Below are 144,179 nucleotides of genomic sequence, written 5' to 3'. Positions count from 1 at the left end.
TTACTTATGTTGCTGTGAGTTTTTTTTTTTTCCTTCCACTCCAGGCAGAACAAATCCTTGGTTTGTTGGGGGCAAGGGGACATGAGTGTGAGCTGTCAAAGTGACACAGAAATTTCATCTCACGTCTCACTGTGATATGAGAAGAAATCAAATCATTTGAAAGAGCAAGATGGCAGAATGATCTGCATCAACTCTGCCTGGGGTGAGAGAGGCCGATACAGATAAAGTTATAAACAGCTTCTTCATTTGAAATCTTAAATGTACATAGGGTTAAAATCAGCCACCGAGGTTTTGCCTTGACATTTGAACAGGACTCTGAATTAATGTTTTGTGCATGGAGGGATTTAGTTGGCCCTTTACACTTATGCAGTTGCTTTCACTTATACGCCTTTAAAGAGATGTGTTGTTGAGGAATTTTCACTGTTCGCAAAAGTGCTTGCATGACATTTCTTTAATATATTTAATTTTTTTCTCAGGTGGATGCAAGGCGCCACTGAAGTCTGTGAGTGCTGCATCAGGCTGACTCAAAGAAACCATCTTCACGAACATGACACTTTCACAATGTCATATAGAACCGGCTCAGCGGAATTGTTATTCACTCTGAGTAGACAGCAGCAAGTATGAAATTGGTTGGGCCACTGCCTTCACTCGCTGACTGCCGATGTGTGTCCTTGAGTGATCGGTCTGAGCTAAACAAAATTGTGATGCAAATATCAAAAAAAGCCGTGGTTCTACTTTAATATAAGGAAATTAGTTGTGCCTGAGATTCCGTGAGTTTAAACTCACCTGCTGCATCTTCATAAAATGAATACTGGGCCCGCAGTACTGGAGTCTGTTGAAGGAAGTGTTAAGTATGGATGGTGACGTTTTTGTAAGCACAATTACATGGGTACAGCACATCCTTTTATTAAAAAGATTGAAATTGCTGCTTAAATGCTGGATTTAGCATGATGAGTGTAACTAGTTAGGGAGATAATGGTATTTGTTGCCTTCATTATTTGAGTCTATTTCCAGTAAATTGAGGAATTGAGGAAAAAATGAGGGATTTGTTCATGTGAACTTCATCAACTGATATTTCCCATATTGTTATATAGATATGTTATTAACTGGCACCTGCAACTCTCAAGAAGTCATCCAACTGATAAGATCATGTAGGAGAATTAATGTTCATAACCTTGAATATGACTAATGATGTCATCCCGTAAAGTTCCATCCCCACAAACAGCAGGGTGGAAATATGATACATATGAGCATTTCCACATCAGAACAGATGTCCTTCTCAAGTGTTTCCTGTAAGAAATAACAATAAGCTGACAAGGAGGTTGGTGGGGGGGTGGGATGGCATGATAATGTGCAGCACATTCAATCACTCAATGGTTCATGGCACAAGCACGAGACCAACATATGACAATTTTTTTTTTTACATCTTTTTTGTTCAGACAACAATATGTAACTAAAATACATTTGTCACTTAATGGTTGGGTTTTGGCAGTAACATTAGTTTGGTAGGAATAAAATGCATGCTGTTTACAACATGACCGTCATCCACACATTACAACAAAACTTTGTTACATCCTTCTTGGGTTTAGACTTTAACTTCACTGGGTCCGTGTAAAAATTAGTCATACTTTGGGCTAAAAAACTAATTCTTTTTACAACTAGACCACGACCATCATCTTGCTGGGTGCCATTTTTACGATTAGCGTGCATTATTCTAACGACAACTAAAGGTTACATATTCTAGCCACTAAAATTATTGGCCGTATCTGCAAGCATTAACAAATGCCATAGGAAACATATTTAGGCAGAAGGAAGTCTCATTTGGTCGAGGAAAGTCTCCATAACACACATAAAACAATAACTTTGTGCCCATCTCTTGGCATATCTATTATCCTTTACCAATAACAATATATTGTAATACATTATAATGCCGTTTTTACTGTTTGTATTTGGTATTACTTAAATTTGACTGAGGAGTGTCCGTTAAGCTCCATGAATCTTTAGGTAGTTGTGCAGCAGCTGTGGCATGAAAACATAGTTATGTTTTGTCAACTTTTTTTTTTTGTTCTCTAAGATCTTTTGAACCGTGCTTTAATTGATTTTGACTTAACATTTTAAAACGTTTTCGGCCTCAACTGGAAAAAGATTTTAGTTGTTGATATGGAGATTTTTTTATGCTCTAAAATACCAGAGAGACTTTGAAGAGTCCTAGTTTCGAATCACTTAGTCCATGTAATGTTTCATTGTGGGTTACTTAAGCTTTACTTTGCATAATGAATGGTCGTAGACTCACACTAACAGCTGCTGTTTCCAGGGAAAATGGGAACTACTTTAATTCATCATAATGTGATTCATGTGTCGGAAGCAGGGGTTGATTTTTTTTTTCTCAAATCAAAGGTTTATATCATTTTTTTTCTGTTTTTTGCTCCAGCCTTTTACATTTAATCACTCAAAGAAAACATTTCATGGCCTTTTATTATGCCCTATTATGTGCCACAAGTTCCCACCCAAGGTCTTAATTAAATGCTTTTTAAATATTTTGGTCATTAAGGCAGTTCTGAAGGCAAAAGGGGGTCCAACCTTTTACTAGCAAGGTGTAGCTAATAAAGTGGCCGGCTAATAAAGCGGACTTTCCTGTAATACCACTTTGTAACCCTAGATTGAGGAACACTAACAACACTAGAAGAGGAGGAAGCAGGAAACTTCTGACTCTGGAAGGGGCAAATGAACAAACTGTCAGCTGACAGAGCATAGAGATGACTGATTGCAAACACACACACAGGAAAAAGAAGATAAAACACGTTCAGCATGAAATTACAATAAAAGTTCTTTGGTTTTTTTCACTGGAGACAGCTTTCGGGTGGTAAAGAACTGAAATCCGATGCAGAACTTGAAAGGTGTCTTTTGGAGTTGTAAGTGAAAATCATGGGCCGTTGACATTGTGGATGTTTATGTTGTAGCTCTATAACTTTCCTCAACTGATTCCACAGTGTCGGCTTGATGATTGTATTAAGTCAGTGCTTGGCTTTCTGTGTTTGGTATATGTGAATATTCAAAGGGAAACAGCAGCAGTTCAACCCACATGTCAAAAAGGCTGCAGTAATATATTCGCCATCATGTTTTTGTTAAAACTGAGCTAATCGTATGATGTAATCCGTGCACGTGTAAAGCTAGCTGTATTATTGTGTTTTGTTGTTGACACAATATCAGCGATAGGATCATAATTAGTGTTAGTTTGTCTTACTGTCAGTTGGCTTGATGATTTTTCATCTTCACTGAAAGGAGTCAGTGGTAATCAACAGGCAACAAAGGCTATGAAGATTTTTTTTCTGTTTTCCCCCCAAAATACCTAACTTGTAAATAAATTAATTTATTTCAAATAAGACCGGAAACAGACACCTCTTCTGGTAAAACTCTGCCCCTTGTGGTAATAACTTTTGAAGACCAAAATAAATTTAAAAAATCCACCTTGTACAAACAAGTTTTATTTTATAATGGTGGGGTCTGGTGTGGTGCTATACTCAATAACAAATGGGAACCACAGTGAAAAAATAATCAAAGAAAATGCCAACACGATTTCAAATTTCCTGATCAGAATATAAAACGTTTAACAAAGAAGTGGAAGAATATTATCAGCTCATTTTCCACTCCACTTACGTGAGCTATATAACTGCTGATGAGAAGTTGCTGTTTATAACAATGTAAAAAGGGCAGAAGAGTTTTGACTTCCCATTTCTGATACAGCGAGAACACTGTGATTTGAACTTCTGGGTGGAAGCGGGATATCTTGAGCTCAGTCAGTGAAATGGCAGAACACATATATTTTCAAACCTAGACAGAAAAAAAATTAAATGGTTTGTGTTTTTTCAGAGTTTTAGAGTTGGTCATCATTTCAGATACCCACATATATGCCCTCAATCACAGAAAAAGTGATTATTTTCCCTAATTTAGGTCACCTAGCAGCTGCAGTAAATGTGCATTCAAAGGCCCTAAAATCCAAACATTTAGAAAAAAAAAACTAAGGTTTTTGACCAAATTGATTCGTTGTTACGGACATATACTTTAAATGCTAAAGGTAAAAAAGAGATGCCTCGTCTTTTATTTGTTTTTTCCTGATCTATCTTTGGGAAAGAAAAAAAATAGCAACAAACACCTGTTGCCACCCAAAAGGTGAGCTTTGGCATTGCAATGAAAAAGGGAAAGTTTGACTCTGACATGTTTCTAAAAGTACTTATGGTGAGTTATTTTTTGTACGAACACAAGCACATGTCATCCCATGTGAAAATATTCTATTTGCAAAATAAAGCAGTTACTGGCCACAACTATGCAGGATTTCATTTTCCCACAAAAATTGTCTCACTCTGCTTTTCTGTTTAAGTCTTCTCTGTACAGAGTGAACACATATCAAACAGCAAACCTTTTTTTCCCCCTCAAATCCACACGCTCACAATGTTTATGTTTTTATCTCTGTGAGGACTGTGTGTTGCCTGGCCTCTTAACCATGACTATTAATTGCCTTACACCAACCCTGATCTTAAAGCCTATGATGAACCCTAAAGTGTTATTCTCAACCAGCTATATGAAGCAAGGGATGAAGGTACCCTCACTCCTAGAGTCTCTAACTCAAATTAGCCCTCGTAAATATAGAATTACAATACACGCACTCACACATACACGCACACACAGGTATTACCCTGGTGGCCACTAGAGTGCTGTGCTGTATTACAGATAAAACTCAAAAGCAACTTTACCATGATGTTTTAAGCTTGAGCTCATGCCACATGAGATTAACCACTGGGGATAGTCAACATTAACAGTTTTCATACAGGCAGAGACAATCAAAAGGAGAAAAAGAAAAGAAGCTCTGTTTAACATGGGTGTTACACAACCAGCAATTTAAAATGTTTACCTGCAGGCTTCAAAATAATTATGGTTTGGTATTTGTTATTTCTTTTGGAGTTTGTTTATTAGGGCAACCATGTGAAAGCTGTGTGAAAGTGCAATTTGGGAGCATCATATAAGTGGCAGAAAATGACTGTATTCGAAGAGAATAGAAATTGTTTATTCATTATTAAGTATTGCTTCTCCAACCATGGTTGCTAGACACTGTCAAATCTGCAAGCCACACTTTTTCAACATACACACACACACACACACACACACACACACACACACACACACACACACTCAAATCTGGTATCAATCCCATGCTTGACCAGTCCACCATCCACTTTCCATTTTATTTTCAACTTCTCAGTAATGGAAGGCAATACAACAACCAACCCTTCAGAAGCGTTAGACATTGCTTACTCAAGACAAAAACAACTTGACAACGCTGTTACATCATACTGGACGATGGAAGAGGTTATTTATTCTTAATGTCTCACACACCCTTGTCAAAAACACAATGGTTTTCCATGTTTGACAGAGGGGATTCAAATATTTTGGAGAAATCAAAGAGGCAATAAAGACTTCGCCCACTCTGTCTCATCTTGTATCCTGACTGTGCTCCAGAAATGGGCACATCAAATTCTGACAGAAACATCTTTTACTTCGTAAACAAGAAGCTTGCTTTTTTTAAAACCAACTTGTTTCATTCAATTTTCCTTCGTTATTCACTGTGGATAGAGAATATATATAGGGACGACACAAAAACATTTCTTGCTGCATGTTAAGTGTGGTGGAGGAAAGTTTATATTTCAACAAGACAACGATCCAATGAAACGTGCCAAGAAAACACAGGAGTGGTTTTTAAGATAATTCTTGAGTCCTGAAGTGACCCAGCTGGAGTCTGGAACTGAACCTTGTAATGCATCTCTGGAGACACCAGAAAATGGCTGTGCAATGGTTTTCTAAAGGAAAAAATGCAAGCTTGTAGAATTATTTCTATATGGACTGCCAAAGGTGCTTTTACCAAGTACTAAGTGAAAGGGGGAAAATGCTTATGTAAGGTTTTTTTTTTTTACATTTACAATGTATTTACAAAACCCTCAAGAAATGTTTTGCTTTGTCATTGTGAATATTGTGTGAAGATTGATGAAATATTAATGTTAACACGAGCTCGGTTACGGATCACGTTGGACTCTGCCAGAGCTGCCCGTTTGTGGTGCTCATGGACAGGATCTCAAGGCGAGGAGAATGTCTCAGGGTTGCATCTCTGCTTTTTATGGATGATATGGTTGTGTTGGCCTCTTCAAGTCATGACCTCCAATGTACACTAAAGCAGTTCGCAGCTGACCTCAGGGTCTGGCTTGAAGTGGAGGGGTTTAAAATATCTCGGGATCTTATTCATGAGTGACGCCAGGATGGAGCAAGAGATTAACAGACAGCCAGAGGCTTCATCAGCAGTAGTTAGGGTGTTGCTCTGGTCCGTTGGGGTGACATGTGTGTAGAGCTGAAAGGTGAAGCTTTTGATATACTGGTACATCTAGTACAACTCATGAGATCAGAAGAGTGACCGAGAGGATGAGATTGTGGGTGCAAGCAGCTGCATTCCCCTATTATTAGAGGTCATCCTCTAATAATTTTCACCTAATTCTTAGAGTGAACATACCTTGTTTACACACCATTTTATGGCCCCATTTCCTGTTAATTTTGGTAACATTTCACCCTCTGACTGGGGACAATCGGTAACATATACGAGTTGATAACCTAGGTTAGATTTTAACAGTAAGATAAAGTGTATAAGTGTATAATTCTTGAGCTGCTTTCCTCACTGAGAACAGCTTAGAGCTGAATGATTATGACAAATTGGTAGAGATCAACTAACCCCACCCCCCAATTTTTTTTTTGTCTTTTTGTCTTTATTAAACTGAGAGATTTATAAAAATAAATACAGCAAAGAAAGATAATTTGCAGTTTTGCAAGTACAACCAATTACTTGAGCCAAATTACAAGACACATTCATACTAAAAAAAAATTTATATGAAATTTTATTGTAATAAAATGATCTAGATTAAATATTACCTCTGCGGAGTGCTCTTAGAAATAAAAAACATTTTATTTCTAAAATGTTTTTTTGTTTGTGTGTTTGTTCTCTGCTTGTCTGCTTACAGGTGCTTCTAAGGTTGGATTCCCCACAAAAGCCGTGAATCGTCTTCAGTTTTGTTTTTACAGGTGTAGCAGCTGGTTGTCGGATTTTTCATTGTTTTTTATGTTTGTCTCTTCATGTTTCTGTTCTTTTTTTTCTCTTCTTCGCTTTCCCTCTCTCTCTGTCCCCCGGTCTGGTTCGGCACTATTATCATATCATGTTAAATATTGTAACAAAAATAAATAAATAAAAATGAGGAGTTGATGGGCGTCAAGGGGAGCTTTACATTCATAAAGCTTCCCTTGGCATAGCAAATGTGTTTAGCATAAACGGTATTCAGATTACAATTCTGCTGCCATAATGCTGGACAGGACAAGGAAAAAAAAGAAAAAAAAAAAGAAATAAAAAACAACAACAGTTCAATCTCGAATGAGCCAAACATAACATTTTCAGATTGATTTAGCTTTATTATAAAATGTCCCTTTTTGTTTTATGGGAAAGATAGAACCTATGTGTCAAAGGCTGAGAAAGCGACAGTGGAAAGTGGACTCAAATGCAAGACCCAAAACAGATTTTCTGACACAGGTTGAACTTGCACAGGAAGGGATTGCAACAAGGGGAGCTCTGGAAGACTGATCCAAACACTGGGAGTGGATTTGCTGGGTTAGTCCAGGTAAGTCCTTTAGCAGAGGTTCCAAAGGAAACATCAGGAAACACTAGAAAACAGGGAAAGCAAGGACATTGGAGCTGGAGGAATGCAGGAGAATCTGGAAAGAGCCCGATGACCACTCAAAAGATTCAGACAGTCTGGCTGAGACTTGGGCTTGGAGCTGGTTCTATACTGGATGCTGATAAGACTGATGAGCAGCAGGTGAGTCAGCCAAAGAGCAGGGACCCAAGACTCCACCAGAGGTGGGTCCACCTCCTGCCCAACCCAACCTAGACTCAGAGAATGTTAAAGCACCAAAACAAATAACCATCACCGATGTAAACATTGCAGTTAATAATAGATGTGGAATACTTTATGCTAATGAGCTAACGACTTATCAAAATGATAAAGAAAGCAGGACAAATATTTTGAGTGGACCTGGGAAGTCTGTTCACTACCCTTGGAATGGAGATGCAAAGTATGTGCACTATCAATATTTCCATCATGTTAAAAGTGAAACTTCATCCTTTGGTAGAGAGCTACAGGGTGTTATATGACAAGCCTTCAGCACCTTCAGATTCCTCAGTATTCCAGTCACTGAGGCACTTTGCTTGCCCTTGTCTGTAGATCGCTCCCACAAACATACTTGTCTCTTCTGCATCATTTTGCAATTGGGTCTAGATACAGAGTGGAAAGACCCTAACCTCACTTTGAGCAAGATTATTTGTATAATTAGCTGCAAAGAAGCCCCACTTTTAACAAATTGCTCTCATCTCTGGGGTAGTTAACATATTAAGCTCTTCACATTTTCTTTGTTCTCACATATTATGCCTCAGTATTTGGTCTTCAATCTTATGTTTGGGATCATTAATCATTACTAATGACCTTCATTAGGCCTTAACTTAGTTTATCTACTTCCATTCGTGTTTTTCATGCCGGCTGAAAGCCAGACTTGGCTAATTAAGAAACTATAATGGCTAATAGAAGATATAATTAATGTCACTAAAGTCAGGGGATATGGATGGGTTTCAGCAAGGCCATATAAATAGTTGAGCATGTTTAGTTGATGAGTTCATTAATAGTAATCAGTTTCTACAGGCTCTTGACACATGTATCAAAATTAAACATAAGTAGCATGCCCTTTAGTGTTGTTGAAATTTTCACTCAAATGTATCACCTGATTAATTCAAATAACTCTGTTAATTTGTGCCACTGATTATCTGCCCAGTCTGTGATGCAGCACCTCATTAGATCAGAATGGCCAGAAGGCCTTCAAAGCAGCCTGAGAAATTGAATATTCCAAACAATTAATGTTGACATTCAAAACCCTGATGTGTAGCCATATAATTAAATATAATACCATTGAAACTATACTGATATATATATTTATATATTTGAAACCCGAAACAGCAGTCTAATCAGAATAGTTCCAGTGATAAAATGCCGCTAACTTTTTTTCTGAAGGACGACAGATATATCGTCAGGAGAAAGTATAAAAAAGTACTTGTCATGTACTTTTACAGATGGTAATAGGGCAGAGTTCTTTTTTCCATGATGCCTCAGGAACTGGTCTCAAATGGCAGCCATTAGTTTTCCACACTGTTGCTGCCTAGTCCCATGTAGAAATCCCCTCTCACCTTCAAACCACTAATGCTGGTATACTCAAGGCAACCTGGAGAAACAGTAGGCATGTAAACAAGGAAGTCCATCTTCTGAGTCACATATTTGAACAATTTTGTTTGCTTGAAAACAAACTCTGCCTGCCAGAAGGAAATGTAGTTCAAGATTCTTCAAACGTCATCTTCAGGAAGGGCCACAGCTCCACCAGATTCCACCAAGTACTAAATGGTAAAATTCTAGTTTTTCTCAGATCCAACTCTCGAGACAAAACTAACCATGAAACAAAACATCATGTGAACAACTATGATATTAATCAACAATTAAATGTAAATTTACTTATTCAACTTGAAAGTTAATGGCGTAAAATGAGAAACATATTGACTGTTCTGCCAATCAAAATTCAGCTACAGCTTGAATTGATTTTGTTGCTTGCAAGTAATTGTCCACCGTTGCAATGACAAACAGGTCAGTAAATACAGATTAAAGAAGTTTGCAAAAAGAAAAACATGCACTCGCTTTATAATGGGCTAAATTTATTTCCACAATCATGCAAAAAAATGTCAAAAACTCCCTAAATCTGTACAGGTGGTGAGATCATCCCTTGAGGACAGACAACACACTGAGCCCAGTCTCATAAAAAAAACTTAGGTTTGTTCCCACATCCAAAACATATTAGTGTCACGATAACAAGTCCACCAACTGAAGTGGTTATGTAAGTACCTTATTCATACCCCTCATAAGGGCATCCTGTATCCCCTTTATCCCCAGGAGCCTACAAGCAGCAGGTGGTAAACACAACTCATTTGAGTGTTTCCACATATGTGAACATATGTTCAGTCAATAAACTACTAAAAAAACACCTTTGTCACATTCCAGTTGGGTTTAAACGTAATTTGCTGATTCTTAGAAATCAAAACTACTTGGGTAGGGTTCTTTTACAACCCAACTGTATCATCATGGATTTTCACTCTCTCCAATGGGCAGGTATTAGGGAGGAGGACAATCTCTGATAAAGACACAGGAGTTGTGAGATGGAGCATTTACCTTTTCTTGTTGGTTTGTATGGGGGAGTTTTCATGTTAGCATCACCGCTCTGCCAACTGTAAGGGTGCTACAAATGCAAAGGAAAACCCAAACCCATCATGTTTTTGAAAAATTTCTAATTTTCTAGCCCATGTGATGATTTCATGTCATGCAAAAAGAAAGCATGTCACCATTTTAAAAAGCAGCCATGCAATCATTTTGGAGCCAAGAAAGGGTTGTAACTTTACAAAGTGAATACAGTACTTGAGAGCATAGAACAAATTCCACCATCTTGACTAATGTTGATGATAAAACTCAACTGTACTGCCGTACAGGCCACTTTACATGCATTTGTGAAGGTTCCGGAAAATATAAATCTACTCTTATGTTCTTATTCTTAGTTGATGAAAAAAAATCTTTGGTCCAAAAGTCTCTTTTGTAAACCCTGTCTAGATGAGCTGCTGGCATCATTAGATTATTTGTCTGAAAATAGATTTCTCTGCCATCACACCCTGTTTTGCGACATTATTATTTGAGGAAAATAATCATCCGCTCCCACATCCAAGAGGTATTTCACGTTGGATAAGATAATGCATATTTTAGAGACCTGAGACTTGTCACCCATGCATTAATGTTCAGAGGTGATACACATCTGATGTTACAGAGGGATCCCTTTTGTGACCACACTTATGTGTGCAGTCCTGAGGCTTAGTTTGTATGAACTGAACCTCAAAACAATACATGAATAAAACAACACTCCTGAATTCTATGAAAATGGGTCCTTTTACTATTCCAGCCCAGATCAGTCTCTGCACGGCTCTCACTTCTTCAGAACTGCTTCCTGAGAGGAATCTTGTCACAGGGTGCTCTGTTGTCTGTCGCTTGCCCTTGTGTGTGTGGCAAAGCAACTGAGAGAGGTTTTGTCAGCAGACCAGGAAACCTCTTAATCACAGATGTGGTCTCAAAAGAGAGAGCCATTGAAGCAGATTCATAACATGTGGGTTGTTGGAGATCATCATCCAGTATTCTGAAAGGTGGAAAACCTGGTCGACAGATTTTGGGCTGAGCCAGGGAAATTAAATCTGTAATCTCTAAACAGATGAAAAGGCATTGTTTATTTCAGCAAACCCATTTTTTAAAGCTGGTTATGTTGTTGTGCGGAGTGCAGTGTGGCCTTTTTGTATGATGTATAGCCATTCTGATGATTGTTCACATGCATTGTGAGCAATGTCAGGAACTGAGTGAGAAAAAAGCAAGAGAAAAATGAGCTGGAATGGGCTTACATCTTCAGTATATGACATTTATGCTAATTTGAAATGAAGATCCTCATTCTGAAATACCAGCCTTTACATTTTGTCCACCTCCGCTGATTTCAGTGGCAGTATCAATCTCATATTTGGCTGGTATTCAGTTTGTTGCTTGATGAATACATGAGACCACAGGGTATTGTTTTTCATGAGACATAATGGGCCCAATATTTTACAGTGACATGGCAATGTCTTTGTTGGCAAGCCAACCTAAATTCATTCATCAATCTGGGTCCCTGTATTTGATGACTTGGTGGCATTTGGTAAAGACTGAGTGCAGGTATGGTGGTGTGTCTGTGATTCTGCCTTGGCATTGTTTAGAACAGCAGGAGGCTTGCAGATATATACATTGCACACACCTGGGAAAAGGTCACAGACAAAGATGGAGAGCAGCAGAAAATTGGTCTTTGTGATATTGTGTTACCCATATGCCATTCTGGGAGAGGCATCATGAAAAATTGGCTTTTACTTACATACACTTTGCCTAAATTAATCTGGTTTGGGTATTTACAAGTTGACAACAATTTTTGTTCGTCTATTCTCCTCAGGGGAATAAGAAATAATGGGAAGGTGATAAAAATAATTTTGTCCTATGTTTATTTTTTAATCCTGCTGTTCCTAAACATGAGTTAGTTAGAGCCTGATTATATTGATAGTCATCCCTTTTAAATGTTGGGGTGACATATTTGAATGTGAGTGAAGTCGAGTGAGTTGAATTCACTCCAGAAACCTTAAGGCGGTTTTCTGCTTTCTGGATAAATAATAATGTTTGGAGTTTCTGCTTTGGACCAACGCTGAAGTTGATAATGATAAAAGTGCTTTGCAAACGATTTATGAGATTTTGCCATCAATTTCCTTGTCGTTCATTTCTGAGGTTTTTGACTCACCATCTGACCTGTGAATATGGACTAAGTATCTTCACGGCACATTTGGCTAAAAAATAAGAGCTTATGAATATCATGAACAATACGGGAAAGTCATCTTATTTAATACAGAAAAAAAAACAAAGTAGATGGTAATGTTTTACGTTTGCATTTTAATGTTCTAAATCAGTGGGCTTGACAGCAGGATGGACTCACACAACAAGCACATCTGTTTACTTGAGTAACTGATGGCTTAATCGACTGAATACTTGAATGCCTAAATAATCATTTGCTGCGGCCCTAATTAGAGGATGTAAAATCATATTAGCACACCTCCAAATAAAAAAGGTAAACTGTACATGAGCATAATATAGGCACTTTAAAATAAGACAAAACATTTCAAATTTCAGCATTTGATATTTTGTCTGTATACCATTTTTTAATGAATGTTTGGTTATTCGTAAATATTTGAATGCTTCCATAATCTAACTTGAAAAAAAAAGAAAACAAACATGGTGATATGAATAAGTAAAACAGAGTTAGATGTAAAATATTTCCAGAGAATAAGATGTGTGTAAATATATCAAAATGCATGTTCATCTAAAACTAACTCAGTGACATATTTCCATTTATGTATATTCCTGAGCAACTTCTCACAATTTTATATAAATTTTCCTCAAGCCCTTCACAGCATTAAAAACAGTTTTGGGAGCTGTTTGGAGTTGGATTGCACTGCCTATCATAATTTCAGAAGGCATTAGAGCATCAATGGTGTGTGCGTGTGTGTGTGTGTGTGTGTGTGTGTGTGTGTGTGTGTTGTATGTGCGACTGTGTGGAGGTATAAAGGGTGAGAAGGCACAGGCTGATGAGGTTAGGGAAGTGCATGTGTACATCTGTGGGTCTCTGTGGTGTTTGCTTCCATTTACAACCTGTTTTGAAGGGACTTGCTGCAAAAGCTCCGATGTTCAAGGCTGTGTTTCTTTGAGTGTATCCAGTGTCCGGGGCTTGTCAGGCACACAGCAAAAATCTGCCACTTTAATATGCTCACTGAGCAGGAACATTGTGTTTGACTGCGGCTGTTCTTATCTCCCCCTTGGTGATATCCTTCTCACATTCCAATTTACTTCACACCGAAAGGCCTTTTTTGTGATTAAATAATTCAAATGAGGACTGTCACAGGATAAACTTAAGGAGGATGGGTTAAGATTCCACTTTAGGGAATAGATACTGCTGGTTATTTTCCAATAAAAAAGAGACTAATTTTAACAAATAATTTTCAAACTGTGTGAGAGGGACGAAGCCTAAATTGTTGTCATGTGGATATGTCTCCTTGCATCAAAATTTGATCATTTCACATGTTGCAAACAAAATTCTTATTTTTGTTTTTAGTCCGTTTCAGGTTGCTGTTCGACTTCACCTAGACGAAAACAAATTTGTTCAGTGAGAAATATCATGGAAGAAAATACAATTTTCTGATGTTCAGCCACAGTTTGTCAGTTATATGTAAGAGGAACAGAGTACGACAGCCTCAAAGGGAGCAGCAAATTTCCTTTTTAGACACAGTTTATTATCGGTACGGATGAAGTTTTCTTTGCATTTTTTTCCAGAGCATTGTATAAAGCATGAAAGCTGAAAAGCAATTTATCATGCGTATGAGGTCAGGATTCAACTCCAAAAGAATACAATTTAACTGGAATATTAGGCACAAAGGATGTTGTCCACTTGATCTCTTGGCGGACTCGACAGTTTGATACTGATTCATGTAGGTACTGACTCATTAAATCTGCTTCAACGGGAGCATGTGGGTTGCCAGATACTAGTAGCTAGGTTGGGCCAGCTCAGAGAATTTCAGTCCCTTTATTGAAAATGACAGAAGAGACCATCGCATCATTAAAAGTGGCTTTATAAACTGGTTTCTGCTGTCATTTGGATCAGTGAAGTTCTGTGGAGTCCTGAGCCAAAAAAGATAAAAGTAAAACAACAAAGCAGATAATTTGACAGGTTATTGCATCATCTGAAACATGAAAGGAAAAAAGAAATGAAAGAAAGAAAGACATTATTTGAATGAGTCAGATTTGTGATTGTGAGACATTTATGCTGTTTAAAACATAATTCTGACATAACCTTACCAACAGCATGAAGCCCTTTACATCCAGAGACAACATGTAGAGCTAATGAAGGTGGAATATGGCATTTTTATAAGGCTACAGAGTAAGACTGGGATGGTGGAGGATGTCCTATTACAGCATACTACTGTGATGGAAATCTGTACAAAAATGAGCAGACTTTGGTTTCCAGTCTTTTCCCCACCTTTAATGAACTGTCATTAAATGAAATGTCATAAAAACTGTCACAAATAAAACAGAAGACAACAGTAAATGTAAATCAGAATGCAATTTGAAAGATTAATCATCACTAATCTGTTTTCCAAGATTGTTAAAAACCTTAATATCACAATGCCCCAGGTTTAGGTTTGTTTCCCCTTCCTTTTGTGTCTATTCCCCTTTACCCTGGTGTTTTTGTGTCGTTTGTCTCCCTCTGTTGGGCGTGCTTCTGCTCAGGTGTGTGTACAGGTGTGGCTTCTTCCTCTCCAGCCGGTTCTCCTGGCACAGCTGTTCCTCATCAGTTCATCAGCCCATAGAGCTGGGGAGAACGCGCCTCACCCAGGCTGAACGTCTGAAGAGGTTGCCGGGAGTGTCTTTATAATGGTAAGCCTGGTCATTTCTCCTGCCCGGTTCAACCAAAAGACCTTCATCTAATCCCACATCTGCTCAAGCTTTAGATGGACGGCTCATTGTTCATGTTATTCAATCTACCGTTCCTGTTAAACTCAGCCTTTCAGGCAACCAGTCTGAAATTATTTTCAATCTCATAGCAGTACCAGAATCATAGTTAGTTCTTGGAGACCCTTGGCTAGTTTCTCATAACTTTCACATAAATTGGGAGACCAGTACTATTCTCAGTTTAAAGGGGAACTCCAGGGCATTTGAAGCGCATTTCCATTGCTAGAGGTTGTCAAATACTGATAGTAGGACACAGACAGGTGCAAATCTGCGCTCCCTGTGTGGAGATCGCGCTGTTCGCGCAGCCTGTCATGCGAGGCTAATACGTGGTGGCTAAGGGGCAAGCGCTAACCATTCCACGTAAAACAACAACTTGCACACTGCAGAAACGTCACACCACTTTATAAACCATCCGACAATAAAGTCACAAGCCTTACGATCAAAACCATATGCATGGTTCTCACATTACTGGCATGGGGACGTTACAAAACAACTTTATAAACAGCATGTAACTCACCGGTTAGTTGTACGCTCGCGCATGTGAAAGCCCAAAAGAGTCAATGGACGATCCTCCCATATACAAAACAATTATCTTCTCTAGAAAAACTGCGTTCAAGTATTTAAAACATTACAACAATATTACTGGGCATGTATTGTTGTGTCATCAATCATGTCTTAGAGCAGCCACACCGCCTGCTGATTGGCAGAGTCAGAACTGTTAGAAATCAGACCTTTCTTCCATTCCCTGACCGACCCGAAGTGTTCAGTAAAACTAAGAAACTGTCACTCCCTCCTCAATGTCCTTATGATTGCTCTATAGACCTTCTTCCTGGTGCTCCTCTACCCAGCAGTCGTTTATATAACCCATAAGAAAAAAAAACTGTACCCTTGCATAGACTTTTGGGGTCTTAGTCATATAACTGTTTGGATTAAAATACCCCCTACTTCTGCCTGACAGCTTTTGATTCACTCCAAGACTCCACCATTTTCACCAAGTTGGATCTCCGCAATGCCTACCACTTAGTCTGTATTAAAGAAGACAACGAGTGGAAGACAGCATTTGACACTCCCATGGGGCACTTCGAATATCTAGTTATGCCCTTCGGACTCACTAATGCCCCTACTGTCTTTAAAGCACTGGTTAATGATGTTCACTGCGATTTTCTCAACTGTTTTGTTGTTGTTTCCAGAGACGCTATTGGTGGCCGACAATGGAGAAAGATGTGAGGGAGTATGTCGCGGCCTGCCCGCTATGGGAAAAATATCCTCCCATCAACCTGCTGGTTACTTTTTGTCCGCTCCCTGTGCCCAAATGGACCCTGGTCCAATATCCCTGCTCTGTTCGCTGACACTCAATTACAGAAAAGGCAGAGGTCATAAGTACTCTTTCAGAGTGGATATTTAAAATATTGATATATGATAATATTGCAGAATACTTCCATCAGTATCACCATAGACAAATGGCAATAGTTTCTGTATTTCCTCTTTAGAGCACTTAAGACTTTAGAATAACCTTAATGGAGACAAAACAAGCAGGTTTATTGCATTCTTATTTCATGTATGTATGCTTTAGACCCTGCAAATAAACATTCACAATCTACCCAATCATCATATTGGTTTACTCTGGGCTAATTTCAAGGCTCAAGTCAGGCATTAGATAAAGAGATTAACCATCTGTTACTCTCTCGATGTATACATATAAATACAGTTACCCTTTTTCTTGTTTCCCCAATAGTCTGTTGCATTCACAATGTTCTGTCATTCAGATGCATCCATATGTTAACAATGCATGAAGGATTAGTGTTGTGGATCAGAGGGACTGAGTCATGTGTGGGTAGAACAGGTAAGCAGAAGCAGAAGTGTTGCTATGGTGCTGGGTTTGAAAGTACTCTTTATGTTTCAAGATATCAGACTTGCGTGGGCAAAGTCTGTGCAGTTGTCATCCATCTGACCTCCCAGCTTAAGTCACAATTTTCTGTGATGTAGTTGATCTTGACTATAATGTCTTGAGAAAAATCTGAGCGGCAAGCCCCTAATAAAGCAGGGAAATCTAGCTCTTTTAAGATACAGTGACAACACTGTATTACAGTATTAACTCTAAATATGAAAAATAATACACCACTGATAAAAGTTTCCGTGCAAAAAAAATTGAGCTTGGGCAGCTTTGCTGTGAGGAGAAACAGAAAACCCAAAAAGGGAAATGGTTAAACAAAATGACCACATGCTAATATTGCTGAAAGGATGTTGTTCTTTGTATCTCATTAACTCTTTATATGACAATCTTGTCATGTGTTGCAATCATTTGAGTTTACAACAGCCCACGTGTACTAATTTTTTAGGTAAATTCAACATCTAGTTTATATTGACAGTATAATAAAACAAGAAAAAAATTATTCTGTACAATTTTCAAAATTTTTTGTATGATGCAAAGACCTGAAAATCCTGAAAATAACAAATCAAAAGATAATCTATTTGTGTAGTTTATACATTCAGAACATGCATCTGTGCTGAATAAATTATTTTATCAGAGTCCTCTCTGACTCAGCACACACTTCCTCCTGTGAAGTTAGAAGCACAACCTCCCTTGTTAAGCTCTGGACACTAGACACACTAGACACACACAAGCAGCACGACACACAAACAGTTCATCTTCCTGTATTCTCTTTAGACAGGCAACCCAGTGGGTGGAATGTTCTGGCTGACATACAGCATCTGTACAAAAAATTCTGTCAGTACAAAATGGGATTGTGGTTAGTTCACAAATTGATTGGCCTCTTTCATTCAAAACTGACAAATAACATTTTTTTACAAGCCAGTACCTGAGAGTGGTTAATGTTGGTGGTAAATGTTAGCTTAGAAAGATCTAGTCTATGGGCTGTTAAGTTAGATAGCACACGGAACTAAATGAGATATGCTCCACAGGTAGAAGTGATGTTTGAATTAGGTATTTAAAGGTGTGTGATGTGGGCATCACGATCACCAGCCAATTAGGAATGGCATGCAGGATCGTCTGCTTGCCAAGACTGTATTTTGGGGGTTGTGTGTAAACGTAGGCTGTCGTCTCTCCTCTCACCCCATTATGTGCAAGGGATGGGAATTCAGGGCTGAAGTCCACTAGATGGCATGTCAAAACAGACCAAAAAGTGCACACCAAAATAACTTTAAAGTTTTACTGCTGGTTTGGTGGATGGACAAAAGTTATGAGCAACTTTGGTAGAGTAGAACACCAAGAGAAAAAGAAAACAGAAGACAAGCAAGATACTGGAAAAATGGAGCTTACATAACCGTAAGCTCCATATGCATGGGCAGAAGTAAAAAGTCCTGCTTCATTTCAGTCGAATGGGACTTGTCAGACTCTGGTATGCGACTGGGCTCCGCTCAAAACAAAAGACATCTATTTTTCAATCTCTTATCTTGAAATATATGCTGAGTCAGAGATTCGTGTCATACCTTAGTTTAATCCACAGTTTTAACATTATATTTATAGTTTCCATACAAAAGAATTACTGAGGAAATATTTTTTTATTGAATTACAACAATACACGACAATAAGCATTATTATTCAGTCACCTCCAAGTATTCATTAGGTGTAACCACTGAATGACAATGTGGTTCCGTGTAAAAGTTATGTTTAACTAACTCCTTGAATCTTTATCAGACAGCGGCGTAAATCGCATCAAAATTACACATAAACTGGCCAACTATTCAGTTCCAAAATTTGAAGTCCGGTTGATAACACATTCCAGCCCAAATCGCCTTGATGGTTTCTCCTTGTTCTGGGTCATGCCTGTCCCAGAGGTTGCCACAGTTACAAGCAGTTCTTGTGTATGGCTATTGCTGCTGGTAGGAATGCTTTCCTGTCATGTGTTGCATCACTGTGTTCTTTAAAAATCAGCTCCAGAGGATCCAGAGCAGTTCCCAGCACAGAGCCAGCCTTCTTAATCAGTTCATTCTTTTTGAGTCCCTGGGTCTAATGCTGCTCCCCCAGCAGAAGGCTGCAAAGCATTTTACACTCTCAACCACAGACTTAAAGAAGATATGCAACATATTGGTGCAGATGTCGAAGGACATGCGGGTCCACTAGAAATACAGTCTGTTGTTCTTCCTTGAAGACAGCATCAGTGTTGCGTTTCAAGTCCAGTCTGTTGTCCAAGTGAACAACCGAGTATCTGAAGGTCTTCACCACCTACACCTCTTCTCCCAGGATGGAGATAGTGCTGAGCCTACTCCTGGTCTTCCTAAAACCGAGACTCTGAGTTATACTGGAAGTCTGAGGTACAGAGTGTAGACAAACGGTGAGAGTACAGTGCTGCCGACCACCTTCTCAGACACACAACCATTCGGTCTCACAAACTGTGGTCCGTCAATAATATAGGGGGTTGTGGTGGTATCCACATGTATTCCTGCCAGCAGCAATAACAATTCACAATGAAAGCTTACTGAATGTTAAGAAAAAAAATATTGCAACAATATAATTTCCCTCTGGGATAAAACAATGTATTTTTTCATTTTATTTCATTTTATTTCATTGCTCTGTTACTTTAAGAAACAGTTTTTTATTGTAACCATACCAACAGCTTTTTGCTATTCCTGTCCTTAGTGAAGTGTCATTTAAAGTGATTTTGCTTATCTCTAACAAAACCTTAACCAGAGTGGTGGTATCATGAAATAAATATAATTTATGGCACAAAACACAAAATATCAAGTCTATAAATATCAGGGTGGATGAAATTAGAGACATTCAACTAGAGTGTGGCTTTATGAAATGGATTATATGATTGGCAGTTGAATAAAGAAAAACCTTCAGAGGGGCTGCCAAGGAAGGCAATTTAAAAGTCTGGAACATGGAACAGCAAACGGTTGGAAAACCACAAGGCTCTTTGACCAAATGGTGGCAGGATTGATCAAGGAGGGCAGAGAGAGGAAGAGTACAAGAGAGTGAAATGCATAAGGTTGGATGAGGGCACTGAATTCTATACGTCTATGAAGGATTTGAGGAAAACCTGAGGATCCTGTTCTTTTTACCATAATGAAGTGAGCCTCAAGTGTTAGCGCTGTGGAGTGTGGGAGAATTACTACCAGGGACAGAACCTGTTGAGATGAACAACCTAAGTTGGACATCTTTCAATAAAAAGTGAGTTTTAATTATTTGTGGTGTAAGCTTTTTATAAAAGCAAACATTGTAGGTTTGTTAAATGCTTATTCTTGTTGGTTGTATGTAAAATCAAATACTTAAAATAATCTTTCAGCAATAAGCAATTCCATTTGGCTATTAAACACAGCCAGAGTACCAGATTGCTCCTTCCTTTGATACCTATCTCTGTAGTTCTGTTGATTTAAGATATTAATTGAATTTAATTTGATGGTTCTGCAGCCACACACAGAACGGATGCTTAAAGGGATAGTTCGCCTCTTTTGATATGAAGCTGTATGACATCCCATATTAGCAATATCATTTATGAACATTGACTTACCCCCCGCTGCGTCCTGTGAGCCGAGTTCCAGCCGAGTTTTGGCGTCCACGAAGGTAGTCCGGCTAGTTGGCTGGGACTAGAAAAATAAAGCGTCTTGCTTCTCAAAACAATATGCGTTCAAAAGAGTAATACATTTTCATCACAAAATCGTTCTCCAGGAAAAAGTCAGACCTCACATCGCTTGGCGCTATTTTTGCCTCCCTTGATATCAATGCGTCAAGCCACCTAGCAATAGCTGCACCTGTTACTGTGTTTACTGCTCGGAAGCAGGGGACTGCTCGGTCTGCTCTTCGGTCTGCACAGTTTACATTGGCGTCCAAGCGATGTGAGGTCTGACTTTTTCATGCACAACGATTTTGTGATGCAAATGTATTACTCTTTTGAACGCATATTGTTTTGAGAAGCAAGACGTTTTATTTTTCGGCTTACATGAAGCAGCGGGGGGTAAGTCAATGTTCAGAAATGATATTGCTAATATGGGATGTCATACAGCTTCATGTCAAAAGAGGCGAACTATCCCTTTAAGCCTGATGCCTCTCAATCCCCCAATGGACTGTAAAACCTTGGCTAAGCATTTCCAACGAACAACCTTAAACAGGCTCTACCCTGACCAGGAGAGAGACAAACTGAACATGAGACTAGAAAAGACATATGATAAGAATTTCTGCTTAAACGCTACTTTAATGTGAAAATTTGTTAGAAGATTCTTTAGGGAATGAGAACAAAGCAACTGGCACTGTGGCTCATTAAAAACTAGATACGTGTTTTTCACACAGAAATATGACTCTCTTTGAGAAGAGCACAGAAAGTCCTCTTTGTCATTTGGAACTATTAAAACCCTTGTTTACAGAAGAACCTTTGTCACCACGTTTATCTCTTTTAATAACTTTTATCATCTGCTTTTACACTCAGCTACGAAAGGTCACGCAGAGAGATCCCAAAGACTAACATTTTCCCCCTCACCGGTTATCTGATAAGAGATCAGCACAATGAGTTGTGACAATCCCAATCTGACATATGATACAAGTTGAATAATTCTTATCGCAGCGTAACAGAGGTGAATGCTAATTGACCAGGGTTGATCACAATAACGAATTTGAATGACAACAAAACAGTTTGGAGGATGAAATTATCATTTTAAATGTCGTTCTATTCAGTACCCCTTTCACCTTCATGACCTCCCCTCAGAGTTAAGATGCCCCTTTGAATTCTAAATCAGCACCATAAATTTCCTTACTGTGAAAAGGTCATGAGGTCTCATTTTTCATTTAGCTTTGAGACTGTCACTGACTGCCACATTACAATATTATTGGCAAACTAACTCTCACTTCTTGATGCAGCTGATGACATTAAACTTTCGGTTGTCACTTCAGATATTTGAATTAATTTCTTATCTTTTTTTTAATGAAATGAAAATGTCATTGTGCAACACAATATGTTGATTTGAAATACTGGAGATAAAACATTTCTGAGCCTTTGAAGAGAAGAGTCGCATCCCATATTTTTCCCCACATCTGCTATTTTCATCTGCCAGCTTTTATAAACTGGCTTTTCTCCAAACACATTATGCTGCGATTTCAAACTTTTGTCAAACTAATATTTTTCAGCAGTTCAGAGGGAGACACACTGTCGAGAACCATCCTCTTTTTGAACTTATTCACAAAAAAAACCCAAAGAAAATCCCTGCGAGCAGCAAATTTTAGTCATAATGTAAATTCAGCAGCTAATTGGCAGCACACCAGCTGTTTCTCATCAGAATAATGAGTTTGTCTTATTTTATGAGAAAATTATCTTTCTTCTTTGGATGCTGAAAGTTCAGCTTCAGTTTTTTTTCTGTGTCTTTCCACCGATACAGTTTGTCCTGACAACACAACCTGCCTGAGGTTTCCAGATCCGGCCTGAACCTGTCCAACATTGCCAGCTGCCAGAAAAGGAGAAAGGGAGGCTTTTTGCACCAGCAGGCATCTCACTCAATCAGTCCTGAGGAATAGTGAGCCTGCCTTTGTTGGTCAAGACACTAGAGACCTCTTCATAGGTCTTCCTCCTCATCTTCATCCACCTTAATAGCTCACTGCACAATTTGATTGCATGCAGATGAAGAAATGTGATGAAGTCATTTTTTGTGCACACGCATTACTGCAGGGTTTTAGATCTGCCACTTGAGTACAACTTACTAATGATTTCTGGGACTCTAACTCTTACATATGCACTGAGCAATATAAAAGGTTAATAGGTATTTCATATTGCTGTCTAACGGATGGATTGAGCTGGTGGTCAGATGGAAGTCATTGCTGGGTTTTAAATAAAAGAGCCTTCAGCCATCATGCATAAGACTGAATAATAGCCATTCAGTGGCTGTACTGAAAAGTGGATTTTGTGAAATTGCATCAGCTTGTACTGATAAGATTCATAAGAAACTGACAGTTCCTTTTATGCTAAACCCAGTTGAACAGATAAACCGTCATGAGATTTATACTAAGTCAATTTTAGCTACATGCTAATATTAGCATTCTAACATATGCCTAATAAGATTGTTTTGGATGTTAGCTTGCAAACAATTCCGAGTTGCTTCAGATAATTTATATACAATTCAAATGCAAACATTTTCTTACAGATACACTTTATATTTTTAATTGTCTGCATGTCGGAATGCAAATGTTTGATTGAATAAGACCATGGGGGAATGCATCAGATAATCCTGTGCGCTCTACCACGGCACCACTTTTAAGTTTTTCCACTTATGTGAGAGCCCCTCTGTGTCTGAAGTGCATGTTTGAATGTAGAGAAGGTCTAGACCTGATTCTCAAGAAAATGTCTGGTGTTTTTAAATGAAAATTACAAGATAAGAAATCATTGTCAAATTTAAAGATAGATTCAAAACACCCCCGAAAGCACTAATTGGCAATTGTCTTTCACCACCTGAGAAAGACTGCTAAGCAATTGCAATCACTAATGTAGGTTGAAAGATGTGAAGCAGAAGGCTCACAGCCTCTAATCTGATTAATTGCCCCAATGTATGTTGCTTCACATCGTCATTTTCTAGCCTTTTAGCACCATTGCAGCTCTCACTGCTTTACTGAGATAGATTACACAGTATCATCATCTTTGTCTTGATCTTACACCACCTAGACAAATCACGTGTCAAAAAAGAAGAAACCTGAAAGTCCTCTCAAGTGAAAAAGCTATATGTTAAAATGACTTTTTTTGCCCATGGGGCAAAGGCTGAACGCGAGATACTTTCTACATTTTATCACCTCAACTGGGTCATAATATCACAGAGAGCTCGAAAAGCACAATTTGCATTCCTCACATGCACAGGAAACAGGTAGCGAATCCTCCTCTAACTAACACTGAACATATATGTGTATATGTACATGAGAGTTAAAACAGTCTAATCTAAGCAAAAAAGACATCATGTGTTGCCACCCTTATCACACTGCAAATGTCTAATTACAATTTATATACTAATATACACAGAACTTTATGACTTATAAAACGCTTATAAAAATAATGATTTAATTCAATATTTAATACTTCAAATCCAAACCAACAACAAACCTGGTTTTGAGCTCATGTCACTGAAAAGAGGGACAAAGAAAGGTGAGGGATTTTATATATAGCTTACTCTATACATATTTATATTTTTGATAACTTTCAACCCAGCAAGACATGCCTGTCAGGAATTTTTTTATTCCTTCTGCGACCTCCTGTTGCTCTTTATGTAAACCAGTGTACAGAAAACTGACTTACACAGGTAGATGGTGGGGAATGAAGGTAGTTACTCAGAAGTCTGGGGTAGGGTTATGTACTTTGATGTAGAAGCCAACCAAAACAGATCCCAGGGGAGCTTAATACATCTGAGTTTCTTAGTGCGGCCCATTCAGAGCTTTGAACACTCCTCTTTCAGTCTGAAGGAGTTTTTCTGTTGAGGATTTCTAATTATTTAATAATCTATTTATTATCAATTTTTTCTGATTTTCTTTTCTTAGGGTGTTGTTTCATCTGCACGGATGAATAGTTTTGTTTTGCTTAATGCTAAATAGCAATCCATTTCCTCTGGCTGTCAGTCAGGGGCTTTGATGTGTCACATCCTAAAGATTCTCACAATACAACACTCGCCAGTACAAATGGGGCATCCATCCAGTAACGAGTAAAAAGAGGCAAACTCAGGTGTCCTGGACAAAGGTCCATATTTTCATCACCCCTCCGACTTCAGCCTTGATCGGTGGTTGGTAATGGACATGCAGAATAAAACATAGCTCACTCTTGTGTGTCTCCAAAGAGTTTTCTTGGAAGATTAAGCTGCAATAAAATGTGATTTTTTTTTAAATATAATTATGGTTTCTGCAATTGTAAAATTGCAGCAGGGTTTTTCTCTTGTAACTAGTTTAAAAAAGCTACTTATAGATTTTTACATCATCACTGCCATCGTAGGCGCACTTTAGATGGAAGAGATGAGGAGTGGGAGGCTAGTTGATTACAGTTTATAGTCTCACCACTAGATATCACTAAATATGACTCATTGATCCTCGACGAATTTCTTACAAAGGAGCTGTCCATATGTTGAGTCCTTCATAGCTGTTGGGATTGATTTTTACGTTGCAGTTATGAAAAGTTCAATTTAAATGTCATTAAGCATCTTATCATGGAGTTTTTTTCACTTCATCATCTTATTCACTGAGGTCACATTATTGTGCACAGGAATGCGTTGATAACTACAAATTGAATGTGACCTTTCTTCTCATATCTAAACCCTCAAACCACCTAAATTTGGCAACATGGAGCCTTGTAACTAAATTTGATTATACTGACAACATCTACTACTACTAATAATACAGTTAATAACAATGAATTGCAGCTAACTAGTGAGTTTAGGTTGATTATTGTTAATTTAATCTATTCAGACAGATACTTAAAACATTTCTTCATGTTTAAAATTATATTTCTGTTTAATTTAAACAATTAACGTAAAAATAAACATGCATGTTGATAAGAAAAGCATGTTGTATATTGTTGTACAGGATCAGTTTTCCCAAAAAGATCTACAAAAGGTGAGTATTGTTTGTTGGGAATGTAACTATAACCTCATGAAGATGGTCCCGCAAGAAGACCTACTGCTGTGAATTGACTAGGAGCAGAAACGCAGAAACAGTTTTTCTTTTGCATTTCAGAAAGGAGAAAAATGTGATTCATTGTTAAAGTTGAAAGAATATATCATTTGATTATTAAACTGAAATTGCAGAGTCCACACATTCAGATCTATAAATAGTATGTCAGTGCAACAGAATATCTCATTACCTAACATTAACCAAATCAGTTAATTATTCCCCATTTAAAGTGTTTAAACCTTTAAAACTATATTTGTATTTTTTTTTATCACACAGGAATGTTGCTTGGTGACAAAAGAGAAGAGCAAATGTTGAGTTTATACATCAAACTATGTTGGATTTAATAAAAATGAATAAGAACTCTCAATAAATGCAGGAAATCTGGAGTAGACCGATGTAATGTCTCCCAGCTGGCTTGTTGTAGGAGTCATAAATCACAATACTGGATACATAATTGAAGGTGACCCAAACATCAGTATAGTCAGAACACACCGATTCTTTCTTTTTTGGTCAGAAATAAGTGGGAAATGACATTTTTTTGAATGTTGCCTGAAACATTAAAACTCCTTATGCAGTTCTGGTTGATTTTTATTTCTATAACTGGAAGAAGATTTTTTTTTCTTACAGTACTAGTGGCAGTAGAAATAAGGTTTGATCACAGTGGTCAGTTGCAAGATGTGCTTTTTGATGCATGAAAGCTCTCTTGGTAAATTCTACTTGAAGCAATGAAATCATAACTTTATTTTTCTTTTCTTGTTAAAAGTTAAACTGTTCCACACGCCTCTGTGGTTTGACATACAGTAATATGATAAATACTAATGTAAGCTGAAAGCAAATTTGCCAGGTGGTGTAGCCAACAGTCTGTTTGGAGGATTTATCTTGGCACTTTTTGTATAAGCCAGCTAACTAATATGTCGTATTTACCACATGTCAGGCATAGCTCACAGATAATGTTAGTGGCACTGACAGTCAGGGTTGCTTGTTGCCTCAGTCGAGACTGAGTGTATTAATGGTGTTTGCGCTGCTTGCTGGATGTTTATATACCGTATTTGTGCTGCTAAACAGTGTGAAATACCACAAAAGATTTAATTTGAAAAATCCAACAGGTATAAATGATCTCTGTAAGCCTTGTTGGTAAGGTGATTAACCAAAAACCTGCAGTTTTTGCACTCAGGTTATAAAAATCCTTTAATGAGAAGTCTTCTATTTAGTGGGAAAAAGCACAACCAAACAGTCTAAGGCATTCTCTTAAATTTACATTTGTTGTTTAATTTAATAGCCAGGCTGTTATGGATTTGATGTTCTTAAAAACAATGAAAGAGGAAGGAAAACTTGTAGGTGTCAGAAGAAACTGTGTAATTGAAAGTGAAATCAAGAAGCCCCCCAAGGAGACCTAGTAATTTGCATAATAATGAATAGGCATGTGTTATTGTGTAGTCTGGTACATGCTGTTTAACCACACAGAGACTTTGAAATGGCCTGTTCCTGGGCTTTGAACCTCTTGCTGTACGGCAGATGATTTTGCGCTCAGTAAAATGACAGGAAAATAATGAAAAACCATGTGCCTCACATCAGAGTTCTCTGTAAATTCATTTGAACACATCTGTTCCCCTGGAGTGTCATCAAGTGATGCAGCTGTAGAATGTGGGAACATCATCTGTTAATGGGGAAAAGTACAAATGGCTAACATAACCCATCAACCACCATTTATTTAGAAGTGAAATGGGCTTATTTGTGAACTCACTCAATTTTCTATGCTCAAGGGACGACTGAATTGATATCCTATCAGCAGAAAGAAATGGAAAATGTACCAAAATGTTGAATAAAACCCAGTTAACTAATTTATCAATTAAGAAACATGTTTCATCCGGCCATATGCCTGTAATTAGCAGTCTGTTCCTCATTGTGTTGGCGAACAAGTGTTTTTTTGCCCTTGACCTGAAAATAAAACACACGCAGACGCACACACTCACTCTCAGACTGAGCTTGTGAAGCAGATGCAGGTGTTAGCTTGAGTTGGGTAACAAGCAGATGTCTTCATCTCGAGCAGTCAGTCATTGAGGGTGTCATTGCTCCTCTCTGACCCTCTCCGAGCTGCCTGACGCCTGAATCATTTTAATGGTTTCATCATGTGGAGCTTCACGAATACGAGGAAGGATCACTGAGACTGCAGCTGTCCCACTCTAGTGATGTCGGTCTATGTGGTGGCATCGTGGGGTCACACAAGTCTGTGACTGAATAAGCCTCTGTAGAATTTGACAAAGCTAAAACAAAATGCAAGCCTGGAGAGAGCAGTATCTTTGGCATTCACACAGCATTTTAAAATGGTTTCTTATTTCTCCTCCCTGTTATAAAAAATGGTTGAATGATATGGTTTCTTGTATTTATCTGGAAGAAATTCTGTATACTCTGTCACACTCATCACAAGTTCCTTGAAGTCTGGGGACCCTTTATTGAGTATATTAGAAACGACAGGCATTGTGCTCCGGACTAGCTACACTCAACACTATTACTCTGTCTCATTCTTTTCTGTACTGTCTGCATTGTGCAGCTAATAATCTCCTCTACCTATGACTTTACCTGGTCCTGGCTCTTTGGACTCTTTCTCGGACTTTAAAATCCATCCCTGTTCCTTTGATTTGTATGCACTGATATGCACAACTGTAACCTTTGCATGTCTATATTCCTGTGGGCTGACGGTTGTTTTTTTTTTTTTTTGTTTGTTGTATATTTTTTTGTGTTTTATATGTGGTTTAAACCTGAAAAACTTTATAAATAAAGTGTTAAAAAAAATGTTTTCTTATACCAAAAGAAGCTGAAAAGCAATATCATGTTGACGTTTTCAGATGGTGTTACATTTTAATAATATCTACAGTAAAAAAATATTTGAACATTATACGAAAATTTCAAAATATTGCATGTAAAATATTGCACTTTCTATTATAGGATACATTCCTGATGTCCATCAATTAAAACAATGCTCATTTGACTTGAACATGTTGATTTGAGGCTCAGAGATAAATTCATATATTTATGAATGTTGTAAAGCTGCAGCCTTTTTCTCTGCCTGTTATGACTGCAAAGTCTTTACACACTGGAAAGATGCAGCCTGGACCCTGAAAGACCAAATTTTGGATGTGCTGATAACGTAATTGCTGTGCAATGCGTTGCAATGGCAATGAGGAAAATTGTGTATTTTAACAATTCACTGTTACGTTTACTTTAACCAACTACTTCCAAATACTAGCAAAGTAGCATAGTTGTAGAGCAATGAAGGTCAAAATGAGAAAAACATCCGTGTCAAGGTTTGTCCCGAACTCTTAACTATCCTGACTTCCACCCTTCTTATGCAGTTTGTGTTTTTTTGATGATAAGCGAGCACTGTAGAATGACATTTCCTGTCATTGTTTATTTGTGCAGCAGATTTGTGAAGGATATTTGGTGTGTCAATTACGACCCCAGAAGTATAACTGGTAATATGCAGCTGTAAAAGAGTTCCCTGTGCACTGAAAACTGACTTGAAGGGCTGTTGATCGAGTGTCAGTATATGACATGTTGGTAATGACAATGTGATGTAATTCCATATGGATTTAAAGATTCTTCAGTCGAGCTGCGGCTTCTCATCTCTCACACAGTGATAATGGTCCTCAGGTGTAGTAAAAGACAATGTTTTTCAAGTTGATAACAACTATACTCATTATTGTAATTGCAATTGAACCCTTGTGGATAAGACCCCAGTTGAAGCATTTTACAACACTGGCTGGTAAATAAATTCAAACATGTAGAAAAGTGATAATTTCAGCTTCCTCCATCCATTGTTGCTTTGTTTACACTACCTGTTCCAAGCATGGACATGAATCGGAAGTTTTAGGCAGCATGTTGTTACAAATATTGAGCTTGCACCTTGAATCTTTCTATCACTGTATGAGGCATGTCTGAATGAGAGGAGGACCATTTGCATAAAACTGACAAAGGGCTAAATTACTGAATACCATGCATTAACAGATTGTTGAGGCCATAAATGTTAAGTATCACACGTCTGAAAACAGCTTTATTTCAGCAGTGTTGATGAGTGTATTTTTTTTACTTTCAAACACAACCAGGCTTGTGGTTTCTTCTTGTTTCCTGATAGTTAAATACAATATATTACAATAAATGATACCAGAGAGTTTTAAAATATACCCTTAAAATCTCTGCCTCAGTGATTATTGGAATGAGTCTGAATGTTAACTAAATATGTGTGAGTGCAGCTGTGGTTTTCTGCAGAGAGATGATGCGTTAATTAACGGTCTTGTTGCCTTTGGACAGAGCCAGCCTAATTGTTTCGCTCTCATTTCTTGTCTTTGTTCCATGCAAACAATCTGCTTGATGTGGCGTCACATGTAAAAAAAATAAAAACACGAGAGTGGTATCATTAGTGATTTTTGACTCAAGAAAGCAAATAAAATGTATTTTTCATTATTTCCAAAATGATTGACATTTCCTCTAAATCATCAAGATTAATGTTGAATAGTTTAGTTATATACATGCTGAGCAGAATGGTGTCTTATACTGTCTTTGTTGAGAAAGCCAGTGGGCTTTTCAGATGAATGCCCCCATATGCTGCATGCCTCACACAATCAAGCTACAGGCCAGAAACAAGGCAAAGGCTCTTCTCAGCAGTCCTTGAGACACACAGCTCTGTCTCTGGGGCTCTTGGGTTTGTATGTATGAGAACAAACTCGTAACAGAATTAAAGCCATTCCCCTGTTTCACAATAACTCCCTCATTAGCTACTTTCTATGACAGTACCAGAGAATTTAGCCAAAATGAAGATGTCTTCATATTCCAGCCCATCCTTATTTTGACCTTCAGAAGTGTGCTGAGAAAAATAAGAATAAAATATATATAATTCTCTGACAGCTTATATTCATTAGATCATGTAGCAACAACAGCTGCTGCCCTGAACAGATTTTTGTATTTTTAATGCCTTTGCATGTGGAAGCATTCACAACTCTTTCTGGCACCTCGATTTGTACAAGAGAAGTAGAACCTTTTTTTTTTAATATGCAGTAATCAAAATCTTACTTCTCTCTTTAAGTCTCTATTTTACAAAAGAGACTTTAAAGCAATATTATGTAAAATTTCTACCTTAAAATAACAGCTTGAAAAAAATTGTGCGGCTAGAATGAGTTTTAATATTACGATTGGCCTGTCTCCTATGCCCTTCGGGGGTCTGAGTTGGAAAAACTGCGCTATGTAACTTTGCTGGACCGGCCCGGGAGCTGAGCGGAAGTACTTCGACTTGCTTTCTGGCACACCTACCGCAAAAACAAATAGACCCCTCTTACGCTCCCAGGTACATTTGATTACTCTTACCTTCTCGGTCGATATGGCTTGCACCTTCTGACTCCTCGCCGGTTCGTCAACAAACGTGAAACGTGAAAGCGAAAGGGTGTTGTATTTACGACAGTGTAACCGTACATTACCTCCAAACCTGTAGGGGGAGCTCCATAGTGGGCTTTTTGAGAAGTTACATTGTATTACTTTAAGGTAAATTTTTCTTGTATCCTATCTACAGTTTCCTTGAAGTGACCCACCATTAGTAGTCACTTCAGGCAAAGTGTTTTCCCCTAATACCAATTCTTTCAGAAAGTGGTGCACGATTACGTTAACTAGACACATTTCTTTTCAAAATAAAGTTCAGATCCACTATCTCTGGTAAGAATTTGAGAAACACCACTGCATGAATGTTTGTGGCTTAGGCTGTCAGGCAGTTAAAACCTCATAAAACAATCCCGAGTTACAAGTGGAAGATGAGGAATTATCACTGCTGAGTCTGTCAACAAAATACTAGCACAGTGGAGCTCCTGTCAAACACGTACACACATACAATACACATCCTCTTAAGTTGAGTTTCTCCAGATACAATAGCCGGTCTGAAAAATCCCTGAGCACTGAACTTGTCTAGACAGAACTTTATATCTCTCAGCATCAACCCACTATTCTTAATGACTGTCGAGAGTGAACAACTGGAATTTTTTAGAATTCCTGCACCATTCCTTTCTGCACCATTTCAATATTTGTACATCCTTGTGGTGACCAGAGTTTCCAGAGTTGCACTGCAAAACGCCCATGCTTCACTTCACTTTGTTCATAGTTGTGTGTTTATGTAAGCAACCTCATCATATTTTCTTAGGAGCTCTAGTTTGGGTGTGGCCCAAGTTCACAATAGTGATTTTGTTTCACAATACATTAAAGCTTCATTAGTCAGTGTCCTGGCATATATTATAGTTTAATTAAGCGAAATCACAGTCCTGAGGCCATCCGATTTCTTCAAATTATAGCAAATACCTCTTTTTAAAGGGCTACAGACAGAATATTGAAAAACCATTTCTCCAAAAAACCTTTAGTGTTGGGACTTGGCAACCCTCATGGGAAAAGAAAATGCTTGTTTTCAGTATCTTTAATATTTGAATTACTAGGCCAGGATAAGAGGTAGACATCCATACAACATAAGGCTGAATATGGGCAAGCTTTGCTTGCTGTTGCGTTAAGTCTATTTAAGTCTGAGTATTTGTAATGGGCACTGCTCTGGAGAAAAAATTACCAAAAGGTTATTACAAATAATGTACGGTCTAATATAAGTTCATGAATAAATTGCTGTGTTAATGAGCAGTAATTACCTTGATAAGCTAATAAGCTTATGAAGGATTTTTGGTGCATCAAACCCTTTATAAAAATTTCTGCTGAGACTCGAGCCATACTCGTACGTCAGCTTGACAGAAATGTGTGTGGCTCTGTGTATATTCTTGCATACCTGTGTGTGTGTGTGTGTGTATCAAGCCTTTATTGCTCTATAACTTCAATAACACCACCTGCAATAATAGCGAAACATGTGCCTGCTGTGTGAGTGCACCTCACTTGCCCTCCTCTCACCTTCTCTGAAGCAACGGCATTCAAAAGAACGACAGGCTTTTAGCCCACATTTAGAAAAACAATCCTTCTCTCCACACTATCTGTCAAAAATCACAGACCAGCTCGCAACTTTGAACCCTTTTCCTATTTTTTCAAGCAGCTCTGCAGAGCAGTAATGAAAAGTTTGAGAGGAAGTATTTTTCTAAACTCTTTCCAGCCTCCACTGATCATACACTTCACAATCTGCTGTTTTTTTTTCATCGTTACGTGAGCTGAGGAATCATTTAGACAACACAGTGTAGGCGGATGTCCTTTTGTCAGTATGCACAGCATCTGTGTGGGCTGCCTGCTGGCCTCAGCTCTCTTATGGATGAGGCACTGGAAGGCACAGGCTCCCTGGCTGCAGTCTGACAGATGCAGACTGGTGGGCGCCTCATTGCTAACTGCCTGCAGACAGACGCACAAACAGCAGCTACAGTGTACCAACTCTCAGTGTGAAATCAAGGCAAGACTTATGAGGATATTCTGCGCATGTGTGCCTGAGTCCATTTCTATGGCTTCTGACCTGCTTTCAATATGTTTACATCATGAGTCAGATGTTGTGAATGAAGAAAACATTCTATGTAGGATGAGGAATGTCTCATCAGTATGTAAATATATATTATTACCATAGCTGTTTTTGTTGTTTGTTTGTTTCATCATTTACATGTAGAGAAATAATTGTGTCTTAAAGGAATTGTTATTTTTTGTGTGCGTCATATTTCTTTTTTATTTGGTGAGAAAATGGATATTGCTCCCATGTTTAGGTGAATATTAAAAAATGGGGATGTCCCGATCAGGTTTTTTTGCCCCCGAGTCCGAGTCATTTGATTTTGAGTATCTGCCGATATCGAGTCCCGATCTGATACTTCAACAGTACGTTAAAAAAATGAAGAACAATGAAGAAACAGATCCATGATGTCCCTGATTATTTAAAAATACCTCAGTAGCTTCAAGCTACTGCCGTGTTCTGCTTTGCTTTACGGTAAATTCTAAGCTGTTATTTTTTCCCATTTGTTTTGAAATATTATAGTTCTGATAAAAAAAAAGAAAAAGAGAATACATATATATAGATATATATCCGATCCCTGATCAGGATGTAACGTCCGATTCCGATCGAGTCTGAAACCACCTGATCGACCCCGATTTCCGATAACGTGATCGGATCGGGACATCCCTAATAAAAACTACCATCAACCACAGCCGAGCTTATCATAGATGGTCTTCCTCTACAGGGACATGGTAAGACCCTCAAAAGTTGGAAGTCAGAACTAAGAGTAATGTCATTTTGGACCAATTCTTGTTTTATACGCAAAGTCGGGGAAGCATTGCTGCCCTCTGGTTTACTTTGGTCCGTTTCAGCAGAGAACAGTCCCTCATCAAGAGTCATATATTTCCCTTTACAGAAGAGTAAAAGCTGAAAAAAGCGTTTATTTTGTCTATTTATTCTTTTATTACTTATCAAGAATAACAAAGGACAGATTTTGCAATTACTTTGTATGCTGCTTATTTGGGGAATAACATAAGATGCAAAGGTCAGTTCATTTTATTTATAGTGTCACTTCACAAAAAAGAAATCTCAAGGCACTTTCATTAGAAAGGATATTAGTAATATTATAACTCAATTCAGTGCAATTCATTATAATTGAGTTCACTTCATGCCAAGTGATAAAAAGTTGCCAGATCACCAGCAGATCACATCACAAACCTCCACTTTGATAGAGGCGGAAGTCGACAATGGAGAGGAAGAGCCCCCTTTTAGCACGTAGCCAAGATCAGGAAGGGCGACCATCTGCCTCGACTGGTTGGGGGCTGGGAGGACTGTGACACACACAAACAACAATACAAGGTCAGGAGTACCTGCTAATGGGAAATTAAATAAAGAATATGGTATAAATAACAAGTAAAGAGAGAATGGAGATGAGAGGTGCTCAGTGTATTAAGGTGTCTACTAGCACTGTTGGCCCTTGACCAAAGTGATGCTTCAGTTTCACCTAAGCCAGCCCAAGCTTAAAGCTTCATAAAAAAGGAGGGTTTTAAGCATTTTAAAGATACAGTGTCTCCCTCCCAAACCCATAATGTTATGGGTGATGATACATCAGAATGGTGTCAGTCATAGGAGTGATAAGAATTTGGAATTATGTCAGGCATCTATTCTGTAAAGTGAGTATATTATAGTGATGTCAGGTGATTATTTGACATTTAGACCTGAAACCCACCAAAGGTGCTAGGATAGGTCGGATGCTATCTGTTTCCTATTTTTAAGGTGTGCAGTGCCAGATCACCATGACCTGTGTACCTTGCCAAATATTAGCTTGGACAGGCTCCACATCCTAAAATCCCCAACAGGATCAGATAAGTGTGGAAAATGGAGGGAATGAATGCATCTGAAATCAGATGTTTTTAGCTAAAAATGTTTGAATTTGTTTGGATGGATGGATGGATGGATGGATGGATGGATGGATGGATAAATAGATGGATAGATGAACAGACAGATGGATCGTTGGACGTTTTTTACAATGTTGAATAATGGCTGCAGCAATAATGAATGTGCCACATAGTTGTTCAGGGAATGTTATCACTGGATCTTTTTTTATATGCATAAAGTTATTGTGAAAGTGTCAGCATTATCCTTTGAACTCTGCACAAAGGCTCATCTTTTTCTGCAAGCTATGGGTCTGGCTTAAAATATCGAATAATAGTACCTGGGCTGACCATGTATTAGCTCACATAATTTCAAGAACCTAAATGGGCAGCACATACTTCTTGACTGAGAGGTTTTACTCTCTGCTACATCTCCATTGCTATGTATGTCTGTGCTGTCTAGCAGAGATGTTTCTAAAGACATTTTGTATGATGAAAGAAGGCATCAGTTCCACAAGATGAATAATTAACTGGTTATTTTTACCCCTCGGGGGCACGAAACGGATGCCAGTATGTGTGCAGACAGGTGAGAGGATTGCTGACTGTATAAACGATGGCATTGAGTCAGAGGATCTCATGGTTTCACGGGCATGCAGCCAAGCTTGTTAATAAAAGGCTGCAGGAGGGGGCTGCGCTGCATTCAAATTTGAATAATTCAAATACAGAGGTGTTGTAAAGTTTATGCAGTATTCTGTGTTGCTGTTCTTGCATATAAAGTCAATTTAAATAGCTGGGAAGTATCTGATAAAATGTCTCTGTGTGCCCAGTATTAATGGTGATAGCTTTAAATTAAGCTTTTAATAAATCAGCTTTGTACTGTAGGCATTATCATCAGTATGGTGGAGAAGCATGCAAAGCAAGAACTGTGATCTGTTAAATTGACATGACTTTTGGGTTGAATTAATCTGTCACAGAGCCTCAAATCCAAGTGAAGTCTATTTGCTTATTGATGATGGATGAATTGAGCCCTGTGAATCATGTGTGGAGCAATTTTCTTCACAATGTGTAAAATATGGGTATGGCCCCATTTCTTGTTTGCCTCCAAACTTATGATACGTCAAAGAGTTGGAAAAAAAAAAGCAGTCACTTAGCATTTTGCATTGCTGTCAAAGTAATCCCAGTGTCCAGTCCCTGTAAGTATATATGAGATGGACATTATAGTAATATGGGGGAGGGCAGCCAACATAAACCAACGTAGTTCAGCTGGGAGAGCTCAAAGTACCACCATGAGGTATTTTCAGTCTTTCTTCCATCTAAACCATAAATAAACCTCATTCATTCCAGAGTCACAGGGTGCAGACTGCATGTCACAGCTCTGGAATAGCTGTGTCTCCTTTGTAAAGCTTTTAGTGTAGGTGGTGTGTTTATCCCACAGGTCACACTGAGGCAGCCACCATTGGGCCTCAGCCCTCCTCGTTGAGTGCTGGCTGAGTTTGCCCACGCTCTGCTCTCCACTTTGCGCTGTCTGTCTCTACAGAGGGAACGTCCAGGAGGAGGAGCTCAAAGATGAGACATCATTTTCGATATATATAACAGAGCAGCTGACCGGCAACGTAATTTTTCTTCAAGTTCCTGGGGAAATTATGGGCTAATTGTGACACCTCAACTGCTGTATGAGTGCAGACACAAGCACAGCAGAGAGAAAATAAACATCATAGAGGTCATACTTTGGCTTAAGCGACATTTCACTTCCCCTGCACAGACACTGATAAGAGGATAAAATCTCACATTGGTCTTACCCAACAGCTGATTGATATTTCAGCTGAACAAAAGATGTTTCAGACCTCTGGAGATGCATGACATGAAAACACTGACAACAGCAAGTCCCTGTTTAGATCGGCAATGTAAAATTTCATCAAATTGTAAATTCATGTGGTGGCTGAATATTCAAATGAATGCAAATGGAAATGAATCATGGCTTGAGATCTATGTTGTAACCCAGTCCCACACGGTGCCCTTCCTAATGGTTATGCAAACAATTCCTCAGAGTTAGTTTGCTCACTGCAATTGTTTAGAGCAGAACAGGTTAAAGTGGTGCATGCATACATATCCCTACTTCCTTTTTTTAATGCTTGAATTTTTCTTTCTTTTGATGTTGATCTACTTACTGTCATATGCAAATCTTGTAAAACAGTATTTTATTTGAAAATAAAACACTGAAATCACTGAATGTGACATTAGACAAAAAAATGACCTCACCTTGAATTTCATGCAACAAAATGCCTCCAAACACTTGGGACAGGGGCACCAAAAGGCTGGAAAGAAATGGTACTAAAAAGAAACATCTGGAGAAACATGATCGGTATGCTGATGGGGCAAAAAAGAGAGCATCTGAGAGGATGGCTTTCTCAGATGTAAAAATGGGCAAAAGTTCAGCAATCTGCAAAAAACTGCATCCTCAAATTTTGAATCAGAATAATGTTCCTAAATATCAAATAGTAAAGACTTTGTATATTCCATTGTCTACAGTACATGATATCATCTAAAGATTAAGAAAATCTGGAGCTATCTCTGTGCACATGGGACGTGGCCAAAAATTAATTTCAAATACCCATGATCTTTGGGCCCCTTAGACCGCACTGCATTAAAAACAGGCACAATTCTGTCATGGAAATCACTGCATGGACACCTCCAGAAATAATTGTTTTTGAAAACACTTTACCTTGTCATCCACAAATGCAGGCCAAAGCACTAGCACAAAAGGAGAAAACCACATGGGAACATGATCCAAAAATACTGCTGCCCTCTCTGGGCCAAAGCTAACGTAAAATGGAATGAGGCAAAGTGGAAAATTGGTCTGTGGTCAGAAGAATTGAAATTTAAAGTTATTTTTGGAAATTGTTCATGCCATATCCTCTAAACTAAAGAGAACAGGGACCATGGTGTATGGTGGTGAATCTATGGAACAGCAACTTGCACATCTGGAAAGGCACCCTAAAAACTGAAAGGTATATACAAGTTTTAGAACAACACTCCTATTCAGTTTTTTTCAGGGAAAGCCTTGCATATTTAAGCAAGACAATGCTAAACCACAGACTGCATCTATTACAACAGCATGGCTTCATAATAGAATAGTCTGGGTGCTGGACTGGCCTGCCTGCAGTCCAGATGTTTCACCAACTGAGAACATTTGACAAATCTTGAACCGCAAAATAAGACAAGGAAAAATGGGGATGGGATAACATTCTTCTTCCAGCGGTCCAGCAACTGGTCTCCTCGGTGACCAGGTGTTTACATGCTGTTTACAATATGGCCCTGTTCCAACTTTTTTTATAAAAGTTTCTGCCATCAAATTCAAGATGAGCTTAGCCTGGCTGACGTGTCCACCATCTCGATGAGATGGTGGTCTGGGAACTAGGTGTGCATTTTCTCGTATTTGAGGCGTGGTTTACGAATGCCTAGAGCCGTTTATTGGGCGCTACGAATGTCTATCAAATGAGATCAGGTTCTTCCCATGCTGCTTTGCGCGATTCATAGCCAATTGTATCACTTATACCAGATGACAACAGAAATTCGACGAGGAAGAAGAAAAAAAAGTAAAATAAAAGTAAACTTGCGCTCTAAGCTACTTAAATTGACAACAAAGTAGGCCTATATGCTATATTCTACATGAATTTTTATGTTGTAGAGTTGTTAATTTATTTTAATAATGGAGAAATTGAGCAGCCTTGCTTTGTTGTCTACAGTAGTAGATCAACCCTCATCTTACTTTGAAGCTCCCAGCTCCCAGAAGTGACGTCGACACAGCTTTAGCAGCAGAAAAGCTGTCAGGCTTGTGTTGATAATAATAAACTCCTGAACTATGTACAAACTTCCAAATGCATCTGTTTTGTGAGTACAGACCATATTTGTACTACTGTAGAAGTTTGGTGTCATGGCATGTGATTTTAGTGTGGTAATTTTGGAGATACTGCCAGGGTCCGTTAGCGCTTGTACTAAGCTATTCGGGATAACTCAGTAACTCAGCTGATGTTCAGCCAATATCGTAAAAACTTCGGGTGGGCTACTTGGCTGGATATCACGGTTCAAATGACCCTAGGGTGAATCTACTCCGAAACACTTTCTAAGGCTGCATCGAACGGTAACGTTGTGTCCGCTGTCATGTTGGATTAACACTCTACAAGCTTCGGTGTGTAGCGCATAGACGTCGTCATCGTCTTGCCCCCCCCCCCCCCCCCCCCCCTCGTTCTGGTTCCCAAACTCTGGCAAAAATAAGGGCGGTGGTTTCCAGGCTGACTTTGCAGTGAGAATGAAATCGAGCGCAAAGCAGCATGGGAATTCCCAGGCTAAGAAGAGCTACTATTTATCATGAAATAGTAAAATGAGATTTGATTTGTTCTGTGTTCTATTGTGAATAAAATCTTGCTTTCTGAGATGTAAGATGTAATTGTATTCTGTTTTCATTGACATTTTGTCACGCCCATGGACTCATGTTTTTAGTTTTATGTTTTAGGTTATGTTTTTGTGTTTCGGTTCATGTCTTGGTTTTTAGTTTTGCCATTGCTTTTCCCCTCACGTCACGTACCAGTTCATTAGTTCATTCACTGCACCTGTTTATTCCCCAACAGCTGCACCTTGTCCCCAATCACTCTCACTCCCTATTTAAGTTCTCAGTCCTTCGTGTTCCTTTGTGAGATTCTTGCCATTCATGCCTTCCCTACCTGACCTGCCTGCTTTGCTTCCCGTTGTTTCCCATGTTCCACGTCACCTTTAAAGGGGATAGAGAATCAAAATCATCTTTTTTCACATTTTTGGTGTTAGTTCTGAGTCTCCCCGCTGTGGGGAGTACACACGAAGTGCCAGCAAGTGTCAGAACCTCTGTTTCAAGTACTCGCCTTTTTTGAATATCCCCCAGAAAAAGTGCCAATGCGTTTTTGTGAAAAAGTGATGTCCCTTTTTCAGCAATCGCCCCCCCCACACCCAAATCCACAGCCACCCTGTTTCAGACACGCCCCTTCGGCAAGAAACAGGAACTGGTGTGCCTTCCAAGGCTGTGAAAGCGGACTACGATCGTTACATACATAAGCAATGTTCGCGATCAATGGCTTTTATTAATTTTTAACAGCATCAACAGTACATACAACCGCCGACTTTTCCTTTGCGCTGCGCATTTCACGAGTAAAGTTTCACAAAGCTTGCACGATTCAGAGCAGGCTTCAATCGGAATTTTGCTCAGTACAGGGTCAGTTCCGACAGGGACAGACACAGACTGCAGCGAGCTGTGCGCTCCGCTGAGAAGGTGATCGGCTGCACGTCTCCAGGACTATGGGGCGAGCAGGTCGGATCACAGCTGACCCTTCTCTATTTGCACCACTCCCCTCGGGCAGGAGGCTTCGGTCCATTCGGACCAGAACCTCCCGTCACAAAAACATTTTTTCCCCCTTGCCATTGGACTTCATACATCACACTTCATAATCTCCTCATAACCTGCCCCAGTCACTTTACCATCATTAAAATTGCACTAATGAAGCTACACTGTTGTTGCTCTGTATATTGGATACTGTGTATTGTTGTACACACCTTGTACATTTTATATTCATATATTTTTTTTATTATATCCTATGTTACATGTTTGCACCTTACGCCGCAGCAAATTCCTAGTTAGTGAACACTGTTTACTAACAATGGCAATAAAATGAATTCTGATTCTGATTCTGATTCTGAACAAAATCAACCCCAGCAATCAGTACAGCCTGTAAGTATCACATTTTATTTTGTTTTAAATGTGTGTTGTGCCATATTCCTGTTGTAAGAATTGCACGTTAGCTCTGGCTTGTTCATCTAAAGGGAATGAGCTTTCTTTTCAGTCGGTGTATTACTCTATAGCTCTGTTTTCAGTGAGAGCAAGGGCAGCCAATCAAGCAACGGCAACCGAATAGCGCCAACACCTACCTGCATTTCATAATGAGGTTGCCAGATAAGCTCTGAAACGACACCAATAAGGGCAAACGACGCATTCTAAACCCAGCATAGTAACATAGCTGTTTCAGAGAGCCTTTTAGTGAGGTTCTGAGCCATTACAGACCCAACCAATTTTTTTTGGGCTACATTTCACATCACAGAACAAGGATTAATGCCCCATTCAACCTTTCTCTATCACCTTTAAGTTAAGTATTTATTGTCATGCCAAATTCTTTGTTTATTTTTTCCACAGTAATTTTTTGAATCCGGCTCAGTCGCGCTTTCTGTTGTTACTTTGTTTTTGTATAATAAACCCAGTTTTTGCTTTTGAAGTCCGCATCCGTGTCCTACATTCCCTTCACCCTCAACCCTCAGCCTGACACATTTTGGTGTTAGATTACAATCAGCAGTTTTTACAGTGTTAAACTATGATATTATGATAAAACTGCGTTATGTGGACTGCTAGTCATAGTTAGACAAAGACATCCAACTGAAAGCATCACTTTGAGCTCTTGGTAAGGGTTTTCTCCTATTTTCAAATTTAACAAATAGGGAAATAACAAGGTAAGTGATCAACAGGTACATGCTTGTTGCATCCTTAAAAAAATTATCTCAACTTCCTTCATATTCAACAGTAAAATTGAGATAAAAGTATATCATCAGTAAAGATAAAATTATACATTTCGAACATAAAATATATACCTTGTGAATTTAGATGTATCATGAATATCATAAGTATATATTTCCCACATAATTATTTTTCCTTGAATGACATTTGGAATGGAAGACTGGGGAGTCTGATGGTATACATACCTGTCCAAATAATGTACAAGGCTTATTCAACTATAAACGGTGGTCTATATAAGATAAGGATAGGGATAAGCCAGACTTAGCTGATGGCGTATTGCAAAATTGATCATAATACTAATGTTCCTCTTTCTTCGTCTTTTATTTCATGTTGTCGGTTAGTTGTAAATATGGGTAATGACATATTGAATGGCAACAGTAGCAGAGAAGCATCGGTGCCATTTGACGTGCAACTACTTCAAATCAGTGCTTTACAAAGTGCACAACTCTGTTTGTTTGAAGTGTGTTTGTGTTGCTTGAATGATAAAAACAAGAAGGGCTGTTAAAAGCAACAAGCACTTGTAAGTGCAGTGCATGCACCTCTGTCGGCCATGCAACAATGCACAAAAACATTTTAAAAATTCTATTTTTGTTTTACTTTTTTATTTGGTACAGAAGTGTTTGTATATGTGAACACATTTTGTGTTGCGTCTTTTTAGTCATTTTATAATGTGAGTTGCAATATTGAAATTGTCCTTCACAGATAAATAAGGTACTATATATATCAAATCAGTGCCATAATATATATATATATATATATATATATATATATATATATATATATATATATAATGTATAATTGATGTAGAAGCCATATTGCTTAGCCAGTAACATAGATCTCCTGCACTTCACTGACAGCAGAGATTCCATTATGTAAACCAGCAGTCACTGTCTCCTCCCCTGAAATCTGAAATATTGCCGCCCCTGTCACTTGCCTCAGCACCAAATTGGCTTAGCCAGTAAATGAAGGATTTGAATAATGCAGTCCACCTTTCTTCTCCACCCAGACTGCCTCTACTTCATTCAGTGACACCATAATCTTTTTCATTTCTGAGCATTAGAAGCATTCACCAATGCAAAACAAGTCACGCTCCCTGAAGGTGAAAGCAGTATTACTGTCACTAGTAATTCTGAATTTGAGGTAAAATAACATGTATTTTTTAGTTATACATGCTCTAAATTAAATTGTTACATCTTACCTTGCACATAAAAGCTTGAGACAGTAAAAGCTGTATTGAAAACCACAACCTGACATGTTTAAACTCAACGTGGACTCATTTATATTTTCCAAGTAGTTTTTAAATAGATATTGTAATTGAAAGAATCTATTTTCTTTGTCATGTAACCTCTGAAAGTTGCTCTTGTAATTTCATTTGATGTGTAACATCTCATTTGTATAAATCAAAGTATGCATTAACTGAATGCCAACAAGAAAAGCGTTCATATGCCTTTAAAGCAGCAAATTTGTACAAAGTAGTGGGATGAGAGAAAAATTGATTGTTTTTCAAATAGAAAAAAAATCCCAATGAAAAACACGTAGAAAAATATATTCCACAATAACAGAGCTCTTCAGATGTTTTGTTTCGTGTCTGCTGCAATTGAGAATTTAACATTCGGAGCCAACAAACGGAAATTTTAAAATGATCCCAAGAGGGAAGTGAAAAAGGTATGTAAAACAGTAAGGGAAAGCTTCGGAGACGTATTTAATAAGGTTGATGTGTTGTACTCCATACTTCCAAAGTTTATGAAACTTTGCATGTTTCAAAAGTTTGTATGAAAAAGTGATGTACATCAGACTGCCAACAAGCATATTTGTGATCAGAAGAAAATCATTTATATGGACCATAATCTACTGTATTGATAGGGATCCTATCAACCTTGTGCAGGTTTTGCTGCACAACATTGTGGTAAAAAAAAAAAAAGGTGTTAAAGGATAAGAAACATAAAAGCCAGAAGAAATGTTCAAACATTTTCCAATAGCAGGTTGCTGCTTACTTTTATCATGAGAAACATTCTCTGTTTTACGTACTTACACTCGGTTGTGCATTGTAAATTAATAATGTGTTATTGAAAAGAGCTTTTTTTTTTCCCATTAGGAGTCAAAGCTTACACATGGATGATATAAGAGCAATTGTGCCCTCAAGGGAAGTTCAGCAGGGAAGGTTAATTATAACAGCCCATCAAGCCCCTCCCTCATCTGCTGCACTTTGTAAGGTGCAGATTCCTTATTTTGTATCTAAATTTAAAAATAATACAAAAAAAAAAAAACAATGTTATAAAGGCTTTGTGTGAGCTTTGAGATAAGGCTTCTTTGATATTTTCTTTGAAATATAGTATTTTACAAGAACTGAAATGGAAATGTTGAAATTTCATGTTGTTTTATTACAGAATTCTGGTAGTGATACCTCCTTAATAGAAGAGTAAGACCTGTGTCTGTGACCTGCTTTTCTACATTCTGCTTGCAGGCCCTGACACCTGATAAGCTTTAAGTTTTGGATTTAGGCTGTTGTGCTGTGGCAGTACAGGGTTCAGAAGCAGCAATGTTTGTATGAGGTCATGTACCAGAGGCTGTGAAGATATTAGGGAGCATGATACAGTGTGTCTGTCATTCTCCGTGCTGCAGCTGCGCTGCTGTGATTTCCTTGGCTGGGCTGTCCATCTTCACATTTCACAGCTCCAACGTGACTGCTGCAAGAATTTTCACGTCTGTGCCAAGTCCTCACACAACCACTTGCTTCGTCTCTAAAGAGTATCTGCATTCTGGCTACCATTTCCTGGTTTGCTGGGGTCATCCCCCTGACTACGTCATTACAGAGGACATCAGGCTGCACTCTCCATAAATTAAATCCGGGACTGCATATACACAGGGACAGGCAATCTGAGTTTAACCCTTGAGCTACTGAATGCATTGTGCCACAGCAGGCAAATTCTAAGTCTCCCTCCGTTTTCTTAATATTCTTTGCACCTTTGTATTCAATCAGTGGTTTATCAACCCTTACAATTAGTGTCATGGCAGGTGTGATCATATTGCAGTCACATCTATGTACACCTCTCATCATCATTTGGATTTTAACAGTGGGGCATCAATTGATTTGAAATCTTACAATTTATCATTTCTATACCAATCAATAAGTGCAGTCCTGGATCACTTTGTGTGAGTGCACGTTCACATAAACTGGAACACTCATATTTTGGGTGTTCTGCTAATCGATAATTGATTAACAAGCTTTATTGATTTCTTGTCTTAAGGACCAAGGCTTGACCTCCTCAGTGAAGTGTGCACTGTTTAAATAGATGCCTTGGTCTAGTCCTTAAATCTCATCTTGATGAGGCATTTTCACTTGTCTAAGAAGACCCCTTCTTAGATTTCTATTTACATTACTTTGCCTCTGCAGTGCTTGGCACAAGCCTGTAATCCCATTATTTCAAGGCAGATACAGAGCAAGGTTTGGTCTTAGGGGAGATAGATATACACACTCGCTGCATTCTTAGGCTGTAGTGCTCCCTGTGGACATGTTTAATTTTTCTAAAGAACAGTCACTAAATAGTGATAAATAATCATATGAAGCAGACCTTTCATTAACAGGCCCCCTGCTGGTTGTGGACCTTTCCTTGAGGAAGAAAATTGTTTCCTTTCATGCTGTACCAAATTAAACATACCCCCAGCCAAACTGAAATTGGGCAGTTCAAAACCATTTCAAGCAAGGAGGTGCACCCCATATACTTAGAGGAACATGGGGAAAAAAGTTTTTCACTTCCTCATAGAAACAAGCTGTTCAAGCTTAAAGCCAGCGCAGTTAAGTTTTTGTCTTACTGGACATTGGTTATGCGCTTTCATACGCAGGAGCCGTCCTAACCCTCTCGGCATCCGTCTTGAACAAACCACCATTTATAGCCTCGTGGTGACCGACAATCTTATTATGAGATTTAAACTTTGCCTCGGCTAGTCTGAAGGATCAACATGCGCTCCACTCCCAGTTGTTCCCCTCGGTTTCCCAACCTCATACAGTAATACCAACCCACAGTAACTACACGCCTCCTTGATTGTGGTTAAACGCTGGTGTCAGCTCTCGGTGCAATAGAAAGACCAAGCAGGGTCTCTTCAGAATACATAAAGGCGAGCAATGAGAGGAGCTCAGCCCTGAATTAAATCACTCACCGCTGAATGGATCTTTGAGACTCTCCTGACGCAGGCAATCGCTGCGTTGGCGTCCTCAAACCGAACACAGAAAACTGGGATTCTTCTTCTTCTTCTTCTTCTTTTTAAATCGTTGTTTTGATTTTATTTTTATTATTTTACGATCACCCAGAAATATCTCCTGTCTCTTTGAAAATGTCTTGCGATCGTGGTAAGATACAGTGAGCTGTCAGCTTTTCTATCGGGAGGAGGCTCTCGCTCTGCAGGTAAGCTGTGACAGTGTTGGATTTTTATACCTAACTTTAATATCGCAGACCGTTTACTGTTAGCGACTTTCTGTCTTTTGCATTCACATGTGGGAGCGTTAAATCTCTAAGATCAAATGTGATTTGAGGAGTGCTTAAATGACTCGACTGTTGTGCATACACTGTCTGGAACAAGTAACTCATGCAAACGCCTTTCAAAACGCATGGTTTAACTTGTACACCAGCATGCTGAAGTCGGTACATTTTGGATTAGTTTCTGTGAGATCTTTGTACGTTTATGTAAACCAGCCATATGGAGCACTTTGACGCCTTGACTGGTTGACTAAGTTTCCTTATTCATTTCGTCTTCTTCTATTTTCTTTATCTAAACATTAATAGGTGTTGAGATACAATAGATTTGCATTTGCTCCGCATGCACTCAGTCCGATACAGCTCCAGATAAAGTACAGTGGGCACTTTGCAGCTGTAAACCTCCAGCAATAGTCCGCTGGAGATATCGCTTCAGCACCACGGACAGCTCCGGGGTAGCTTACTGAACCAGAAGAGGCTGAACTTTATTTCAGAGATTCAAGCAAAGACACCAACATTACCTCATTACGTGGGAGCTTGCTGCTCTAATTACAATTTATAAATAAAGCCCGCTTGCAGCATCTCTTGGCCTATCCAGCCAACCCCACAAACACAAAATGAAAGCTGGTTTCACAAATCTGCACCTGAAATCAAAAAGGTCATGACAAAAAGACAGATCCTAAATACTTCAAAGCAAAATCTAAATTAATAGAATGAATAGACCCCATAGACTGAACACACAGGACTGTTGTTATTATACAGTCTTGTACTTAGTAGCCTTGTGCAGTGTCACTCAGATTAGCTGAGGATTTTGCTGTCTGTATGCCATCTGTCTGAAGGATGCTGGATGCTAGACGTGTTGATTTATTTGAATTGCACGAAGCTTCAAATGGGTTGATAGCTCTTTTTATTCAAGACAGTATATATCTAGTATCAGAAGATGTTTAGTCCGCTCAGTAGTCATTTGCACAAATGGAGGCAGCAGTGAGTGGGCATCAGTCGGGTCCATTACACTGTAGGGGCAAATAAATGACAGACCTAAAGGAACAACTCATAGAGGTAGGTGTAGATGTGCTATAGTCCTAGTGGCATTTAAAGGCATAAAGCATATTTTTAAATAGAAACTGTAGATATTACATGACAATTTGTCTGCCTGTCTTATCCCTTGTTCTAGTCATTTCATACAGAGGGTTATCTTCAGTTCAGCCTTTTGTGTGAATCATTATGTTTCCTCTTTAAACTTTTGATCTCAACAGTTATAACAGTTTCAAAACATCTTAGTTTTGCTGCTGTTGCTAAAGTCTTGCATTTGGCTTCACATCTCTCTTTTGCTGTTCCCGTCTCCGTTATCTTGATTATACAGCTGGATGATTGAGTCAGCTATTTTGTATGCAAGCTGCCTTAGCTTGGCTCTTTGTGGCAGAGAAAGAAAGAGATCGTGCTGAGGATACTGAGAGAGAATTACAGCTTCTCATGACCGTGAGGAGCAGAAAAGACGAGGCTGCCCTGTTCGATAAATTGCTATTTGAGAGAGACAGATATCCTAGGAGGACAGCGGTTTTGGAAATGTGACCAACCTTTCTAAATGGAAATGACAGTGGGAATTATAGTTTTCAACGGCTCTGCATTGTCGACGGCTTCGATCGAAGCATCCAAAACTCTTTGTTACCAAATTAACCTGACATTAACCGATCCGTCATAAATGGAAACTTGTTTAGAAAATTGAACACACACTAAGATTGTTAAAATTGGCTTTGTTCTTAGACATTATGAATGAAATAAGTCTCAGTACTTTTCCATTATGACCTAAAGTGATCCAGGAGTAGAAAGACAAAACAATTAGGAAAGCCTGGGAAAGCAAGGGCAGATTCACACACACACATTGTTTTGGGCTGATCCAGAGAATATGACGAAGCATGTTGAACCTACTCATGTCCAATCATACTCGGTCGAGTGTGAGTCCAACCTATGAGGCTATAAATACAAATGATACCCGGAAATCGAGGCTCGATCTGACAGACTTCCTGCGGGAGCTCTTTTCCACTGAGCCCAGCACTGATATGCTTTGACGTGTGACCACAAATAAAGACTTCATTTTCACTTGAATTACTCCGGTCCGTTCTTGAGCTTCCAACTAAAAGAACCGAATCTAACAATGGTGCCGTGAACCCGTGGTTGCCAAGCTCAGAGACCACCGTGCTGTGCGACCCCCGTGCGAGGGAGGACGGCTCGAGGTGATTGGAGGGGCTACTTTGTTCAGACAATTAAAGGCGCCAGAAAAAGGTGAGCGGAACACCACTTAATGACTAAATGTGAAATTTCTGCATATTGAATAACCTAAATGAAGTTGTCTGAATTAAGTTGTCCTCTGGTCATGGTAAATCCAAGTGTTAATGTACTGTCTGATGTTTGCATTGAATGGTAACACGTCCAGTATAAACACATAGCCTCACTCAGGGAAAGTGAATAAGTGTCCTGACAAGTGAATTTGAACAAATAAAAGACAAGATAAATTCATTTTATAAATGAATATCCCATGCGGGGAACTTGTCTTCAAAAAATTTTTCCGTGCACTAATAGCTAAGTGTGGCCGAAGTAGTTTATAAAAGCCCAAACTGAGTGGGTCAACTAAATGAATAAATAAAATTACTAGAATTCCGACACGGGAGACGAGAGTTAGGATGATGGATTGAGGCTTCCGGGGTTCGAAGCATTCTATAATCCCAAAACTTATTCAGATTGATAGAATCAATTTGTACTTCAAGGACACAGGGTCAGAATTTTTTAATTTTCATGCAACTGTGGGGGGGTTCACCGCTCGAAGATATTTGACTGCTCCAGCAGATCTCGAGTGGTTTCTGTTCAATATTGGGGTTTGGTATAGATAAAAAGGGGGGACAACAAGGGGCTGCGCGTGCACGCCGGGTCGCCGCTGTTTGTGCGGGTGTCCGCGGCTATTAGTTTTCTTCAGGTAATGTGCTAATTGCAGAGTTGTTATCAGTCGAGTAATTGAGGGTTTCGCATACTTAGAGGAGAGTTTGCTGTCTCTATGGCATTGTTTGTCACGCCATTCGACGTGATTTTTGACATTCCTGATAAGGAAAGTTTCTCGCTTATGCATCGTTTCTGTATTGTTTGGTTTGTATTTCTCCCTGTCCACGGCTGGACAAATTGAATTTCTTTCTCTTTCTTAGGTTGTTACAAAAGTGTGACTAAATGGAAATGACAGTGGGAATTATAGTTTTCAACGGCTCTGCATTGTCGACGGCTTCGATCGAAGCATCCAAAACTCTTTGTTACCAAATTAACCTGACATTAACCGATCCGTCATAAATGGAAACTTGTTTAGAAAATTGAGCACACACTAAGATAATCCCAGATGTTAAAAAAAAAGAGGAACTTTTAGCTGCAGTCTGCAGGATTTGTTGTTTTCATACGTAAAGTCCTAATTTTTGGCATTTTAAGAGTTTACATGATCTATCAGAACGCTTGAAGTTGAAAACGGTGACCTCCGTAGTCGCAAAATGCAAGAAATGCTTATTTTTTAACCGAAAAATAAAAAGTTATTCAACTTCCTGTCCCGCCCCATCAAAACACATGAGAACTCGTGCGCTTACACGACTCCTCATTCATCAACTCACCTGTCATTTGCGATCATGGAAGACACAGTAAGTAGACTAGCCCGTAATGAAGTTCAATAGTCTAGATAAATAAGCGTGGGGACGAGCCTACCTTGTATCGCGCGTGCACAATCGGTGATTGACAGGCAGCAGAGCCCAGCTCGTAACCTGATTGGTTATCTTTTACCGGTCCGGTCTGCAATTTTGTAAACAAACCTGCTGGCTTTGGAGGGACCTAGCGGGACATATAGGGGACCTAGAGAACTCATTTTTTTTTGTATTGGGGTATTTAATGTACTACTTTCAGAATCCCCGGACAGTTCCAGACATTATGCTTGAAAAAGAGTTGCAGACTGCAGCTTTAAAGAAGAAATTATTGCCATTTTTGTCTCCCTGCAACTTCTGATGTTGGACAACAATTGAAAGGACAAAAATACACATGTTTTAATTTAGCCTGAATCACTAACTGCACTGCTGGTGGTTTGCATATTTCCCCTGATTTTTGGACTCGGAAAAACAGAGCTCATACATTCAGTGCAAATATGGTTATTTATCACATTAGAGTCATGTTGAAGAAAAGTTACCAGGGCTTGGCCACAGCAGCGAAACATTGGTTGTATGGTTAACAATGTGTAAAGTGTAATCAGAGCAACCAGCCAGGGTTTGTAGACAAAGCTGTGAAACATATGGTACAACAGCATGGCCTTATTCAGTGCCACAGCTTTCGAAACCCGTTAAAACTTATTGTGCCATTTTACAAGAGCTGTTGGACCACCTCCTTTGCAAGTGTCCCAGCTGTTTTATTAAAAGACAAATTAAATTCTTTTTTATTTTATTAAGAATAAAAGGATCAATAAATTTATTGCAGAAAGAAAGCAAATCAAAGTAAAACAAAAATATATTTTCCTCTCCATTAACAGCTTAACAGATTGAAGAAGCAAAATCCATATAAAGTAGAATTGTTTCACTGAACCACAACAGCATTTTCTACATTACATCTCTTTATAGTGATATCATTATGATTAGATTGTACTACAAGGAATCTCCATTTTATCAGCACTAGAATTGTAAGGTATATGTTTTCTGTAACAATATCATCTTTAAACAGCATTAGATTTCACAGTTATTGAAAGTTTGTACTTTGGATTTAATTTACCATCACACATACTTAACTGGAAAATATACATGCAATTCACTCTTGCAGGTATTCTTGTTGTCTCACCAGTAACAGTAAAGAGCAAAGATATTAACGTTCACTGTTTTAAAATGATAAACGTTAGCTGGTGAAACAAAGACCGACCAGTATTATAAAAAAAGACTTACAGGAAAGTTGAAAGTATTTTTGAGCTATGTTGCTTCAGAAATTCTGCCCTAAACTGCTCATGTGTTCACAATTTGTTTTTATCTTACAACCTGTATCTAAAAGTGTTGCAAATTGTTGATGGATGATGCTGTAACTACACAGAGCTGTTGGTCACTTGTTATCTCAGCTTTGGAAATACATGGCAATGTAACAGTAGAAAATGTTTATTTCTAAACATCTGTTGAGCTGTTTTTGCTACTGGGAGACTTGTTAAGAGCTTTTTATGGTGAAGGACGGACCATTAATGACACGAGTAGAGTCTTGCTTTCGGACAACAGAAATTAAGAGGATGCGTTATTGGCAGAAATTAACGCTGGAAAGGGAAACTATTGGTTGAAATTTTCCGATGTGTAATGAAGGCTGTAATGAGCAGATAAGGCTGAAAACACAAAAAACAGCTGCCCCTCAAATGCAGCTGCCTTTGGGCACATTTTCTTTAGACAATGCAAAACATAGATGTACTATTGCTTAGATGCTATCTCCTTAAATGCTTGCAAAACCATTAGGGAACTTCACCTTGAATCGGCACCTCATGAGTCATTAACCATGCAGTGCATTTTCAGAGCTCTGGCTTGGTCTCATCTCAGGAAAGAATGTATTTAGATTTACTCAGGGGAGTTTATAGAAAGTGGCAGCACTGGCTCTTTGAATTCCCAGCGTGTTTTGAGTCACAGAAAAATGTGGCAGGTGCAGTCATTATCTCTTGGAACTTTCATTTCTCCTACCTTCTATTATCTTATTGGAGATTACGCCTGAGAAGAAATAAGATGAGTAGCCTTTTACGTAGGTTTTCACATTTTCACCAAAAAACTAAATGAGCGCCGGGGATTATACATGAGAAGGGGGCAGCACAGACTGTACACTGACAGATTTTTGGGGATCAACCTGGGGATGTGGAGATTCACTCAAGGGTGTGAATCAGTCATCATTCATTTAGGAGTGAACAAAAATGAATCCACCGCAGAATGCCAGAAAACGTTTGTGTAGTTTCCTCAGCCACCTGCTGGCTGCCTTATGATGCACGAAACCCTTTAGTAAACAAGTGTCATGAAGTGGCAAAGTGAGGCGTATTGAACATTGCTCTGTCTTTTATTTACCATCTTCTCTGCAAAGTAATTAGATGCTGGTTTGAATGGCAGTGTATCTGCAGGCACCTGCACTGCTTGATGAATATCCTGTACGTGAGAGCCCCAAACAGCTGGCCTATAACAGCTCAGCGTAGAAACAATGGTTCGAGCATCAGATGAAGGTTATTGTCAACTAATGCTTTTTGTGTCAATGATGAGGATGAACACAGCAGAAAGTGTTTCATGTTAAAAGGTGCGAGTCACCATTTTACCACAGACAAAGCAAAGAGAAACTTTCAGACATAAAAATCCTACCAAAGTGTAATTTCTAGATACACTGCATGCACTCGAAGGACGGGCTCATACATGCAGGGCTGCCAAGGCCCTGTTGAGTGTGCTGCATATTTCCTCTGTGAATTGCACAATCTACACCGCACAAACAAGTACATTGAACATGAACACACAAAGCACTGGCACAAAAATAACCATCTATTTAATTTCATGAAGCTTATATGACAACTTTGTCTCACTTTTAGAAGATGGACACATCAATATGCCCTATTTCCTTCGTTGAGAAAAAAAAAAAGAGAAGTCGAGGTCATGACGTGGGCCGTGGTTAATAATTAAGTGCTCAACCCAGTTTGTTTAAATATCAAGCTGTATTAGCTGTGTTGTTTTGTTTTCCATCTTGATTCCCCACAGCAAAAAAAAAGATTATAACATCCATGTTGTGTTTGATGTTTTTCCACATTTTTTGAAGAACATTTTCTGTGCACATCTGAATATGAATGCATTTGCACTTGTTTGCAGCCCTCATATAATCAATAAAACTACCGGCTGTACAATTTAAAGTGAATGGTGTTATAAGCATTTTTTTTTAATCGGAAATCACACTATGTGCCCCCTTGATTGTAGTTTTGACTTGATAAAATTACAGGTCTGTCAAACATCAGTAATCTATGCAGAGTCATTTGTCAATCACTGAATAATAGCAGTCATAAACTATATATTATGACGTAAATAAGGTACTTGTGTGGGTTACAGATACAGATAATCATTATATGCTTATATTATAGGCTTTTCTTTTTTCTACAATATTCTTACAAACAAAAGTAGGATATTACATTTAGTCAAGTGGTCTGTATAGTTCATTTAGCAACTGCAGAGGGGATGCAACAGAGTAAAGACAACATGTAGTTTATACAGCAGCTTTGCTATGGAAAGGAAGAACACGTTTTAACTTGATTGTTTGCATAAAGCCTCATCAGCGGCACCTAAAAGGACCGATTTCTCTTTTTTTTCCTATGCAGTCTGGATTAATTTTTCTGGAGCGCAGTAGAGCTTGAATTACACTGTATTTTACCTGCTTATTCAAACCAAACATTGAAGTCTGTAAGTTTTTCTTGAACTGAATTTAACAGGTTCTACATGGAATATCCCATAAGGTGTCAATGATCAACTTGCCATGAATATGTATTTTATTAGATGGATGCTGCTAAATAGCAAAGGTGAAAATGCAGTTTAAGAGTCCAATTCGCATTAGATCTTAACAACATCTTAAGCATAATAAAAATGTTCAACACTAGATTCATTCACCATTTTAATCACCAACATATTCTTGATGGAGGGTTTCAGAGTGAAGTCCTTGCACTCTGAAACAAACACAAAAACAGGTGCGTATGTGCAAAGCTCAGGCAAACAGTCTCTATCAGTGAAGATAGAAAAAAAAACAAAAAAACATACACAGTAATTGGTTCTTTGGGGAAATATAGAAAGCAAAGATTAAGTCTGTAGAGGCCAATGCACTCAAAGTCCACCAAGACATATATTTAAGATTCTGAGCTGAGTGTCTGTCAAAATAAAGCCAACTTACACCCAAAACTTCACATCCTGTTTAGCAGCAATCCATTTTTTGTGCATCTACTGCGTTGGAAGAAGCAGCTGATTAGATCACTGATTAGCAATGCAGCATGATTAAGCAGTTTGTGGTTTCCTACCAATTATAAAATTTAAACCGGGAGCCTTTAAAGATGATGGATTCCTGTATGAATGGAGCTGCTCCCTTATGCAATTCTGAATGCTTTACATCTAACAGAGAGACATTTCATGGTGTCATGGCTGCATGATGGTGATCAATACATTGCCCCTCTCCTATGAATGCCAAGTAACTCTGGTAATGATGCACTTGAGAAAATTAACCTGTTAAGTGGCTTCTGTAAATATAAAGCCCGAGATGCAGGTTTGCTTCTTTCTTTGCCAGAGCGTTACTGCCCAGACACTCGCATTTGCTTTGTTGGTTTCGAGTATCTTCATACGGGGCACTTTAAGATGGTATTTTTTGTTTCTTTTCACCTTTTTACCGAGGCTGTTTCACAATTTATCATTGCATTCTCTCAATTTTTGCAGCCTGAGTAATTCATTCAGCAAATTCCCAATGTAAAAAAAGGAAACATTCCGAAGATTTTTAATTCAGTGAGTCAAGGTAACTTGTGCAGCAAAGTGAGAACCTCAAGCTGCTTACTGTTTCTCATTAATTTATGCAGAACACAAGAGCAAAGACGAGACACAGGGGAGCTGTGTTTTCTCCTTGTAAGCAGTCCCACTGCTTCTTGGTATGTGTCCCATTTCTATGCAAGAAAAGTAATTTGAGTAATTTGAGAAAATGACTCCTGTCAGTCAAAAATCCCTCCAAGCCAACAACAGTAAACATTAACTTTTCCCTTAATTTAACTGCACTGTTTCAGCTGTTTTGGTCAGTAAAATTGAACATAAATAAGAGCATCATATCAAACCCTCAAATGAGGACTCCTAAACTCTCAAACCAGTGTACTCTGTAGAAATGTGACATGAAAAGATCAAGTAATCAACCCACCAGAACTGTCCAGTGATGCTGGACAACATCTGACTGATGATTAAATATGGAGCGGCTTTTGCTTTGCACACCGTATCAACCAACACAAGCGAAGCAAACATTTCAATGATTGTGTACAATCATCTGAAGTGTAACCGAAAAAAAAAAAAAAAAAAAAATGGAGCAATCAGGTGACCTGTCCAGGACTCATCTACACTTTGATGTTGTGTGAAGGTCAGCCTTTAATCTTCCTCACCACAGCTGCTGAGCACATTGTAGAAATGTCTGATGAATGACTTCAGCAAGTCGATTGCTTCCTGTTGAGCTATAGAAGCCATACAGGGGACATATTGCAAAGCCTGTAAGTGCTTCATGGGTGATGAGTGAGCCTACAAATATCTGACTGACCCAAGCAGTAAGGTCACCAGTTCAGAGTCAATGTTCTTCTGAAGGAAAAGATGCACAGACTCAACTTCTGACATGCAAACATTGTCTCTGTTATTTGGATTAATTATTTGGACCACTTCTCTTTCATAATTCAAGTCACCTAAGGCAAATGCAACTTCCAATCCAAATCCAGTTTATAAGCACGCGTGGAAAGACCATCACTGACAGAGCATTAAAATACTTCTTTTCACGAGTTTAACATGTTGAGCAGAAGTAACACATTGTCTAAGGCCCCGTTAGCTTCTCTGACAAAGTTTCTGGAAAGGAAAATAGTGACACAATGATTTTCAAGACTAGAGTTCACTTAATCAATGAGCATCTTATAACAGAGTGTGGACACATCTAAGGGATTGTAGGTTATTGGCACATTATTAAGACGTCTCAAAGGTCAAAAAGAACAAATAAACAATTAGGATACATTTACACATTAATATACACCTAAATGCTGTTTTTGTAGGTTTTTTACCGAATGAATTACAGAATGAATCATTCTTTTGTGGTGAAATGTAGCTATATGTAGGTGCAGTAATTCAGATAGGATTCTGCTTTTACATATTACATTTCATGACAGATGTTGTCATCTTTCAGATTATACATTTCCAATAAACTCTAATGCCAGCGTTATCAATATCAAAGTACTCCTGAGTCAAACACTAATATTTTTCTACACTCAGTTTTCCGATTAATTTAGATACATTATATATTCTCTTTTTAGAATTTGGTATCACAGCAGAAGTATTCTTCCTCCATTTTTGTCCCCTTTATCTAAAGATCGACTGCAGGAGAGATACACTGTGGCCTGCAGATAATGACAAACAATAATATCACACAAATGACAATTCCCATTTCCTGCTATTTCAACCTCTTGACTCAACTCGTCTAAATAAAATTAGCTTCATCTCACAACAAACCCAGCATCTGTTTTATTGTTGCAGTAAGGCATTTCTGCATCCATCTCAAGAACCTGTAGAAAATCAACACTAAAACTTGATACACTCGCACAGATGACTTTTGTGTTATTGTTAGATCAACACGATTAAAGTCTATATGGTTTGAGCAAAGATACTGAAGGCACCACCTAAGCCTGAACTGAGCCTGAACGCCTTAACTGGGGCCAGTGTCTTACAAATTTCACACTGAGAGAATTTACAAAGCTAAGCTTCACTGACTGAGGACATGGCTGCTTTAAGGACAAGCTTGGAAGGGCTGCTTGTAAATAACAGGGTGGCTCATCAATAATTTCATCAGCCATATGTCTAGCCTTTGCAACCTGTATGACCTTGTTTGCTGTACTGTGAGGATCAGAGGTCAGATCATAGGTAGAAAATAATTAAGGAAAATGTCCTTCGGTAGTTTATGATGTAGAATGTGCAGGTTGCAGCTGAACTTAAAAGCATTTTTAAAACAACATTTGTCAAGCTAGAGTATAACTTTTAGGTTTTGGCCAGCGAGCAGATTTGCTTACCTGAGCACATATTTAATAAGTTCCAAACAAAATCTTTTTAGGCTTCAATAGAGTTAATTTTCTTTAAAGAGAGATACTGCTTAAATCTGGAGATTGTCCGAGAGTGAGTGAAGATAGGACATTGTTACCATAGAAACTGCTTCCAAACTTGGAGCAAACATACTAGCATCTACTTATAAAAATGTGCCAGTATTCACACCATTAGCAGGCCACAGTGTACCATAACACTCATACTGGAGAGCAATGCTGCATACTTGACTTACTGTTCATTGACACTACCAGGAGGGTTTAATATAATGAAAATGATTCAAAGAGGCTGTTTTCTACACTGTCATATCAGTGAAGTCTTAAAAAGGCTTTGGTGTAAGTGCTTTACACAGTGACTCCGAAGGACATGCTGAATTTTAACCTTTCTGATACATTAATTAAAGCGCACACTTTTCAGTGAAAAATCCAACTGAGGAACTTGTGTTTCTATTTTGGTGTGAGATGAAACAATGCAGCATCTGAAAAATGGTTACAGAGCAACTGATGGAGGAAGAATACTGGACTGTGAAAGCCATGACTTAAGTAAACCACATCAAGCTGGAAAAGAAATACTATATTTGGTTTGCTCTGTGCAGTGAGGTCAATGTGGTGCTCTGCCAATTCTTCAGAGTGCCGTTACTGATAATACAGATCATAATTCAAATAAAATGCGGGACCATTTTAGGCAAATTCCTTTCTGCTTACAGCAGCAAATCAGGAACACATCAATATTTACCTGGATAACTGCCAAGCTGAGAGCTGATCCTTCATACACCAGCCAGAGCAACATCATGCAAATCTAACTTATTCTCCAACTGCCTTGATCGAATGAACATTTTTGCAAACATGTTTCTTTGTCTTTAATGATTATTATCTGGGCTGACCGTTGGCAAGAAAAGTGGTCCATTCCCAGCTGCAGAGCATTAATCTGACACTCCACCTGTTGTCTCTTCACTCGTGCTCTCCATTGCTCATTAAACAGCGCTGCCTTTCAGGCCGAATCAGCTCAGGCTGGTGATCACCCACTGCGAGACCAGAGCACAGAGAGAAAAGGGATCTGGGCTGCCAGATTGTCAAGCCTGTGAGGTGTTATTCCTTGACTAAATATGGAGATTATGTGTAAAGTCTGTGTGCCAATTATGCTTCTCCACTTCTTTAGTGAGATGGCTTCGATTCTGCATGAAGCTATGCACAAGGAATACATGGAGCTTCAGTCTCTTAGGATGTGATGGATATGTGCATTTCAAATGAACAGGAACCACAGCAAAGTATAAGATTAAGTACTTTTATTGGATTCTTACAATAAAAGAATTGATCGTGCTTTTCCACATCCTCTGTTGACATCTCAGCAATGTAATTCAGTGGCACAGTAGGTGTGCCTTTTCTCACAAATACACAAAATTACCCTTTTCACGTACATCTTCTCTCTTCAGTTTATTCGTGCACTGCTTCTCCATCAAGGTGTCCGTCCACATGGAGTCTTGATAAAACACCTTTGTTTTGTTATTTCATCTCAGGATGTTGCTAAGATATGTGTCTATGTCAGCTGGCATTTACAGATCACATAGTACATGTCACCCAAGAAGGTAGTCATCGTGACTGAATCTGTAAAACCTTTAGAACACTGAATATTCAAAGTATTTTTACTGCACATTAGGCAATTGCATATTAAAAAGTGTGCCTATATTTTCTGCCGTTAAGGCGCTCAGACAAGATCAGTGGTTTATGTGTCTGGGGTTAAGTTGTAAAGATTTTAATTACCATATTCTGCAAAGACTAAGATATCATAATTATTTTTGTGGGTTCAGCCTCCAAACAAAAGTTTTGTTCCTCATATTCATGTAATGAATGATGCCAATTGTGAGTCTTGAACAATAAACCATTGTTTTCAAGTCAGCTTACGAAAGACTCAGTTCAAATATGTCAAATGTTGAGTCACAGTCATCAGCGTGAAGTACAGTTTTAATACAAAATGCAAACACAAGCCCGCGGACTATTATGTCTCTCAATCAGTCTCTCCTTATTGTTGTTTATTCAAAAAGTAACTTAAAAGTCAACTGTTGTTAAGTTACTCTTCACTGGAGAGTTCCATTTTTTAACCGAGAGCTCTAACGTGGCATATAGTCATAAAAAAAAAAACCTCAGCTGTTGGCATTAAAATTCAGAAGTACTGATCAAAAAAGTAAGCATGGACTGTTGATACCAAATTATCATCATTATCCAGCTTTTGCTCAGTAATTTGCAGAGTTTCAATAATAACAGATGTCTGCTGTGACCACTAGCAATTTCACTAAAGTGATTTCTGCCTCTTCCAGATATGTTTCAAACCTGCCATTTAGAAAAGTTTTCAGCCGAGTGCAGGATTGGCACAGTAGAAACAGATAAAATCAGCTTTAACTCAAAATTTGAATGCAAACCTGTGAAGAAATAAGTTTGGAAACGGTTTAAATGTTCGGAAGAGACCAAATGGAATGGCTTAAACTCAAAAACTTTAAAACATAGTCTTTTAGCATTGCCTTTCCTGAAAAGAAGCTTGTTCTGATGGAAACAGATATTGCTACATTGCCCAATATTGTTCAGCATTTATATGCCTTCACAGATGCACAAATTGAAGTGTATAGCACAAAGTATAGTGCTCTTCTGCCCCCTGTTATCATTGATACTTGCTGTTAAATTGTGCTGACAGGAAAGTTTTCTTCTTTGTTGTAGTTAATTGTGAAAGATCTAAAGTGTGAAATGAAGGTCTGAGAAGTTTTTTTTTTCTGTCTAATTTTTTTGTGGCTGCAGCAATGAACATGATTTACTGACAATGTTTTTCAGGGTTTCTCTGAGTTCATTCAATGAATTCCACTTCAGAATAATGATTGTTTTTAATGCATAGCCAATCTGAGGAACTGAAAGCCGTAAGAATGCAGTCTCACACGACCCTATAATTATATACCTTCGTCTGCCTTTCAAAATCACAGAACACTATTATGTATGCTCAGAAATCGGTCGATTAGGGTGAGACAGAGAAGAGTACATTGCAAAGGAAAAATAGAGATATACTTTATGTTTTCCATGTCTTCTACTTCCCTATACAAAACAACTGGAAATGAAAGCCGTTACCATCTCATAATTTTTCTGCCTTTATTGTGATATTGCTACATTTTGGACATGTGGACAAACGTACCTATTTTGGGTCGTCTCTTCTTATGAGGCTGAGCTGGCCACGTCCACTCTGTCTTCAAGTATGTTCCTTCAATCTTTTGATGGTATTATATGCTGCAGATGATAAAGAAGCTAGATTTTTGCAGTTTTATTCAGACTGTAATTATCAAATCATCCCACTATTTATTGCCTTCTACTGAGTGATGAACTCCTCTTCTTTACTTGTGAAAGCGTCTTTTAGATGCTCATTTTATACCCATCATGCTACTGACCTGTTGCTAATTAACATTATCTGTTTAGAGGCGTTCCACTCTGTGTTTTCTTCTCTTCTCTTTTGAAGAGGAGAACAAATTATACACGGGGTTACACAAACAAACACAATATCTTGCTTCAAACATTTAGAATTTGGATTCTGTACTGCTTTCAATTAAATAAGTCATTGAAAATATGTGCCTTCTATTTTAATGTTATAAGGCAAGATTTTTGGGTTGAACTTGAAAAAAATGTTAATAATAATAATGTAACTATATGTGTATATAGAGTGGGGCTGCTGTCAGCTTCAAAAAGAATGGAAAAACTAAAATAAAAGTTGAGATGCTCTCCATAACCTGTCTGAATTTAGATTCAGCTCAACCACTTTAGGCAAAACATATGGGTCAAAGATCTTTGGATAAACAACTTGCGGCAAAGTCCACATGAACCTGCAAAAAGGCTGAAATTCTTTTTCTGCATTGAATAAGCCATTAAAATGAAAAATCTTAATATATTTATAAAAATCAAGTTTTGATGCTTTGAGTTTTTGCTGGGGGCCTTCGTGATTCGAGTACAATGCTCAGTACTTCCATGAACATTGTTCTACTAATAGGGTCTAAGTATCACCTACTGTAGAAACAGTATGTATGTACTTGCTGAGGTTGATTAGATATGAAATTGACTTGCTTTCAGTATGCATTTGAAAAAGCAGTTGTAAGTGACTGTGTGAATTGAGAAGAACTTCAGTTAGCAGCACAGTTTCAAATGACCAACTATGTTAAATTGTAAGGCTGTGTGCATCCTTTGGTCTCTTCTGTATGTAGAGATGCATTTGCAAGGAATGAAAGAATGAAAGAAAAATTGCTCCAGTGGTTAAGGTGAAATTTAGAGAGCTGATACCTGTTACAGTGCACTGACCTCGCATGGCATAGACATCAAACATAGAGCAATGGAAACAAACAACCATAGAAAAGCACAACACTTTTTTTTGGCTTGAAATTGAAACATTTTTGTCTGTGGGGGTGAAGAAAGAAAGGTCATCTTATCAGGGCAGGTACCCTCCCTCAAGAAAACATCTTACTAAGATAACAGTCTCGGAGAAGATGACGTCAGGACACGGAAAGGCCACAGAACTTTGCGGTACAGCACTGTAGAACAGCTCACCAGCAGGGAAAATGAGGAACTCTGTGATCAAATGGGCCTCAGTTGATAGTTTTACAGCAGGGCACTCTGTAGTATAGAAATTATACAGTGCACAGTGAAAATGAGTACACCCCTGTTGAAAAGTAACATTTTGAACAATATTTTAATACACACACAAGTTATTCCCAAAACGTGCATAGAGTAAGTTTAATACAACATCTGTTCAGCTTACAACAGAAAAGAAAGATCAATAATATAACTTAAATGACCTATTTGTCCATTTTTGTGAAATTATGCTGGTGCAAAAGTGAGTACACCCCTATGTTAAACTCCCTGAGAATGGGCCGTGTTGGCCCGAAATGTCATGAAATGAAAAGGCATTAAAAGGGAGGTCATCGTTGTGCGTTTCATCCTTGCCTTACATTGAAATTTTACATTTTGAGTCTGCACCAGGCTAAAAGAGACGTGTGTGAGATTTGACTGAAATCCTATGGAGAGTATCATGATCTGCTTCAGTAGTCACAGTACATGTTGACAAGCATGTTTCTTTTGGTGAAATTCAGCTTCCTACTGTTGATGGCATCCATACAGCCCCAAACCATGTCACTCCCACTACTATGCTTGACTTTAAGCATGGGGCACTTTTCTTTGTACAAATCACTTTTTACCACCACACATGCTTGACACCATCTAAAGCAAATTTGTTTATCATTGTCTCATCAGAGACAAACAAACTAAGGATATGGATTGCTGGAACCATGTCCTGTGATCTGATGACACCAAGATGAACAAATTTGCTTTAGATGGTGTCAAGCCTGTGTGGTGGTAAAAAGTGATTTGTACAAAGAAAAGTGCCCCATGCTTAAAGTCAAGCATAGTAGTGGGAGTGACATGGTTTGGGGCTGTATGGATGCCATCAACAGTAGGAAGCTGAATTTCACCAAAAGAAACATGCTTGTCAACATGTACTGTGACTACTGAAGCAGATCATGATACTCTCCATAGGATTTCAGTCAAATCTCACACACGTCTCTTTTAACCTGGTGCAGACTCAAAATGTAAAATTTCAATGTAAGGCAAGGATGAAACGCACAACGATGACCTCCCTTTTAATGCCTTTTCATTTCATGACATTTCGGGCCAACACGGCCCATTCTCAGGGAGTTTAACATAGGGGTGTACTCACTTTTGCACCAGCATAATTTCACAAAAATGGACAAATATGTCATTTAAGTTATATTATTGACCTTTCATTTCTGTTGTAAGCTGAACAGATGTTGTATTAAACTTACTCTATGCACGTTTTGGGAATAACTTGTGTGTGTATTAAAATATTGTTCAAAATGTTACTTTTCACAGGGGTGTACTCATTTTCACTGTGCACTGTAACTCCCAGCACCATCAAAACAGATAAACACCTCTTATCCTTGGAGTGTTTTATGGAGTGCTGGATGCTCTGTAGAAACAAGTCTCAGACATTATTACAGTATATAATGTATGTTTTATTCGAGGACAGGGCCTCCCTTGAGGGCTAGAGTGCCTATTAGCCCTGTGGGTGTGCCTGCTCAGACTTCATCCTGCCGTAGGCACACTCCCTCTGTCAATTCCTCTGTGCAGTGCCTTCAGTCCCTCCTCCAGGGAAGTTCTCAAAGAGGTACATCTGTTATGTCACAGTAATGTCAGGGATAACAAACTCGTTTTATCATAGCAAGGATTTTGTCAGTTGATTTTGGCCTGCTGAACGCATCAAAATGACCAACTGTAATGAAACATTACCATAATCATCAGCCTAATTTTAATTACACTGCATGAATTTGAGTTGAGCAACTGGCTGTATTCATCTGGGAGCTCAAAGGCCCTCATATCAATCAATAATAAATTCATCTTTATGAAATTAATTATGCATACCATCATTTATCTTAGTAATGGGAATAAACACATTCCTTGAAATGTGTGTGAGACAAGCCCTCAGTGCAGCATGCAATGTAAAAATGAGCTTTATCATAACTACCTTAATCAGAGCATAAAAGAGGCTGAAATTTCAATTAATTTTTTCTTGATAGTTCTCAAAGATACCAGCCTGATTAAAAAGTATAATCCATTTTGAGCAGCGTACAAATCCACATCAGACGAAGCGAACATGTCCATGAGGAAAAGCACACAGTGTAGTGGGTGTTCGGCTCTGTAGTTTGCTAATAGCAGTTCAGGCTTGACTAAATGTATCCTTTTCTGTCTAATCTGATTAACACAGCTAGATGCTTATGCCTGGTTCTATGTGTCAGTGTCACTATACTTTTAATTAAAAATGTTAGGTCTTTCACTTTTGATTATTTTTGCTGTTTAAGGGTTTTCAGTATTCCCAGTTAAACTGATTAAGAAGTGTATCGGACTCTGGTTTCAGTCGCGGAGCACTTCAACATAGAGAAGAGTCTTAATACTCACTACACCTGGGGTTTTGATAATTAGAGAATTTTTGATTCAAACTATCACTATTAATATTTTTTCTGTAAAATAAATATACCTGGATCTGTAGGCAACACCTTTCAGACACTGTTCATTATACAACTCCAAAGGGAAATCACTTTTAAGTTCCAAGATACAGCAACCAGCATGCAACTTTCCCAATTTAAAATCTCAGAAAGAAAAAAAAAAAAAGTGTCATGTGACGCACATGTGGACAGCATCCAAAGTCATAACACTGCAGGTTCTTGACGAAGATTCAGGATTTATCAATGGGTAAAATTGAAACATTGGTGGTGATGGTGATGTATTTTGAAGCTGTTAAAGATTTTGCATCTGAATACATCAGTCACTGAAAGCTGATACAAAGGAGTGAGGGGCTGCAGACGATCTTGGCCATTGTCCCTGCAGCTTGGAGCATAGCCAGTTTCTACTGAGATGGAGGGTTCGAAAGATTGAAGGATACTCCCATACAAAGGCACATTTGAACTTTCTATCTTATTGATTGATGAAGTTCAGCTTTCTGTGGAAATTAACATCTTGAAACAAAATGACTTTGACCTCTCGTTCCAGCTTTCATCAGAAACTTTAGTTTTTTCTCAGCACGACAAAGGGTACAAACTTTCAGAATTATCGAGTGACTTTGAGCAACAGCCTCAACGAGCAGGGGCTGAATGATTATCTTCACCAGGTTTTAACAGTGTGAAGCAAAAGAAAAATGTATTGGTCTGTGCCAGCAACTTCTAAAGGTCTGAAGAGGTCAGATAGCCTCCCTGGGTCTTCACAGAGGTGAAGTTTTTGGTACCACCTGTTTTTCACTCATGTAATGATGTAATATTAAATAGGCCAAAAAGATATCTTTACCATTTAAAGTCATTCTTTTTTTTTTAATTTGAATATGATAATTAAAAAGCCTGTGTGATCCCAGCTAAATGAGTTGTAAAGAATAATTACAGCCTTCAGTTTCTCATAATCTGATTATTTTCACAAAGCACATTTGCTATCAAACCATTAATCTTCTTAAAACCGATAAGTAGTGACCTCTGTACTATTTCTATTATTATCTGTGTCTGAATATAATCTTCTCGTTTATCATTTTGTTTGATCCTAAAATTTGAATTATTTCACAGCAGACTCCCTTTCTTTTTTGTATCTTTTTTGCACAAATCCTGCTTTCCGCTGTCGTCTGAACATCCGTGCCAGTGGTCATTTGTATTTGTATGCATTACAAAACATGCGAACCCTGCCCACGTGAGGCTTTCTGGTGACCCAGCGTTGTAAAACACATACCATGCAACCACAATGTCCCTCATCTGAGGACTGAATTTAGCTGTGGGACTTCATCACTTGTTATGTTACGTGCTGTGTGTCAGTTGGTACCATAAGCCAAATAAAGACAAAACACCACTGAATGAGAAGTTATATATATTAAACGTTGAAAATACAGGAGTAATGATGGACATTTTTGATTTTATTTGGTCTAACTAATTTCACTTTGCAAGTCATTGCCTGCAAAATGTGTTGTAATCAAGCATTATTAAGTAATTATTACATCAAATTGGACTTTTAAATTCTTTAACCACTAATGTTCACATGAAAGCACTCAAACATAACAGAACCATCTGGGATGTCACTGTCAAGGATTCGGTGACGGCAGATTAGAAGCTACACTACAGCTCTCTTGGTGTTGCAGAAAAAGACAAACTATTTTGTTCTCAACGCAACAACACACTGATTTCTGTGGTTGCTGTTGCTTCGAGCCTCTTGGGACTAAATGTTCTAAAATTACAGGCCAACAAAGACTCATAGAAAGTGTTCCACTTGTTTTGTTTGTTGTTCTGTTTCTTTGAAAACGAGAATCACGCTTCCGACTTTTTTTTTCCACTTGAAATTCATACACATAAAATAGAGCGTCGGAAAAATATATTATGCATGGCTTTGAATCTCAGCTCAGATGCCAAGTGATTGTCACTACGGGCATCACATTTTTGCGTGCATTTTATTTCCATCATCATTCAAAGATACACTAAAGATTTATCTTGAATTACATTTCATTTGAGAATCTCACATGCAGAAATATTGTCATGTTTGAACATATTTTAGAAAGAATTTTTTTTGTTCATTTAGTGGATGTTTTTTCATCAAGTAGGGCTGGTTTTTGCAATTGTCAAGTATGAGAAAACAGCCTCTTATGAAATTACATAACAAGTCCTCTCACAAAACTGGAGAGATGCCAATGGCAGCTTTGAGGGAGCAGCTAGACAGAGCTTCTTTTCTCTTTTTAATATGCTCTAGATATACAGCCATGAGCCTTCACACTTCCCCCGCTAGCCTACATACACACTCCTCCATTTCTCGTCCCCTGGTATTGGCCCTCTATATCTTGTATTCTCAGACTTTCCCCAAAACGTTGGTTTCAAGTGGCCAAACAGGAGGGGTCCTTTATAGTTTGTTTTTATTGAGTCAGACAGTTGAAGAGCATAAAGTGAAAAATCCTGAATGAGATGTAAATGATAATGTTGGAGAAAACATAACAAACACACATAACATATACACAGAACATAATGTAGATATTTTTTTGTCATGCGAGGATATTGATAACTCTTAACTTTCTCAATGCTTTCTGAAGTCATTTCACCTTTCTATGTTGTTCTAACCGGCAAAAGGTTTAGTTTAGGCTGTAAAAAAAATAGATGGTAAAGATAAGAAAAGTACACATTGTCACCAGATACATATTTTTATTACTCATGTGTTTTTTGTGTTCCTGAAAAATCTTTTTTACTAATGTTTTTTCTTTTTAGAATCAGAAACATCGTTGTGCGTGATTGCTTTGTTTTCCATAATTTTGTTGCTTTGCTTTGTTGTGTTTTTTATTATCATATTCAGCACCCCCCCTGGTCCTCGAAAGTATTTTTTTATCAAGATTTTTTGAGTTGAGTACAGATCTCTGTACTGTATGTGAAAATCCAAACTGGAAATGCTGATAGCTTAGCTCGTGCACTTTGAATGCTGCCATCTGACGTGAATATAAAGAAAGTCTGAAAACGGTGTCGATCATTAAGTCAGTGACAACATCACAGTGTGTTTCTTGTTTTATGTCCAAAGTAGCCACTATGGGAAGTTAAAAAAGTGCAAAAAGAATAACATTTTGTTAAGTCCGTTAGTGTTGTGATGAACACTAAGGCATCCATTAATTTTCTATACCCGCTTAATCCAACTCGGGGTCGCAGGGGGCTGGATCCTATGCCAGCTGTCATTGGCTGAGAGGCACACCCGACAGGTTGCCAGTTCCCCACCAGGCCACACGACTCAAACAACCATCCACACTCACACTCACTCCTAGGGTCAATTTAGAGTCACCAATTAAGCTAACATGCATGTTTTTGGGTGATGGGAGGAAGCCGGAGTACCCGGACAGAAACCACGCATACACGGGGAGAACATGCAAACTCCATTTAGAGGGGTCCTAGCCGGGATTTGAATCACGAACCCTCTTGCTGTGAGGCAACAGTGCTAACCACCACATCACCGTGGAGCACCATGCAGCCCCACACTAAGGGCAAATAATTCCAAATCAAAATGGTGTTGATATTCCCAAAACACTGTCAATCTCTTTTCTGCCACATGTGAACAATTCTGAATTAGGTGAGAAGTTTTGTAGAAGATTCACAGCTTAAACTGATGGCATTTACCAAGGCCACACAAATACAAGGCCACTCCTGCAAGCTGTGATCGCTGCAATGCACTCCTCTGAATTACCTGTCAGCATCGATTACAAAGAGTCTGTGCGGATGGGATCTTGGATTTTCTCTCCCTCAGAATTAAGATAAGCTCCTGCTTGCCTGTCTGAGATGCCCCTTGTTGACCCACCTGTTGAGGTTGATGTGAGATGTGTATGCTGCCACTTCGGCCATATTATCCTCCCAACTATTCACGCACATGCACACATGCCAAGTTGGCAGCACTCACTGTCCTCATCTGTTCCATTTCTCCCTGTTCCTCATCTCCCCTCTCACCTTTGTTTTCAGCCCTTGTTTTTCTTCTCTCTTCTCCAACCCCTCACGCTAAGCTATCTATCTGCTCTTATTCAACCTCATCTCTTTCCTGCCACACCTAGTCGCCTGCGAATTCCAAAGAGAATGTCCTTCTTCTGCTGTTATCAATGCAGAAATGAAACATTCTGCTTTGTGAAATTGGAGATATGTGAATTTAAATGGGCTATGTCTTTGATTGTTAAGGTGCACAATACAATCTGCAATGTCGAAAGTGAACGAATACAACAGATGTCTACTTGAATGTGTAATATTAGTCATATCTGTTTAAATCTTAAGTGATATTTTCAGTCTTTTTGGTTTTGTCAGCGTTCTTTTGTCACCATGAATTTCTTTTTTATTATTATTTGTCAGTCATCTCCAAACCCATTTTAAAGAACTGATTTGCATATCTGACACATATTTTCAAAATTCAGTTTTGTCACAAAAACACCTGGAAATAATGGAAAAGATTCATACATTACATTAATACATTAATTCTTACAGCAATATCATAACTATTGAACTCAAAGCTCAAACTAAATGTGTAATGTAATGTAAGAGAAAGCTAGATTTTAAAAACAGTGACAGCTGAAAAACTCCTCCCAAAGTGAACACAGCCACCGACTAACAGACAATGTAATGTACATCTCTGCACTACTTGTACAGAAAACAAACAAACGTATTACCTTTCAGCAGAAAAACAGCAACCATGTCATTAGTTCTCTGGCCCTGTGAATCTCTGAGTTGTTGCCATTGTGAAAAAGCTATCTCCTTGTTGACTCTGCGTTGACCTCTGACATTTTTTACAAGTAGCCTTTACTGTGCTGTCTGCTAGCCGCTCTTGCTCTCGGCTATGCAACGATTTAGGTGACATGCAATTAACGCAGAGACTTGGGAAGAGAAGCTGGTGGGCTGCCCTTTTTACATGACCTTTTTACACACCTGTGACAAACCTACACGATTGATTTCTTTCAAATTATTCGTGTAAATTCATTGACAGCTGCCGCGATGCAAAGGGAATGTCAACATGTCGGACAAAAAATGCATATAGAGAAGGTCAAATACACTGAAGTCCACCAGTGCCAGTGTTGCCAGATCTTGTAACAGAGACAACCATTACGATCTGTGAAAACAAGGCCAAAACAAGCCGTGGAGTTCTAACTAAACAGGCCCCATTCCACTCATAATAAGCTGACCTGGCAACTCTGGAGCCTGCATACAGAAGCAGATGCTGTGAAAACTCAGTTGAAATTGATGTTGCAATTTAGGTATATACATGTCTACATAATATTATTCAGATTAGCATACTCCACATACATGACCTTGTTCAAGTCAAGGTAATCAAATTAAATAAAAAATATGCTGTTTACATGGCAGTTTCTCATTTAGAGGAAGGCCTTTTATCAGGATTACACTGTAAAATGCTGTACATGCAAAAGTAGCCACTGCCCTTTCAGAGTTTTTTTTTTTTTTGTGGCGCTGTTCAAGTATGGCCCTCAAGTGCATGAGTCCATCCACCTGTTCTGATGCTCATTTGCAGTTTGTGTATTAATCGGCTGAGTAGAAATGCCCAGAGTTTGAAAAGAAGAAATAAGAGTCCAACAAAGTGCATTGAAAGCTTTTTTAAATAGCTTAATTTTCACTGAAACAACAGCTCTAATGAAAGTACAGAAAATGGTTGCAGGTGAAATGCTTAATGTTTATCAGCACTGGGCAGCAGAATTCACTCCATCCTCTCTATGCACCAGTCCTAAAAGAGCAATAGAAGCGATGAAGGGAAACAAAACCTGTGTCATATTTTCTTCTGCAATTATCAGGAAATTTGATTCAATCAATTTTACATTAGGATAGCAATTTAATCAAATTATTATATTTTTTTGTTCTAAATCAACAATAGTCATAATTTTTGTTCAACAACATGATGCAACTCTTAAAAAGACAGTATGTTGTTTCTGTTAATCTACTAAAATGGCTGATACTGTGAGGCTTGAATTGACAAATGGCACAATTGAATAACAAAGCAGGAGTGTTTTAATACTTTACATACTGTACCAGCAGAGACAATTTCTTACCTCTATGACAGATGAATTGCAGCCATCTTCAATAGATATATGTGTTGAGTAACATCAGTGGTGCGGTCTTACTCGTTCCTGCTGGTTACACATCAAGAACGGCGATTAAAACTTAAGGCCTCTAACCAAATATTGGAGCAGTCATTGAGTTGGCTTTTACTGCCAAACCCTAAACCTTCTAACCCACTAAACCTACTCTAAGCTCAGACACTTTCACAAATACAACACTAGAGTATTGTCGCAAGTGAAATGAAAAAAGGGAGAGTGACAGTAAAGATGGGGGGAAATATATTTTCTTCTCATCAGGATGATGTAAAGTTCCTTACACTGTACTTCAGACCAACTTTATGACTCATCGAAGCCTGTTTTTATTTTTTCATTATCTATGAAGGAGCTCTAGACCGTGTATCAATGTGACACTGCAGTTAAGAATTGGTTCTATGGCTTGGAGAAGGAGTTATTCATCCTCATGGATTCTGATTATCCTTTCTAATTCCCTCAGAAAATGATATGTGACTTTGTGGTATTCCTAAAGCATCACTAAAGGTTTCATCAGGGGAGAGAAGCTGGTCCTTCAACCAACACTTTCCATAATTTGAGCGGCTTCAAGCGTAATTTTAACTTGATGAGAATGTTGTAGATGGGAATCTGAGATCTGATATAATTTCAGCTGAGGCCTGATTACACTCTCAACGCTGTGCTGACTCTTCAAAATGTTGAGTTAAAGAGACACAGGGAAGATGTATTTTTAGGTTCTTTAGATGGATTTCTATTTCGGCTTTTTGGTGCCAGACGAGACAAGGTGTAACTTGTTCTGCCCGGTGCCTCAGGTCAGCTAATCAGCTGCTCCTGGAGGTACCGAGGGCTAAACGGAAGCTCAGAGGAGACAGAGCGTTTTCCGCTGCTGGTCCTAAACTGTGGAACGACCTCCCATTGCACATTAGACAAGCCCCTTCACTGCCCATTTTTAAAACTCGTCTTAAAACCCATTTTTATTCCCTGGCTTTTAACCCAGCATGAGACTCTGTTTCTGCTATTGTTTTATTGTTTTAATATTGTTATTGTTTATCATTGTTTTTACATTGTTCTTATGTTTTATGCCTCATACTTCGTGCTGTTATTCATGTACAACACTTTGTTTCAGCCATGGCTGTTTTAAAGGGCTTTATAAAATAAAATAAAGTTGAGTTGAGTTGAGTTCAGAGGAAACAAGCTACATTTTTAAAACAATAATGAAAGATAAAAATTATAACCAAGTCTTTTTACTAAACTGAAAAAACAATGTCAACTCCAGGCTGGGGCCTTTCTGTGTGGAGTTTGCATGTTCTCCCCGTGTATGCGTGGGTTCTCTTCGGGTACTCCGGCTTCCTCCCACTGTCCAAAAACATGCATATTAGGTTAATTGGCATATTAGGTTAATTGTCCTTAGGAGTGAGTGTGAGCGTATGTGTGGTTGTTCGTCTCGTTTGTCTCTGTGTGGCCCTGTGATGGACTGGAGGCCTGTCCAGGGTGTACCCTGCCTCTCGCCCGATGACCGCTGGGATAGGCTCCAGCCCCCCCGCGACCCGACCGACGGATTCAGCGGGTATGGAAAATGGATGGATGAAAAAACAATGAGTTTGTCAATGAGTTTTTAGAGAGTTTAAAGCTTTTCTAGCCCTATCTGAATGTCACAGGTTTTCACTCTTGTTATCATGTATTTAGAGCTTTGAGTGTCATAATATTACTGTGTCAGAAATAAACCACTGATGTGTGTTAAGGTCAACACAATACTGTGTTTCTCAAGATTTTTAGGAAGTCAATCAATCATGACGTAGCCATATTTTAAAATCCCATTTTCCCACCTTCTTCTTCAATTTCCAGTAATAACCCATTTTAAAGTGTGACAGGGACTCGGGCACTAACATCCTCATTCTCTGCCTTTATCAGCCTGTCTCAAACATGGAGAAGTAATTGCATCCTTGTCGAGCCATATTGTTATTGTGCTTACAGCTCCTAATCCCTTCAGGTAATCCCATCGACTTCACCACAGCCATAACCTCCCTAGTTGAGCTTTCCTGGACAGCTGTCATGTGCTCCTATTCTACTTTCTGACTGTTCAGGTGCTCATTATATGACCACCTCACATCTTGCTAATAAACTAGTATTTGTCTATGTAGATATATTTTTTTATTATGTATGTATTCATATAGTTTTTTTTCTATTAGCTTTGGTCAGCTGACTAAATGTGCCCATATGAAGATGTGGAAGTGTGCGAGGTGTGAGAAAACATCCCTGTAATTGGATTCATATGGAGATGATCATTGTCCCCATTAGAGCCATTTGTGTACAGTGATGTAGACTCAATCTCTCACTGGCTCTCATTGCCTCCTCCTTTCCCCTTGGAAATGAACAATTATCTTCAGTAAATTGATTTCAGCCTCCCACCAAGTTGAACACCAAGCACAGGCACATAAAACTACTCCGTCCAGCATCCATTTTCTCTCACTTTGCGTCTCGCTGCACACATACAAGCACACTGGGCTTTATCTCTCAATTGTGCAAACATACATCTAGGTCACGAGGAAATTCAGAACCTACTATTCTTTTCATGTTTGCATGCTTCTAATCTCCCTAAATATATTCGTCATGCTCAGAATATGCTCCCAGTGTTTGAACTTGAGTAGAAGCAAGGGACATTAGTAAGGACCCAACAACTCAGTGGCTTTTGTTGACACGTCAGAGTCAACACTGACTCTGAGGGAAGCTCATCCGCAAACTGTACAGAGAAGATTTTATAGTTCAGAAAACACTCTTAAATACTTAAATCCTATTGGTAGCTATGTGGTTAAGTGCCTAAATAAGCCATTGACGTGGTTTGATTTTCACAAAAACATCGTGATTCAAGGCTTTGAACACCATAAACCTCAGAAACAAAGATCATTGAGTATTTGCACATTCATGGTGTCTAATGCTCTTTCAAAATGATCAGAATAAAAAGGTATTCAAGGATCATTTGTCACTGTTGTTTTTAAAAAGATGTTAGATGAAAAGAAATATATGAGATACAGTTATATGATATTGAAGTGTAGCTGATTAGCTTAGCTTAGTTTAAGAACTGGAAAGCTGGTATACTGCTGCTATTCAGAACTCACAAAGCACTATACGTTGGCATATCCATGTATGTTTCCACAAAAACAATATAAGATTGGAATAAACTGTCTCAACTAAGTAAACCGCTGAAAGCGAAGAGTATTCATGTCATGAATTAATCTTTTCAACAGTAGAGATGGACTGAACGACTTTTTCTTTTTGGGTCTTAAAGAAATGAATTTCTTCAATGTGAGTCACAATAACAGCAAATGTTTGTGGTAAAAAAAATCCTACATCTTCTATTTTGTAGAGAGTTAGAGAGAAAATCCATAACAAAGCAGAGCACAATCTCTATATACAATCTTCGTGATTTTGAACAGCTTGGGATTTCATTACACAGAGCATGTTCACGAACCCTGTCCAAACTTTGAAAGAAAGACAAGCTTCGTAACAAAGTCCCACTGCATATTGGGGTTGCGGTGCCTTTACGTGCTGAGCCCGAGGCTGAAGGGGCTCTGTTGGTGCAAAAGCTTACCAGGTGTTTTTTAAGATGCCGGTGAGACCTTAGCTTCCTCTCTGCTGCTGCCTCCAAGCTGCCCAGCGTCAGCACCATTCTACAGACACTCTTCTTCCTTTGTTTATCCAGCCTGTCTCCACAGGTTCCAACCACAGAGATACGAGCCCGGGCCATCCCTGACAGAGATAGTGTTTGATAAAACCTGATACAGACATTGAGGCTGAGCTTCTTAAGACTAAACTGTTTCCTCATATTTGCAGTATTTTTCTGTTTTCACCTCATGTCATGATTGTTTATAGTTTTTGTAGTTTCTGGTTCCAATACCAGTTCACTCATTTCTATACATGTATCTGTCTGTTGAACGATCCCCTGGGATATTTGCTCGGAACCCTTTAGATGGAGACGGGGACAGCATCCTTGGACAGGAACATAACGTTATTATTTAGGAGTGACTGAAATCATAGTTGAGGTAAACATTGATTGTTGGGAAGAAAGCAGGACTCTATCAGCAGTTAAAATCCATTATTGTGGTTACTGATTCACTCACCCACTCAATATTAGCATCACCCAGGTTCCTCCATTGCTTGACAGATGAGATTTGCAATTCCTGCTGCTGCTGGAGGCTTTGTCACTTAAATATGAACACATGTCAGCTTTGGTTATTTCCTTTAGCAACTGATAATGTTGATTTTCTAAGGTGGAAGTCTCTAAGACAGTTTCAGCTTTTTTTTCCAGAATTTTCCTCCTTCTATTAAATTGATTTTTTTTTTTTTTACAAAAATCCTTCATTTAGCCATGATGCATTTTTATATATAAATAAAATGGCAGGGTGAACGCTGGTGAAGTCAGAGACGTTGAACAAGTGAAATAAAAAGGTCACAGCAAAGAGCTGGAGGTTTTCTGCAGGAAGACCAACATTGTGATCCGAATGCAGAGATACTGCACAGTCTGACTGACAAGTAGTGAATAACCTAAAAGTCCTGATGCTGTCCACTCTCGGCACTTCAAAATAGATGCGTTGAAAGGAAAAGAAGTCCAGGCATAAGATCCTATGGCGCTGTGAATTAGATACGTGCCACCGGTGTCATCTTCAAACACAGTTACGGTTTTACAACCGTGAAGAAAATGCATTTGCACAGCATCACATTAAAATGCTCGATAAATCCTGTTTTCTTTTTGCACTGTATTCGTGTCATATGATTGTCACATCAGATTTTCTATGCACACAGAACGAGTTGGTCTCTAAGTGGTTGTATAAGGAAAGGATTACTTTTAGTCAGGACACTGAAAGTGTGTGTCCCATCTAATTTTGTTTCTTTTATTTTTCAGTTACCATCTAGTTAGTTATTTTTTTTTCAATAAAACTTTTTGGTTAGGTTTTGAAAAATAACTCTTTTTTTTTTTAAATACCCTAGATAATTGATTTACTTTAAGATCATTTTTTTATTGATTTATTGGTAAATGAGACTGGGCTGCATACTTGCATGCATCTAATATCGCAAAATCATAACTGAAGTGCATGAACAGGATGCGCTAATTCAACTGAAATCCCTTTAAATGTACTACTGCACTTACTTAATCTTTTAAACTAATAGTATTGAAGAAAATGTTAGTCATTTTGTCATCAGGAAACATGTAATTCTTACAACTGAGAAGATTTTTTTATCATTGAAAACCATGCAAGTGGGTCCACCAAATCTGTTTGGCTTAGAGCCCCGAGCAGGAATCTTTTATGGCTATCGCTGAGCAGCACTCCTGCCTTGAGGCTCAGAGAGAACATATTCCCATTCACTTGTTGCAGTATAATTTTAGAGGATTTTAAAACTCTATATGTTAAGCTACGACCTGCATAGAGAGATAACATGCTTGCCCTCTGATGCTTGTTTGAGTCCATGACGGCACACGGAGGTGACACGGCTGATGAGGAAAGGCTGTGGAGGGGGAAAAAAAAAAATCAGCAAACTACTACAAATATATATGTTTTTCTTTTTTTAGCTCCTGACAGATGTAGAACCTTCCTAGGTTGTAAGGCATGAGTCAATCATGAGTCTAAGCACAGGACGTCTATGCGTGTCCTGTCTCCTTTGAGCTCCTTCAGTACATTACAGTGACAGACGTGTGTCACTTCATGAAAAAAAAGTCGAGTGACTTATACCAATCATTTGCAGCCTGACATCCTGGCAGTTCAATGGCTTCATGTAAAAAGGAAAGATATGCTGAGATAAAACATTGCTCAGTTTTCTTTGAAAGGACAGACCTCTTCCCACAGATCAGCTGTTAAACTCACTGAGCTGAAAAAAAATCTCTTCGTTTCTCCCTCGAAGAAGCTGTAGTCTGTGTCTGCCCAGTGTGAAAATATTCCATTTTTGATAAAGTGATTCTTGCACAATATTCCTCTGGGGGTATTTCTTATTTGGAAAATGTTTTGTGTTCCACTGGTTTGTAGAAAAGGGTTGAGTGGTCTGAAAATTTGTGCAGTCATTCAGTACAATCTTACACTCCAACATAGCAGATGTTTTAGCTGAGTGTGTGTAGGCCTGTAAGTTGCCATCCAGCATTCGTTATGGCAGACGTTGCACATATTTGAACAATTGGACGATATGCTGTGAGCAGGGGAGGTTTAGCTAGACTTGCTTTACCACTTCTATTAAGTTTGAATGAGCCAATTTCAGGGTATTGTACAAATCTGTGAAGACTGGTTCAGTATTAAATTTAGTATTTTTAAAATCGAAGTACAAATTAAAGGATGATGACTATTTTGAATATCAATTGCATTCATTTTTCAAGTGAAATTTTTCTGATTCTAGACATTAAACATTTGTAGGGGTAGCATTTTATATTTTTTCAGATAACATAATTTTGGGCTGAAACCTATATAAAAAGCCTCATCCTGGCTTTTTTAAAAAGAAATATGGGTTTAATCTGGAGAGACAACAGCAAAATAATTGTTAATGAAAATAGTTAATTTCAATAACAATTAAATATGGAAGCATTTTTTGGAATTACGGAAAATATGCTATATTTTAATACACATAATGCCCAGGAAACTTAACTCATATCAGTGACTCTCAAGCCTAAACAATTTTAGAGAAAAAAAGATTAATTGAATTTTAAAACCCATGTTCATCAAATTATATTATTAGTTTGTAGTGGTTATTATTATTTACAAAATCAGCAGGAAACAGCTTTCTTGCCTCGTAACATAGCAACACTTTAAGATGGTAATGATTATTGGTCCTGAAAAGCAACAAAAAAGTGTTGACATATAGACTTAAGCTTACAAATGCTCACGAAATGGCAGCAAATGCAAGTCGAAAAGTCAAGTTTAAGATTCCAGAGAGGTCTGTTTCCAGTGCTGATATTGTGTTTTCCTGCAGTCTTCAATCTGTAACAGTCAGACCATTATCTAAACCTAATATCACTTATCCTCAATGTTCAAAGCAATATTCAGCTCTCATCATTACCTTAGTCTGTAAATTTCAGGCTTCTTTACTTTATGTAATGAAAGCCACCTAATGGATGGTCGTGAAAGGGAAGGAGACACGTTGCTTTGACAACACTTGGGGATCTATGGTTTTAAAGCATCTATGAGGCATTACTCCACAGATTGAACTGACTGATTAAATGTTGCCATGGTGGTAAAAGTTACGTACTATAACTTTAGCTTTATTATCAGACTGAGCCCTTTAATGGGGACTCCGGATCTAAGCTTAGTGAAATCTGCATGTAGGTCAGCCAGGCAGGACTGTCCAACTCAGTCCTCTGGGAGATGAAAACACCACTTTGCTCAGGTTTGTGTGGTGAAGTGCAATTACTGAACCTTCTGCCCTGACACCGGCACAGTAATGTAATTATTTTTTAAATTAGTCTAGAGCAATTCACATTGTTTAACCCTCATATAAGAGGTCAGCAGAGATGCCTTTGGGTCTCAATCTGTCCTGATAAGCAGGATCATAAACACAATGAGGATCAGCTATACCCCTGTCCGTTTGTTGTTGTCCTACAATACAGTGTTATGTGTTGTTCTGTACTCTGGGACAAAGTAATGTAAATTGACAATGATTTATTTTCTACTTGATACTGTGCCTAAATCTCAATTCAGAATGTAAGATTACAGAATAAGGTAAAATTTTGGAAAAAGTCACTTCCAAATTGTCACCTCCAAATGTGAGATGGCAACACCCTAGCCATACTAGGGTGTTGGCCAGGGACAAATGTGTAGGACAGGAGTCAAAGTAGCAATTTGGGGCATAAAAAATTAACACCATTCACCAACTGTTTCTGTGTCTATTCAAGCATTGTTTTCCCCAGAGATGGCAGAAATAATCAAAATCAAAAATACAATTCAGTATTCATTTTACAACACTTAATGAGACTGTCACTTTATGCAATTCAGTAAATATCTTATTAGTTATTGTCTCGTTTACACATTTAGCAACCAGGGAACATAATAAGCAACCAGGGACGTTTTTTACTATATCTATTGGTTACTTTTTTAACCCCAAATGACCAGTTGTGTATAAACTAAATATTTACCTTACTATACTTCCTCACACTGATCCTGTATTAGTCAAAATAAAACTTTAAACAAACCGCCGAGACCGCTGGTATACTGCTGGTGCCAGCTCATAACCATGGGATTTGAACGCTAAGCAGCAAAATATGACAGCACACTATAATCCAATTTTATGAAGCTTTCTTTACTTCTCCATATACAGTAAATCAAAAAACCTGGCTGATGAATCTGCACTTAAATCTACACTCTGTAGTAACCTTGCCAGTGTTTTTCATTCCTGCGGAGGTCTTTTTAGATCAGATGGTCCAGGACATTGTGTAAACATCTCCTCCCAGCAGAATGATGATGCAAGCACACAGGCTTTTAGCCGGCTGGTGTGCAGCCAGGTAGAATGACATATGGCAAGGAGGCATGAGCAATGTGCAGCAAATCACATTTAGGTGAACACAATCTCTGCCTTGACTTTCAGGTTTCATAAATGATGTAGTATGGGCAAAAGAAAACATTTGGTTCCCCAGGAGCAAATACAAATACCTTTTAAATCCTACTTTTAAGTGCACTTAAAAATAGGGGAATATTCTTGTCAACTGTCACTACACATAGTAAAGGATTGTGTCCAACCATTTAGTAGAGTAAGCTGAAAATACCTCTTGACATGTTTAACTTTGACCTGAAAAAGACTCATCTATTTTAAAAGACAACGTAAATCCACCTCGAGGAAGTCCGGGGTTTTAGATGGGCCATGTGGGGACAGAACAGTCAAGGCCGTCCAGGAGGTCAAGGTTCAAACATACTGTCAACGAAGCCAAACCCATTGGTTTGCTGTAAATAGTTTTTTGAAAATTTGTAAACAGTTTATATAAAGAAACTTACCACAGAATTTTGTAAAACAGACAAGCCATAGGTGGAACAGTGCTGTTAATTCAGTGTTACAGTAACTAAAAACAGGATGATGGTGCTCCCTCACTTGTCTTGTTTTTTTTATCTACAGACTTCCTCCCCAGGAGGGCTTGAAAAAGTTTAGCACGTTATGTCAGAATGTGCTAAAGAAAAAAAAAACACATCAAATAGATATACTTTAGTGCTCTCCTGGTGTCTGACTTCAAGGTAGACAGCAGATGTCAAAGGAAAAAGAGACTTACAGATGGCCAGAAAGATGTCTCTAAGTTCTAAAAGCAGAGAGTCATGAAAAAGCCCCCACGGTGGATCCAAACTGCTAGAGAAATCTGAGTACTTTCCATTTTGAAGGAACAGATACTTAGGTATTCATACTGTATCTTAAGTTTCGCTTTTCAGGACTGTGGAGTTACGTCCCAACTCAGATTGCATTTGCAGAGCGAGGTATTGCATACACTGACACTGTTGTGCTGGAATCAAGTAAAAGACTAAATGAGAATAAAAGTGAAAAAAAAGGGGGTTAGAAAGACAAATGAGGAAATAGAGAATGAATTTAAGCCTTTCTGAGTCTGGCAGCTTATGGACTTCTGTGCGATTGTCGGTGGCTGTGAAAAGATAAGGTATACTAATGGGATGTTCAGGGGAATGTTTAATTTACTATCGAACTTTACTAATGCAAATGTTGAATATTATCGAGTGGTGGCACTATTCATGCGGACTCTGAGAGCTTTACAGTTTAAACTGGGTGGACTGGAAAAATGTTTAACCTTGGTAACTGCAGCCATGAGAGCTTTTAGTGCAGCTATTGGAAATATTAAGTCCACAGACTTGATACAACGGCTTTGTTATTCCCACATTAACATATTCCAGTGCTGTCTTTGACTTGACAACAGTTACTCTTCAGAGGCTCTGTGATGGGTACAGTTTGTCTGTTTGTAAACAGGATTACTGAGCAAGTTACGGACGGATTTACATGAAAATTTGGCTCAACTCTTGAGGATCCAGGATTTCTTTTAGCCTTGGCAGAGGTGTACAATCTTGGCTTGCTCTTGTTTTGTTCTTTGTACCACTTTAACCTCAATAGCCTTAGGTGTCTTTCGACAGCTAGTTTAAGATCATACAGTGTGAGTCTCTGTACAATTTTACCTTAGTAAAGACCAAACACTGTATCTTGTTGAAGTGACATACACACATAGCTTTTATACATTCACTGAGGAGGATATGAGTTTGGTACAGTATACCTGTTTGTTTGATTGTAAGCATGATGGGCAGAACTTTCAGAAACAAATTTTTATGAAACTTGGTGGGGGGTTGGAGTATGGACAAAGAATGAATTGATTGTTATCCAGATTGGAAGCACTTTCATAAAAATTACCAAACACAGCATGGGTTTTGGCATTTGGAGGTGGAATTCTGTGAGAGAATTAGACATTTCACTTCTATAACACTATTAGACAATTTAATTTAATTTGAAGGGGCTTTTCAAAACACTCAAGGACACCAAACATGTCTTAACTGGTGACATGTTATCACATCATTGGTGTTAGTCATTAAAAACTTGTGATACCCAAACTTGTTTCACTAAAGAAATGTTGGCATAATAGCAAAAATTCAACATGGAGCTTCTTGGGGTATTTTCTTTGAATGTTTTATATTACCTGAAAACAGATCTTTTGGATTTAAGTGGAAATTTTTATACTGTGGCTCAGAGGAGCAAATGCAAGTTAACGTAAAGCCATAAAAGACCTTTAAGATCAAAATAAAGCACATACATAACCTCTGCTATGGTTTTGTTGTTGTAGACTTTTCGCTCATAGAAAAAGACTGACTGTGACGGTTTTCAGAGAAAATATGACAGATATTGAGTGTCATCAGTTGTTACATGACCAGATAAGAATTGATTTTGCATCGTTTTAAAAGCTTTTTACAGTCATTTTTCTTTTTTAAAGCTTTTATGCTGCAGTCTGAACAATTCTTTTATTCAATTGTGTTTCCTCATTTTAGACTGCAGTCTTTGAAATAAAAACTCCCCGACCACTTATATTTTTCAAGTTATTTGTATTCCCAGATGAATGCAAGCCACCATCCCTCTCACCTAAAGTTGAGCTAAAGCCAAAAAAATTAGAGAGCAGCATTGTTACTGGACTATTTAGCATAGTGATGTACTGTGACTTAATCACTAAACAGTTTATTAGGATTTCTTCTTTAGTTGGGTGACACATTCATTAAATGTGAATTAATCTTTTTGTCAAACTGGTGCTATTTGTGTCAGAACTTTTGTAATAGCTATCAGGCAACAACAACAAGAAAGTTTATTTTCGAAGAGCAAACCAAAGTTATCATTCTAAATGGAGGAAATTAAGGCTTTTCTGAAAGGACCATTCCATAATAACCAAAATACATTTTTAATCATGTAGAAATGATATATGTCATCTGAGGCACTTTATTTAATGCTGTGTAAAAGGTCAGATTCTTTTCCATTGATGGTTTAAGGTTGAAATATGCTGCAGACCATCACAATTTGCATGACAGCACAATAACTTTGATCACCATAATTTCAAGGTGATAAGAGACATATAAAAGACCTAATCTTTGAGAACTGAGGTTGGGATCATCAAGACAAAATAAGCAGATGAGCAAATGACACAACACATAAAGGTTACCAGGAGAAAATCAACTGAAAACATGCACTCACCGGACAAGATGTTTTCAATCAGCGACCAGTTCTGGAAGCAGAGAAAAGAAAAGCTCAGGAGTACAGCCAGCACAAACAGATGCTGGAAAATGTAACAAATCCAGCGCAAAGACCAGGCGCAGAACAGAAATGCAAAAAAAAAAAGTAGAATAAGATCATTCTGCCAGCACAGGTCAAGTAAACCATATTATTGCCCAGAAGCACATAAAAAGGATTTATGTTCAATTTAAAATCTAACTTCCAAACCATGCAGACAGGGCATGACTGGTGTGATGAAACAGTACCCTTAGACAGCTTGGAGTGGGCAGTTTTATTCTAGCTGAGAACTGAATTTAAAATAGAAACTGTATCCAACAAAATATGTTAAAACAATAACAAAAAGGAGAATAAGTTCATGATGTTTCTCGCAGAGACAAACATTAGGTCTATCACTGAGTCATCTCTTTCCTAGATGCAGTTGGTGGAGTTTTGTAAATCCCACTGCATTAAAGTAGCTGTGTGTGAACTGCTCACTGACATTATTATATTTTTATTTTCCCTGCAAAGAGTAGCCATCAAGCAGAGTGAATCAAAGCACAGGTAAATACAAACGATCGCTAACTCTTCTTTGCTGATATCCAAAACAGATTAATATTCCATTAGACTGAAAGATGAAAATATTTTTATGAACAAGTCTGTTTGATTCTGCAAAGCAATCTCATATCATATCAGCCAAGGTAAAAGCATCCCACTAAATATTTCACTTCTCTTCTCCTTTTCTCACCACCACTCAGGTCCTATTAGATAGTAAACCCTCTTGAGGGAAAACACGATGAAGAAGAGATGAGAGAAAGAGGCAATAGTGGGGGAAATGGCTCTGCTTCTGTGCCACAGCATTACTAATGAGACATTAGCCTCAGTGTTTATGGAGCTGTCAGATAGCCAAAGTAGCAAAGCCACAGATGGAATATGATAGATCAGACTGCTATGGTCTGATACTTAAGAAGAAATCAATAAAAGACAAAAAGAAATCAAATCAAAGATCATGGAATATGCTACAGTAGTGTCTACACAATATATATCCTGTTCTTGTATAACTCCTATTATTTACTTAAATAGTTTATTTTTTTCTCAAGGATTAAGTTAATCGTATTCTGTATAGCTTTTATTCATATCCCACATGTGACCCTTTGTACAATGCAAGATTACAAACTTATTTTCGCATTTGCTGATCATTGAGATTTTCTGCCAGGATAAAATGTTTGCATTGTTTCTGTATCTGTGTAAAACAGAGACAAATGATCTAAAGGGCAGATTACAGTTCTGCGTCTATCGTCTTGACGTGTTGCTTTGCTCTGGTCGCGAACCACTTTTCATGTTATGGTTCTGCAACCTCGACCTAGAATTTCTAGTGACGCATAGCAGTTTCCCGCCAAAACGCTAGTGGGAGCCCATTCGAGAACTCGCGAGTCGCGAGAACTTCGGTGGGGGGAGTGTATATATTCCGCTGACTCGCTGATCCTGGTCAAAACAACAATGGCGCATCTGCAAGATACTATGGAGATGGATATGGAGTTGCTCGACCTTGAAGAAGAAAGGATTCTGCTATTGGAGTTGGCGAAAAGACGAAGGAGGAAGCGTAGGTGGTCTGGACGCTTCTCACCAAGTGAGAATGACAACAACACAGACAACCGGAAAGGCACACCGAGGACCAATCACAGCCGCTTTTGTCTGCGCACTTCCGTTGGTGGTCTGCGTGCGTCTGTCGCGTAGTCAGGATTTTTTTGAGGTGCACGAGAACGCGCGCAGAGCCTCTGCGTGGGGGAGTGGTCAAGATTTTGACGCTCGTAGAGGCTGTGCGTCCGAGCGTCAGAGGCTTTGCGTCTGAAGCAGAAATCAGGCTTAAAGCCTGGCCTAACTAACTCGAACAAAAGTGGATTTGCTGCCTATAGCACAACCAAACAGTGAAAGATAGTCACACTAAAAACACAGGCTTTACAAGGGACACTAAGAGAATCTATGACAACATAGTTGAAAATAAGTAAGTAATTGAAAACAAAAAACAAAACAGTGTTTACACCTCCAGGATAAATGTCCACCACTCAGTCCACCATCACCCCTCCTTCCTCCTACAGACTTTTTTGCTCATTAGTAAAGCAAAGACTCCTGCAGCTTGCCAAAGTGTCAACCGACTGTCAAATAATGCTGCAACCAATTCATCATGACATATTAGACTTCCAGAGATACTGAGATGTTGTCATGATTTACATAAAAACAAAGAACTTTCCACACTATAAACTGGATTAGGGTTTGAATAATTTTATCTTTGCAGAGTTTATCTTTGTTTCATGTAACTTGAGAAAGGTATTCCAGCAGTGGACAGCATGCCCCCTTCATTTATTGCTTGATAATGTTATTGCTGCAGTTGATGTCAGCTTTAAACTTTTCAAAAAAGTTCATAAATATATAATCAAAAGTAGCATGATAAAATAGATTCGCAGATATTCATGCTGTTTAACATATTCTCTTTGAAAGCAGATGAAGATGAAAAGCAATGAAGTCTCACTTTAGAAGGTGTGATTGGTCTACAGTGGAAATTTCACAGTGAATGTCCAGAAATGATAAAAGATCACAATCCGAAGGCTCCAGAATCCTTAATTTGCTTTCTCAATTTGCCTTTATAAATTGTTACATGCCATTTTGTCATTTTGTAGGTGACCAAAAAACAAGGAGGTAGATGGCCTGTGGCGTTAATGTGATGATTCCATACAGACATGAGTTTGGTATCACGTCACATGAACGCTGCCCTCCGCAAAACAATAAGCAAAATGAATCTTTGCCATCTCACAGTGTTAGAAACTTTATTGTCCTACTACTGCATTTTAGTGTAGCAGTTACATGTTCTGTGCTGAACTATTAATCAGTATTTTTATAAACATGTATTTCTAGAATAGGAAAACATCGAACATTTGATAAGGATTTAAAAGGTGTTTGATTTTATATAGATTTGTTTATGTAATCCAAAATTTAAACAGCACATGTATCTGATACAAAATTAAATTGGAGCATCATCAGCACATTAACAAAGGTTGACTGCTCAGTAAGACGGACATAAATACATTTTCATGGCAACTGTTGGTATCTTAGAAAGCTCAACAAAAAACTCAGCAAGACTAGACTTCACACAAGTTTATATTGTGTATAAATCTAATGTGCTAATATTGGGACTCCAAAAAGAAGTTTTAGTTGTCAAATGAATTTTACTTAAACAACTGAATGACAAGTTCTGGTCAGCAAGTTGGCTACTGCCTACATTCTTAATAACTAAATCCTCGGATGACTAACTCTGTAGATAATCTAAGACAGTTTTGTTTTGTTGCTGTTTATTGTTCAGTAATCTGTCATGATAGCGGAAAGAAAGAAAATCCCAAAGCTAAGACTTGCACTTTCTGCCCGTAGCTTCATTAGACTTCAAAGTCCATTAGCAGCTGCACTGACGCTCTTTAATGAATCAACAGTGGCAAGAGCCATCAATATGAAAGCACTGAATAACGCCTTTAGTGCAGACACTTAGCTTGTTACCGTATTCATTCTATAAGTGCTGATTGAGGAAGCAGGAGAATATACTGTATGTCTGCGGCGCTCTCATTTATGGTGTCGACCTAAATGTATTCATGGTAATATCATTAATTTGATTAATTTCTCATAGCGATATTGACACCCTTAAAATGTTGCGGGGTACTCACGTTGCACTGAAACTGTGTTACATAAAATGCTTCATAAAATGATTTTCTCCTCTATGGCACACTGTAAACTGAACCATGTAATGAAACACCAGTTTCTGAGCAGGTCTCTCACAGACAACAATACCTGTACATGCATGTATCTCGAGTTACTTTCTACTCTTTGTATAATAGATGGTCTTTGTTCGTTTTCCCTTTTTAATAATTCACATCATTCAAAGGAGCAAATTACATCAAAGATCCCTCGTTATAGTAAAAGTGGCCACGGTGTCCATTTGCTCTAGTTTGTTCATTTAGAGTTTGACATGAATATTTTTGAATGTTTTGCCATAGTTCTTGGAATAGGAAGAAAAAGCAAACCTCTATCAGCCAAGAGTTTGCTGACTCATTCAATTCATCCTCCCAGCCACTGACATTGGTGTCTTAGCTGCAGAGTAAAGGCAGCGCTTTGCACTGTGATTTATTGAGTGGGCCTACTGCAGAGGGAAGGGGGGAGAATAAAATGCTCTCACCTGGAAAGTCAGGCTCAGTGTGGTTTGAGGAGGCTTTTCTTCCTAAGGCTGCACTGCTCACATTACTGTAAAAAGAGCCAATGAGGTCTGAATGATTCCATATTCATGAGTGGATTAATGAACAGTTGCAGGAATCGTGTCTGCGGTGGCAATTTATTTCTCAGCATTTATCAGCGTTGAATATATGAATGGACTAAAGAAATTAAAGCAGAAGGCTGGAGCACCTACTCTAAATAATGAACATCTGGGAATTATATGCTTCTCCTTCCAGCATCTTCAGCTGAGAGCATGGTACTTAGCCATGTAAACTGCTTGTACACTCACTGTGCAAAAGCGCTCTGCATGCTACGTGTTTCCTGCTTTGTGGCCTCGCAGGTTTCTGTGTTAACATATGTACAGTGCAGCCACATGGGCCCGACAGTAGTCCCACTCCTTTGTGCGTGCTGAGCTACGTGAGTTGAATTGGGCGAGACAACTTGTGCAATTTTTCATGTCAGATCATGTCCCAGATATGCATCACCTGGCAGCAAATCTGTGGTGTGTTCTCCATCTCATGCTTGGATTTTATACGTATTCCAGGCACTGTAGCTCCACACTGTGAAGCTGGGCTGGTTCGGGTGTAATAATAAACTTAAATAAGAGGATTTTACGACACTCGGTCAACTTGACAGCTTCTGCAAACAACTTGAAGGCCTTAAGGGTGCTCAGCAGGAATGCAGCAATTCCAGGCTTTTACATCTCACAGTCCTCTAAGTCTCCTCTAATCACATCAATTAAACTGCAAGCTTCTTTTATAGAGGGCTCACACCTTTTGTCCTCTGCACAGAAAAGCCTGCCTTTAAAGCCTGCATAACCTGATGGCAGCTTAGCCAATCTCAGCAAATTGACATAACTACATCCATTTAAATTTTACAATACTGACTAAACTATAGACTCTAATTCCGATCCAAAATTCAATTTCATCAAGACTAAGGGTGAGTATTTTTTAAAAGGATTGAATTGGAGCTAAGCCATTTATTGTATTAATTTGATTGTTTCATTTTTTTGCTTTTGCTCAGTGTTAGAATGCCTAAATCATAAGATCAGAATACATGATCACTGTCAGAAATATTCTGAGAATTATTTTTGGGTCATGGATGATGACCGAATAAATTCAAAGAAAGGAAGTCATGGTAATTTAGTGACATGATAATGGCTCAGCCTAAAGATCAAACTACAAGACCACCTGTTGTTTAAAGTTCTCCTCTGAAAACAGACTGGAAGCATCAAGGCTAATACCACAACTAAATATAAAAGCGTCAATCCTCTTCTCCACATTCTCTGTCTCTTTTTTCTGACATTATCACCCAGTCTCACTTAACTAGCATTTTGTTAAGAGATATGTATGATATTATTTCAATTTAGATGCTTGTTCCCATCAGAATTCTGAAACTTCAGTTATAAAAGCATTTTTGTTTTACTTTGACAAGACAGTGAGTGCACTGGTGCGAAGAAATTTCAGTAATGATTGTATTTTAAAAGAGGAACACTGTGGGGATTGAAACCACAAAGTGTCCCTAAGGCTGAACAAAATGGAAATTTAATTTCATGGTCATATCACCCAACCCCAGCTGTACTAAACCACATAGCTTCAAGAGAAGGAAAGTCCTGATATTTTTGTCCATCTTTTTCAGGGCTAAATCTTGATTTCCCACTGATGAAATCAATTAGACAGGCTGATAAATGCTCAGAGTGAAGTGTGGCGTGCATCACAGACTCTCTTTGCAAGCCTCTGAATCACAGCTTGAATTCAGGTCTAATGATGACAGCGATGACAGGATTCGTCTTAAATTATTGCTGAGGCTGTTGATTTGCTCTGCTAAAAGCATTAACAGACTTTGCAGTAGTGCAGGAGCTTTATCTAGAAGAGGTAAACGACAGGAGTGTCGCAGTAAGATCAGTGTTCCACATCACCATATATTTTCCCAGATGCCGTCACCGTGGGAACATCACAGGAAACATTTCACATGAAGTAGCCTCTGTTTAGTCCTTGTGAGTTCATCAAGTTTCTGCAATTTCCACTTTTCAGAAATACTTCATATTCTTAGTGCTGAAAATGGACACAGTGTATGCTTTGAATACACAAGTGCACAATGTTACATGACTCTTTTCTTCTGCTGAAAGGAGCCTCTATGCATTAGTCTGTTCTTTACATGCACATGTCCCTCACTGTTCTTCTCATTCAATGCGAAAGTACCAGCACAAAATGCCCTCTTTTGCTAGTGTTACCCTGAAGAAAGTCTGGTGAAAGCATTAAAGGCAATGGTGTAAAACCACGCAGAGTTCCTGATATACTTGTCATCCTTATCATTCTACCCCACTTATTTCATATAATAACAAATTACTGCCCATGTCATTCAAAGGTTCTTTCTTTGACTTCAGAAGATGTCCCTGATGAATAATAAAGTAAAAACAGACAGGGGAGTACATTTATGTCTTTGTCACATTCATGTGTGCTAGGCCACTGTCCGTGACACACTACCTCACTGTTACTATTCATCACTATTCAGAGTTGCCCTGGCAGCATAGAAGAAGAACTAAGTGGCAAAGATCAGACATAAAATGAATGCAAAACAAAACTGCCTCAGAGTTTGTGTCACTTAATAGCTTTCCAACCTCTGTACCCCAGGGTCCAGTCTGTTCACAGTGCACTGAATGGCTTTAATAAAAGATCATGAATGCACCTCTGAAATGAAGTGTCAACAGCGAGGGCTCTTTCAATCCGGCAGCACACAGCTTTTTAAAGTGAATAGGTAGCGCAAAAAAAAGGTGATTTTTTTTTTTCTTTTACACAGAGAATTATTTATTCAAATATTAACAAGAAGTGCTACTCTCTGGTGCTAATTTGTACAGTGATGCTAATCATAATTCTGCTAAACATTATTTTGTAATATTAAATTCAGAATTATTTCCTTGAGCTCAGGGCCCACCTGCAGTACTGATGCTCGCTTGTCAACTCTGAGAATTGATTAGCAATCAATTTAACATTATTGTACTCTGACATTATATTGACAGAGTACATTGAAAATGTCAATATATATATACACAATGAGACGTGTCATTTTTTTTAAAGCCTTTATACCATTTAAAAGTGTAGCTAATTTAAAAAAAAGTTTAAGTGATACACAGATCAATTTTAAGGACGACAAAAGGCAGAAAAGGAGATTATTTGTATTTCATCAAAAGGGAAAATCGATAAGGATCTTGTTTTATTTTCTGCCCTCATTCTGCTATTCTATTAGAAATTTGACCTTTATGCTTTTAATATCATACAGAATCATTGACACACTGTACATCCCAATGTGGCCATCAAGCTCTTTTAAAAAAAATCTAAACTAGTGTGTAGGAGGATGGAGATTACAGCTGTAATCACAAATAACTAGCTTTGATAGCAGAAACGTAAGGAACCCAGGAAATATTATAAACCAGCAATTTGATGATGTCAGCACTTAGTGTGACAACCACTACCACTTGACTTTTTACAAGGCTGCATCTACAGTTCAGTTTATGCTAAATAAAACATTTTTACCTGGCAGTTTCTTCCCCAAATCTCTGTGAAAAAAAGTCTCACAATGTTTAAACTTTTTCTTTTCTCCAAACTGGAAAGGTTTCACGTGCACTCTAAGCTGCATGTTCATTTTGTATTTCAGCGGCAAAGATATCTTCTTTTTCCTGTAAAGCCATTATAACAACATTATATGTGCTCTAGAAGACATACCATGCCACGTTAATATTGTATGAGTGAAAGAATAGTACACCAGCGTCTTACTTTCATGAAGCTATCAGGAAACCCATTCCGTCTTTTTTTATTTCTTTTTTTAACTGAGGATCGCAATTGCTGTGGTTGAGGGTACAGTAAATATACATGTCTATTTTTAGAAAGGCAATTTCAAGTTTACTGTTTGCATATACATCCTCTGGGGCAAGTGGCTAAATGGAAAGACTTGTGTGTATGTGCTCGCTGCACATGTATGTCTGTTGCTTTATTCAAGGATTATTTGTTTCCACTCTCTATATGGAAACCAAATGTGTTGCTTCCCTCTTGTCTACCGTGAGAATGAGTCACTCTGATGTAAAATCAAGAACTTCACCTCTGAAGTATTGGCAGACAATATGACAATACGTAAATCTAATAACTCAGCGCAGTCATTTCATGCTCTGTTGGAAAATCCCTATGTTCAGATTCAAATACAACTTCAGGTGGCGATTTCCTGTCGTCTATCTTCTTTTGCATCTCTTCGAGTCAATACTCTTCAGACACCAACACAGGTTGAGTTGGCGAGCTTAACAAAACAGACCCAACAAGCAGAGCACATAAGACACATCAAACTACACACTCTCTCCACCTCAGAGTGGATCTTTCAAAGGGCCGGGATTCTTTTTGCCAGTCTGATTCTCACCCTCTGCAGTCTGTTGCGTGTGACTGCAGCATGTTACAAAGATTTAGTTGTGCTTTTGTACACCCTCCTCCGCTCCAGCTGTCATGCTTTTAAGTGCAGTAAGCCACTTCTTGATTGACTGCTCCAGATCAGCAAAGTACATCAGAGGAAATGTTGTCACCTAGTAAAATTCATCCATCTTGCCAAAATCAAAAAAGTTCAAATTGAACATAAATTACTCTCAAGTCATGGTGATTCATGTGTGCTGTTTAAGATAAGCAACACGTCTGTCACATCTAAACACTAACATTTAGATTTATTTCGGCTGTTTGGCCACTGACCAGTGGTACTTAATACACTATATTACAAGACAATATAACCCTGTCAGTGGTGTCACCTTATTTTATAATCATGAAAGAGAGATAAGAAATCAAACTGAGTGATAACATGCTCTGTTTTTACACTCACAGCTGTATGCATTTTGCATTGGAGCCATTTGAATTCATTTTCAAGCCTATACCATTACAAAGATAACAATACCAAGGTCAAAACATTTTTTAAGAACAGTGTTTCAAAATTGTGAATGGTTTTCTATAACACCTGATGCCCTTCCAGGATCTACAACACAGGTCATGACACTTGCTAAAGGTGAAAGAAGGGCAGAAACCGCCTCCTTATATAGAACATCCTGGCTTTGCTGCAGAGTTGCCATCACGAAACTTAAACATCTCTTATTTTCAAATCTTTTTTCTTAAACCATCAATTAGCCACTCATCAGAGAACTTTCTGGAGCCACCAACATCTTCCAGGTAACATCTAATAGTTGTGAGCTACCAACAACAACACCTGATGTAACATCCCCAAGTAATGTTCATTTAGAAAATCTCACTGTTTTCCACTTTTGTTTTACTGTCAAATTAATATGATAACCTTTGGTCTTTAAACCACTTAAGCACAATAACCATTCGCCTGAAGGAACAGGTGTAACAAAATGGTTTTCCCTTTTTTACATAGGAAAAAGAAAGGGTCACAAAATATTTGACTTAGGACCACCCTTTTCTGAATATAAACTCCCCCTAACAACTTGTTACAAAGTAGAAGGTTTTCTGCAATACACTCTTGAATGAGTAATAAAATAAATTACATTAAAATGAACTGAAACATCCTTTATGCACACATGTAAATATTGCATTATTAAAATACATATATCCCTGACTTAATTTTTACAATTAAACTTTCTATGAATCAATAAATTGTTTACATAGGACAAAATTACTTGGTATTGACTCAAATTGAGAATAGTAGTGTCAAACTGTGGACCACAGTGAGCTATTTTTGTCCTCACACTCATATGCCCTCCTTTGCAACACAGCAGCTGAGCAGAATCAGTCAGATCTGTGCCAATGCTCAACCTTTCAATACTCTGGGTCAGCATCATGGACATGTGCCAGAAATCCCTGCTTTTTAAGACCATATTGGATCTGCCTCTCCTGTACACCTTCACCTTCACTCCTCCTGCAGCTGCCACCGCACCCCCTCCTCCAAGGCAGCAACCTGACCCCTCCTCACATTTATTATGTCTTTGATAAAGCAACACAAAAGATGAAAAGATTTAGGTATAGGAGCTGTGCCTTTTTTAGAAGAGGGATGTACTGTACAGTGCTCCACTTTATTCATATTAAAGTCTCTACTTCTTAGAAAAGGAGTATTAAATATTCATTATCTTTATGTAGTGTTTGTTGCAGAAGAAAACACATGTCGAGTTACCTTTGTTTATTCAGAACATTTAAAACAACAGCAGTTGAACCAAACTGCTCTCCATTCAGGCTAAAAAAAATAAAAATAAATCAGAGCTATAAAGACAATTTAAATAGTATTAGAAACACAATATAAAAACCACGACATGCTCAATAAAAATAAAACCAGTAAGAAATCAAAACAATTCAATAAGATTGTTAAAACAAGTATGAAAGATGGTTCACCTACTTTTACATTTAAGATGTGAGTGAGGGACTGAGAGAAACAGATGGGTATGGGTTGATGAGCTTATGTAAGGGAAAGCATGCCAGTAACTTATTGTGGAACTAAACCATGAAGGACTTTAAAAACAAATAATGAAAATTTAAAGCAATTCTGTAGCACACTGATAACCAGCGCAGCTCAGGCAGAACTGGAGGGATGTGATCCATTTTCCTTGTGCCAGTTAGAAGTCTAGAAGCTGTCCTCTGAAGTATGGTCTTGAAAGGTTGGACTGTGTCAGCCCCACATAAACCCTAAAAACAAAACCTTTTTTTTTTATTAACATATAAAAACATGCAACAGATTTTCATACAATCGTATTTCCTTCTTTCAACATTAAGTAATTATGGGGGTTATATGGGTTGGGTCAACACAATCTTCCCTGAAACCAAACTGAATCTCGTTGTGTTGACAAGTATTTCAAACTGAAGACCAATATGAGTAAAAACTGCAAAAAAATATCATTAATATTAATTCAACAAGTAAAGTAAAATTGGTTCAAGCAATGCAATTAAATTGAGAACTTGCCCTGGTAAAAAAAAAAGTTTAATCAACTCCTGTAGATTATGTTGACCCAACCCAAACATATCAATTTATAAAACAGAATTGCTTTATTGCTGAAAGACAGCAATTTAATTGTCTGGAAATTTGTCCAGTGTTTTTATGACGTTCATTCAATAAGTTATTATTTTAGACGCATGATTTTCGGTGCAACCAAAATCATTTAACAAACCTAAACTTAATGCATTTTTGTTTTGCAAGCATATTTCTTTTTAGTCATTAAACCCTGCACCTTTGTAGGATTCTGAGTGTAGAGTGAGCGACAGCAGTCTGACCGAGAGGAGATAAAAGCATAGGTAACCACATCCAGGTCCTTGTGAGATAAAAATTTCACAACACTGCAGACTTGTTTATTAAACTCTGGAACAAACTCCCAGAAAGCCTCAGATCAGCTGAAACACTCAGTGTATTTAAGTCCAGGTTGAAGAAAAACCTATTTTCAGCTGCATTTGAATAAAGCTCCAAATCTGAAGCTTGAGTTTCAAAACTTAATCATATTTTAACTACTGATTTTATCTATTGTTCTTATATCTTTCTTTTTTGTTTAAAATTTAAATCTTGCTTTTTATTTCTACTCTTTTAATGTCTCTCTAAAGCACTTTGAATCACCTTGTTGTTGAATTGTGCTACACAAATAAAAAGAATCCATGAGAGCCTGAAGATTTTTTACTACATCATGCATTTTCACCTACAAAATACAGTGCACCACATCCAATATAAACCCAACCAGTGCATCCAGAATCGATAATGTTACAGGATAACAAGTTAGCAGTCGAAGTAGAGATTTGACCTCTGCAGCTAAACTAATGTTGGTGTGTGGTTGAATTGTCACAGGAATAATAAAAGTTGTTGTATTACAAGGGCAGATGATGCAAAACAACTTATGAGGCCTGTAAATCCCTTCACAGCGATTCCGTTTTGCAGAAGTCTTTTTTCCACAGTTGCCGCAGCCTCTCTTGTTTTATTTTTTTCATCATGTAGGCTCCTGCTGGTTGAGGACAGATAAAAACTGACAAACTCTAAATTTGAATGTTGGATGGGTTATGGATGAATAAAACACATGGAACACCCAAGAGATTGGGGTTCACATCCTGTGATGGACAAATTTAGATTTTTATGATCAGGTGGTGCTCAGTAAGGTTTATGTATAAAACCACTTGTTTAGATTCAGTAAAATATCATTGTTTGGGTTCAACTGCACGCTTTAACAACAGTAGTCACAGATGAGAAGAAACACTTCCTTCTCCTCTGTTTTCTTGATTACAGCCGTGACAAGTCTCATGATATTTGTATCTCCATTGGGATATTCTGTGAGATCTTAGCAAAATACATTTCACTGAGATCTCACAGCATCTGCAGATGTGGAGGAATTCTATTGGACTTTGATGCCTACAGAAAACTGACATCAAAGATGTATCCTTTACAGGGCCGTAACCAGGATTTTTCAAATACCGAGGTCAAATATTGCGATAAATCTTATTTGACAAAAAAAAACATCCCAATATGGTGACTTTTTAAAATACAGTTTGGAAACGTGAATAAACAGAGGTAAATCACAAGCCCATCAAGGAGGTGAATATGTAGGTGAACAAGTTTATTAAAACAATTTGTGATCACAAAAGTAGAGTATTTGAGTGAGTGAGTGAGTGAGTGAGTGAGTGAGTGAGTGAGTGAGTGATAATAAATGAGAGTGACTGAGTGAGTGAGTGAGTGAGTGAGTGAGTGAGAATGAATGTGAGTGAGGGAGTCAGTGAGTCCATCTACCCTGTAGAATGTTCCTTTTTTCCTCATCTGTGTAGGATTTTTTGTATTTATAGCTTGCCGGATCATGGATGGAAAAACTTGTACTTGGACGTTCTTCATCTTCACCTGTCATTTCCCTATCTTTATCTCCTGATTCTGTTATTTCTTCCTCTCCTGACTCAGTTCTTCCCCTTTCTTCCTCTACTGACTCTCTCTCTTCAACTCCCTGATTCTCATCCTCTTCCTCCAGACCACAAGATGTTGGCTGTATTTTAGATGTATTGTCTCAATTCAGTCCATTCACTCAACACAGAGAAGACATAGGTATAATGCTGGGCCTGACAACTAGCTAAATGCTGGTAAAACTTGGCTTCATCATGCACCATGAGCAGCACAACTAACCTCAAGATTGTATCATATGAGAGAGTACACGGGGTATTTCATTCTGTTATTTTGCCCCGTGTGCATCATCAATTGTTTTAAGTAAAAGAAAAATATAAGTTTCTGACCCAGTTTCTATTAGTCTGCTTTATTTACATGTAGGAAGCCATATAGCACTGAACAAAACTGTAGCTAGTGAGGCTGAATGACCACTAGCTACAGTTGGCACAAAACTGTCAAGCCCTGATTAAAAAAAAAGTTAGTTTAACAGCCCAAGCCGTGTCACGATTCCCAATGATTTCATTACACAACTTTTTTTGTTTGGAAAATCGAATTGAGAGAGAGATTTGTGTGCAGTGTGTTTGTGCCGACTGGAAAACGAAATCCTAACCAAGGGGCTTTGTGACTGTTGCTTGAAATGCTGAGGACAATGATCTAGCAACCTCCTATTCCTAGCCGCGCTTTGAACAAATATGAACATTATGAACTGTCACTCATTCTCACTGGCGATTGGCGAAATGAACTCACCTCCTTCTCTCTTTCTTTTCCCCTGGCCAGTTGGCTTTCCAAAGCTGAGTTTAGTTTGTTTGGTAGATTTCTTCATCTTGCTTCCATTTCCTAGCTGACTTTCGCGTCGAAGCTGCGTAATATGATAAACATGTTTCCAATGTCGGGTGGCGTATTTCCGCTCAGTTTTAAAATATAATGTGATAATAAAGGGATTACGTGGACTTTATTTTCAGAAAAACAAATGAGAATGCATGCTGATCTTTCCACCAATCAAAGTTAGAACGATTTTCATCATATATTAATTTGACATTTCTCTGAATAAAAAAAAAAAAGAAAAAAAAAAAACACTGGGGAAAATACCGAGGTCATGACCTGTGTGTCTTCAATGCTGGTTATGGCACTGATCCTTTACATCTAAGTGCAACCATACAGGCTTCTATCAAAGCATCCATATGTGATGAGGTGAGAAAATGTTGCAGTTGCAGATTTTTATTCATTGTACAAAATGCTTCTGGTTGACACTTTACTGTCTGTTGACTGAATCTGTCACTCGCTGAATTATTTTTCCCCCTCTTAGTATCCAACACCACGCACAAATACTTTAGTCAAGTAGGTAAATGTAGTACAAAGGGAAAGAATTTAAATGAAAAGATTAAAAAGGATAAATAAAAGAAACAAACTACTTACTTTGGGAAAATAACGGAGCCAGACGATAGATTTGACACAGTGATATAACTGGTTCAATGTATAAACACAGTTTCTAAGAGGCAGAGTTGGTCTTGAAGTTCTATCTTGAATATAAATTTTGGACTTTCTGTGAGACTTACTTTACACAGAAACTATTACACACACAATACACTGTATAGATAGACATATCTAGACATATCCATTGTGTGTGTATACAATAGTACAAGGTGACGACTGCAAAAGACAAAAAAAAAAAGAATCAAAGAATCAAAAGAAATCAACAGAAATGTTGAGCATTCACAAAAGACACGTCTCATTGAAATAAATGAAAATTAACTGTTTGAATGGCATGTTAACATGCAGCTCACAGCTGTAGGTCAGCTAATATGTTTTCATTTTTCAGGCCATTTGCCTAGGTTGTTAGGTCATTTTTGCTCATTTTAAGGTTAATCCAGACCAGAATTGGTTCAGATGCTTGCTTGCATAGTTGGAAATTGTAAACTTGGAGTCTTGGAGTCACATACCACAGTCCTGGTGCCCATGATAAAGAGACATGATGAGCTATAATAAATTGAGAATAAATGTCTTTGTCTATGAACAATAATAATAATTAATGTTGGCATTTGGATTATTTTCTATTTCATAAATTGTTTGAATGCTCAGGTGAATAATTACCCCAAAAAACACAAATGAAAATATATATATTTATTATAATTATAATATATATAATGATATATATTTATATAATTATAATTTTGATGTTGATTATTTGGCAGTAGTTGAGGTTTTCAAACATTCAGGTCAAGCCTTGTTTCTTTATCCATCAGAAGAAATTCAATTGTCGATTTTGTCCTCCAATAAAGGTAATAATGACATGAATTCATAGTCTCTACTGTAGATGGGTACTTAAACATAGTCACTGCTAACATTTCAACTGGGCATACTGGTTATCTGCTTACATAGATGGTTGGTGTCAACACGACAAACCTGCCTTTATCTGATGCTCTGCAATATTCATGAGGAATAATCATATTTCTTTCCGATAATGAGTACCTCTTTGAACTGAATCCCCCTGTGCAGTGACATTTAGTCCATACCTAATTTGTGGGGATAAATTTGGTGCACACGTGTGGATGTTTTTTCGAGGGAACATTTCAGAGCGACCTGCCTGCTAAAGCCCAATGTGGTGGAAAAAAAACAGGATCACTCTTGGTTGAAACATGGCAGCAGGGGCAGCTGCAGGACTGACCCTGCCAAGGACAGAAAGCTTCCCATGCTTGTTCAATGCCATGAAATGGGTCATTGAACCGCTAAATGGAGTCATTATGATGAGCAATTAAAAAAATACAGCTGAAGACTCCCAAACTCCTCTTTTCTCTTGGTTCCGCTGCGTTTTTGTTGTCATGGGTCTTTGCTGAAAGGCAGCTGCCTTGGGCCACTTTACCACCCTTTTCACCGGAATGCAAATGGCAGCCTCACCAGCTAATTGAATCACATTTTCTATTGTCTGTTCATTTACCAAAAAATCTAGCCATTTTGCAGATTTCCATTACTGATTGTTGAAGACTAGAATTTGCCCGTGCTTTTCATCTGGCACACCATGTCATACACTGTGAATCACAAGGGATGAGAGCATCGAAATGTTTCATAGGAAAGGGGAGCAGTATGAATACTTAAGTGTGCTGTAATCCAGAGCTTGTGTTATGCAGACATTAATATGTATGTAGGTGGTAAAATGGTAGCCTTGCATCGCTGCATTCTGCTGAGACTCCTTAAACACAAAACATAACAGTAAGGATGACGCATGGAGAAACGATGAAGAAATCGTGTTTCATCTCTATTAGGCTCATTGTTGTGAATACAAAACATCTATCTCTCTTTGTGCAAAGCTTTCTTTTGTCGTTATTTCAACTTTCAATAAAAATGCATGAAAGACATTCCAAAGTAGCCTCCCCCTGGGCAGTGTGTGCATTCTCACTTGCTTTTATAGTTAGTCATTAAGATGATGGAAAGGCAGTGGGGGGGTTCATGTTTGATTAATTAGTAAAACTAACTTTGGCAAGACCAGAAACTGAAACAGAGGATTCCATTAGCTTGCACTTGTTAGATAAGGTTAATGAGGTGGTTCCCATTCCCGAATAAAAGGTGGGAGGGAGGGACATGGCTCTGAATTAATTCTGCAATGCCAAAAGAAAGTTATCCTTTGAAGATGAATTATTTTTTTTCTCTTTTATTATTTCATACAATGTTGAGATAGACCTCCATGGACTGCATATAACATGCTGACGTGAATTATTGCACAGCACAAAGGCATGTGAAACAATGGACATAGTGGTAGCAAACAAAACGCATTTCCTTGATGCTTGAAAGCAAACTTCCTCGTAACAAATTGAATATTCACATGTACCATATCTAATTTATTGTTCCACAGAGTTCAACAAGAGAAACTGAAGAACATCTGCACTGCTGGAGGCCACCAGGGATGCTTTCTCACACTGAGGATTTCAACCTAGATTACAACGGTAAGTGCAGGTGTTTGGTACAGCTGTGCATGCGGCTTGACTCAGCTGAGCCTCTGCATGAGCAAACGCACCCTAAGAGGATCACACCGCTAATCCACTGGTCAATACACATGACAAGAACAGTACAGCGCTGAAGGCACTCAAAGGACATGTCATTCTGACAGTGAACAGCATAGATATCCCTCTGTGGATTTATGCGGTGTTCAGGTTCAAGAATTTCTCTTGCTGTTATTATCTTACACAAGCATCAGAAACTGAAATCAATCTCATATTTGACAGAAAATTTTAAACACACAAATAAAAATACACTCACTAGAGTATGCAAATTGAGTCAAATTGAATTTGAAATCAAAATGTTCATTAATATCCCAATGACATTGTGCATTCCAGAAATGTAATGAGTCACTATGGTTGGGTATAAAGTTGAATAAGTATATAACTAGACAATGAATTTGATTAGAAATTAATTACACTAATCAGTTTCAATGTTTATCCCCAAAGCACATTTAAAAACAACCTCGACTGACCAAAGTGCTGGACAAGTTGTACCAAAAAAAAAAGAATATATAGATCTATATATAGATCTGTACACATATACATAATTTATATATCGTCTCAAAATCTGCAATGAATATGCAAAAAAAAATAAAACATCCAATAAAAGAAGAGTAAAATAAATAAAATGAAATTAGATCAAAAAATGATAAAGATCTTGCACATGAAAAGCTATTTTGCAAGACAAGAAATTCTGCTCAACCAGAAGACTTAAAGCCCAAAAGAAAAATCATTTTGCAGCTGTGTTACTTCTTCACTGTGGTCTTTACAGCCAATTCAGCAAGTTTCTTGTGAAAAATTATTTTTCCTGTTCACTTTTCTTGTTTTCGAACAGAAATGTGACCTGAAATGTGCCCTGTTGTTTTTCACAATAAGGTAAAACCTATTAGTAATCAATCACAGTACAATGGTGAGCTAGATGTTGAGTTCTTTATAAGAATAAATCACCTTGTTCTCTACCCATAAGCAGCTTTTGTCATGTCTTCTTTCAGGGGGAAAAATAGCACTTTTTCAAATAATGCTGCTAACGGAGCAACAGATGAGTGCTTTCACCGGCTGCTGTGGCACAGTGACAGGAGCCGCATGCACACACTGAACAATTAGTAGTAATTAAGTTGGCCCTGCAGAAGGGATGTGACCCTGTGAATCATCACTGACTCACTTTCTTGCAATATATTTTCCTAACCTGCACAACCTTTCAACTCACCTAACTCACCAGCTACCCCAGCTGTCATGTAACACAAAGTGGAATCGTGGTGCCTAATGGCTTCATCATGGGATCTGCAATGTGGTTCAACAGCAATCAAAGAGTTTTTCTAAATTTGATAGTTCCCTCAAGCCCTTTACTTGAAGTAACAAGCTGAAGGTGAATGTATAGTCAGTAAACTTTTATTTATTTAGCACCTTTCAAGATAAAAATCACAAAGTGCTTCACAAGGAAATACAGGAAATGTGAAAAATACTAAAAAACATAACAAAAGCTAATCAAAAGCAAGTTTAAAAAGATGGATTTTCAGCTGCTTTTTAAAAGGAATCACAGAGTCCATGGATCTCAGGCTCAGAGGAAGGGAGTTCCAGAGAGTGGGAGCCACTGTTGCAAAGGCCCCGTCACCTTTAGTTTTCAACTGTGTGTGCTGCAAAGCCAGCAGGCCCTGGTCACATGGCCTCAAGGACCTGCTGGGGATGTATGGCTAAAAAAGTTCTCTGATGTAAGTTGGTGCTTGTCTATGTAGCGCTCTAAATGTTAAAACACAACGTTTTGAAATGTACTCTTTAGTCGACGGGGAGCCAGTGCAGTTGAGTTTGCAACAGAGTGACATGAAGAATACTTGGAAGATTTTGTTAGAAGCCTCGCTGCAGCACTCCGACAAGTGAATATATAATTACAATAATCTAGACATGATGAAATAAAAGCATGTATGATCATTTATGACCATTGTGACACAATGGGACTTAGCTTGGCAATATTTTTCAAATTATAAAAACAATAGCAAATCAGTGATTTAACATGAGCATCCAAAGTCAACGATGAGTCAAGAGTTGCCCCGAGGTTCCTAACTGAGGGTTTAAGAGCTGAGGCGAGCGGGTCGAGAGTCTCAATTATCTTTGGTAAAAACCTATCAGGGGCACAGACAAGGACTTCATTACATTGAAGAAAATTGTCAGCCATCCAACCTCTGACAGAATCTAAGGAAGATTTGTACCTTAAAAACATCATTGGGTTTAAAATAAATATATAACTGAAGATCATCTGCATAGCAGTGATGTAAATTACTTGCAAAGTAGGCTAGATAACAAGTAGCTTCGTCACCATAACTAAGCTCTATAGCAAGAGAAAGCTGTGCGAAAGCACAAAAAAGATAAAAGTTCAGTTATATTTTGTTTTTACATTTAGAGTTTTTACACTGAACTTAATGCCGACGAGCCAGCACTTTCATGGCATGATACTGCATCCCCACTACAGTATTAACAAGTTCTTGGTTCTGACTTTAAAGGACAGCAGAGTGGCTAAAAACAGCTTTAAAAAAAATGAGTAATCTGATTTATAATTGAACTAAACTGGATTAAAAACATTTATCCTGTTTTCAACTAACATATATCCTACTTGAGACTCAAGTCGCCATATGCTTGGTTGTATTTTAAAAGGCCTGTGATTCAGGTTTTTTGGCTTGTATCTTCCCTCTCATGCATGAATTATGATAAACTCAGTCAGGATTTTTTCACTAAGTGTTTTTATACATCCTTAGGGATGTAAAACAAGGTTTGAAAAAAAATAAATTTCTATCTTTATTCTATAAAGAAATATTTATCTGTCCACTCAAGTGTACTTCATGCATTTTGTACTGTAAAAAAATATCAATGTAATAACATGGTAGTTATATAGGTATAGTTGTAATTTAGTTATACAGTTGTAATATGGTATTCTGTTGGAATGGTGGTTACTCCACTACTCTGTAGGCCTCTCTATTTGAGCTCTATTGATAAACGTAAAAGTTAACATAAACATAAAACTTTTTTTTCACTAGGCGTTTTTATTTATCTTTAGGGATGTAAAACAAGGTTATGAAATAAAGACATATTCTCTCTGAACTGAGGAGGATAGTGTGACACAAGTAACAGTCTCTGAACTGTACAAACTCATAGAATCTTGACTGTAACTGGTGTTTATCATACTGTATTCTTGTCAAGTCTCTGAACTGTTAAGTCTCTGAACTGAGCATATTCTCTCATAGTATCTATTTCCTGTCAAATCATGCTTGTTGCTCATTTCTGAGACTATTTTCTATGGTAGTTGCCAAAGCATCCGGGGCACAAAGCTACAAGACACTGCATGCAGATGTACTTGGTTCTTCGTGTGCACGCAGCATCTTGGCATCTGCTGGCGTTTTTTGCTTCCTTGAGCTGGGGCCAGTGGTTTCCAGGGGCATACCGGATCTCAGGGGGGGCCTTAGACACTGCTCTCCGTTTTGCCGGTGGTGGAGTGGCACTGGGTCTGCCTCTGGTGTGTATCTTCACGGATCCTGAATTGATGAGAGCACGAGCTATTGACGCCTTGAAGTGCAGCAGATCCTTCGCTTCATTTCCAGACATTCTATAAAGGAGCCAGGCATTCACAGTTGTGACATCAAGGAAGTGAAAGAACACTCTGATGTACCACCGTTTGTTTCTGCGTCGGTGGGGATACATGGCAACACATTGATCCATGAGATCTACTCCACCCATATGCTGATTGTACAGCTTCACGGAAAATGGCCTTTGGATGTTGAGCATTTGCTTCTCTTTCTTGCTCCATCTCTGTGCCACATCTGTCGGGGACAGGCCGGTGCAGGAAGAGGCCATGTGAATCACTGAACTATCCAACCAGCGTGTGACAGTGATGTTTCGCGCATTGGTCACGACAGAGACAGATCCTCTCCCTTCTTGCTTGATTTGCTTTTCTCTTTTCAGCTTTTCTTGTGTTCCATGGAGCCTGTTGCTTCTACATGTGCCAGTGCTATAGATCCCTTGGTGTTCCAGTGCCTGAAGGAGGGGAATGGTGCAAAAGAAATTGTCAAAAAACACCTTGTGATTCTTGTCTTGAATGTCTTCACAAAGGCGCATGACTACATCTCCAGCCATTCCCAGCTGACTGATCTCACCTCGTCCCCCAGCTGAACCTTGATAGGGTTCAAAGTTGTACATGTACCCAGAGGATCCTGCTCGCACCCACACTTTAATTCCCCAGGGCTTGGGTTTTTTGGGGACATATTGTTTGATAGACAGGCGTCCCTTGTAGGGAATCATCATCTCATCGACCGACTGAAATTCTTCTGGATCAAGTGCTGAGCGGAAGGTTTCCTTGAGTGCATCCAAGACTGGTCTGATTTTGACAAACCTGTCAGCATTTTCAGGGTCCAGTGAGTAGTTGTCAACAAAGTGCATGTAACTGAGAATTTGCTCGAATCTGTTCACTGGCATTGCATTGACTATCAGTTCAAGACGAAGTCCTGTCTCTGATGACCAGTACATTCTGGATCTAGGATATCTGACATATGACATTACCATATTAATTCCAAGAAATGTTTTGAACTCTTCTGAGGTCAATGCCAGCTTGTCTTTTCCTTTCTGGACAACGTACAGGTTTGTATTGTATACAATGTCATCGATCATATCCTGAGTGAAAAGATGCATGAAGAAATCTATTGGATCTGCTCCCTCAACATTCATCTTGCTCTCTCCTAAGAAAGGAGGCAGGTCTCCCTCAAACTGGTTATCCTTAGCTTTCCAGACATTTCTGACACTCTTTTCTTTTGCTTTTTTCCCCTGAGCTCTGGGAGGTGGTGCTCCCTCAGGTTCAACAGCCTCATCTCCTTCATCAGCTTCATCTCCTTCCTCAGCCTCAACTCCCTCAGCAACATTTCCAGACTCCTCACCTTCACTATCACTGCTTGATCCTACTTCTCTGCTTGCACCTGTCTGTACTGGCAGCCATTCCTCATCACTGCTACCAGAAGCACAGTCTTCCTCACTTGAGTCTGGAAACTCCTCTATTACCCTGCATGCATGTCTTTTTGAGCTCTACAAAATATAAGGATGTATAGAAAAACCTCAAATTACATTATAAAGTTCATTTACAGCCAAAACATTATAGGATATGAATTATTTTCAAGAACAAAGTTGGTAGTAATTGACATTGCATTCAAGTTGAAACATAGCTAGTGATGCATGATGTACAATTGAGTGGACAGATGATTAATCTGTATTTCCTCCAAATATAAAATCAAAACTTGGAAAATATTTACATAATATGTCACCTTAGATGTTACTTGATGTAATTATATTTTTTTTACCTGCACTGGTATCTTTTTGTAGAAGGTAGAAGCCGAAATAGCTGAGGTGTTTTGTCTTTCTCCCTGTCTGTCGGCCATCTTGATTTCACTGACTACTTTTTCCCATTGCAATGACCAGCCAATGGGATTTTTTTGTATGGGATGATGCAATAGCTTCCACTAGAGTGGACTATATGCAGCAGTGCCCAAAATTGCAGGCACATATAGAGAAAAAACACTTTTAAACAGTTGTACACTGTAGTGACCTCTATGCATGAAAGGGTTTTAAGTTTCTTTTTGTTTCTGCTACGATTAGGGTAATTTATATTAATAATATCAAAATGACTAGTAAAATGACAATGTATCTTCTTAATTTATTCTTTCCATAACATTCTTCTTAGCCATATTAGAGAGGACATGTTTGGACTTCAAACAGTTAATCTAATTATTTGAGCTGGAGAGGAAAACAAAGCTCCAATTTTTAATATCTTGATTAGAAAAAATTGTGTCCAGGATGTGCTGTATCCCTTGTCCCTTGCTTATTATAATTTATTCCTTTGATTTTAATTCTTATTAATATTTTTAATTTGTTTTAGCCTTAAATCTAAAATCAGATTGAAAGTTGAGAAATGTTTCTGAACATCATCAAAGCTCGGTCAACACATTGACCATTCTTTTATCTAAGCCACAGCAGTTTTAGCACTATCAAGTTGCACAGTATCAACTCCTTCATCAACCCAGATTCCTAATCAATGAGCCTGTATAAGAGTTATTTGAATGGATTACTGTGAAGAGCATCATGGATTACCCTGTGAGAGACATGGATCCCAAGGGAGTCTTAGATTAGTCACATAAAGTGATTATAAAACATCAGTATGGTTGGCAATTATTGGATTCCCTCCTCATCAAAGCAATGTAACCCTTCCTCATCATTGGTTCAATGTATTGATATCTCTTTGGCCTGTTAAACCTCACGATGGCTGCAGTGCATGTTCAGTGAATGGAAGAAGGAAACAGCTCTGACTTTTGCTGTTATTCATGTCTAAATTACTTTACTGATAACGCACATGAAGACTACATAAACTCTTGTTTTCACAACCATTATAGTTTTTTTTTACTCATGATTGATGCAACATACCACATTCTCCATGACAGCACCATCTATATTTAAAGAACTAAATGGGTAGTTTAGACTTCTTGATTAAAAATTGATGTTGTGACGTTATTACTGAGAATAAGTGTCTTAAATCTGAATAATATAAAAGCCAGTGACAGTACTGCATCCTCAATGGTACTGTTGCAATTTGGTGTAGAACTGGAACTGAACTTATCCACTTGCCAATGCAGAAGGATTTTTAGTGATTACTTTGCTCTCTTCATGCTATCTTAGTTCATCAATTTGTTGGTGAGCACCACATCTATCAGAAGTATGGCCTGAAGTTTTACATTAGCCAGATTAAAGACTTTCCTACGTGATGAGAAGATCCAAATACAGCAAATGTCTTGTACACGCTTTAGTCTTTTTTTTGTGTGTGTGAGTGGTGAAACATTGTGAAAAAAGCTGTTAAACTCTAGAAAACAAAGGGGTCATTTACATGACCCTATGGTTTCCAAGGGTACAAAGGCTAACTTGGGCTATGCTCCATCTGTCTTATTTTCTGTTTTGCGAAATCAATCCATTACTTTTATAGTAATCCCACTGACAAACAGGGAAGGCAGTTCATGTCAACGGGAACTAGATCAGCTCAGTTCAAGGAAGAATTGAGAAAAACAAAATTGAGCACACTCAAAAAATCAATATTGCAAGCTTTGTTCACAGAGTTAGGAGAGCAACTTCATCACACGATGATTTACCACACAAAGAGTAAAACTAAATCAGCAAAATTCCTCTCCGAAGAGGGCCATGATCGGTCTAAGAAGATGACTATCAATCTCTAAATCACCTTTATAGAGGTGAAACCAGGCCAAACACTTGGGATGAAATAAAATAGTTTAACATTTCACAGTGGCTCATTGAACAAAATCATACTCACTTTAGGGATACATTTAAAATCGCCAATTAATCTAACATGAACGTTTTTGGATGGTGGAAGGAAGTCGGAGTACCCAGAGAATACCATGCAGAACATGCAAACCCCACCAGAAAAGCTTCTGTCTCTGGATTCATTCTGATGCTTCCAAATTGGATGGCTGAGTTTGAAAGTTGTAAAAGTTATTCAGATTTGTTGGCTTTGTTGGCAGGAACAGGGTGTTTTATTAAGTGTTTGATTTCCCCCAGGGTTTAATTTGATTTATACTTACTTTATAAACTTTATAATTCTAGGTTTTTCTGCAGTATATAACTTCCCTTAGGGGTTAATAATGTATATTCTAATCATCTTAATTCAATTTCAATCACATCTGAGAACACTCCTATTGTTTGCTCAAATAATCACACCTATTATTTTTCACGTAATTTGTTCTTCCTCTGTTTAAAGGAGACCTAAATGGCTACAGGCCAATTTCCAAACTTTCTGTTCAGGTTAAGGTTTTCAAATCTCTTTAGAGTGAAGAATGAAAAATAGTTTTTGTCTACTAATAATATCTTATTTGGACACTGTTTTTTAGTACACTATTTGGACTCATTTAATTTAAAGAACTACAACTAAATGCAACTAAATACTTTTGATCAAACACAAGCAGAATACTGTCATACTGTGTGAATACTATGTTTTTAGCTAAAACACATAGCATGTATTATGCATTGGAGTCAAAATCGGACACCAAGAAAGACCAAAATGATGATGTCAGCACAATGGTAACTCTTCATCTTTATTACTTATTATATCCTGCGTATTACGTATTAAATCCTGTGTTTTGTTAATAAAGACATACCGGTACACATGACACCAGGCGGTAACTTTGCAATGAAAAGGCAGTCATGGGGAAAATTAATAGAAGTTAAAACTTGACAACTCAATTTTGACAGACAGCTGTCTTCCGTTTATTACAGACTCTCTGAAGATTTTTTTCCGTACCACTGATAAAACACTGTGGCACCTTTCTCTATACCGCAGAATACTTCTCTAGTATCAGGACACTTCATTTCTTCCCTCTCATTACATGCCATTCATTCAGTGAGGCAGCAGAAGACAAAGCCTCTCATCTCAGTTCGGTTTTGGCAAGGAAAACTTAATCAAAACACAAAAAAACTGCATGTTTAATGTACATACTGATTTGGAAAAAAGGCTTGAGTTGTATCCTACTGCCAAACAGTGAACTTGCAGTTTATATCTATGTCTGTCAGTGTGAAAATGTCCGCATATTAGCACATTATTTATTCAGTTATAACCAAAAAAAGAATTTCAATGTTCCTAAGATATTGCTTTCACTTGAATGGGACTTACAGACCACCTGAAAACATAAAGCCTGTGGTTAGAACTATCAACGGTGAGTACAAAAAAAGAGGACGTAATTGAGGCTTTGCTTTAACACCTACAGAATAGGATTTCAAACCAGAGGCCACTCACCTTTAAATGAGATCTCAGACCATCTGCTTTTGTTTTTCTTTTTTTTAAATGCTGCCTTTCATGTTCAGGATGATTTTTTTTTCTTACATTTTCTAAGTTTTCCAACTGATTTCTTTTTGTAAAGCATAAGTACCTTTGCTTTGGCATTTAAGCTCTGGACTAGTGATACATTTCACCAAAGTAATTAATATAACAAACCAATGGTGGTAAATGAGACATTAGCATGTAATTATACACCCGGCTATTTTATACTTGCATGTAAATGTTATATGACTCACTGTTTATAATAAACTGAAATGAATGCTGTCGGGTATGTAGGCTTGCCACGGCACTTTCACTTTTGTATTGTGTATTTTTGTTTAATTTTTCTTTGGATTGAAAGACAACGACACTGCTGAGAACTGAAAGCAGGCCACTTAAATGATAAAACCATCACAGCATGATGAGATAAACCATTCTTCCCTCACTCTCTATCACTCATCTCATCTCTTACCATCACTCTCCAATAAGTGGAGATATAATCTGTATACATCCTACTGTGTTTAGTTATTTCTGTATTTCTTTTTAACAGGAAGTGACCTCAACATTTCAGAATTGATGTAATTGTCATTATTATTGGGCTTCTCTGGTGTGTGTGAAAGATAACACAAAAGCTCAGAATTGCATCTCAGAATGATTAAAGATTGGTATCAGTGTCCGACAGTCCAACTTGGGTGGTAATTTGTCAGGATTGCAGCTCAGGATCCCAAAGGAATCACTCATCCAGTATGTTTTCAAAACCAATTGTAGCTGAAGCAGTTAATAATGTACCATGTGTGGCAGCTATATTTACTTTGTAATTAACCTTCAACAACAGCATCAAAGTGATTCAATCAACTGCTGTCTGTCTGCTGACTGTAATATCCTGACACTATCAGCCGTTTATGAATGAACTGACCACATTAAAAGTAGGCTCTACTAGGAATAAGATTACCAGAAAAAAAAAAAAAGCATCAAGCATTATGCTTGAGTTTGAAATAAAAGGTTAGGACCAATGTTACAAATCTCCATCGGGTAAATATTAAAAAAACTAGAAAGAGCTGTTCCTGCGAAACAGCTGTGAGAATGCATGAGCTTAATTACCATAATAAAGAAAAATCTTAAAAAGCTAAAAGATTTGAACATTTTAAAATTTGAATGGTGTCTCTAGCTGAAAGTATGCAAAAGTAGTTAAGATTTGAAGGATTTGAAATGATCTGAAGGATTTGAAAGGATTTGAAGGATTTGAAAGGATTTGAAAGGATTTGAAAGGATTTGGAGGACTTGAAAGGATTTGAAGGATTTGAAAGGATTTGAAAGGATTTGAAAGGATTTGAAGGATTTGAAAGGATTTGAAAGGATTTGAAAGGATTTGAAAGGATATGAAAGGATTTGAAAGGATTTGAAAGATTTGAAAGGATTTGAAGGATTTGAAGAATTTGAAAGGATTTGAAGAGAAAATTAAGCTAGAAACAGTTGAAATGGCTGAAAGTATGCTTAAATAGTTATAAAAAAAAAATAAAAAAAAAAATGTAGTCTGACATGATGGGGATTGAACCCAGGCCACCTGCACCAAAGGCTGTTAGAGTTACCATTAAGCCATTTCGTCCTGTTAAACTGGAATTGCACATAACCTAGTTAAAGACTACACAGACAGACACAGAGCTAGCTGCTGCAGCCGCGGGACAAATCTGAGGCGCAGACTGTCTTCTAACACGTCTTGTGAGAAAAGTTGAGCAGCTAGAAAAATTATTTTAACACCATTAGAAGCAGAAGGCTTAGAGGAACTAGCAAAGTAGTTTTACATCTGTGGAGTCAACTATGTTTAAATCGAAGCAGTTTGAAACACTTGAAGCTGATTCAAAAATGGCAGATTTCCTCAGAATTTGAGAAGTTGTTCAAGCTTAAAGGCTCATCGTTCAACATCTGTCCATGTGAGCTCTTTAGGAGTTACATTGGCTGAAAGAGGACAAGTTTTCCTACATTTTAAGGTATAATTTGTTTCTCTCAGTTAAACTGTATGAAAGTTATAGTAATTTGTTTGAAAAGTTGAAACTTATCAGCACTGCTGAATGTCTCACTCTAAAATCCAAGAAGGAACTTAATTTTCATGTTTTTTAAACTGTCATATTTCAAAATTGGCCGAATATTTTTAAAAGATGAGACATTTTGTAATAGCTGAATGTCTTATGAACATTTTAAAATTTGAATGGTGTCTCTAGCTGAAAGTATGCTGAAGCAGTTACGATTTGAAAGGATTTGAAGGATTTGAAGGATTTGAAAGGATTTGAAGATAAGGATTTAAAGAACTTAATTTTCATATTTTTGAAATTGTCATATTTCAAAATTGGCCAAATATTTTTAAAAGATGAAACAATTGGTAATAGCTGAATGTCTTATGAACATTTTAAAATTTGAATGGTGTCTCTAGCTGAAAGTATGCTGAACTAGTTAAGATTTGAAGGATTTGAAAGGATTTGAAGATTTACCATTAGTTTCAATGGGAAAAAAGTTGAACAAAAAGCTTAATATCTTAAAAAGTTGAAAAGTTAGAAACACCAAAAAATATTTCCCATCAAGAGCTGAAAGAGCTGAACATTTTGATACCAAATTTGTTGAAATAGCTTAAAGTATGCTGAAGTAGTTGAATGCCGAAAAACGGCGGAAGAATATGGAATAACTAGAAAGAGCTGTTCCTGCGAAACAGCTGTGAGAATGCATGAGCTGAATTACCTTGCTAAAAAAATCTTAAAAAGCTAAAAGATTTGAACATTTTAAAATTTGAATGGTGTCTCTAGCTGAAAGTATGCTAAAGTAGTTAAGATTTGAAAGTATTTGAAGGATTTGAAAGGATTTGAAAGGATTTGAAGGTAAAATTAAGCTAGAAACAGTTGAAATGGCTGAAAGTATGCTTAAATAGTTATAAAAAAAAAAAATTAAAAAATTTTAATCTGACATTTTGGGGATTGAACTCAGGCCACCTGTACGAAAGGCTGTTAGTGTTACCATTAAGCCATTTTGTTTTGTCAAAGCACAAGTGCATATAACCTACTTAAAAACTACACACACAGACACAGGGCACAGCTGCTGCAGCCGCGGGACAAATCTGAGGCGCAGACTGTCTTCTAACACGTCTTGTGACAAAAGTTGAACAGCTAGAAAAATAATTTTAACACCATTAGAAGCAGAAGGCTCAGAGGAACTTAGCAAAGTAGTTTTACATCTGTGGAGTGAACTATATTTAAATCGAAGCAGTTTGAAACACTTGAAGCTGATTCAAAAATGGCAGATTTCCTCAGAATTTGAGAAGTTGTTCAAGCTTAAAGGCTCATAGTTCAAAATCTGTTCATGTGAGCTCTTTAGGAGTTACATTGGCTGAAAGAGGACAAGTTTTCCTACATTTTAAGATATAATGTGTTTCTCTCAGTTAAACTGTATGAAAGTTATAGTAATTTGTTTGAAAAGTTGAAACTTATCAGCACTGCTGAATGTCTCACTCTAAAATCCAAGAAGGAACTTAATTTTCATATTTTTTAAACTGTCATATTTCAAAATTGGCCGAATATTTTTAAAAGATGAAACATTTTGTAATAGCTGAATGTCTTATGAACATTTTAAAATTTGAATGGTGTCTCTAGCTGAAAGTATGCTGAACTAGTTAAGATTTGAAGGATTTGAAAGGATTTGAAAGGATTTGAAGATTTACCATTACTTTTAATGGGGAAAAAAGTTGAACAAAAAGCTTAATATCTTAAAAAGTTGAAAAGTTAGAAACACCAAAAAATATTTCCCATCAAGAGCTGAAAGAGCTGAACATTTTGATACCAAATTTGTTGAAATAGCTGAAAGTATGCTGGAGTAGTTGAATGCCAAAAATCGGCGGAAGAATATGGAATACGGAATAATAACTAGAAAGAGCTGTTCCTGCGAAACAGCTGTGAGAATGCATGAGCTGAATTACCTTGCTAAAAAAATCTTAAGAAGCTAAAAGATTTGAACATTTTAAAATTTGAATGGTGTCTCTAGCTGAAAGTATGCTAAAGTAGTTAGGATTTGAAAGGATTTGAAGGATTGAAAGGATTTGAAGATAAACTTAAGCTAGAAACAGTTGAAATGGCTGCAAGTATGCTTAAATAGTTATAAAAAAAAATTAAAAATTTTGATCTGACATATTGGGGATTGAACCCAGGCCACCTGCACGAAAAACTGATAGTGTTACCATTAGACCACGTCGTTCTGTGAAAAAGGAAGTGCATATGACCTATTTAAAGACTACACAGACAGACACAGAGCACAACTGCTGCAGCCGCGGGACAAATCTGAGGCGCAGACTGTCTTCTAACACGTCTTGTGACAAAAGTTGAACAGCTAGAAAAATAATTTTAACACCATTAGAAGCAGAAGGCTTCGAGGAACTTAGCAAAGTAGTTTTACATCTGTGGAGTCAACTATATTTAAATCGAAGCAGTTTCAACACACACAACATATATGGAGAGATGAGACGGCCGCCCGCCGATCGCGGGAGAGAAATGATGCCGAACACTGACTTCAAATACGTTTTGTGAGAAAAGTTAAGCAGCTAGAAAAATAATTTCAACATCGTTAGAAGCAGAAGGCTTAGAAGAAGTTAGCAAAGTAGTTTTACATCTGTGGAGTGAACTATATTTAAATGGAAGCAGTTTGAAACACTTGAAGCTGATTCAAAAATGGCAGATTTCGTCAGAATTTGAGAAGTTGTTCAAGCTTAAAGGCTCATAGTTCAAAATCTGTTCATGTGAGTTACATTGGCTGAAAGAGGACAAGTTTACCTACATTTTAAGGTATAATTTGTTTCTCTCAGTTAAACTGTATGAAAGTTATAGTAATTTGTTTGAAAAGTTGAAACTTATCAGCACTGCTGAATGTCTCACTCTAAAATCCAAGAAGGAACTTCATTTTCATATTTTTTAAACTGTCATATTTCAAAATTGGCTAAATATTTTTAAAAGATGAAACATTTTGTAATAGCTGAATGTCTTATGAACATTTTAAAATTTGAATGGTGTCTCTAGCTGAAAGTATGCTGAACTAGTTACGATTTGAAGGATTTGAAAGGATTTGAAGATTTACCATTACTTTTAATGGGGAAAAAAGTTGAACAAAAAGCTTAATATCTTAAAAAGTTGAAAAGTTAGAAACACCAAAAAATATTTCCCATCGAGAGCTGAAAGAGCTGAACATTTTGATACCAAATTTGTTGAAATAGCTGAAAGTATGCTGAAGTATTTGAATGCCGAAAAACGGCGGAAGAATATGGAATACGGAATAATAATAAAGAGAAACAGGAACTTAATAGTGAGAATGCACAATAATAAAGGGAAACAGGAACTTAATAGTGAGAATGCTTCATGCATTCTCACAATAATAATAATAAAGAGAAACAGGAACTTAATAGTGAGAATGCTTCATGCATTCTCACAATTATTCCCTTCAACAACGTCAAATACAATTGAATAGAAATAGACATAGAATAGAAAAATACTTTATTCATCAAATATACCAATAGACTGATTGTCCAGTGAAAGGAGTAGTTAACTACTTAACATGCATATCTTAAATGGCTAAGAATGATAACATTAAAAAAAAACTAATTTGTCCCAAATATACAGAGCAATAAAGCGGAAATAATACATTAAAAACAACTGAAGTCCGTCTTGAGAAAAAAAGCAGTGAACAGCAAGATGGGTGGCTTGGCTTGCTTGCCACCTGTTCTAAAATGTGAAGCCAAAGAGGAAGTGTCTTTAAGTCCTATACCGCTGACGATCACTAGATGCGGCTACAAAACATGTCTGAAAACAATGCACTTCCAAAAATCATTAAATTCTAATTAGATACTTTTTTTTATTACATTTTCCCTACACCTCATTATGGGGTCTGAAATGACTCATTCTAATCCATGTGCTGGTTATCATTCTGAAATGAGAAAAGCAATCAAATGAAAAGCCAAACTGGTTATAGGCCTAAATAATTCATACTTTTGTCCAGTCATATTTCAGGTATCTCTCCAGCTCCAAACTCTTGATCAAATATGGTCACTTCTGAGTCCCAAAAACATGCTGTGGCTTCAAAATGGCAGTACACAAAACACAGAGTGGCATAATGGTGGCTATAGCCACTTTCTGTTCACAATCTTTGGTTTGTTCAAAGCCCAAATCAGTAATTAGCTCATTTTAAATGTTGTTTACTGGCTTGCAGTTGCATACAATGCATGTGATTTACTTTCACCAAGCTGGCCCAACTCTCACACTCTTTACACACTATGCATGAAGGTTAAACATGTCTTTGCTTGCAACAGACAGTGACTCATTCTCAGTTTTGTCACGTAATCATTTCCAGCTTTCCTGTTACACAGTTGAATCTCAAATTTTAAGAACGAGCAGAGATATTGCGCGATTGAAAAAAAGTACAATGAAACACCTTTCGAAGGGCAAATTTACATACAGGTCAGTAGCCTATTGTCAAGGCATATCATTTCAGGGGACAGAAGCATAAGAAAAACACATGTTTGAGGGAATGGAGGCTTATTTTGACTTGAGGATGTGAGGATGTTCTCAATATCTCAAGTGAGAATAAAGAAATAAAGAAAGACATGTTTACATGTTTACTTAATCCTGGGAATAAATTTCATGGTCCTCATTTTGAATTGAATATTTTCAGTAAAATATATTACTCATGATATCTTCCGGCAATCAGCAGCAAAATCATATGCAACTCACGTCAGTCGCGGCAAACTTCAGAGAGAAGAGGCTGATAGCTTAGCAAAGAGGCATGTAGGATTCATACTGTAAACACAGCTGAACCTTCTGGCATTAATCAACTGCATCTGTCGTTTACTCTAATTTACAATATATATTTGCTTCATAACATGTCCCTTTTATGCATAATATGCAACGCAACTCAAAGACATGCAGGTGTTTTTTTTTTTTTGAGCCATTTTTGAAAACATTTCATTGCCTTGCATCTGTGATCCAAAAAGGCTGAATATCTGCCCAGTCGATAACAAAATGCATATATATCCTTGCCTCACTTTCTGCTTTCAGCCTTTGCTCTCCTAGTCTCTGATTAGGACATACAATTTGCACATTTAAAAGCTACAAATCAAATCAGCATGATCCAGGCTTTCGCCTTTGATTTCACTTTATCAAAGTCTCTCAGTTTTTCACTTTGTTCAGAAACATACATTTATTCAACAGCGTACCGCTCCATAGTGGAAAAAATCTTTCTGAGACCTAACTGAGGTCAGTGTTTTCAACAGCGTACACCAAAGGTAGAATACTTCCACTTGTGAAATCATTAATCCCATCATATAAAGCATCTTTGTAACATATCTTGTCATATGACCTTTCTACTTTTCAGTAGAACAATAATTGCCTATGCCTCATCTCCTTAGCAGGTTATAGCACAGATAACATTTATTGATGACACATTTATTATAAGAAATGTGTAAAAGGCAACAAAGATGAAAAACAGAGATGTGTTATGATGGAAGATTTGTATTATCCATGCTGGAAATTGGAGACTGGTGTTACAACCTCATGGATTTTAAACAGTAGTTTAAAACCAGTGAAGCAGATATTTCTTTCTTCCCCTGTGCATTAGTGCAATTTAATCAAGAGGTCATAATCTAGAAATATACTAATACTAACTGAGCATTTGTATTTTTATCTTCAATGATGTCCATCAAAGTTTTATGTTTAGTAGTTGCATCCTCTAAAACTATCTAGGACAAAAGCCCTCCCAGCAGTGCACCTGTCATGTCCTGTTGAGATCTCCTTCAAGTTTACACATTCTGCAGTGGACCAATATACCTTTTACTCCTTTGATAGTCAAGCACAAGCCCTTTCTTTCATCCCCCACCCCGTATTAGGCCTCAGCAAATTTTCCCTGTCAGAAACAATAACTTTTCTTTTCAAAGCCAAGACAGCTATATTTTGGCGGCAAAGCTATCACGAGGAGGTTGTTTGCCACCCTGGTGTTCCCCCTCACTCCTGCACTCATTGTAGATGAATCAAACTGCAACACAAGCCAGACTTTCCTAACATACTTGCTTGCACCAGTTGCTTTTACTTCCAGTCACCTTGTCCAACTTTAATAGCCTCTTCTAAAAGGAAGTTCATACTGTTCCAGATCATCATCAGCTAATCTTCCCAGAGCCAGCTTTAAACAGGAATATGTTTATGTAACAGGATACAACATCTTTTTACTGAACTTGTCACTGAACACTTATATTTTCTGTTACTGACCACCATTTGGTGGCTGCATGGTGTTAGCACAGCAAGAGGGTTCCAGGTTCGATTCCCGGTTGGGGCTTTTCTGTGTGCCTCCCGATACTTTCCAGAGGTTTCCTCCCACCGTCAAAAAACATACAAGTTAGGCTAATCCTCCTTAGTGAGTGAGAATGAGCGTGTATGGTGTGACTCGTTTGTCGCTGTGTGGCCCTGTGATGGACTGGCCACAAGTCCAAGGTGTACCCTGCCTCTCACCCAATGGCAGCTGCGATAGACTCCAGCCCCCCCCACGACCCTACATTAGAATAAGCGGGTATAGAAAATGGATGGATGGATGACCACCATTATTGAACAAGCCTGCTGGGTACTTACTGCAGAGCCTGACTTAACACTTGCAGTTGAAAATCTAATTTAGCTGAATAATCTAAATCTGGGTAAAAAAGGTACTCATGTAAAAATGTCTAATTCGTCTTATAACTGAGCCATTGTCTGTTCATGGGAATTAAGCTTGTCTCACTCTGTCTTTGTGGAGTTAATCTCAAAGTGATAATGTCCTCTTCCTAAATGTGTCAAATAGTCCTACAGGGTTAGACAGATATAAACATTCAGCACTGGAAATGCTCCCGTTCACAGCCTGTCAATCAGAACACTGACGCAGGTTGAGCTGTCAGTCAGAAACACGGCCCTAAAGTCCAGTGTAATTGAATTAGCTCCAGTGTCTTTCTAAAGGTTAATTGGTGGGAAAACCTTAACAGAGCATGGCAAGGTAATTGACAAAGATAAGGAGGGCTGTCTTATTGCTGATTTTGTCAGCATATGTGAACTTTATTCTATCACAAAACATCAGATATTTAAACTATAAAGGAGATAATACCTTCACATAGTCCGCAGCTCATTTAAATCCTCTTGAACTGTGAATTTTCCATAACTTACCTTCACGTCTCGGGGCTGCGCAGGATCTCCAAGTTTAGTTTGACATGTCATGACTCAGCAACTAGAGTCAATGCTGGCACACGCTTTGGCTCGGAGGGCAAAAATCGAGGCAAGTTGATGGTCAGTTGATGACCTGGAAAATTGCATTTAAACCTTCAGGTGTTATTCCAAGTTGTATCTTACTCTCAAATATGCTGAATTAAATTCAACTCTGCCTTGCTGCTGTCCCTGTGATAAATGCTTTCTATCCTCCAGTTGCTTTTACCCTGTTCAGCATGCAGCCTATAGAGCTGCACTGTTTTAGTTTTATTAAAGAATGTCATTCTTTAAATCAACAGCACAGAGATCACAGCACACATGTTAAGAAGCTGCTGTAGGGATCTGTGCAGGATAAAATTTCTGCTTTCTGTTTTTTTGCCAACGATTGCGCTCTGTTACTTTAATTATTCTACAGGGGTTCATTGATACGTCTGTTTCCATCGCTGCCGTGAGTTTTCACGGCATTCTCCGTGGCTTATCATCTTTATAAGAGGTGTCACCTAAAGTAGGACTTTTAGTTTGTAATGAGATTTTTTTGTTCTCGTCTAAGCTTGAAAAGGTACTAGGTCATGAGCCTATGAAAGCACTGTTGATACACTGAAGAACAATAAAGATAGATATTGGCAATTTACAAGACGACAGGGCAGTGAGTCTTTTAAAGTTTTATAAAGTATTACACCTGCGTGGAATACCAAGTAGGAAGTGAGCTGAAATAGACCAAGAGACAGTTTCAAATTCAGAATGCCTTAGGATACGTCTTTATCAGCCAAACCTTTACCCCCAAGCTCCTAATTACCGAAAAACTGTCTATTATGTGACATTTAAGACTAATGTACCATCGCTATTAATTGAGATCAACCAACACTTCGGCAAAACTTATTATCCTGATGCTAATTTAGACTTAATTAACAGGGACCAGTACTAAATGACAGTAGTATGAATATTTGGCCTTTATTCAACTCTGCAAAATATTAATACTTCTGGAGGGCTAGATTACAAAGAAATATTACAAAAACTGAAGCTATATTATTTTTTTATCATGAATTTTCCTTAAACATTAATATTATAGGCCTCAAGCACAAATTAGCTGTGAACAGATGAGGAATCCTGCCTGAAGACAGATAGTGTTAATTGTGTTCACTCAAATGTTTTTATTAAACAAAATGAATCTTTTTTCCCCAGTGAACATTATTTTTCCATAGAAATCTCAAATTACCAAATAATGTGATGTGTTTTTTCATAAAATGACTAATCTGAATATGTATACACAAGTAAGTAGCTCAGTTGAATAAAAGCAAAAAGCAACAATCAAGTATTACATGCGCTACATTTTGCAGACAATTTTGTCCAAATTGACTTCCAAATGAGGAACAACATTCAATCTGCAGTACAGATTGAATGTTGTTTTAAAAAAGAAAAAGTCCTGGTGTAAGAAGGAAGTCCAGATTAGGTGAGTTAGTGTGTTTGAGTTTTAAGGAAATGTCTTCAGGAGATTCTGGAAGGCATGGAGCAGAGATGTACGTCCTGTTCTGATAGCATTTGGTAGCTCATTCCAATAGCTCAGAACCACAAATGAGAACAGACTATCCTGAGTGTAAATATGTCAACGACAAATGATGACCTGTAGAAGAATGCAGTGGTCAGGAAGGAGCAGAAGCCTGTTTTATTGAGTTTATACAGCTGAGTCCAGATGCTGCTCTGTGGATAAGCATTAGTAACTTGATATAGATGGGGAGCTGATGGAGGCTGCTATGTAGTGGGGTGTCCATTCTGGACCATTTGTAGGTATGTCACTCTGCATGCCAGCAGACCTGCTATAAGAGCATTGCAGTGGCTGATTGGAGCGGAAACTGTAGCCATTACCAGGAGCTGGTGGCATACTAAGTCAGCATTTGACAGATTTTTCTTTGGTTGTAAATTGTAAAGTGACATGACAAGCATCAGGTGCGACATGGTCAGAGAAAGATAACTGGTGAGAAATCATTAAAACCAGGTTTCTTGCAATCTTGATTGGAAAGAGCAATGAAAAGAGAATTTTTTTTTCATGTTGACAGTAAATGGCCAGAGAGGTATTTCCATTGAACCAAGAAAATGGGAAAGAACCTTTTGGCAAAGGAACCATTGTTGTTTGCACAAGTATTTATTTCAAGGCAAACTGCAGAGAGAGAGAGATTGCATTTCTTTCAGCCTATCTATCATCCAAAGGAAAAATTTGCCTGTTGCTTAAAGTCTTCACACAACAAAAAGAGGATGTAGAATATTACCCTGCAAACTGCAACCTAAATTGTTCCCCTGTGTGTACAGTGGAAATGTGACACCAAGGCCCCCAGACTAAGTTGAATTTTGAGAGGTTAACCAAGCATACACCATGGCAGTGAATCCTCCACTGGATGGACAATGTGCCCCCTCAAACTGTAAAAACTGTTCATAAATACTGCCTCAAACTCCCCTTAATCACACTCTGAAATATCAAATTGGGATCTTGTCCAACCTTCATCTCCCAGCCCTCAAGGAATATGTTGACAACTCCAGCTCCAGAAAACTTAATTTTTCTAAATAATCTTTCCAATAAGAAAACAGAAACAATAAATCCAAAGGATTTAGTTTAACATCAGAAAACCAAAGCCACCTGCCATCATCTCCAAATGACAGTAACCCTGGTACTGGAGCTAAATGCTGCTTTGTCCACAGTATCCAGAAGCCGTCTTACTGAGTGCAATAAAAATCCACTGACATACCTTGACATGCCATCTCACTTTGCCACATCCACATATCCACAGACGACAATAAGCTGGACAGCTTTCTCGATCCATGTGACTTTGACATATTATGTCAGGGGCTGCAAAGTCAACGAGTTGCATACGCATGTATGACAGAAGGCGAATCACACAAGTTCACCTCTCTAGAGAAGAAAACCCCCTGAGAAATGTAGTTGAAAAAAAAACTGGGCATATGTTATATCTTTTTTTATCAGATTTTTACAACAGCAAACATCCTGTCAGAAGGGGTCATGAGCTATGACATTCCTACACCTTCACCTGAGTAAGCCACACTCTGCCTACATCCACTTTAATGTCAAGTCTTTTCTTTTTTTATCCTTTAATTTTGTCAACTGTTTATTTCCTTTAGCCAGCGGCATTAGCACCCACAGTGACACTCTTACGTCTTCATCAGTTTTCATATAGTGTTCCAAAGGATAAAATCAAATAATACATTTTTTCTGGCTTCATGCCTTTGGGGTCTCACTGCCGGTAAACTTTTTATTCTTTACCACAGGATTTGATGTTATTGATTTGACAATCTGTGACAGCAAGTGTGTTTTATTTTACTTTGCATTATCAATTTTGGGAGTAGTTATTGACCCGTGTAGAAGTGCTCAGTTTCACACTCATGGAGAATAATAAAAGATGTGCAGGTTCATGTGGGCACACGTTTATATTTCTTGGCATACATACTTTTCAGATTTTGTGTCTATGCCTTCTTTCATTATAAAAGTTGCACAGTTTTTTTATACATGATACATGCTCCTTATGTCCATATTCCTGATGTGTCAGAGGTGTTCTGATGAAACGGGGAGAACAAACTGATATTAGGCAGATAGTTTTAATATTTTTGTATGTTCGTCTAATTTTGTGAGAAATCGTGAACTGAAAGCTTCCCCTGACACGTGCTATATAAGGAAACAATCAATCAAGTTGTTCAAGTGTGAATAAAACTTATAAGATAAGTTAGATTATGAGCGAAAAAACTATTTGAATACAATGCATACATGCAAATTCTGCTCATATTTTGAAGAAGCCAAGTGAAATGCTGACCATTTAGCAAATGCTATTCAATGAAAACATATTCCAAACAATATTCCCAGAGTAATTAATGCATGATTGTAATATCCTTTGATATAACTCAAGAGTATGTGACCCGGCTCACCTTCTCTCCAAATCAATTCAGTACCACGATGGGCACAATGTTTTCCTTCCCCAGGAGAAGTAGTTCCATTTCAACTCAATTGATTCTCCTATTCCAGTTTCCCATCTCTAACATTTTTTCATTCCAAGCAAGAAGTGCATGCATTTTCAATGACATCAAATAAAGGGCAGTCATTGGTATGGATGAGGAGGATCCTCAGAGATTGAGGCACCTTCACCATCACAAAGCACGAGATAAGAAGCCAAGAGAGACAATAGAAAGCAGAGCCTTAAAACTGTGAAAAGAGATTCTTTGATATTATGCTTTTGTAGACAGTTTACAACTGAAAGGAAGATTTTGTGTTTTAGTATGCACAGTGAAGTTATTTGGACAGACGCACTTACAAAAAAACAGGAAGGGACTGACAGGCACAGGCAGCCAGAGAGGGTGTTGAGGTGCAGTGCCGTTGGTTTGAATACACTAAACTCGTTGTTAGAAAGGATTGGAGATACTTTCGATCTGTTTTCACCATGTGGCGTTCTGAAGCATTTGTCAATGTTTCCCTTGAGGCATTTGCTCTCATTGTGGATCAGCACTTCTGAGGGTTTCAAGGGGAGTGCAACTCCTATGCCTTGTGTTTAAAAGTCCACGACAGCTGCAATATTTCCCTTAACGTGTTCCTCAACCAGTCACCATCACTACACCCACTTCAACCCCCTCCAAGACATTTTACCTGTCATGTCACATTTCACTGGACACAGTACATGTCAGATTCTCTCCTTTAATTTAGTTGTTTTACATAATGCCAAAACGCCTTCTTCTCAGGGAGACATCTGCTTCTCCACATACATTTTTTTTCTAAACGTTGTGTAGCCTTTTTCATGAAAAAGGGAGCAAATGACTGACTAAGTAGTAGGGAAATATGGAAGGGATGTGAAACAGAACATTTAAACAGCTGTGTTTGAATAATTCTTCAAGAGCAGGGTTTCAATAAGTTATCCATAGAAGGGGTAAAGGAAAAAAAAAAGCCTTTCATTACCCTGCGCATGAAGCCTAAATAGAAAAGAGTCAGTGGAATGGCTTCCAGCCTCTGATACGGGTATATGCTCAGCTCTGATGCCTTGGGTGTTCTGGCCTGCTGCACTAAGGCCTCACAATTGACCATACAGATTGCTGCCATTATGGAAAGTGGGTCTGTGGTGGAAAATAGACCTAAGCTTTCACAAGGAAACATTCAAACTGCCTTGAGCTCAGTTTGAGATCTAAACATACAGGGTGGAGGGATTAGCATGAAACTGAAGCTCTGAAAATTAATTTTAATGTAGCTGGCTGCTTTGTGTATCCCTCAACAACTTAACACTGCAGGCATTGTTTTTGTTAGTATTTGCTGTAGACTCGCTGGGATCCAAGTGTAGGAGTTAAATGTTAGACAATATTTAAAAGGAAAGCCCATGCTTTGTGACCCAAAAGTTAAAGTTTTTGCATATAAGTGGTGATATGCTTGTGTGTTTGTGTGTACCTTCACAAGAGGGTCTATTCCTCCTCTAACTTCCTCCAAAGAGCATCAGTGGTGAAGCAGTGAATCACAGAGTGAGTCATTGTGGACAAACAGAACACAGCCATTCAAAATGGAGTGCGGGGCTTCTCGGGTTGAACTTAAACTTCCATTTAATGGCTAAAAGCATCTTACATCAGTGTCAGAGCAAGCGCAGGCCAGGTTGGATGAGCTCAGTCTCTGCCGTGCAGTATTTGCAATAAAGGTCATAGTCGAAGCAGTAATAACAGGACACAGTTTTTCTTTAAAAGATCTCTAGCTTGGCCTGATATTCTGCAGAGCTGTATTTTTCATATTCATTTCATGGAACATTTGATTTGAAATCTTTTTCCTCCTAAGGGCTTTGAGAGTGTTCTTTTTCTTCAGTGCGCCTATGCCACTGCTCTTTTGTCATCATGAAGGTGGTTTTGTAATGGCAGCCTTTGGCATTCTGTTGCAGTGCTCACCACAGCATTTATTCCTGCTCTTTATCTGTACTTGAAAAGCTGACCAGTGCTTTTACTTGATTATCTTAGTGTCATTGCAGATAACTTCTTAGTGGTGTGTGAACCAAGGAGAATTGAACTTGAAGATTGTTTGCATCCACCAAAAGTGCTTTCATTTCAATTTTAAAATGCTGTCTTTTTTTGCACTTTTGAATGACATTTGGGCATTGCACTTATGGACTGCTTTGTAGAAAGCATTAGTTATGAAAATATGAATCTAAAACTGTGAAGCAGATCAAATCCTAATGCTCACTGGCATCAAACAAAATACTATTAGAGTATCTTCAAAATATTTTGCTCATGCCAAACAGAAAGAAAGTTTCTGTACTATTCATTTATTTATAGAATTTGGTAAAAAAAAACAATCCGGTCAAATTTCATGAAACTTATTGTGGAGGAGAAATGTGGTCAAAGGATAAGTTTCTTTGAGTTTGCAAGGTGTGCCAATGGTCTCAGCATAGGATGTGTTTCACCTAATTTAACATACAGTTGCATGCAGCATGATGATCTTGTGTCCTGTAGGTTGTTGTCTTGATTTTAAGGTTTCTGAAGCATTAAAACTTGTGACCACCTTTTACACATCAAAAGTCAACACATGACTATTCACAAAAGGCTGTGACACTGTGTTACTGTAGAGTTATGTTTGTGTTCTAAAACATGACAGTACAGATAATCATGTCTGTTGACACAAATCAATTAAATAAATTTGGGTGACTATATCAGATTTTGCTCTGAGAAAACCCTCTTAAACCCAAAGCTGTGTTTATTGTTGCATAAATCTAACAAAACAATCTGTAGGATGTAGACACCTCTGATGTTACAGTCCAGAGCTTAATACGCCCACCACCCACTCCAAGCACTTCTCTGTGATTTGCATATTGTAAAAAAACAGCAAAAAAAAAAACTGCGCACATAATGTGATCCGGAATTATATGCACTCAGAGAGTAATTGGCAAATCAAATTAGCAGTGCATGACTCTATGTATGCATGTAATTTCCAGGGGACAGTGTTTATTGGGTTGCAAAACTGCCCAGACCAAAAATCGCTTGCATGTGAGGAATTATGAACTCACCTGCTATTATCCTCATCTATTTACAGGCTACAGAAATGTTGACGGCCCCCGGTTGATTCTATTCCCCCCAAAAATAACTGTCAAATTAGGGATTATAATCAAGTGTGGAGGTAAACTCTTACACACCTCAGAGTGCGACCAGCAAAACCACAACTGTAATGTGATAGGCTCACATAAAGGTCAAACGACAGCAGGAATGGTCTTCAGATCCACAGTGGCAACTCTGGTTTCAGTTTGAAGTATATTCTCTCTGCTATAAACTGTCAAATTCACTCTTTTTCTAGCAGCGCGATTATCCCTGTTGTGAAGAGCCATGTTCTCTTACATACACATGTACACACTCCAAAACACATTTTTATGCTCCCCTGAGGTTGTCTAACAGTATTATCTGTGTTACTACCTAAACAAAGAAGGCTTACTTGATTTTTTTCATTTGTTGTCTTTTTTTCAGCATTACAAAAACAAATGATAATTTATTTTGGGGACACTTGATTAATAAATTTATGCTGCATAATTCATAATAATCTACGAGTGAAAAGAAGGGATCAGTTTTACAACCTCAAAATTGTAATTATGTTAGGTAATTAAAAAAAATGTTTTTCAATCTGGTGACCTCAGCAGGTGGCTAAAATTCATAAAATCCATGAAAGGCTGAGTAGTAAAAAGGAAGTCCTATATTCACCTTGCCCAGTGGCACCGCTAAATTCTCTGGGCTCTGAGGCATCTGAGATGGACCATTACACAGTGGAAACATGTACTGTGGTTAGACAAATCAGGAATCAAGATGTTTTTTGTAGGAACTTAATTTTGTGTGTTCAATACCAAAGATGAAAAGGACCTATCCCAGCTATCCCGAGAGGCAGAGTGCACCCTGGACAAGTCGCCGGTCCATCACAGGGCCACAAAATTATACATTAAATACTTTATTGCTTGCAATCCTCAATGTCAAAAACATATTTTAAGATATTCCAAAAAGAATAGCAACATTATCAAGTGGTAAAAGCTTTACTCACTAGGTTTTTTTCCCTAAATGTAAGAATAATTTTTCTTTCTTTTTTTTCAGGACCATGTCAACATTTTTTTAGATATGGGGTGTGTCAGAGCTTTTCCAATTTATTTTAAAAAGAGCTAATTCAAATGCATTGTCTGGTTATATTTTCTAAATTCGGATACTCATAGTCATTACAGTTCAGCAGTTCATTTTCAACAAAGAGATAATTCAGTCTGCAATTAAAGGGGAACTCCGGGACATTTGAAGCGCATTTCCATTGCTAGAGGTTGTCAAATACTGATAGTAGGACACAGAGAGGTGCAAATCTGCGCTCCCTGTGTGGAGATCGCGCTGTTCGCACAGCCTGTCATGCGAGGCTAATACGTGGTGGCTAGGGGCAAGCGCTAACCCTTCCACGTAAAACAACAACTTGCACACTGCAGAAACGTCACACCACTTTATAAACCATCCGACAATAAAGTCACAAGCCTTACCATCAAAACCATATGCATGGTTCTCACATTACTGACATGGGGACGTTACAAAACAACTTTATAAACAGCATGTAACTCACCGGTTAGTTGTATGCTCGCGCATGTGAAAGCCCAAAAGAGTCAATGGACGATACTCCCATATACAGTACAAAGCAATTATCTTCTCTAGAAAAACTGCGTTCAAGTATTTAAAACATTACAACAATATTACTGTGCATGTATTGTTGTAATGTTTTAAATACTTGAACGCAGTTTTTCTAGAGAAGATAATTGTTTTGTATATGTGATTATCGTCCATCGACTCTTTTGGGCTTTCACATGCGCGAGCGTACAACTAACCGGTGAGTTACATGCTGTTTATAAAGTTGTTTTGTAACGTCCCCATGCCAGTAATGTGAGAACCATGCATATGGTTTTGATGGTAAGGCTTGTGACTTTATTGTCGGATGGTTTATAAAGTGGTGTGACGTTTCTGCAGTGTGCAAGTTGTTGTTTTATGTGGAAGGGTTAGCGCTTGCCCCTAGCCACCATGTATTAGCCTCGCATGACAGGCTGCGCGAACAGCGCGATCTCCACACAGGGAGCGCAGATTTGCACCTGTCTGTGTCCTACTATCAGTATTTGACAACCTCTAGCAATGGAAACGCGCTTCAAATGCCCCGGAGTTCCCCTTTAAGTATAAACATCCCTTTGCTGCATATTGAAATCAAACCAGTGGACTGCTAGACATGGCATATTATTATTGGTGATTGCACTTTCATGAGCAACTGTGGACCTGTTCAGCAGGGTTGTTGTTTTTTTTTCCATGTCCCCGTCAGTAACAGTATGTTGACCTTTGAGCAATTAAATGCCGTAATGAAGGCTGTGAGAATGAGTGAAGGGGGATGTAATGGAGGAAGATTATTGACTGAAATCAGTCTGGACAAATATCTACACGTCCCAGCAACACTTACTCATTAAAAATTGGACACATGAGCGATAAAACACACATTTCAATCCACGCAGGGGTCTTAATACTGCTGCTGTGTTAGCTTATGATTACAATGTCAGCAAAGTTCAAATCTATTTTAAATTACCGTATTTTCCGCACTATAGAGCGCACTGGATTATAAAGCACACTGTCAATGAATGGTCTATTTTCGATCTTTTTTCATATATAAAGCGCACCGGGCTATAAGGCGCATTAAGCGAAACAAAACAGTGTCGTTGCTGTTACCTGGCAGTTCAGTGATGATTCGAAAACGAAACTTATAAAATCGGCTCGGCGCATGCGCAAAACCACAAAGTAGCAATTCTCGACAAGTAGCACAACTCGACTGAACACCGGCCTTCGTGAAAGCTCAGACCACAGTTGAGACTGATACCTTAGCCCAGGCATCCACGATCCATTGGCAGATAGTAGCGAAAGTCACCCGGCGCTGTCTCCCTCCCTTGGTGAATGTGTGTTCGCCTTCTGTCATCCACTGCTCCCACGCAGCTCGCAGTTTAACTTTGAACGCCCTGTTGACACTGATATTCATGTCCCGTGCTAACGCTGTTGCCTTCAGTCGAATAGAGACTGTAGAGACGCTTCTACCCGCTGCTCTCTGTTCAATAACCCACTGTTCAATTTTGTTATTATTATGGTGAATCACAATATATATTACTCCGCTACGCTCATGACTACTGTAGCCGTAATGCTGCGGTGCGGTTTTGAAAGTTTACCAAAGTCTTACTAAAACATTTTGACAGAGCGCCGTGTACCACTCAAAATCGCTTCGGGGTCCGTAAGCTAACAAGAATAAATCCATATATAAAGCGCTCCGGGTTATAAGGCGCACTTTTGTTTTTTGAGAAAATTATAGGCTTTTAAGTGCGCCTTATAGTGCAGAAAATACGGTAATACTTATATGTGTCATAGGGCGTATTCACACCTACCTCGTTTGGTCCGGACCAAACGTCCAAACAGACCAGATTTTCGTTGGTTCGGACCTTTTGGGAAGGTCTGAATACAAACCACCGAACTCTGGTTCGGACCAAACAAGCGGACCGAGACCGAGCTGAAAGGTCGGACTCGGTCCGGATCAAACGAACCCTGGTGCGGATCTTTTGGAGGTGTGAAAGCAGACCGGACCTAATCCCAGACTTTTTGCTTTTTTGTACCTCTGGAGCATCCGTCGTTTGTCTGCTGCTAGGTAACAGAACAGAGCATCGTTCTTCTAATTACTAGACCGGCTGTGGTAAAGCTAACAAAAGACCGAATCAGCTTCTCCTCTGTAGCCGCCTTGCCCTTTGTCGTCGTTGTTGATAAATTACTTGTACAGCAGCATAGTAATTACACAGTTGTGAAAATAGCAAAACGTTGAAAAAACATATAGTTTTGATTATATTAAAAGCAATAACGGCACGGAAAGCGTTCATGAATACATTCACTTTTGAACTTAGCACTTTGTGTTGCGCGTGTCGATTCTGACCAATAGCCGAACGACTTCAGGGCGCGTGGCTTTGTTGACATATTTTGGTCCGTTTACTGAAATGTACAGTCTGAAAGCAAACCGCACCAAAATGAAAAAAACAGGTTCGGACCAAAGCAAGTGAACTATCGGACTTTCCTGGTGTGAATACGCCCATAGTGTATGTGTTTATATGCGACGCCTCGGCTGCTTTACTTGAGTGGTTGGCTAGGTGTGAGCGCATATTTGTTTATCTTGTCTGATGTCGTGATTGTTGTCTTTTGACAGCTGTGCTGGCTCGTGTCTCCTATATTGACAACTTGGCAAACATGATATATGCTTATTTTAGAAGTCACCAATGCATGCATTTGGTCTAGCTAATACTACAGCAACCATCCATATATACAGTCGATTGTCTGAAGCACTTTAAAACTGTATTGTATCATCCCAATCTCTTGGGGTATCTAAACTTTTTTACTGTGTTTCTTTTCACGTGTTCACTTTAGATTTGTACTCTAATTAAAATTCCAACATGCTTAAAGTGGTCATCTTTAACTGTAGAGTTCAGTTCTGCCTCTACTCACATATCCACGGAAAGTTCTCCAGCATTACCTAAATACTTGTATGCCAGCATTGCATTTGCTTTGATAGAGTCAATACCTTTTCAGAAAATGTTTTTTTAATTTTTTAACAGTCATTCCTTCTCCATGTTTCCAATATTTCATGTTATCCAGTCATCAAAAATATTTTAATCTATGCATAAAGGTTTTTCACTGAAAAATGCAAAACACATTGATCCAAGTGATCCCTTCACATAGTGCTGTATGTGATTTAATGCAGCTTCTTAGCATTGGCCTCCCGCCTGGCAGTCCTCAGGTTAATGGTGTGAAAAACAGGGACGCTGCTTTTTTCAACCTGTCAAGTGGTAATTGGCCAAGAGTTTCTTTTAATAGCAGTCTGCCACAGGGACTGCAAACACCTCTTAAACTGTGTACACAATAATTGGTGGAGCACAAACAAGAAGGGCTTGAGTCAACACATATCCTCTCTTTGAGTGTGACATTTCAGTACCAACACATGCAACATGAATATGTCTCAAATCTGAGTGAAATGGGCTTAACATCAACAATTTTGCTCTTGTCTCTGCACTGCAGGTTATTCATCTGGCCACATGAGAGAGACAGAGGAAGGAGGAAACCATCAGAATCACAAAGATGAGACCATTTAATGATGGTAGCCCTTGAGGAAAAAAGCGTAAGCCAAGCTGATGTGGTGAAATCTCCTTTTGAATACCGCCAGAAGTTCACAACTGGCAAATCTCAATGAAAGAAACTAGAGGAAGATACCCAACATTTGTCTGTCTTGTACATGGGGACAACATCCATCATCATACATCCATCAATGAGGACGGAACAAATTAAAGGGTTGCTTCTGGCTCTGAGAGCACTTGAACATCCATCTGATTCGCTGACAGGATTGTATAAGAGGTACTGACACAACAGTAGTATCACCACTTCTTTACATTTTTTTGGCCCTGCTCATGACTCTCAGAGAAGCACCAATGGCCTGCAGCTTAGGCATGGTGATGAGTGCCTTGTTTTGGTCTGTAGCCATTGTTTATTTGACTCATATTGGCCGAGTCAGTGGAGACTGCTGGCTAATTGAGGGTGAAAAGGGCTTTGTATGGCTTGCAATCTGTAGCCAAAACCAACCACCTTATGAGGCTATCCCACAGCATATCAACAGCACCATTGTGGACCTTCGTCTGAATGAGAACAAAATCAAAAGTATCCATTATTCTGCTCTCAGTCGCTTTGCCAACTTGACCTACCTGAACCTGACCAAGAATGAAATCTCTTACATAGAGGATGGGGCCTTCTCTGCTCAGTTTAACTTACAAGTCCTTCAAATGGGCTTCAACAAGTTGCGGAACTTGACAGAGGGGATCCTCCGGGGTTTAGGAAAGCTGCAGTACCTCTACCTCCAGGCAAACCTGATTGAGACTGTGACACAAAATGCCTTTTGGGAATGCCCCAACATAGAGAACATTGATCTCTCCATGAACCGAATCCAGCAGTTAGATGGGTCCACATTTACCAGTTTAACCAAACTTACAACTTGTGAGTTGTACACCAACCCATTCAACTGCTCCTGTGAGTTACTGGGATTTGTGAAATGGCTCTCAGTTTTCCCTAATCGGACGAATGAGCGGATGGTCTGCGATTCCCCACCTGGTGTTTCAGGTTATAGTTTATTGAGCCAGAATCCTAACAATCCAACGCATCGAAATGCACTTCACATGCTCACTACTGTGTGTACCGATGACTATGTGACGCCATTTATCCCCATTTCCACTGAGTCTACAACATTACCACCTGACACCACTCTTTGTGCGTTGGAGGACTGTCCCTCAGGCACAGAACCAGAAGACGTTACAGCCAGTACAACTGAAAATGATGTGCAAGTAATCCCTCTGATGAAAGTGAAGCAAGTAACAAACACAGGTGCCACCATCACAGTTCAGATTCCTCAACCCTACAAGAAGATGTACATCCTAGTTCTTTACAACAACAGCTTTTTCACAGATATTCAAAACCTGAAAGACATACAAGAGGATATTGAGCTAAAAAACCTGAAACCACACACCAACTATACATACTGTGTCGCTTCCATACGTAATTCTCTTAGACACAACCATACATGTATGACAATCTCTACTGGCCCATGGACTGGAAAAGACAAAACTGTGAACAGTGCAACTGCTACTCATTACATTATGACAATTTTAGGATGCCTCTTTAGTATGGTGATTTTTCTGGGAATTGTTTACTACTGCTTGCGAAGAAAGCGTCAACAAGATGAAAAGCACAAAAAATCAAGCAGTCTGAAGAAAAATATAATGGAACTCAAGTACGGACAAGAACTGGAGGCGGGGAATATTTCTCGGATGTCGCAGAAGCAGTTGTTGGCCGGAGAGAGCATGTCACGTATGCCATACTTACCATCTGCTGGTGAAATGGACCAGTACAAATTTCAGGAGATAAGTGATACTCCCAAAATGATTAAGGGAAATTATATGGACGTGCGAAGTATGGACCATCATGAGCGAAGGGAGTGTGATATGGGAATGCCTGGAAACAGTCAGGGATCAGTGGCAGAGATTTCCACCATTGCAAAAGAGGTGGATAAAGTAAATCAGATAATTAACAACTGCATAGATGCTTTAAAGACAGAATCCACCTCATTTCAAGGGATAAAATCTGGAGCAGTGTCCGGTGCGGAGCCCCAACTTGTACTAATATCAGAGCACCCGCAGAGTAAATCTGGCCTTCTGTCTCCAGTGTACAAGGACAGCTACCACCACTCTTTGCAGAGGCATCGGACCACTGATGTCTCACCCAAGAGGCCCAGCACTGCCACAGGAGGGCCCATGCGGAGCCCCAGGCCTTATCGCTCTGAGTCCAAGTACATAGAGAAAACTTCCCCGTCGAGAGAATCCATCCTTACTGTAACACCTGCTGCCGCTATCCTGAGGGCCGAGGCAGAAAAGATCCACCAGTACAGCGACCACCGGCACTCATATCCCGACGCTCAGATAGAGGAGCTGGAAGGACCCGAAAGCCACAAGTTGTTGGAGCCTCTCAGCCACTCCCGCTCCAGAGACTTAGCATATTCCCAGATGCCATCTCAGTATCACAATCTAAGCTACTCCTCCAGTCCTGAATACTACTGCAAGCCTTCACATAGCATTTGGGAGCGATTCAAACTCCATCGGAAACGGCATAAAGATGAAGAGTACATGGCAGCAGGGCACGCACTGCGTAAGAAAGTCCAGTTTGCAAAGGATGAGGACCTGCACGACATTTTAGACTACTGGAAAGGCGTTTCAGCCCAGCATAAATCATAACCCATTTAGGTGTTTTTAAAATGGACATAATGTTGCAGACACAAGAACCTCATCTGACAACTGAATCATTGGATTCCTCCATATTATAATTAACAACTCACTCACTTGTATCACATTCTCTTTAGACTGCGAAGAAAGTGGGGTGAAGATTTATTAAATTTGTCATATTATGTAAAGAATTCATCAGGAAAAAATATATATTGCAAATTAATAATATATATGTTACAATGGATAATAGGTTTTGGGTATCGCATGGCCAAGTCCTGTGACAGTGGATTTGCTGTTGTGTAATATGAAACTACTTATGAAGATACTGAAACCTCAATATTTTTTGAAGAACTATCTGGACCCATTCAAACAGAACACCTTTTTCTTTCTTCCTTGCATAAATTGAATTCAAAACTATGTACAGATATGGGTTTCTATATTTGCAATGTTTGCTGTGTAAATGGTAAAATATTAGTAGAAGAATCAGGTTTATCAAATGGACCGCTGTTCATTGAGATTTACTTGGTTGCTGAAGAATGGCAAGTCCTACTTTAAACTTGTCGGAACATTTGTCATTTTAACCGTCATTGCCTGTTTTTTTTCTATTATTATAAATGTTATTATTATTCTTTTTATAGCTTTTACATGATTCAGATGGATTCAGTTTTAAGTCCCCTGAATCACACTGTGCAGTATTCACTGGATGGATTCTGTCAATCTTCCCGCTGGCAAAAGTGCAGTACAGATTAAGCTGTGGTGAACATCTACTTCGTAGGTTTCACTAACCAACATTTGTTTCTTTGGTACCAAAGTAGAAAAAACTGAAATGTTTACAATATTTCTGCACAGTCTGGGAATCACAAAAAACATACAGCAGTAAGTCTATGTAAGTTTTTATTTTATTGGTATCTCCCTCAAAAGAGAAAATTGGGAAAGGAAAGTATCCATACACGGGGTGATATACAAAAGCCTACATTTTATCACTAGTACTTCAAAAGAAAGGCAGCTGTACTTTGTCACTTATTGCTAAAGTACACAGACAGCTGTTCTGGCCTGCAGGGGAGCCCGATGGATGAATGTAATAAATATGTATTCAGATCTGTCTATGGCAGCTTTTATGTATATTTTCAAGGAAATATTTATGTCATGCTATTAACGACTGTATTTTTGGTTTACTTTTGCTTCAACATTTCTCCCAGTGTATTATATTTCATACTGTGTGATCCAACCAATGAAGGAAAAGTGGTTTGTTATATCGGATGGGCCTTGTTGCTTGCTGAGAGGTTTAATGTTATTTTTATCTGCTTAGGCTGTTAAATCTTTTTGTATATTATGAAAGCTAAGTACCAGGCAAATATCAACATGCTAGAGTAAAATTTGAGAATGTGAAACTGAATCCTCTGACTTAATGGCTGTGAATTTGTATTTCATGATGAAATGAAAATTGATGCTTTTTCTTTGTAAAATGTTTATATATTTGATTCAAACCAGGCTCATGAAGATTCATCTCATATTTCTGAATTATTAATAAATATCTAATCTGCTGCTCATCAGAGGAATTGTTACAATGTTAAAATGTATCATTCACATGGGATTTGGGTTTATTAAAAACATCTCTTTGTGATGACACAATTTAACTTGACATTAGTCGTTTTTAATTGTTGTGACTGCAATCATTTAAGTACCGATTTGCGTACAGCTACGACCTCAATTGCAAAAAATGTTTGGACACTGCATAAAATGTATGTAAAACAGATTGAACCTATTTGCAAATCTCATGAGATAACAAAATAGAAGGGAGAAAACATACGGAATTTTGAAAATAGGACATTTTACTATTTCATGAAAAATATTAGCTCATCTTGATTTTGATGGCAGCAACATGTCTCAAAAGAGATGGGCAGAAGTTAGGCAATCTGCCAAAAAAATTGGATCCACAAATTATGGAGCAATTTTAAACTATTGTTCCTCAACTTCAGATTGTGAATACTGCGAATATTCCATCAACCACAGTTCATATTATCATAAAAAGATTCAGAGAATCTGGAGACATCTCTGTGTGCCAACAATAAATACTGAATGCCTGTGATATTGCTCTCTTCTGGTGCTGCATTAAAAACAGGCATGAGTCAGTTAATCACTGCACAGGCTCAAGAACTCTTTCAGAAATCATTGTCCATGACCACAGTTCACTCCACCATTCACAAATGCAGTTTAAACTTCATGCAAAAAAGAAGACATATCCAAACATGGTCTAGGGATGGAAGCTTTCTTCTCTGGGCCAAAGCTCATTTAAAATTAAGCAAAGTGGCAAACCGTTCTGTCAGATTAGTTACATTTTTTAATTATTTTTGGAAATCATAAACGCTGCATCCTCTAGACTAAAAAGGAGAGGGACCATATAGCTTGTTATCAGTGCTCAGTTAAAAACCTGCATCTCTGATGGTATAGAGGTACATTAATAACTATGGAACTGGCAACTTACAAATCTGGAAAGGCAACATCAACGCTGAAAGGTATATACAGGTTTTAAAATAATATATGCTCCCATCCAGACATCTTTCTCAGGGAAGGCATTGCTTATTTCAGCAAAACAAAACTGCACACTGTATCTATTACAACAGCATGGCATTATAGTTGAAGAGTCTGGGTGTTGGACAGGCCTGCCTGAAGTCAGACTTTTCACCTTTTCAACTGAAATCATCTGATGCATCATGAAACACGACAAAGGTCACCCAGGACTATTGAGCATCTAGACCCCTCTATCAGTCAAGAATGGGACAACATTCTTCTCCCAAAGGTCCAGCAACTGGTCTCCTCGGTTCCCAGATGTTTATGGACTGTTTTTAATGGAAGAGGGGTTGTTACACAGTGGTAGCATGGTCCTGTCCATACTTCTTTGAGCTGTGCGCTGCCATCAAATTCAACATGAGCTAATATTTTTTTAAACTTATTTTCAATATTTGATTTATTTTCTATGTTCTATCATGAGTAAAATACAAATCTTGTTGTACTCCATTATCATTAGCATTTTACACAGCGTCCAAACATTTTTGGAATTTGCGTTGTTCTACACATAGCTACAGGTCTTCCTCTTAACTTTTCTGTCCAATACTGTCATTTTTATTGTTTTTCTTTGTGAAAGATAAAAGTTGGTGGCACCAGTGTTCCAATCTAGAACCATTAAGCAACGCTGAAAAACAAAAGAACAATATGACATGATTTAAAGAGGCTCGTCAAACTTCACCAAAATCAGAAACAAGACAGGCAAAAATTACTTCCAAATGAGGAAATGTGCAATCTGTTTATTCGATTTTTTATTGTATTAGGAGTATTGAGAAGTTTTTGAACTGGTCCACAAAAATTTGCTGTATTTCTCTTTTTAAAATCTCTTCCATTGGCTCTTTATTGAAATGCTTTATGTATGTCATAATTAATTCACCTTTATCCACTCCACTTGATTCTGTAACCTGCCCATCTAGACAAATGTAAAAACCTTTTTACTTTCAAATAAGACTGATTACTCCGATTGTAGAAAGATAGTTTCCCAGAATCTGTGGTGGCTTCTACCAAACATTTCTGTATTGCCTGAAAACGCTCCAGCTAAAATATAGTTTAGATTTTCTTTTGTAGGATGAGCATAAATGTTTGTTTCCAGCTGCAATTTCCTCAATGAAATGTACCTGTTGTTCCACCTGCACCTCTAATTTCAGTGGCTAAAATTACACAACTAGTTAGTGACCTTCACTCATTGAGTGTAAGTTGATACCAAAAAGTAAGAGCTGATTAATTTAAAAACATGGTGATGGGGCAGAAATATACTTATATGAATTCAGTGTGAGTCTGAGATCTGATAGTTAAGCAGCTCCAAGCAAAATAAATTATCTGATGACAATATTTATATTGACTGTGTTCTGTAAGTATGATCTAAATGTAGGTATTTACCAAAACCATTTGTACTTTTTTCTGTCACAATATTGTTTCCATCTCATAAGTGTGTCATGATGCTGTCATTATCATTAATGTGAAATGAAACATTCATGAGCCTGATGTGAATGTCTTATGTAAGCACCATATTCAGTGTTAACTGGGTTGTCTGACTTAATATTTCAACCGCCTTAAAGTTTTGAGATTTGTGTACAGGTGTAAATTTCCTTTTATGTCATTTCCAGTGTTGATACTGTTGTTGAGTCTCCATTTGTTATTTTTATAAAAGCATTTCAGTATCTTCTGAGAGCTGTCAGGGTTCTAGTTCATTTAGCTAATTAGTAACATGTTTTATACTGCATATTGTAGCACTTCTGTGTCTAACAAGAGTTTAAAGTGTTCAGAAAACTTTTAGAAAGATCAACAGTTGTTTAAGTGCATCAAAAACAAGAGCACAAAAATTGTGTTTTCTTTTTCTTTTATTTCTTAATACTATGTTATCTGCTTTCAGACAAAGTACTGTGAAATAAAGTTAAGGGTGCACATTCAGTATACACTCAGTATCTTTATTATGAGTTTTTACGTTCATAACCCTTTTGAGCTACCTTACATTGTCTATAAAATGGCAGGTAAGAAGTACAACATGCATATAAATGTCTTTAAATGCATGTGAAATGACATGCCATTTATAAACAATCCTATATTATGTTAAAATTTCGAACTGCGTAAAAATGCTGGATGCAGTTACTCACTATTAAATGTTAAACTGCCGTAAAGTGCAATAGCACCGAAGGCCATGCTATACGATGATCCATTAGGTAATCATGTGGTATGAGGTTTCAATTTCTGGCTCCCTGTCGGGTGTAGCGGGAGTGCATGCTGCAAATGGCTCCTGATCACTTCCTAGAGAGAAAAGTTATCTTTGAAAGACAAGTTACCTGGCTGGGTGAAATAGTGCTGATAATTTCAGACTCCACGTTAGCAGAAGAGCATGATTCTACCTTCAGACAAAACTTGAAGAGCAACGTAAATTCATCCATGTGAAGTAAAAAGTTGATCTGACTCACTGCAGAAGTCAGCACCCACTTTAGATCTATGGTGAAAGGTTTGAGTTCAGCCCAAGCTACCACAAGGCAACTAAGTTAGTTTCGGTTTATTTCCTGTAAATGTTTATCAAGCTTTAGATGTAACTGCGCAGTTCTGTAAAACTGTATCATTAGCATACTGCAAATCAAAAGGGCAGGAAAAAATTAATGATAATTGTCTATGGATCTGTCATTTATAAGTACAATGTCTTCTCTGGTCGCATTGTGCACATGCTATCTAATGCTGATTTTGTGCACTTAATTAGTAAACAGTTATGAAATAACCATTTACTTACTGAATCAGTGGTTATCAGAATCACCTAATGATTCATTAAGAGGAAAACAAACTATAGGCAAACATTGTGCCACACATGATTGAAAAGTGTACTGGCGAATGGACCTCTAAGCCTGTCTCCACTACCCACTTGTCATTCACTATTACCATACTGTATACGTCATTCAGGTCAGCCATAAACTTATATCTCACTGATAATATTTACACTGTTATTTGTGTGACTATTTACTTAATGACCCACAACACATTGATCAAAGAGAATAAAATTAGCTCATGACGCTATAATTGTTCATGAGAAAAATGGATTGACTTTGCATTTCATGTGAGAAGTTGAATGGAAGCATATTAGAGCCATGACCTGGCTAACTTCAGTGGGATTTCCCTTTAAATCTACAGTGTGGAACATTTGCTGTGTTCAAGCCCTTGCCAAAGGAGTTCACACAAAGCCAATCAGCAGTAGATAGAAATCCTTCTATATTTTGCAATATATAATTTACTTTCATATGCCAAATTAGGATAGACATGATGGACAACTCATGTTGAAATTTGTTTTAGAACAAACTTGCTGTTCAGAAGTGAACTATTTAACCATGATATAACCATGATACACATTGAAAATGTTGTGATTGGGAAAGCTAGAGATTAAGCAATGCTTTGATTCCCATATTAAAAAAACTCCAAATGTGTGATTGTACATGCATGTAAGACATAAAATGAAGACTGCAAAAGCTCAAATTTATTTCAGATGTAGGTGAGGAACAGATGTTTAATCTATAGAATATTCCCAGCAAACTCTGGTGCCATGGCAAAGTTATAAATGAGCTGAATCCCAGCCAAAAATATATAAAGCAGCTAAATGTTGTCCCAACCAGCTTAAAAGCAGGCCGTCCACCCATTTTAATGGAGAAATTTGCGCTGTAATTTTGTAAAATCTGATTATGTCGGAGTGTGTGTCGGTGGTAGTCACATTAAGAGTGTAACATTTCAAGTCATACCCAACCCAAACCTACCTTAATAGCTCATCGTCATACATATGTTTGAGTGCACATCAGATGTGGTTTAATGTAAATCAGGTTTACTTGTTCAGCTGCTAGTAGTGCAGTAATGTAACCCCCCCAAAAAAATCCCCTCATCTCCTTTCATGTTGGTCATGCTTGTCACTCGTTTTGATACAAACTCTCCATCCAGCAGATGAGTCTCCATCTACACCTCGTCACACATTTTAATGTGATTAAGGTGGTAATGACAGTGAGTACCGAGTGATGCATTAAGCTTCTTAATTACCAACTGTGTATTTTCTGGATCACATTGCTGGTTTTGCATTCTGAATTTTAAACATGTGTCACTTCTGTCATTTAGGATGAATTTCAAGATAAAGTTATTTCATGGAAAAAAAAAACAACAATATTTTTGGGCATAGGGCTGTTGACAGAAAACTGTATCCATAGTTCATCTTAGTAAAAAGAAACAGCTGAATGCTGTCCTGTAATTCTTCCAGTGTCAGGTTTGTTTGAACTTGCTATAACTGCAATGCTGGACAACATGAATTTGTAGCTGGTGAAGACTTCTCACATGTGGCGGATCTGACTTAGGTTGATCTGTAGCAGCCCTAGAAACTCTATTTTGTTGTCAAATCATGAAATGACAGACATTATTTTGCCTGGTGTCATTTTCCCTACCCTAATTCTGAACAATAACTGTGGTCCTACGTGGTTTAGTTTGAACTAGCTTTGTATAAACCATTAAGAAAAATTTAAGTTAGTGTTTTTTGGTTTTATTTTGTGTGTGTGTGTTACTGGCACCAAATCATTTCAAGAATGGTCAAAGGGTACTGTTCAGTTTTGGAACAAATCATAGTTGTTTTCTGTTTAAAGTTAGTAATGGGGTTTGGGGTAAATTACCATTTAATTTATGCACAGAAGTAAGGTTTCTAGTTGAAGTAAATGGATATAGACAATCGGTATGTTTCCATTAATTGAATTTACGGTTATAGTTCAGATAGGTCACTTAATTACAATACCCTCTGTGTTCCAGTATACAACCTCGGAAATCAAATCAATGTATTGATCAAAGTATGTCCAACTTCATTATGATAGGTGGGGATATGACCATTTCAGTGTATTAATACTGGGCTTTTTTCTGGATCATATATCACATCTCAGACCAAAACAATTGACAATTAAGCTGACGGCAAATTGATACCATGTCGTACGGTGAGCTGGACTCTCTCCCATGTGGTTATTCTCTGATGGTACCGGCTTTTTCTGTCACTTCTGGATCGAACATCAGGATAGGAACTGTAGAGCATGCACTAAAGTTCTAGGTCAGTTTGAACCCAAATACATGTGGGAGTAATTTGTCTTCCAGCAGCTTCATCTGGGTGTGCTTGTCTGACTTTGAATAATTCATCCATCCATTTTCTATACCTGCTGAATCCGTCGGTCGGGTCGCGGGGGGGCTGGAGCCTATCCCAGAGGGATATGGGCGAGAGGGGGGGTACACCCTGGACAGGCCGCAAGTCCATCACAGGGCCACACAGAGACATACAACCACACACACATGCACTCCTAAGGACATTTTTTTAGAGACACCAATTAACGTAACATGCATGTTTTTGGATGGTAGGAGGAAGCCAGAGTACCCAGAGAGAACCCACCAGCCGCGGCTATTCAGAGACAACACGGGAAGCCGGACAGCCTCTCCCATTCTCTGGCGAAATTGCTACATCTTCAATGTTAAATTGACGATAAAAAAGTTATTCACAAAACACAAGATATGCCCAATACTGCATTTACTTTCATAACTACAACATGTTGTCCTGTAGCTTAATGAAGTGATTTGTTCTGAAATCGCCGCCGTTCACTCAGGAAATCATGTTATGAAGCCGCCAGTAACAGCCAGGCTTCCGAGCCGAGGGCTGCCCGGCTTCGAGGAGGGGGCGGGAGAGTCAAGTTTTTTTCTGCAATTCTAGGTGATCATTGGCTAAATCGACAAAAACTCATCACTTCCGAGGCTGCTCGACGTCTCTGGGGGTAGATTAGACGTGGGCGTGTCAATATGAGGGGCTGTGTCGTGATGATTGGAGTTAGTGTTTGTCCATCATGAGAGATGTTGTGGCAGCCGAATTTTTAAGCGGGGAGAAGCACGCTGGAACTTCAGTCCCAAAGCGGATACGAAAGAGACTGGTTGTCTGTGAAAGTGCTGTCGGAGTTTCACTCATAGTTGTTTCTTTCCAGAATCCATGCTGCCCATTCACAAATGTTACCTTTTTTAAGAATACTTACCACCACCATCAAACTCTAAGTATTCATTATGACAGGGAAAAATGCCCCACAGATTCTGATCCAGCCACAGATCCAGCCATTTACAGGCCTTAGATTCGATCATACTTGATTTTGGCCTTGCTGTGTGAATTTTCAAAGTCTATACCTTCTTTCTGTGTATTTGCTGGGCATACTTGTCATACTAGACACAGCTATGTTATAAACTAATTCTTTTTTAACTTTGCTATCTTCTGCTTTGGGATGGCACGAGCCACTACAACCCTGAACGCGTAATATGGGCTTCCCCTGTTTTAAAAGTCAGCAGCCGCGACTGGAACCCACACATACACAGGGAGAACATGCAAACTCCACACAGTAAGGTCCCAGCTGGGAGTTGAACCTGGAACCCCTCTTGCTGTGAGGCAATGGTGCTAACCACCACACCACCGTGCAGCCCTTACATAATTCAATTTAGCAAAATGTCTGTCAGGCTAACATGTTTCCTTTTCCAAAGTCCAGTTTAGTCATAGTTATATTATAATTGCATTTATTTATATATATATATATCATGTTAAAACACCACTGCAGTGGTGATATTTCTAGCACTAAAACATAGGAAAAATATAGAAGCTGTATTTCTCTCAGGTTGTAAAGTGGCACCTTTCCTCATTATTTTACACCATTTGTATATTCAAAACCCCTTTAGAGTCCAAAAGTCTCACATTTTTGCATTTGACAAGCTACTGAAATTTGCCTTGTATGGCACCCATTAATTCCTCCGCAAATAATTGTTGAGTCTGAATGCTGAAAGGAGTCAATCAACAAGCTCCCACCTCATTTACTTTTAACCATCTGGGAACTACTTGTGACTACTTTCCCCTAAAACACAGTGAACTTCAACAACAAAGCATTGACCATATGGGTGTACTTTGCTTTACTCCTCACAGTCATCAATAGATTGTTTGCAGTGCTGCTTTTTCTGTCCTTCTATTGCCTATTTGCTTGTTAGGCTTGCCAGGAGGAAAATGAAGGGGAGAGACTGTGGAACGCGTCAGCTTTGATTTGTAGCTTTTACTCACATCATTAGACAACACGGAAAGTCTTTAAGGCAGACGTTACACAGACTCCACCCATAATTCCTCACTTAATCTTTGTTTGGTGGAAGCACTGACCTTAAAGCTGCAACTTTGTTGTTTTCTAAAAATCAATCATTCTAATTCTAATATTAATAATAAAGAGTTAGCTTTGACAAAGAATATATGCAGTTTCCTCTCTCCAAACCACGCCTTGTGCCTCTGGGGAAGCAAATGATAAAATGAAGGAGTGTCAGTTTTGCTGATGCTCTAGTTCAAGTGCAACTCAACTCCTGTATGTGACAGTGCAGAATAATGCAGATTAGTAAGTGTTGTAGAATATTTATTAAAAGCTCTTTATTGAAGAATAGTTGGGGAAAAAAAGTGAATAAAGGGCACACTTAGACACAGACACCCTCTCCTTCAACAAGATAAGCAATCAGCAGGTCAATATGCATCTTCATTTTTCGCTTTTCTTTTTTTCATAGACGTGAACAAATTTGCTGGTTAAGCAGTAATACAGCTCAAATGGGAGACATCAGTCGGGATCAAAGCATTAGAGAAATTGTCAAACATCAATATACGTTCCAGAAACACATGAATAAAGATTTAGCTGGGCAGCTTTGCAATAGGCTTAACAGTGAGGATTTTTCGCAATATCCTAAATGGGTTCATTAGAGGAAACTAGACTAAAGCAAGAACAGTGTTCAATAACAAGCTGAATCTTTTTTTTCTTTTTCTTCTCTTTTTCTTAACCCTTCTTTTTGGGTGGGGGATCTATCAAAGATTAACTATTAAGACTGCGACCAAGGACATGGTTTTTATTTTGTAGAAAATAATTAGCTGGCGAGTGATTTTTGACAGGTTCGCTCATGATCTTTCTTCCCTTGAAGACAGACATCGTGAAATCGTGCTCACAGCTGAGGTGGCACAGTGGAACATGAACAACAAAAGGAAACATAAATCACTTTTCACTGTAAGATCAGTTGCTTTTCACACATAAGTAGCCTTCTTGTCATCTTTTCCAAAAAGTTCAGCCAGGGAGAGCCTCCATGGTAGAGTGCATTAATCAGATGTCGACAGAGCTCTAAGGCTATGAGTTTTAAGTATTTGAAGAGAGGAAACATAAAAAGTTTCTCAGCTCTTGTCAAATTCGGTGTCTAATTGGATATGGGTGATCGACTTAGAAGAGAGCATCCACAGTTGGCTCTAAAATGAGATCGGGTCCAAAGATCAAAGCTCAAGTAGCTGGTATAATTAACAGACTGAGCTCACATAAAGCTGCTTTGGAGGATGATGAAACAACCTAATGAACTGCAGGTGAAGACATTAACCAGCAGGTTCTCAGAAGAAAATACACTTTACGAAGGGGAACTTTTTTGCACTTATCCAAGTATTCCAGAGCAGTTTCTGGGTTCTTGTACTTGTTATAGTCTGGCTCTGAGTCCATATCAAATAAAGGGAGAAACATGAGGAAATAGCTCTTTTTTTCTTATTTTAAAAAAAATGTATTTCATGAAACAGAAACTGCAGTTCCCCTAGGCTATGTGATGGACTGAGGACCTGTCCAGGTTGTATGCTGCCCCTCACTGGGTCGCACCTGGGGAAGGCTCCAGCTCTGCCATAACCCTTAATAGGATGAATACATAAATTCATAACAAATGTTACATATTTGAATTTGTTTTTCTCTAATAAATGTTGCTAAAAAAAAAACTTTATCTGAAACATTAAATGAAACTGGTGGGAAACATTTTTTTTCAGGCAAAATCAGACAAAACTTAACCTTGGGAAAAACTCAAAAGTCAGACATAATACACAGTTACGTCAGAGCACATCATGACCAAAAGAGCTGTGTCGTATATGTCAAAGAGACAGCTAGCTGCCTTCAATGCACAGTGAGATCAGCTCTGATCCAGGAAAACTGCAACATAATAAACCACAGACACAACACAGACCCAACAATGATGTACTCGATTGTTACAGATATTGTTCAACTTATTAAACTTAGCTTGAACCAGTGGTAATAGAGCACGATCTGACAGACCATAGGACCCATTTTTAATGTTTCTAATTCGTAGAACTTAGCTGGTCCTCTGCTCTGCCTTCTCATTTGATTGCATTACATTTAGCATTTACTACACCTTGTACTTAATTCTGTTTAACGTTGACATATTGTCCTTATTAGTGGACAATTTTAAGCACTCTGTCGTGTGAGTAAAACCACACCGCACTAAACGGCAGAAAAACAAGATGTTGTTGATCTTAGTTAAGACACTTTACACCAGAAACTGATATAAAAGGGGAATGTATAAAAACACAGAAACTCAGCTTAGTAAGAATACGATGGAAACAAACATCATTTGGTACTATAACTGATTGTAAGATGTAGTTCTTGCTTTTCTAGATTTATTTTTTCTATCCTCATGCAATACATTTTCAGAACAAATTTCTCTGTTAAAAGTAGAAAGATGTCAAAATATAATATGAACTAATAAGTTAATTCAGAAGTAAAGGATTTGTCTGGTGATTATTTAAAGATAGAACCTGCATCAACATTAAGAATGGGCACCACAGTGTTCAGAGTTCTACCACAACACAATTGATGAAACTCATTACTGCATAAATGCCATGTTGA

General features: G+C 38.2%; 1 protein-coding gene across 1 annotated transcript; it reads left to right on the top strand.

Moving 5' to 3' along the window:
- The first annotated feature begins 45,701 nt into the window (after positions 1 to 45,701).
- On the top strand, positions 45,702 to 136,313 carry elfn1a (extracellular leucine-rich repeat and fibronectin type III domain containing 1a). The gene is made up of 3 exons (XM_075454609.1): positions 45,702 to 46,149; positions 98,851 to 98,941; positions 129,161 to 136,313. The coding sequence occupies exon 3, from the start codon at positions 129,547 to 129,549 to the stop codon at positions 131,911 to 131,913; it is 2,367 nt and encodes a 788-aa protein (XP_075310724.1). The 5' UTR covers positions 45,702 to 46,149; positions 98,851 to 98,941; positions 129,161 to 129,546; the 3' UTR covers positions 131,914 to 136,313.
- The last annotated feature ends 7,866 nt before the right edge of the window (positions 136,314 to 144,179 follow it).

Source organism: Odontesthes bonariensis, chromosome 21 (assembly GCF_027942865.1).
Source record: "Odontesthes bonariensis isolate fOdoBon6 chromosome 21, fOdoBon6.hap1, whole genome shotgun sequence".
NCBI classification, from domain to species: domain Eukaryota; kingdom Metazoa; phylum Chordata; class Actinopteri; order Atheriniformes; family Atherinopsidae; genus Odontesthes; species Odontesthes bonariensis.
Note: the sequence above shows the minus strand (reverse complement) of the source record. Positions and strands in the feature narration are given on the sequence as shown.

Excerpts from the sequence above, each read along its gene's own strand:
- elfn1a (XM_075454609.1), top strand. The coding sequence starts at position 129,547 with ATGACTCTCAGAGAAGCACCAATGGCCTGCAGCTTAGGCATGGTGATG.